The 144,179-nt window shown below is 41.8% G+C and overlaps 4 protein-coding genes, 1 long non-coding RNA gene and 1 pseudogene across 6 annotated transcripts; 2 read left to right on the top strand and 4 right to left on the bottom strand.

The window, feature by feature from the left end:
* Positions 1 to 2,275: 2,275 nt before the first annotated feature.
* Positions 2,276 to 24,766, bottom strand: LOC146680574 (protein NLRC3-like). Its single transcript, XM_085447179.1, has 4 exons — positions 24,686 to 24,766; positions 23,135 to 23,373; positions 22,904 to 22,945; positions 2,276 to 4,077 (listed from the first exon to the last, which is right to left on the bottom strand). Exons 2-4 carry the CDS (start codon positions 23,364 to 23,366, stop codon positions 2,276 to 2,278), a joined length of 2,076 nt encoding a protein of 691 aa, XP_085303305.1. The 5' UTR covers positions 23,367 to 23,373; positions 24,686 to 24,766.
* Positions 24,767 to 33,882: 9,116 nt separating this feature from the next.
* On the bottom strand, positions 33,883 to 82,059 carry LOC146680573 (NLR family CARD domain-containing protein 3-like). 2 transcript variants are annotated; one of them, XM_085447178.1, is made up of 10 exons: positions 81,834 to 82,059; positions 75,054 to 75,191; positions 74,868 to 74,969; positions 73,523 to 73,601; positions 65,786 to 65,993; positions 63,887 to 65,687; positions 55,944 to 56,117; positions 42,675 to 42,848; positions 35,105 to 35,151; positions 33,883 to 34,930 (listed from the first exon to the last, which is right to left on the bottom strand). In XM_085447178.1, exons 2-10 carry the CDS (start codon positions 75,140 to 75,142, stop codon positions 34,362 to 34,364), a joined length of 3,243 nt encoding a protein of 1,080 aa, XP_085303304.1. In that variant the 5' UTR covers positions 75,143 to 75,191; positions 81,834 to 82,059; the 3' UTR covers positions 33,883 to 34,361. The 2 variants fall into 2 exon arrangements, with proteins under 2 accessions (XP_085303304.1, XP_085303303.1); XM_085447177.1 differs by lacking the exons at positions 75,054 to 75,191; positions 81,834 to 82,059 and having other exon boundaries at positions 74,868 to 74,992.
* Positions 82,060 to 89,544: 7,485 nt separating this feature from the next.
* Positions 89,545 to 91,698, top strand: LOC146680572 (E3 SUMO-protein ligase ZBED1-like). The gene is made up of 2 exons (XM_085447184.1): positions 89,545 to 90,637; positions 90,801 to 91,698. Exons 1-2 carry the CDS (start codon positions 90,081 to 90,083, stop codon positions 91,420 to 91,422), a joined length of 1,179 nt encoding a protein of 392 aa, XP_085303310.1. The 5' UTR covers positions 89,545 to 90,080; the 3' UTR covers positions 91,423 to 91,698.
* A 1,897-nt stretch (positions 91,699 to 93,595) lies between these two features.
* On the top strand, positions 93,596 to 95,917 carry LOC146680571 (uncharacterized). Its single transcript, XR_014917808.1, has 2 exons — positions 93,596 to 95,483; positions 95,660 to 95,917. It is a non-coding gene; the product is annotated as an uncharacterized LOC146680571 (long non-coding RNA).
* Positions 95,918 to 95,960: 43 nt separating this feature from the next.
* Positions 95,961 to 101,535, bottom strand: LOC146680570 (stonustoxin subunit beta-like). The gene is made up of 3 exons (XM_085447541.1): positions 101,461 to 101,535; positions 100,022 to 100,103; positions 95,961 to 99,846 (listed from the first exon to the last, which is right to left on the bottom strand). Exons 1-3 carry the CDS (start codon positions 101,533 to 101,535, stop codon positions 99,314 to 99,316), a joined length of 690 nt encoding a protein of 229 aa, XP_085303667.1. The 3' UTR covers positions 95,961 to 99,313.
* Positions 101,536 to 137,337: 35,802 nt separating this feature from the next.
* Positions 137,338 to 141,765, bottom strand: LOC146680569 (protein NLRC3-like; annotated as a pseudogene).
* Positions 141,766 to 144,179: the final 2,414 nt, after the last annotated feature.

Raw genomic sequence — 144,179 nt, 5'->3', positions numbered from 1 at the left:
TGATTGATTGTCGGAGCATTACGGCTACCATAGTCACGTGCCTTATGGAGTAATACCTACTGTGATTCAACATAATATTAGTATTGTGTGTGTATAACCTCTTTTTAAGTTTTGTGGACATTATACATGGTTATGCTTAGGATATGTCGGCCCATTTCTACTGAAAATGCCCTTTGGTTTAACTGTCAGCATGGAATTTGCATTTGCACTGTAACATTTTTATATAGCTTTAATGCACATAAAAAAACCAGCTGCTTGTTTAAGTTAAAATACATTGTTCGGGGTTTTTTTTTTTTGCACTAATAAAGTTGTAGAGTTGTTAAGTATTTTGTCTCGCGTCAATTATATTGTCAGTTATATCGTTACCGCAAATTTTCAAATATATAAATATTTTTGGACATATTGTTCTACCCTACTGCTGCTCTTTCTACACCTTGTGGATGAGTTACTCTGATATCAAGAAACATGTACCTCATTCAAGTTTTTCCTCTAAACTAAAGTTTTCCACACTCTATTCCAGCTACAAATCACAGGTGGAACCCTTCAAATCAAATCAAATCGATTTCTATAGCACTTTTAAAAGCAACAGAGTTGACCAAAGTGCTTCGCAATTAGTTCAGAACATGAGAAAACAATAGAAAAACAAATACAGATAAACGAGATGAGGCAATGACAATGTATACAACATAAAAACAAGACAAAAATAGCAAACAGAAAAAAAGGCCTGATGGTACTCAAACTGAACTCGAATTAAAAACCAACATAAAAAAAATGAGTTTTAAGGCATGCTTCTAAAGACTGACTAGACTCTGAAGTACGAATATCATCTGTCAAGTTAGTCCAGAGTCTAGGCACTGCAACTGCAAAGGCCTGATCTCCTCTACGCTTCAATCGAGACCTCGGTTGTACTAAGAGCATCTGGCTAGACAATGTCATTGCTCTTTAAATAGAAAAGAAAGAAATAACTGTGCCCATGTGGATCCTTATCATTCAAGATCGTGAAAAGATTCTATACTCAGAGAATATTGTTGATTTCATATGACAGAGAAGATTTGGGAGATGCAGGAGGTGAAGATTTCTCAGAACACTAGGCACTTTGACTTCACTGTGTAAAGTATGGAAGTCAGAAAAGGAGGGAGAAGTGAGGAGATGGACACAAAGGAAATGTCTTGGGCAGACTCAAACTCAAGCACTGGAGTCACAACTCTAACCTTTAGTACATGAGTCACATACTCAGTAAACTATAGCAGCAGTCAGCAGTTTGTCAGTTAATTTGAAGACGATGAGAATGGCTATGAGCCAATCCAAAAACAACCTCATCAGCAGCCACGAAAGGGGAAAAAAGCATTTAGACTGAATGGTCTTCTTGCCCAAGGAGTGAGCCACTGTACTCATTGTACAGGCTATCCAAGCTGATTTCAACTTTTGATCCCAGATACCACCTGGAAAATCATCCAAATTAGGAGATTTTCCCTGATCTGAGTTGTGTTTTCAATTCAGTTGTAACAAAAGAAGAGCTGTTATCTGTGTGCCCACAATAAAAAGAAAGACAATGTACATGTGTAAAGTCTAAAATCATTAAAAGCAATGGAAAAGCTTATTATGGATAGTGGTGCAGTTAATCATCAAAGGCTGGCAAAAAGGACACCATGTTGGCAATAAATGGCATGAAGTCTGAGTTGTTTTTGTATTTTTGATTTTTGTGGGCGGATTATAATCTGGAGGAAATTTTATGGCAGCCATAGAAGAGACAACCAGGGAAAGTATGCTTAAGACGGAAGGAGCTAGAACTGCTTGTTTGATATGCACCAAAGTCTGCACCAACAATTTGACAACTCCCACTTGGCAACAGTGTGAAGGAAAAACTCCAGGAGAATGAGGCTCAGGAGGTACAACCATCTGCTGTTAACAGTTTGGGGTGAGGGGAGAGCTCAGGTCAAGAATAGTAAACAAACACTGAAGCCCAAGGCACAATGTAGTAAAAACTAATGATTAAATGCAAAACTGGTGCATGAACACATGGAAAGTAAAGTTTGATTGTTTGGTTTTTTTTAAAAGACCAGTAACACAGCAGCAGCACTAATAATGATACTGCCATAGTTTTTGGATGTTGCATCACAAGAACATTGAGTTTATGAGACATTAAAAAGGTTACAGTTTTTTTAGAGTAATTGCCATGCTTTGGGACACAAATTCTTACAAAGATGGAAAGTCTGATTAAATAAATTACAGACTCAACTGCATGATAAAAGTAGAGGGATCAGTACAAATGTACTTACACAGCTTTGTTGGAGGCTTTGACCACTGGCAGTAGCCTCCGAAGAGCCTCCTCTGAAGCTGAGTATTTCTTCAGGTCAAATACATCCAGATCTTTTTCTGATGAGAGTAAGATGAAGACCAGAGCTGACCACTGAGCAGGAGACAGCTCATCTGTGGAGAAACTTCCTGAAGTCAGTGACTGTTGGATCTCCTCTACTAGAGAACGATCATTCAGTTCATTCAGACAGTGGAACAGATTGATGCTTTTCTCTGCAGACAGATTCATACTGAGTTTCTTCTTAATGTACTGGACTGTTTCCTGAATAGTCTGTGAGCTACTTAGTGTGTCTGGCAAAAAATTTCGTAGGAGAATCTGATTGGGCTGCATTGAAAGACCCAGGAGGAAGCGCAGGAACAAGTCCAGGTGTCCATTTGGACTCTGTAAAGCCTTGTCCACAGCACTCTGGTGGACATACTGTAGTTTTGGTGCATTAAAAATTTTTGACCACCAGGACGATGTCTGTTGTTCTTCCAGCAGATTGACTGCAGAGTTGATGAAGGTCATGTGGACATGAAGAGCAGCCAGAAACTCCTGAACACTCAGATGGATGAAGCAGAACACCTTGTCCTGGTACAGTCCTCTCTCTTCTTTAAAGATCTGTGTGAGCACTCCTGAGTACACTGAGGCTGCTCTGATATCGATGCCACACTCTGTCAGGTCTGATTCATAGAAGATCAGGTTTCCTTTCTGCAGCTGATCAAAAGCCAGTTTTCCCAAAGACTCAACCGTCCTCCTGCTCTCTGGAGTCCAGTGTGGATCTGTCTCAGCTCCTCCATCATACTTGACCTTCCTTATTTTGGCCTGAACCACCAGGAAGTGGATGTACATCTCAGTCAGGGTCTTGGGCAGTGTTCCTTTCTCTCTGGTTTGCAGCACATCCTCCAGAACTGTAGCAGTGATCCAGCAGAAGACTGGGATGTGGCACATGATGTGGAGGCTTCGTGATGTCTTGATGTGGGAGATGATCCTGCTGGCCTGCTCCTCATCTCTGGATCTCTTCCTAAAGTACTCCTCCATCTGTGGATCAGTGTACCCTCTAATCTCTGTCACCATATTAACACATTGTGGAGGGATCTGATTGGCTGCTGCAGGTCGTGTGGTTATCCAGATGCGAGCAGAGGGAAGCAGGTACCCCCTGATGAGGTTTGTCAGCAGCACATTCACTGAGGTGGACTTTCTAGGGTCAGTTAGGATTGTAGTTTTGTGGAAGTCCAGAGGAATTCGAGACTCATCTAGACCATCAAAGATGAACACAACTTGGAAGTCTTCAAAGCTGCAAATTCCTGCTTTTTTGGTTTCAGTAAAGAAGTGATGAACAAGTTCCACCAAGCTGAACTTTTCCTCCTTCAGCACATTCAGCTCTCTGAAAGTGAATGGAAATATGAACTGGATGTCCTGGTTGACTTTGTCTTCAGCCCAGTCCAGAGTGAACTTTTGTATTAAGATTGTTTTCCCAATACCAGTCACTCCCTTTGTCAGCACTGTTCTGATTGGTTCATGTCTTCCAGGTGATGCTTTAAAGATGTCTTCTTGCCTGATTGTTGTTTCTGGTCTGGCAGGTTTCTTGAACACAGTTTCAATCATTCTGGCCTCATGTTCATCATTGATCTCTGCAGTCTCTCCCTCTGTGATGTAGAGCTCTGTGTGGATCTGATTCAGAAGTGTTGGGTTTCCTGCTTTAGCAACCCCCTCAAACACACACTGGAACCTCTCCTTCAGGTTAGATTTGAGTTTAAACTGACAGTTTTGAAGACCCTCTGAATTTAAAACAGGAAACAAGATGATTAGTGTAATCCATTTTATATAGAATGAAGAATAATATAATACACACACACACACACACACACACACACACACATATACACACATATATATATATATATTAGGGGTGCAACGATACATAAAATTCACGGTTCGGTTCGGTTCGATACTTTGGTGTCACGGTTCGATATTTTTTCGATACAAAAAAAATGTTCATGCCTTTTTAATTTGTCATTTATTAAAATTATAAATATATATTTTAACTCAAAAGTACAGTTTTTAAATTTAACCCTAACCCTTGTGCGTGTTTTTTATTTTGACAGCGAATACGCACCTGCGGACCACTTATGTGCAGCCCTGGTTATTTAGCTCGTCATATTGCAGCCACAGAAATTCTTTTGTCCATGAAACCATAAAGCTGCACTTTCTTTTTGCCTTATAGTCTGATTTGTCATAACTTCTCCGTTTTGTGGTAAGCTTTTCTTTGGCTGTCACTTCTTCACCCTGACCTGTCTTGTTTGGCTCAGCAGAACTGAAATGCTTTTACACACGCACTCACATAAGCTCAGCGATTCTCAGCGATTCTCTGCGCGATCAACCTCTCACATGTTTAGCTTGCTGCGGGAGATTTCACTTGTCATGTTTGCATAGTAAGCTAACGATTAATAAGACGATGTCAGAGGAATTGGTGCGCAAATTATCATCACTCACAGATCAGTGCTGTCGCTCTCTATACACAGTTCGCACGATTGCAAAGTGAAAGCAAAAAAACAAGCGCAAATTCAAACGCGATTTCAATATGTCACATATTGACAGTGGCTCACCGATGCCAATGACATAATTACCCAGCTACATTTCTGAAAGAATGCAAAAGCATTGACATATATTTTTCCTTCCTACAATAGCCCGACGGGCAGGGTAGCCCGACTGAAAAAATCGCTAGCCCCAGGACGTCAGGCTAGCGATATTGCAAGCCCTGTATCTGATTGAGGAATCACTCATCTTTGGAAAAGAGAGTTTATTACAGAGAAATGTCTCTTTCCAAAATAAAAGCTATACTATCCGCTTCTTCTGGGCTATATTCTCAGCAGCATAAGGAGAATCACGTGCTAACAGCTGTCTAAATGACTCGGCTAAAGTTAGTAGCATGCTTGTTGTTTTTGTCTTTGCACTAGGATGATGTCGGCGTAAATGTGCAGTCATATTCGTTGTGTTCCCACTAGTGCTTTCAGGTTAATCTCGTTGAAATGACCTTAACACCACAACACGGCAAATCTCCGTTAACGAGCTACCGCCGATCGCCCCGTGCATGGGGCTAGACGGCTAACACGTTAACGAGCTAACTGCGCTAACACACTAGTTCCCACCCATGTAATTGAGCATTGCACGGCACATCCAACATACTGTTTTACTTTAGTCCATGACTCGCTTACCTTCAGGGTCATACGTCACATGAAAACCAAAAAATTCCAAACGCCAGATCTGAATGAGGGTGGGGGAGGTGCCCTGCGCTCTTCCTTCTGACTATGCTGTCTGTGTGGAGCACTCAGTGGATCTGCGCTCGACAGTGCAGCCTAGGCGGAGTAGTCGAACGCAGATTCACTGAGCGCTCCACACAGACAGCATCGTCAGAAGGAAAGTTGATAAAATAAATTACAAATGTTGTATTGTTCGATACATATGCGTACCGAACCGAAAGCACTGTATCGAACGGTTCAATATCGATACGAATATCGTTGCACCCCTAATATATATATATATATATATATACACATATATATATATACACACACACACACACACACACACACACACATATACATATATATATATATATATATATATATATATATATATATATATATATATTGGGGGTGCAACAATACACAAAATTCACGGTTCGGTTCGGTTCGATACTTTGGTGTTACGGTTCGATATTTTTTCGATACAAAAAAAATGTTTATTTTGACAGCGAATGCGCACCTGCGGACCACTTATGTGCAGCCCTGGTTATTTCGCTTGTCATATTGCAGCCACAGAAATTCTTTTGTCCATGAAACCATAAAGCTGCACTTTCTTTTTGCCTTATAGTCTGATTTGTCATAACTTTTCCGTTTTGTGGTAAGCTTTTCTTTGGCTGTCACTTCTTCACCCTGACCTGTTTTATTTGGCTCAGCAGAACTAAAATATTGTGGCGAGCTCAGACAAGGAGGAGATGGAGGTGTCGTTTGGTCTTGCTTCCCGTGAGCTAGCCAGGGAGCACAGCCGTTTATTGACATCTGCAGAAGAACACTGCCGCTAGCTAACTGCTCAGCGCGGCAACCGCACAGCAACAACAACAACAACACACAGGGCGCCCTCTGACCCCGGAAGGATACACCGTCGCAGCGAGAGGGCGTCACCCGTCACTATGGCAACATAAACAACACATAACTGTACAAAAAGAACCCCGAACAGCCCTGACCCGCTACATAGCCCCCACCTAAGGGGTCAGTCGCCCCCAACGACCCCATTACCCCACACAAAGTCCTGCAAATGTCCAGGTGCCTTCTTTTGGCGCACCGGCCGGTCACGACCGGCGGGGGAAAAGTCACTCGGGTCAGAACATGGGGTGCCACCATCATCCCACTTCTGACACCAATGTGGCGAGCTCAGACAAGGAGGAGACGGAGGTATCGTTTGGTCTTGCTTCCCGTGAGCTAGCCAGGGAGCACAGCCGTTTATTGACATCTGCAGAAGAACACTGCCGCTAGCTAACTGCTCAGCGCGGCAACAGCACAGCAACAACAACAACAACAACACACAGGGCGCCCTCTGACCCCGGAAGGATACACCGTCGCAGCGAGAGGGCGTCACCCGTCACTATGGCAACATAAACAAAACATAACTGTACAAACAGAACCCCGAACAGACCTGACCCGCTACAATATATATCCCGCTGCTTTTACACACGCACTCACATAACGCTCAGCGATTCTCTGCGCGATCAACCTCTCACATGTTTAAGCATGTTTAAGATTTCACTTGTCATGTTTGCATAGTAAGCTAACGATTGATAAGACAATGTCAGAGGAATTGGTGCGCAAATTATCATCACTCACCAATCAGTGCTGTCGCTCTCTATACACAGTTCGCGCGATTGCAAAGTGAAAGCAAAAAACAAGCGCAAATTCAAATGCGATTTCAATATGTCACATATTGACAGTGGCTCACCGATGCCAATGACATAATTACCCAGCTACATTTCTGAAAGAATGCAAAAGCATTGACATATATTTTTCCTTCCTAAATTCAAATTCAAATTCAAATTTTATTTGTCACGTACACAGTCATACACAGTACGATATGTAGTGAAATGCTTGGACAACTGCTCGTGACCTAAAGAAAACAAAAAAGGAAAAGGCTATGAATAAGATAGGAAATAAATATGAAAAATTAAAAAGGGTAAATTTAACTAGGAAGGAATAAAATATAAATTAAGGTTAAAAATGAAATAACTGTACAACACAAATTAGAATGAAGGGTAAATTTAACTGGGAGAATAAGATAAAATATATAAATTAAAGTTGAAAATAAAATAACTGTACAACAAAATACACAATATAGAACTATATAAGAATGTATGAAGAAATATAAATAAATATATACACAATAACAGCAGCATATACACAATAACAGCAGCGTGACTTAAGTAATGAAGTGAAAACAATGTCCAGAATGTCCAGTGTGTGTAAGAACTGTATGTGTGGGTCAGTACTGTGTGGTGGTGTGATTGAGAGACCGTATCGCCTGCGGGAAGAAGCTCCTCCTCAGTCTCTCTGTGTTGGTCTTCAGGGAGCGGAATCGCTTTCCTGACCTCAACAGAGAGAACAGTCTGTTGTTGGGATGGCTGAGGTCCTTCACGATCTTCCTGGCCTTGGTCCAGCACCGCCTGCTGTAGATTGAGTGCAGGTCAGGGAGCTCGGAGCGGATGGTGCGCTCAGCTGACCGCACAACCCTCTGTAGAGCTCGTCTGTCCTGCATGGTGCTGTTCCCGAACCAGGTTAAGATGTTTCCCGTCAGGATGCTCTCTATGGTGCAGGAGTAAAAGTTCCTGAGCACCTTGGAGGGCAGTTGGAAGTCTCTCAAGCGTCTGAGGTGGTAGAGACGCTGACGGGCCTTTTTCACCACGGTGTTGATGTGACAGGACCATGACAGGTCCTGCGTGATGTGAACTCCGAGGTATTTGAAGCTGTCCACTCTCTCCACTGGGCACTCGTTGATGACAGGGGTCTGGTAGTTCCTCTCCTGCTTAGTGCTGAAGTCCACTATCAGCTCCTTTGTCTTACTGACGTTTAGAAGGAGGTTGTTCCTCTGGCACCAGTTCTCCAGATTCCTAATCTCCTTCAGGTAGGCCGTCTCATTGTTATCAGAGATCAGGCCCACCACGACGGTGTCGTCAGCAAACTTGATGATGGTGGTGGAGCTGGTAGTGGCCACACAGTCATATGTGTACAAAGAGTACAGCAGGGGGCTCAGAACACACCCCTGGGGGGCTCCAGTGCTGAGAGTGGTGGAGGCTGAGACATGTCCGCCCATCCTTACTGCCTGTGGTCTGCCAGTTAGGAAGTTGGAGATCCACAGACACATAGATGAGCTGAGTCCCAGATGCTCCAGCTTGGTGGTGAGTGTGGAGGGAATTATGGTGTTAAATGCAGAGCTGTAGTCTATGAAGAGCATTTTAACATAATTCCCCTTTCTAGTGTCCAAGTGAGTGAGTGATGTGTGGAGGAGATGAGAGATGGCATCGTCTGTGGAACGATTTGGACGGTAAGCGAACTGTAGTGGGTCCAGTGTGTCTGGTAGTGAAGAAATGATGAAGTCTCTGACCAGGCGTTCAAAGCACTTCATCACTACTGAGGTGAGGGCTACAGGGCGATAGTCATTAAGAGAAGCAGGGTGGGGTTTCTTCGGGACAGGAACAATGATGGACTCTTTGAAGCATGTGGGGATCACCGACTGAGATAGAGAGATGTTGAATATCTCAGTGAACACAGGAGCTAGCTGGTATGCGCAGTCTCTTAGGATACGACCTGGGATGCCGTCTGGTCCTGCTGCTTTCCTGGTGTTCACTCTCTTGAAGGTTCTCCTTACTTCATGCTCGGAGATGACGAGCACGTTTCCGGTGCTGGCAGTATCTTCCTGTCTGCAGCCGTTAGCGCCGCTAGCACTAGCATTGTTGGAGACCTTAGCTGCAGCCTCGAAACAAGCATAGAAAGTGTTCAGCTCGTCTGCCAGAGTCACGGCCGCGTTCGTCATACCGGTTGTTGGTGCTTTATAGTCCGTTATTGTCCTTAGTCCCCGCCACAGGCTCCTAGAGTCACTCTGTTGGAGTTGTGACTCTAGTTTCCTCCCGTAGCGCTGCTTCGCCTCTTTCACCGCCCTCCGCACGTTATATGACGCGGCTTTGTACGGGTCCATGTCCCCCATCGTGAGTCCCGTGTTGTAGGCAGCGGTGCGGGATCTCAGAGCGTCGCGGATGGTTTTATCCACCCACGGCTTCTGGTTGGGAAACGTTGTGATAGTCTTTGTCTCCACGGTATCATCCGCTAGTTTCCCGATGAATCCCACAACCGCTTCCGTAAACACGTTGACATCATCATCGGAGCTGTTTCTGAACATGCCCCAGTCTGCGTCATCGAGTGCGTCCTGTAACGCGGCCACCGATTGATCCGTCCAGCGCGCGACCTTCCTCTGAACCGGAACTTCCTGTTTCAGCCTTTGTTTGTATTTTGGGATGAGGAAGATGGCGGCGTGATCAGATTTGCCAAAAGGAGGGCGGGATTGTGCCTTGTAGCCGTCCTTGACCGTAGTGTAGCAGTGGTCCAGTGTCCTTTCACCTCTGGTGGGGCAGGAGATGTGTTGATAAAAGTTCGGCGCTGCGCGTTTGAGGTTCGCGCTATTAAAGTCCCCCGTCACAATAAGCGCAGCGTCCCGGTGTTGTGTCTGGTGCTGTGTGAGTGCCTCATGCAGCTCGCATAAGGCGGTGACCGTGTCCGCTTGTGGTGGAATATAAACGGCACTTATAATGACCGATGTAAATTCCCGAGGTAGATAAAAAGGACGACACATGATGGACAGTAGTTCCAGATTTGGTGTGCAGGAGCGTGTGAGAGGAACAACGTTCGCACTGTTGCACCAGTTGTTGTTCACCATTAAACACACGCCGCCTCCCCTTGACTTCCCCGAGTCCCGTGTCCTGTCCATGCGGTGAACCGAGAAGAACTCGGCCGGCTGGATGGCGTGGTCCGGCACCGCTGGGTTCAGCCATGTCTCGGTGAAGCAGAGGAGATTGCAGTCCCGAATGTCTCTCTGGAACTTTACCCTGGCCCTGAGGTCGTCAAGCTTGTTCTCCAGTGACTGGACGTTGGCGAGCAGGATGCTAGGCAGAGGTGTGCGGTGTGCACGAGCTCTCAGTCTGTTCCTGACGCCGGCTCGCTTCCCTCTAGGCTGCCGCCGCTTCCCTTTGTTCTCCCTCAAGATCTCACTCGGCCAGCTCGGATCCGGAGTTAAAAACTTCGAATTGTGAGTACATTGTAAACCAATAGAAACAAGAGTGTCACTGTCATACCTAATGTACCCAATGGTGGTGATTTTGCCGATTTAGAAACGCTGAAAACTAACTTAAAAAACAAAGACAAAGAAAAAGTGGTCGGAGCAGTCGTGACCGCAGCCGACCTCACCGGTAGCCTGACTGGAAAAATCGCTAGCCCCAGGACGTCGGGCTAATGGCTGTCTAAATGACTCGGGTAAAGTTTGTAGCATGCGTGCTTGTTGTTTTTGTCTGCTTCCACTTGTCTTTGTACTAGGATGATGTCGGTGTAAATGTGCAGTCATATTTGTTGTGTTCCCAATAGTGCTGTCAGCGTAAATCTCGTTGAAATGAGATTTACACGGCAAATCTCCCTTAACGAGCTACCGCGGATGGCCTGTGCATGGAGCTGGACGGCCAACACGTTAACGAGCTAACTGCGCTAACACACTAGCTCCCACCCATGTAATTGAGCATTGCGTGGCACATCCAACATACTGTTTTACTTTAGTCCATGACGTGCTTACCTTCAGGGTCATACGTCACATGAAAACCAAAATAGTTCCAAACGCCAGATCTGAATGAGGGTGGGGCAGGTTCAATTTGCCATGTTGCAAGGAGAGCTTAACTTCTGTCTCGCTAGCTTGCCCTGCGCTCAGTGAATCTGCGTTCGACTACTCCGCCTAGGCTGCACTGTCGAGCGCAGATTCACTGAGCGCTCAACACAGACAGCATCGTCAGAAAGAAAGTTGATCAAATAAATTAAAAATTTATTTTGTATTGTTCGATACATATGCATACCGAACCGAAAGCACTGTATCGAACGGTTCAATATCGATACGAGTATCGTTGCACCCCTAATATATATATATATATATATATATATATATATACACACACACACACACACACATATGTGTGTGTGTGTGTGTATATACACATATACACATGCATACATACATACGTGTTTAGACCATTATTATACAGCACTAAATCACAACAATAGTCGCCTCAAGGTGAGACCAAGTAATACCTCTTGTTGCACTCTACATTACCTCTTATCCACCTTTAAAGCCAGACACTCCACTCAATGCTCAAGCTTATGTAGAAAGTTACACGTTTTACTAGATTGGGGCAAGACTGGAATTTGGGTCACCTATCATGGTGCAACTGTGACTGTGACAGACAACTCAGCCTCTTACTAAAAAGATTGGTTTGTAAACCATAGCACTGGTGGAATACAATGCTTGCAAAGAGATAACTATGGGATTTGAGTCACCATTTTTCTAGTGGGTCACAATAAATGTGACTATAGATTGGATTAACTCTCTGTATTATATTCAACAGCGTTTCCTGAATAATACCAGAGATACAGAAAAAGGGACTCTGAACAGCTGCATGCTGCATCACTCATGATTTGGCAGAATAGAATGGCACTGGACATTTTGCTAGCTGAGAAAGGGGGTGTTTGCAGAATGTTTGGTAGCAGCTGTTGCACATTCATCCCAAACAACACCTCTCCAGATGGCTCTGTGACACGTTGGCAGAAGAACTAGCTGAAATTCTGGGATCAATGATCCATTTAAGGACTTCCAAGACCAATGGTTTTGAAAGCAGAATGGTCTAATCTCTTCTCTCTTAGTATCTATTGCAGTTGCAGCCGCCTTGCTGATGCTGTGTGGCTGCTGCCACATTCCATTTATTTGAGCACCAATTCCCCGACTAATTGACACGGCGCTTACCAAGACCAATTACATGAATGACCAACTCTGTCTGGCTGATGAAGATGTCTCATATGACATCTCAGCATATGCTGGATTGTAACGTGTTGAAAACTGATAAGGATAAGGAGATACATGGACTTAATTAATCATAAATAAACACAGCATTGCTTTTATTGAAAAACGCTAAAAGAGTTAAGTTGTTTGAGTCTGTTGTGTTATATCACATATGATGAACCAGCTAAACATAGCACATACCTGTCGCCATGACATTCTCTCCCACTATTAACTCTATCCTAAACATGTCGTCATATGGCGAAGGAATTCCTGGTGTTGGGTCACTAGGAGGAGGGGGTAACTGCATAAAGAGTGACAGACAGACTTCCCCAATTTGAGGTTCCTGAATAGACTCTGTGCATTCTGTGACTCCTTTTTGATAAAAATGGTAAATGGCATTTGTATAGCGCTTTTCTAGTCCCTAAGGACCCCAAAGCGCTTCACACTACATTCAGTCATTGACCCATTCACACACACATTCACACACTGGCGATGGCAAGCTACATTGTAGCCACAGCTGCCCTGGGGCATACTGACAGAGGCGAGGCTGCCGGACACTGGCGCCACCGGGCCCTCTGACCACCACCAGTAGGCAAACATGGGGTTAGTATCTTGCCCAAGGATATTTGAAATGCAGCCAGGAGGCAGCCTGAGATCGAACCACCGACCTTCTGATTAGTGGCTGACCTGCTCTGCCACCTGAGCTACAGCCACCCCTTTTTGTAAGATAAAGTAAAGCTTCGCCTCTGCTCTGTCTCCGTTTGTCTTATCTTATTTTTCTAACAGGGTGTTACAGAGGAATTTTTGCGACTCTTGTTTGCAAATCCTTTTAAACTCATTTAGGCTAGATGTAACCATCAGGCAGTCATTTTCAGGTCACTACAGAGATGTTTGACAGGGTTGAAGTCAGCTCTCACTGGGTTAGTCTCAGACATTTGCGGAGCTGTTCCTAAGCTACAGCTGTGATGTCCTCGCTGTGTACTTAGGGTCATTGTTGTTTTGGAAGTTTTACCTTCAGCACTATGGAGGAGGCCTTCATTAAGGATATCTTTGTACCATACAGCTTTCCATCAACCTTGACCAGTCTCCCAGTCCTTGCAGCTGAGATACACCACCACAGCATGATGCTACCCCCACCGTGCTTTGCTGTTGGGATAGTATCGGGTAGATGATGAGTGATGCCTGGTTTCTTCCAGAGAAAGACTTTAGAATTGAAGAATTGATTTTATTAAAGCAGAAAGTCTTGTTCCTCACAGTCCGAGAGTCCTTCAGGTGCTTTTTTGAACTCCAAATGGGCTTTCATGTGTTTTGCACTGAGGAGAGGCCTGTGTCAAACAACTCTGCCATAAAGCCGAAATCTGTGGCGGTGCTGCAGTGATTGTTGTCCTTCTGGAACATAGTCCCATCTTCACAGAGGCTCTGTGAAGCTCAGAGTGAATTTCAGGCTCTTGGTCATCTCTCTCACTAAGACAATCTTGGGAGAATCCTTATAGTCTCTACCATTAGAGAATTATAAAGGCAAGAAGTTTTCTGTGGCCTCCTCCACATCTGTGCATTGCAACAACCCTATCTCTTAGGTTTGACTTCATGGCTTTGCTCTGATTTGTCAGCTGCGATGTCTTCTATAGAGAGGGGTGTACCTTTCCAAAACATAATCAGTCAATTTTTATTGTACTACAAGTGGCTTCCACTCAAGGTGTAGAAACTTCTAAGCAGTCAAGAAAAGCGGAAAGCTTGAATACTTATCTAAACATTGTTTTTATGATATATTTTTTTAATTAAAAAAAATTGGAATCATGTTTTCAGTTTGTCATTATGGTGTATTGAGTAAAGACTATTAAAATAAAAAAATATTCAAAAGATTGTAGCATCAGGCTCCAAAAGTGAAGCAAAAAGAAAGCTTCGGATGAGAAGTGCTTGACTCCCTGGTATAACTCACAAACTCACATCCTAAAGCAGAAAATCCATAATCTGATGAAAATGATGTCTCACTAATGTAGAAGATCTTAATTTAGCCTGAAGAGACAGTTTGTTTGTCAACAAAAGAAAAGCCCTCTCTAAAGTCATGACATCTTAATATTCATCAATGGTTGAAATAAATAAGAACAACCCTAGGTTTCTCTTTAGCATTTTAGCCAAGCTGACAGAAAGTCAGATCCCTGTTGAGCCGAGATTTCCTTTAAACTTAACTAGTAATGAGTTAATAAATTTCTTCACAAATAAAATTTTAACCATGAGAGAAAATCTATCAGTCTATCTCTATTTATCAGCTACATAGCACAGGCCTTCAAGCTGGCAGTTGTTAAACAATTAGTTAAAAAATCATCACTTGACCCAACTGTCTTAGCTAGACATAGGCAAATATCCAACCTTCCTTTTATTTCAATTTTTTTTTTGAAAAAGAGTAGTTGTAAAACAGCTAACTGATATAGGACTGCTTTCTTCCATTTGTGCTCTAAGATCAGAAACAGAGTGACTTTCAGAGTGAAGCTGAAAAAGTAGTTCATGCATTTATTACTCTTAGGCTGGACTACTGTAATTCTTTCTGAAAAGCCTTCAGTTGATCCAAAATGCTGCAGCAAGAGTCCTGACAGGGACTAGAAAGAGAGAGCAGATTTGTCATATATTGGCTTCCCTTCATTGACTCCCTGTTAAATCCGCAAATCAAAAACCTGCTACTCACATACAACATCTTAAATAATCAGGCCCAATCTTATCTAAATTACCTTATAGTGCCATATCACCCAGTTAGACCACCCAGTTAGTCGTCTCATTGTTAAAAATTTCTATGTATAATTGTATAAGTGTATAAATAGGGTCTGTACCTTAAAATATATAGCCGCCTGAGGTGACAGGAGACGGCTGGATTTTATGTGAATTCCAATCAGAGTGTTGAGAGATATCACTGGCTTTCAGAAGAAAGGTGTGGGTGAAACTGTGCAGGATGTACAGAGGGTAAACAAGTTTGTGGCGGGACGTGGTTTGTGCCAGGGCTGCAGGGGAGGCTGACACACACCAGAACCTCATCATGCCTCCCTTACATGAGCACCATATTATAAAATCTGGTAGCTTGGCTTGGGTTCTTGCCGACAGTGCCGCTGGCCCCAGTGGTGTCCCTGTGCACTTGAGGGATCTGCTCAGTCTGAGCCAGAGGTCCGCACACAGGAGGCACCTGCTCAGCCCAAGAGGGAGGTCAGCATGCAAGAGGGACTTGTTCAGCCCGATCCGGAGGTCAGTGAGCCCTCTGGTCCTGCCTCGTCTGGTCCTGCCTCGTCTGGTCCTGCATGCTGGCCACCTGCCAAGCCGCCTGTTAGCCTAGGGTCATGTCCACGCCTGCTGTGACACCGCCGCTTTCCACACAGTCGCCCCACAAACCAACCTGCATATCACACCTACTCAGGTGAGAAGAAAGCTGGGGAGGCTCAGACAGGGGAAAGCAGCAGGACCCAACAGCATGCTTTATTTATATAGCACATTTAAAGACCAGAGGTACACCAAAGTGCTTCTCAATCATAAAATATGAAATAAAATTAATTACATATGGGTACGATAATAGAGTACAAATACATTTCCAGACAAAACAAATCATCAGTCCCAGAGTGTTGAAAGCCTGTGCTAGGCAGCTTTGTGGAGTACTCCATCACCTATACAACCTGAGCCTGCACTTCCAGAGAGTCCCAGTGCTATAGAAAACATCATCCCTGGTGACTACAGGTCTCTAGGACTGACCTCTCATATTACGAAGGTTTTGGAGAGATTTATCCTGGAGCACCTCAGACCCCTGGTGAGCAAGTCACAAGACCCTCTGCAGTTTCCATACCAGCAGTGTTGGGGAGTAACGGAATACATGTACCGCCGTTACGTATTTAAAATACAAAATATGAGTAACTGTATTCCGTTACAGTTACCGTTTAAAAAGGTGGTATTTAGAATACAGTTACTTTGTTGAAATAAATGGATTACACTGCGGTACTTTCCTGTTTCATATTGTCGCGGGTCAGGAATGTTTGGGTTTTGTTTGACAGCTACGTTCTGTTGTTCCAGGCAGCAGCGTTACGGTTGCCATGGTTACAGGGCGACGCTCTCTCTCTCTCTCTGCGACTGTGTGTTTCCTGGGTGAGAGAGCGCCTTTTCGTTGTTGTTGTTGTGCTAAGCTAACAGGCAGAATGCTACAAGCATAGCTCTAAAGAATGTAGCATCATGGGCAGTGTAGTCCGTGTTGCAGGGAGAATGGACTGCCATACACGTTATGGGTCTGTAAGCGAGGAGGGAGAAAAAGGGGAGTGGAAAGGTACGAGTTGTCATCGAGGAAAAACGGGAGCTGGAAGCATGTAAATATAATAATAACCACTTCAGCCAAGAAGAGAGCCTGACGAGCCCAGTTGTAAGTAAGCTATTAAGACTCGACTGTACACCGTGTTCCTGTTTTCCTCCGAAAACAATAAGTTCCGTTGGAGCAGTCTTTCAACGCCTCTCTCTGTCTCTCGTAAGAAAAGTTGACCCACACAACAAAGTAAAGCTATTTTTCGGCTACGAGCCGACAGGGACCCCGCCGTATTAGTCAGAGGTCCCTTTACTACAGTTTGGAGACGAGGACCTTCAGTAATAGTAATAAATCACACAGCAATAGTACATTCACGTTGTTGTAAAAAGCATGATAATATATATCATAATTTTTATGGACTTTCGCTTTGGTGGCCTCAGAATCTCATCTCTGATTTTTGCAGATGATGTGGTTCTGTTGGCTTCATCGGGTGAGGGCCTCCAGCTCGCACTGGAGCGGTTCGCAGCCGAGTGTGAAGCAGCGGGAATGAGGATCAGCACCTCCAAATCTGAGGCCATGGTTCTCAGCCGGAAAAGGGTGGAGTGCCCACTCCGGGTCGGGGATGAGTTCCTGCCCCAAGTGGAGGAGTTCAAGTATCTCGGGGTCTTGTTCGCGAGTGATGGGAGAAGGGAGCTGGAGATCGACAGACGGATTGGGGCTGCAGCTGCAGTAATGCGGACGCTGCACCGGTCCGTCGTGGTGAAGAGGGAGCTGAGTGTAAAAGCGAAGCTCTCAATTTACCGGTCGATCTACGTCCCTACCCTCACCTATGGCCACGAGCTGTGGGTAGTGACCGAAAGAACGAGATCGCGGATACAAGCGGCAGAAATGAGCTTCCTCCGAAGGGTGGCTGGCCTCTCCCTTAGAGATAGGGTGAGAAGTTCGGCCATCCGGGAGGGGCTCAGAGTAGAGCAGCTGCTGCTCCACATCGAAAGGAGCCAGCTGAGGTGGTTCGGGCATCTGACAAGGATGCCCCCTGGGCGCCTCCTGGTTGAGGTGTTCCAGGCATGTCCCACCGGGAGGAGGCCCCGGGGCAGACCCAGGACACGCTGGAGAGATTATATCTCTCGGCTGGCCTGGGAACGCCTTGGTATTCCCCCGGATAAGCTGGAGGAGGTGGCTGGGGAGAGGGAGGTCTGGGCCTCTTTGCTTAGGCTGCTGCCCCCGCGACCCGGCCCCGGATAAAGCGGATGAAGATGGATGGATGGATGGAATATATTAAGCAATCCAAAGTATTCAGAATACGTTACTGTCATTGAGTAACGTAACGGAATACGTTACAGAATACATTTTGGGGCATGTATTGTGTATTCTGTAATGGAATAAATTTTAAAAGTAACCTTCCCAACACTGCATACCAGCCCCACTTGGGAGTGGGCAATGCAGTGATACAGTGATACGACCACCACAGTTCGGATAATGTTCTTCGACTTCTCTAGCGTCTTTAACCCTTAAAACCGGTCAGAAAGGGCGCGCTCTGTTTTGCGTAACTATTTTTAAATCCCGGTAGATCTGCAACCACGTAAGCTAGCGCAATAATTTTTTTTGCATATGAAACCAGAGGAGTTGTACTTACATCTTATGCCATCAGCTTGTCCTAGGTCACAGTTTCCTTCCACATATAGTTTTGCAAAAACTGCATAAAAAGCACATGCAGCAACAAAAACATAATATTCCAGAAACACGCTTTGCCGATCCGATCAGCTGTTCGTAACACTTCCTATGTCCATCAGCGCGAACTATTACATGTCCGCCATGACCTGCCCGAAACTGGAAGTGACGTCATTTTGCGGAAATGTAGTTTTTTGCCTTCAGGGCCTAATGAGCCTATACTGGTGTTTTTAAAAGTTATGTTTGACTTCATGACTTTCTGTATCATTTCTGGGATGTTTAGGACTCAAATTGCACTGCTGGAAATAGCATATTCATCAAAATAAACAATTTTTTTGCAAATTTGCATCATAATATTTATTTTCGTTTTTCCTGCAGTGTATAAAAATTGGTGTATTTCAAAAATAAAAATATAAAGACACTCAAAATAAATTTCCTGTGATGGGAGACTACTTTGTGCAACTCTTTTGTATTTGCAGTTTTGAGGGATAAGCCTCTTAAATTTCTCTAACTAGAAATATATGTTAAAAAGACAAAAATGATTTTCAAGTTTTTTGTACTTTATTGCACTTTTTTGAAATTTATGTAATTACTATGCAGTTAATGCATACATATTATTAAAATTTGGGCTAGAATGGTTGTATTGATGTATAGCAACTTGAAATGCTCCCAAAAATGGCACTACAGCATGTAAAAATATAATATGAGCTCTGGCGGACTTGGTTCTATGGTAGGTCTTAAAGGGTTAACACAGTCCGGCCCAGGCTGTTGAGGGAAAAGTTGGAAGACATGTAAGTGGAGGCTCCACTGGTCCAGTTGATCAGCACTACCTGACAGGCAGGCCGCAGTTTGTAAGACGGCAGAGCTGTGTGTCAGAGAATCTGAAGAACAACATCGGAGCACCCCAGGGAACTCTTATCCCTTTCCTCTTCACCATCTATATGACCAACTTCAAGTAGATCACAGAAACTTGTCTCCTCCAGAAATTCTCTGATGACACAGCCATTATTGGAAGTGTGGAGATGGGATGGGAAGAGGAGTACAGAAGACCGATTGATCGCTTTGTGAGGTGGTGTGAGGTGAACCACCTGCAGTTGAATGTGTCCAAATCAAAGGAGCTCGTGGTGGAATTTGGCAGAAACGGCTCCTGACCCTCCCCTGTCTGCATTGGTGGGACTGATATCGAAATAGTCACATCCTATTAGCGATGTTCCCTCTAAATTTTAATGTGTCTGAGCAAACACACAAACTACCTGAGTGTTCCCTTGGACCACTGTGAGCAACATCAGACGTGTGCACTGTGGCCACGTCCATTGCATCCATCCAAGTTACATGGTTTATTAAAAGAATAAAATTACAGCATTTACATTTCTGTTAGAATACTTTTAATTAGGTACTTTAGCACACTTATAATGAAAATTAAAAAAAAAATTGTTCATGACCTGTGTAGTATGTTAACACTATTGGAAGCAAAGATAAATTGAACAAAAATTTCAAAAACACACATAAAGCTCTGACTTGTATTATGAGTATGAGTCTGTGTGAAGCTCCTGCTGTGCACTGGGTGAGATTGTCCGACTGTCGTCTGTGAGTGAGTCCTGTAACTTTTTGTCTGCAAAATACAGTATATAATGACGATTGTTGTGCAAGTTACTTTGAAAAAGTAATTAACTATAGTAACTAGTTACTTCTTCAAAAAAGTAACTGAAAACAACAAAGTTATATGCAGCTATTTATCTAAAAATGCAGGAAATATGGGTTTTTATTATATAAACATTTCAAACTATTTACAGAACAATCAGGTGTTCTCGTCAAATAAAATGCCACACAAATTATTTATGCAATTCCAAAAATTATTTCATTCCACTATAAGATAAAGGAGAACATCACAAGCCTGATACCTGCAGGCCTGACAGCAGGAGGTGTATCACTCATCCTGTTTTCCACCTGGAGACAGCGTTTACACTCTAATTTGCCTTTGGTGTCTTTTTGCCAGCAACTGTGACATTCAGCACTCTCCTCATTGTTCTGACACACAAAAAAACTCTTATTGACTACACTACACACTAACTACACAACACAACACACCAACTTTAGACTTGTCACAAATCTCCCACATCTCAAAATTCTCTCTCTCTCTCTCGCTTTTTCGCTTTCTCGCTGCCATCACTCCTAAACACCTAAATGCTAGGGGTGGGGGAAAAATCAATACTGTGTAGTATCGTGATATTTTGTTTGCTAATAATGTATCGATACAGGGACAGCAGAAATCGATATTTTGTTGCAAAAAAGGTTTTTGTGGACTGGAACATGCTCTGACTTCAGAGTATGTTGATCAGCTCCTTTTTCTGAGCAAGAATCCTGACATTCCTTCACTGTCCAAATGTGTTTAACTTTTTTTTTGGCAGCAATAAACATGACAGTTTACTTATTTTAATTTAAGACATGTTTTATTTTAATTAAGTTTAAAACTTTTTTATTTAATGTAAAATTATATTTTGTTTTAATTTACTTTCAAATTATTCAGTTGCTGAATGGGCTGCATAGTTTTCATAAGTTGCATAGTTCAGAATAGCTATAATTGTACCAGATGGTTGCATTCAGTTAAGTTGGACTAGACTATAATACAAGCCGTTCAGTTTGTCAACAATAAAACTGACTGAAATGAGAGAAAGACTGAGTGTGAGACTTTGATATTAGATAAAATGAATATTGATAAAGTTTACCTTTATGTACAGAATCTGAATATCGCAAAATATTTTAAAAAATTGCAATAATATCATATCGTGCGTTAAGTATTGTGATAATATCGTATCGTGGGATGTATGGTAATTCCCACCTCTACTAAATGCCATGCTGCCATATCATTTTTTGATTGGTCGACATGGTACATTTTTCCACCAATAGGAAAGGGTGGGGGGTTTTTTGGTTTTTGTTTTTGCTCACAAGCGGAGAGTGCTTTTGAGGGCTTTCCTTAGAAAATGCAGTTTTTACCATTTCTTCCCGCAGTAAACATAAACAACAATAGTATTCAGGAAAAAAACATTGCATTTTTTATCATAACTCTGGTTTTTCGTGGCCTATCAACACAATTTAAAAACAGGCATATAGTTTGAAGTCCACACTTTTTACACAAAAAATTAGAATTGGGGTTGTCTTGGGTGGACATAACATCTTGTTGCTATGTCACCGTAAATTGGTCATGCTATTGGTATACCATGAATACTTTTTCTCCTCAGCCAATCAGCAATGTGATCAATTGGATCACAGGCTGGAGTGGTCTGCCAGTGGTCAGAGCTGGCTTTACTTTCTACAAAGGCTCAGATCCTTCAGTGTATACAGCAGGCTGCTCTATATGTTTTATCAGTCTGTTATTGCGAACACCATCTTCTTTGCGATGGCGTGCAGGCACCCAAGCAAAGGATGCAAATAGACTGAACAAACTCATCAGGAAGGTTGAGTCTGTTGTTGGCATGAAGATTGCCACCCTGGATGAGGTGATCAGTTATAGAATGCTGGAAAAATTGCTGGCAATCATGGACAATAAGTCCCATCCCTTCCATAACACACTGGATAATCTGAAGAGAAATTTCAGCAACAGGTTCCTTCAACCTCGCTGTCTGACGGAACGTTACAGGAAATTGTTCCTTCTGCTGCTATCAGAATCTTTAATTCATCCACTTGGGTCAGGTCCACACATGTGGAACAGAATTAATTACACCTCAATGCAGCCTGTCACTTTTGTACACCACAAGATATATTTCCACACATACTTGTCCTTTTATATTCATTGTATATTTATATTTATACCTTTATCTTTATCTTTATATTTATCTATTTATCTTAATATTCATCTATCATAACTCTGTTTCTACACTCATTTTATAGGAGTGCATGTTGTTTTTGTGTATTTGCTGCTGTGACAACTCAATTTCCATCTGGAATTAATAAAGTTTCTGATTCCGAATCAGGTTTTAGAAAGACCTCATCTTCAACATTTTGGGGGGTTGTTATTTGCTTTGATAATTTTAAACAAATAGCATAATGGACAGCACAGTGTTAAAATATGTCTTTAAGTCTTTTGTTATATAATTTTACATATTTACTTATTTCTAAAATCTCTGGTTTAAAATTAAAAGTAATTTGAAAACATAAAGAGTAAATGTTTGAATGTTTTATAAAGTCATTGTACAATTTTCTAAAAGTATGGCTTGTAAGACTATTTCAGATTCCAAATATGTTAGATGCTTTTCTAGATTTTTTTCTAATCTGCTATGAACCATCCTCACATCTCATCTAAAGCTCTGTAACCCTCCCTTTTAATGTTGTTTGCTGTTACACCCAGTGAAATAAAGTTAGAGATTATTAAACCAGCCAGCTGTTCATTCATTAGAGCTCAAGCTTACAGTCATACAGCAGAGCTACAGTGAGGCTACAGAGACACCACATGGAAACAATCAAAGCTCTCATTGTTCAGCTCAGGCTTCGTGTGTTTCTGCTTTATTATTATCTACTGAGACAAACTAATGTATTCTTACCTTCTGATGAAACTGTTGAAGCTTCCTGGGCTGGGGGACTTCCTGTTAGGGAAAGTGCACTTTGAATCGTAAACTGGTCTTTTTAAAAATGACAACCTGCGTGGCATCAGAAATATATAAATATAACAAGTCAGACTATAATATTTTGATACATTTCATAAAATAAACTGTGACAATGTCATATCTGCATACCGTACTAAATGTTTAATGTGTCTTTTTCCTCTGACTTACCTTCATTCATCTTCTCTAAAATCAACCTCGCCCCCTGCATCACACGGTCTGAATATGCCTGCACCATCACTTCTACTGTTTTCAGTCTGTCTGCGTTCTCCAGCTGGTACTTATAGAGTTTGGGGAAGTCATCTCCAGGTTCATACTGCAGGTAAAAGTGGAAAAGCTTCAGCTCCTCCTCTCCCATTTTCTTCAGCATTTCCAGTAGCTGCACTGGTAAGGCCTTCTCCATCTCTGACCTGTAAAACATAAAACATGTCTCATCACATCTACGTTTTTAGCTTTTAGTATACTTCACAGTGCCCTCTAGTTGTCATGTATATTTTACCTAATGCAACTTCAACTCTAACAATGCTGTTAATATATAAATTAAAGAGATACTTATCGAATTAAACTTTCAACAGAAAACAAAGAGGGCTCACAATCTTTAGAAAACAACTTAAAATCAACTGACATTTCTACAAATCATATCACTTAAGTGTGTGAATGTGTGTGTGAATGGGTGGATGACTGGATGTGTAAAGCGCTTTGGGATCCTTAGGGACTAGTAAAGCACTATACAAATACAGGCCATTTACCACTTATTAAAAAATAGAAATATGAATGAAAAAATTAAGTCAAATAAATAAAATAAAAGTACAAGACTCCAGCAGAAAAAGATAAGCACGCTAATTAGTTTTTAATCAAGATTTATACACTGGTTTAAAAGAGGTTTCTAAATCTGCTCTAGAATAAGAAATGTGGTACTAAGGAGGAATTCATAATAATTACAGTTAAAATATATTTTAAATTACCAACAACATGATGATATCATAACTCTGGTCCTTGGAGGACAAGGGTATCAGCCAAGCTTCAACTTAGAACCACTGACAGCTGCACACACAGTGTCATCGTTCCCCTGTCCTCACTAGCATGACCAGCCAGTTTGTTTTTGTTTTCCCTCCATCCCAACTTCCCGTCTCTTCTCCTTACTGTTTAGAAGAGTTCTGCGATTGGGTCCTGTCATTCTGCCGTCTGGGCAAAACTTGACACACAGACCCTGAACTGATGCACTTATGCTACAACAGTGCACAACTGTTTGTCCTCTGACATCCAGCAAAACCTGAAAGACCTGAGTGGAAGTTCCTCCCTACACTTTGTTTGAAGCAAAGCACAAAGGAGACACCTGCTGGAGCAGCTGGAGTCCTACAGATGCTCAGCCTCTTCACTACAGAAACATCTCCTATAACATCCATTCTTTACACTCTGACTGCTGTGTTTGTGGAAACACTCGAACACACACCGCTTCACATATGATCATGGAAACGTGCATGAAAAAGAGCTGAGCTGATATTAAACCTGATGGAGGATTTATTCACAAACACTGACTGACCAACAACATTTACACACACTTGTCTGCAGGAGAACAACTATCACCCTTTGACGCGTCACTCTTGAGAGACACACAGGTGAGTTCAGGTTCATGTTTGAGTCTCTGATGGTTGCTAAAAAAGTTCAGATCTTCAATAAAAGGTTAATCACATATTACTGATATTATCGACATTAGCAAACCTTTTCCCACTTGGCTCTCTTTGTTCCAATGTATTAATTAGCTTTTTCACTTGGGCACTCTGTAAGGACACAAAGCTGGGTTCAGGTTTGAGTTTCTGATGGATCCTAAAAAATATATAAAAAAATAAATAAATATAAAAAGAAAAATACAAAATAACAAAAAAATATATAGCCAAGGTATAGACACAGTTTAGATGTGATGTAAATACAAGACATGTTAATACTGACATTAACTTACTTTTTCTGAAATGGTCGTGTTGGTTCAAATTTCTTGATGATATCCTTCACTTTGTCACTCTGTAAGGACACACAGCTGGGTTCAGGTTTGAGTTTCTGATGGATCCTAAAAAATATATAAAAAAATAAATAAATATAAAAAGAAAAATACAAAATAACAAAAAAATATATAGCCAAGGTATAGACACAGTTTAGATGTGATGTAAATACAAGACATGTTAATACTGACATTAACTTACTTTTTCTGAAATGGTCGTGTTGGTTCAAATTTCTTGATGATATCCTTCACTTTGTCACTCTTTAAGGACACGCAGCTGGGTGGAGGTCCAGGTTGGTTCCTGTGAATAATGATGGAGCAGTGATGTGAGTGCTGAGCTGTGACATGAAGAAGAGTCATGGACAGTTAGAGATGGTCATCTCACCTCTGATCTTTGGTCTGGCTCTCATGTTCCCCACACAGAGTGGTTTTAGAGGGAGGGACTCCCTCCTCTCTGTCCTCACACTGATCCATGCTGCTGAATTCACATCCACATCAGCTCACACACACTTCTACCATCACCTGCAGACGAAACACAAATCATTCATGTGCACAACAACTGAGAACTGCACAGGTCATGTCTGATGTGTTGGACTAACCTGCACTCCATCTGAGACACAGCTTTCATCAGTTCACCATTACAGTTCACAGAGCCGACTTCAGCCTCCAAATCCCTCCATTACTGTAGTCCTACATGTAAGCAGTTCAAACATGGCTGTAGAAGAGCAGCTTTATTTTAGTAACAATGCCCAGGGCCAAGCTGACTGCTTACAGAGTTCATATTCTAACTGCTGGCTGTTCTGCTAGCTAAGCAAACTAGTGTTGAAGGTCAAAGTAAAGAAATGATGTGATACTGCTGGGAGTTACATCACATACTAGCAGCATTTAGTTATTCAGCATTATATTTAATCCTTATTATCTCATCCTCTCACCTCTATTTAGCTCTGAAAACAAGAAACATTTTGCCAACAGTTTATTGGCTAGGGGAGGGAGAAAACGAAGAAGGGCCAATGAGGAAAAGGGAAAAAGGAAAAGGGAAGAGAGGAAGGAAAAAAAAAAACTAACCATAGAACATTATTACTGATGACCTTCCCCAGCTACCCTCTGGTGACGCATGAGTTATTCTCTTTACTCTTCTTATAATGGTTTTATTGTTATAATTGTGATTACTATTACTGTTCATAGTTGGTCACTGGACACAGTTATTGCTATCATTATTGTCATTATTATGATCATTGGTGATGATGGTGATAATACTGAATTAATGTTGCTTTGGACTGAATAGAAATTAACACCCTCACTACACACAGTCACAATCATACTTGTATTTTTTTTTTTTTCCAACTGTCTTGTCTGCAAGTTTCCTAATCTATCCTGCTCTATTCTGTATGTTGTACATTTCATAATAATAATTTAAAAAAAACAACAACAACAGAATTTCAGCCTTTATTTAGTTTAGCTTCTCATGGATAAACATATGTTTTCAGCCACTGAAAACACATCTGCTTATCTGTAAGTAGCATCAAGAAATTCTTGATGATGGCTTCTAGACTATAGAAATCATCATCAAGAATTTCTACATTGCATTACAATTTTTTCAACTGGTGCCTGGGTTAACTGCATCACTGGTCATGGCTTGTTATTGGAGGGCACCTGTCCATACACACTTCAGAGGGTGGGGTAGAAATTCTAGGGGTTTTTGTTTGAGTGTGTGCGCTTGGTCAGGTGTGGGTCTAGGGCACACTGGGCCTTGATCCCTTTGGGATATTGTTATTAAGGCTAGATAAGACCATATGTCTGCTTGCTACAACTACTGGACAAGACAGGTTTAAAAAAATAAATATGAAATCAGTCAAAAAATAAAACTGCTGGCCTACAAAGCTGCTGCCTTCATCTGCAAACTGACCTACATGCTGAACCACAAACTCCACCCTCTACTGAGAACTGAAGAAGTCATCACTGTTATTTTTCTACAGCTGATCGCTGAAAACATTCAAACTGACTCATCACGGAGCCTTTTTTCCTTTGAATTCTATAAACCTGCCTGTAAACAGCAGCTGAAACTTCCAGAAGAAGTAGACAAAACACTCAACTTGAAAATTCTAAATAGAAGTAAAAACATGAACACTGTCTTCAATCATCTCTTATATACAGGTTAAAGATAGTCTACAGAGAAAATAATCACTTACACCTGCTTAGACAGATTTAATTTTAACACACACATACTCATAAACACTAACAGGAGGAAAAGTGTTTAACGGTTGGTCCAACACTGGTCATTGGTCGAGCTCTAAGTCCATTACTGTGAACTATGGAGTGGCAGATTTGTGCTGGAACTAAGCTGCACAAAGCTGATGTTAGCCAGGAAAACATTACAAGCTGCTTCCATTACCTTCACATGGAGTTTCACACAGAGTTGATCAGCATCAGTCACAACAAACAGGAAGTTCAGGAAGGTGAGAGTAAACCTTGAGCAGGGCGGAAAACACAGAGAGGCGTCCACAGACCAACATCACAGCAGTGGTGTGTGGCGACTTCTACAGAAAGGCAAGCAGTGATCATGCTCACCCCACCACAGACCAACATCACAGCAGTGGTGTGTGGCGACTTCTACAGAAAGGCAAGCAGTGATCATGCTCACCCCACCCCTAATACGCACCAAAAACCCCTCATCTTCCTTATCATCTCATCTTGCTTCACTATTGAGAAATTTAACAAGATAAACTGGATCCAATTAACCCTTACCTTTTGTACATCTTTTAGGTTTTTTTTGTTTTTTTTTTGATTTAGCTATCATTTTGGCTGTGTTATAGCTTGTAGCATGGATGTTTGCAGGAAAATTTCTTTTTTGTCAAATTTTTGGAATTAGAACACAGAAATTATGTGGTTACAGTTCCTCCAAGACAATAAGAACAGTAACAGACTGAACTAAATGAAATAATACAATATAGTAAAGTTATAAAATATAAGCAATAGTTCTAATTTATATAAATAGCTCAGTGGTAAATATCCAGAATCCCACAAAGAGGGTGCAACTACTGCTGTGTGTACTGTGCATTAGATGGAGGAGTTGTACAGGAAGACTTCCTGTGAGTCTTTCCAGCTTCCTGTCATATTCTACTGTAGAATAGCAGCAAAGCTCTGTGCTCCCTTTCTTCCTATTCTCTCCTTTCCTTCCTCCCTCTCTCTGTCTCATCTCCTCATTTTACTTCCTTTTTCCTTTCCTTCTTTAATTGTATGCTTTCTATTTGGACACAATCGTGCATTTGTTCGTTTAGTAAAGTTCATTATCTGTACTTGTAACACTGTTATAAATCTGTAACACTTTGTTCTTCACTTTTTTTTCCAAAATCTTTTAAAATGATAAAATTGAATGAAGTCTGTGGAAACGTCTCCACTTCAGGTTTCGAGGACGCCGTCCAAACCATCGCTGGGCGGAGCCTCATCTCATCATTCTCCATGGAAACCGAGTCATCCATAAGAGATGAAGCTACAGCCTTTAACACAACAAGTAAGAGTATAAAGCAAAAAACAGCTGATTTACTTTATTAAAGTTGTTTCATTCATTAAGATTGAAATTTGGGATTTTTTTGACTTTAAACTAAATTTGACTCTGTGAACTTTTTGATTTGAAAGAGCAGATGAAAAGTGAAATGTGTAAAAAGCTCTTTAATTTTGCTGTGAAACAAATGTTTAGAATACTGATAAATATGTTTTTATGGTTTGGGCCTTTAATGATAATGTGATGATAAACATGACTCTGAGGAATGATAGGCTCTTCCTTTCTGCTAATAATAATCAATGGCCTGTATTTATATAGCGCTTTACTAGTCCCTAAGGACCCCAAAGCGCTTTACATATCCAGTCATCCACCCATTCACACACTGGTGATGGCAAGCTACATTGTAGCCACAGCCACCCTGGGGCGCACTGACAGAGGCGAGGCTGCCGGACACTGGCGCCACCGGGCCCTCTGACCACCACCAGTAGGCAACGGGTGAAGTGTCTTGCCCAAGGACACAATGACCGAGACTGTCCAAGCTGGGGCTCAAACCGGCAACCTTCCGATTACAAGGCGAACTCCCAACTCTTGAGCCACGTTCGCCCATCAACATCATAATAAGTGTTGCTTTCCTCATTGGGACTTCAAGCAGGACAATAATAAATGGATTTCCTGAACTAAGCTTCCTGCTTTGATGAAAGATAAACACGAAGTTGGATTTGATGTTAAGGAGACTCTGAATGGGCCTTAGGATCTATAATTGTCCTCAGTTTCTTTCAGACAGTCAAATTGTCTTTGTAATGAATATTATACATCTATACTTTGCTGCATCAGCTCACCGATGAGATAGACAGCTGACTTTAAACACACATCCAGTTTGGACAGGTGGCTTACCTGCTGCTTCTAGGCAGGGAGCAACCAGGATACCCAGATGTATCAACTAGAGTCATCTGGGCTGAGCCTTGAAATTACTGAATGAATGTTTTTGATCCTAGCAATTCTATTTATCCCAAGCAGAAACACATATGTATAAAAGAAAATAATACCCCATCATTATTATTGTAGCTGTGGCCTGTGAAGACCATCAATGTTAAAGTCACGGCAGCTTTGTTTGACAGTGTGTAGAACAAACCTGATGACACCTACTCCCAGAAAGCTGCAAGTGAACCAAACACTTCCAATGTCTGAGGTTTTTTTTTTCCAAAGCTGGTGAGAAGCCCCAAAACAGCTGAAACCTTGTGTGCTGATCACAACAACCACAGCAGTGTTTTCTGACTAGATTTTAGACTTTGAAAGAGGAGTGAAAGGAGCCATCTATGTCCACTGTGAGCGACCATCTTTGAACAGAGGCAGTGGTTTACGACACCAACTCTCTGCCATCTATAATCCAGTTTTGAGTTCCCTCCCCAGACGCCTTAATGCCCACCCACATCCTGGGCCATCTGACCTCAGGAATTCGCATGATAAGGTGCGGCCAGGTTTCACAATGAACTCACCCGAAACTCTGGCTGATTGGGACCCACACCCAGTTTTACACCTTGGCTCAGGCGATTAGAGGATCATCAGGGGGTCCTTTTGTCCCTCTGTGGGGGGTTACTCCCACTAGGTTTATATCTGGGACTCTCCACCATTTGACCTTAGAACTGAAGAAGCTTCTCGGGTGAGAGGTGAAACGTCTTCAAGTAACTTAAAGAAGTTCAGACGCTTTTCTTTGCAAGCTCCTTTGACTACGATGACCTGGATGACTGAGAACCTTCACAGACATAGATTTTAGACATGAGTCTGAATTACTAAATTACTGAGCAGCTGAAACAGCCGCATGTATGCAATCAGAGGGAGGAAAAAGTATTTGCTGAAACACACTGTTAAGAGATTTTCTACATTATACACTATAACCAAATCTCTTTAATACAATATAATCAAGTAGGCCTTATATTCTAACCAAGTGTGCCTTATATTTAGTGTGTTCATATATTTTCACATAACCAAGCCTATTGTTGAAGAATCAGCTAACCAAGTTTATTGTTAAAGGAAAACTGATACATTCCTTACTTAAGTGTTTGAGATGTTTTGACAGCATGATATAATGATGCATTCTTTCCTATAATGTCTGTGATGTCAGATAAAGCATGATATACTACTGTATTTTTAATCCCAGTGTGTGAAAGATCAGATAAGCTGATTTCATGTTTAACCTCTTCCCTGACTGTTAAAAAGAGGAAGTACTATGTAACCCATTTTTTGCCTTATAAATAAAGCAGCGAGCCTGTGCTCGGTGTGGTGTCTTCTCAGAGAGACATTCACCCGTGCGCACGTTTTCTAATTACACTCTGAGTCGGTCTGCAGTTGTCTCATTTCTCTTGCTTGTGTTTGAACAAATGTCTAAACCCTTGACATTTAATTGGTCCTTCGATAGCCGGAGAACTGACTGTTATTTTTAACGTCTAGTTTTCCAACAGACGGTCTTCATCGGATCCTGACGTCGTGACGCCTGCGCTGGAAAAGAGTCTGTGCACAGCAAAAGAAAAACCGGGAGCGTGAATTCGACCTCCGGTCAGCGTCCGGCCTTCACGGCTGCAGGAACCGATGAGCACCGGATCCAAAAACGCAGCGCCACAGTAAGGTGAATATGAAACACTGCATTCCATCAAGCGTTAAAATACGTTGATATTGAGATTTTCCTTTAAAATAGTGTAAGCCTGGTGAGCGCCGACAGATCTCATAGTCCAGAGAGGGACTTAAGGAGACAACAGGCAAGAGCGATAATCTAGAAATCGCTATTAAAAGTTCCGGTTGCTCTGGGTAGCAGCTGTAACGGAACGAGTTCCGGTCACTCGAGGAGTGGCTGCAACGGAACAGGTTGAAGGTTACATGAAATAGGCCTATGGAAAATCTCAATAAAAATTATAAAAACGCGCTTTGTTTGTGTTGAATTAGAGGAGTGAGTTGTTTTTACGACCCAATAAGCGGTCGAACCACTTCTCAAACTGTTTTCCTGTGTACACTCACGTATTGGTTAAAGTGGAAAAAGGGTTGTGCGTCATCACGTAAAATCAATAACCGCTCACTCGAATAGCAAGTGAGTAGAAGGCTGTTATTGAAAACCCATTCTCACTTTTGCATGCCAAAGAAGGTGTCACAGTTCTGACGTAATTAGTTCAAAATGGGTTACATAGTACTTCCTCTTTTTAACAGTCAGGGAAGAGGTTAAACATGAAATCAGCTTATCTGATCTTTCACACACTGGGATTAAAAATACAGTAGTATATCATGCTTTATCTGACATCACAGACATTATAGGAAAGAATGCATCATTATATCATGCTGTCAAAACATCTCAAACACTTAAGTAAGGAATGTATCAGTTTTCCTTTAACAATAAACTTGGTTAGCTGATTCTTCAACAATAGGCTTGGTTATGTGAAAATATATGAACACACTAAATATAAGGCACACTTGGTTAGAATATAAGGCCTACTTGATTATATTGTATTAAAGAGATTTGGTTATAGTGTATAATGTAGAAAATCTCTTAACATTTCCCTCCTGTTGTTAATATATTTCACATGTTTAATATCAATGCATAGTCACTTGTTAAATCACATTTTCAACTTGCATATCATTCAGTGAAGTATCTAAACATCAGCTCTGTTAGGATTAAGATTATCATAGACATTCTCTTCTCTGGTCTCTCTAGTTAGCATATCATACTGGCGAAAGGGATCCTCCATATCTCTCTGGATCAAAACAAAATTTCCTAAAGTACGATTAAACATACTCATCACCATGCGTCTCAGACAAGGGATAATACAAGCAGCAAAAATGCAAAATAGGAACATCACAGTACATAGGGCCAACAGGCCTTTAATCAGCAAAGATTTCCAGGAGCCGCTCAGCAACCAGTCCCACCAGCCATGCTCATCGGTTACGTAGTCCTGTTGCTGAGCGTCTCTTAGTTGTCTCATTTCTCTTGCTTGTGTTTGAACAAATGTCTAAACCCTTGACACACACTTTCTTCTCCCCAGAGTGTGCTATGAGCATTAAAGTCTCTACATCCTCTGTGCATCAGAGGGTCCTGCAACGTAATTAATATGCATAATTTTTGTAGACATTTCCCTTGTTGCCAGGTTTCAAAAATGTTTGTTTTGATTTTTGTGAATGAATTGCTTTCATGACTTATCCAGTGATGCTACTGACCAGCCATTCGGTGGCATGCAGTCTGACAATGTCACATTTCAGTACCTTCTCGGTCTTAAAAAAAAAAAAAAAAAAGTACCTCGCACCAGGTATGTGGAGGGGCATGGTCTGAGGCACACCTGTGAGGGAGGCAGACGCACTTGGACGGACGTCCACAATAATGCCTCACCACCATAAAAAGTCTGAATTAGGTCCTGGGGTGGTTGTTGGTATGTGCCCGGCCGTGAGATGCAGAGCTATAGCCGAGTTTTGTGTAACAGCGACTGCAGTTACTGAAAGTATGCTCAAAAGCAGGAGTATGTGGACGGGTCTGTTGTGGATCTTTCACAAGGTACAAGAACCTAATGGAAAACTGTGAAAATTGTGGCGACTGTGCAGAGTCAATCCAACTAGGTAATTGACAAGGGGCTATTAGCGTCAAAATGATTCGGTCTCAGTATTTCATTCTGATGAATCAAATGTGTCAGGGTTTAAGTCAAAGCAATCGAACTAAACTCATGTGATTAAACTGTAAGCTGTTTGAACCTTTTCATCTTTCAGTGAAAACTAGATGGCGTCCCAGGTCTCAGTATGGCCGTCTGTCAAAAAAGCTGAATAAATTCAATTCAAATATAGATCTTTGAATTCATACATAGTGTAAAATGAATCGTCAACACAAAAGTAAGTAAGACCCACTACAGGAATGTTTAGTCAGATCTGGGACTGTACCCTTCAAACCACTCTGTTCTGCTGTTGCTGCAATAGAGACCGCTATAAACTGGTATTTTCAAAAAGCTTGGATTCAAAATCAAACAGCAACATATGATAGAGATTAATGAAATCATCAAAAACAGGAATTACATCAAATATCACTTGGTAAACTCAGTGATCTGTACAGGCAGAAGGTAGCTTAAAAGGCTCTTTAGAGAGGAAACTTTCCTTTATGGGAAAAAAAACGTCTGTCATCAATTCCTCTTCATTTTTGATGCAATGTTTTATTACAACCCCCCCACCCCCAAAAAACCTAATGTCTATCACCAAATTACACCAGATTCACCACCAGAACTTTGAACTTTGTATCAAACTTGAAAACTATCACAAACTAAACAGATACACAACATATCCAATTCTATACAGGCATATTTATATATTTATATAAATATTTTAATAAAGCCGTTACCTACATAGTGTACCAAATTCTACCTTGATATGTCTTTGAGAAAAAGGCAAGACTAGTTTCAATAAGTTAATGCAGTCTTTGCAATGTATTAGATATGTTATTATAATGCATGCCACTTAATACAAACATATTATGGTCAAAACCCCATTAAAAATTACTTAGCCAATACTTTCCCCTTATGTCTGAAACATTTTCAAAAATGATTGAAACAGTAAGAGCACGTGGACAGTGTGGAAAAATCACACTAAGAAAGAGAAATCAAACATTTTCACGAGCTCAGACTTGTTGAAAATGCAGAGGAGCTGGTTGTAAACTAAGCTTCAGGAACAAACATTGTACTAATATTCACTGTAAAGCTTTGAGTTGATAAAGACAGAAAAACAACATAATCGTAGCTTCCATCTTTAAAGGACTGAAGAGGAAAAAGTTTACAAGGAATCATTTAGAACAGTTTAAAACATCAACTGATTGAATCCGTGAATCTGAAAACATGTTTCTGAGTAAAAGAGACAGACATGTACAGACTGAACTATCTGTTCAACAGTCAGAGTGTTTCTCTAACAGGGGGACACTCTTTACACTCAACTTGGCAAAAAGACACTGAAGCACCAGGCCAAACATAAAAACCAGGATAAAGAGGTTCAGTGAATGTGGTGTTGAAGGTGTGGAGGTGGATCAGAGTGTGAGAGGAGACTATGTAGTAGGACAGAGTGCCAGCAGGACAGTCCACATACACTGCTACTCTGTTAGAGACGGAAGGGGAGGAGGAGATGGACTTTGATTTGTTATTATGCCAGATATGACGAGGACCATCATCAGAGCACCTCAGACTCCAGGACTGCTCATTAAATCCAAACAAACAATCTGTACTGTCTCCTTTCCTTCCAATTCCTCTGTAACTCACTGATATATGAACGTTTCCTCTCCAGTCAACCTCCCAGTAATAGCGACCAGTCAAACCATTTTTACACAGCAACTCTGGGCGGATATCAAATCTGTCTGGATGATCCGGATATGAATGAACTTTGTCCACACCTGTCACCTTCCTGTTGTTTTCAGACAGTTGGAGTTTTCTGTTTACGGTGTTTGTGTCGATTATGAGTTGACAGGAATCTGATGGAGAGAACAAACACAATCCAGCTGCAGTTATTGATCCATCATCTGTTTATTGATTGACACTTTCATGATGACTTCTGACATCAGAGATGTGAATGAGTGATGTGACAGTTTGAAGAGGTTGAATGTGTACTGCTTTGTTTTCATGAATCACATTAAAAAGACACTTACACTTCCTCAGACCTGGTGTCAACCATTGGACTCCAGCAGGCTCCACCCTGAAAGGAGGAGGGAGGTCAGTCCAGCACAGTCTCTTTCAGCATGGACACATGGACATTACATCACTCTCATCCACGTACTGTTAGACACTGATAGAGGAACAGTCCAATATTTTCACAAATACACTTCAATCCATACCTGGATCAAATTCCTGATGATTTGGACTGATCCTGAATCTTTCAGTGCACCACTGTATTGAATGAAATATGACCAGTGTTGGGTAAGTTACTTTAAAATAGTAACTTAGTTACATTACTAGTTACTTCTCTCAAAAGTAACTCAGTTACTTCAAGTTACTCGTTACTTTCAAAGTAACTAGTTACTAGGGAAAGTAACTTTGGTTTTACTCAGAATTCTCTTGTTAATGTGTTTCTTCCATTACTTTGCCAGTCTTCTAGCTTGCTTACTTGCCACAAGTGCACTGTGCCACCTACCAATAGAAAGGATATGATAAGGTGCATATTTCCACGAGAGAAATCCCACGCCTGGACTGTCATTGACTGCTGCCATGATTCTAGCCTACGTCACAGAGTCATGTGCGCCTTTTACATCCAACACAAAAACTGCAGTCGTGGTGCTTTGATTGTACTCAGAACTCAGAAATTCTGCCTTCTGAATAGGAAGATGTAGGTAACACCAGACTGCAGATGAGCTGCATACAGAGCTGGACTGGGACAGAAAATTGGCCCGGGCATTTTGACTAGAGACCGGCCCACCATTATAGGAAAAATCATAAAGCCTTTGAATGAAAACAAACACTGTTGTGACAGTGATGTACACTGTTTTGATGGTATATATGCATCAATCTATCAATCGTTTGTAGTAAGATTCAGATAATTATTTTTTTAAAAGCTAGACATTTTAAATGAGAATAAGAAAGAAAAGTATTTCCTTGTGCCCCCCATTCCCTGTTAATGCCCTACATGCCCCCCTGGCCACACTTTGCTAGATCCGCACCTGCACAGTTACCAGCTGTCAGCTACTTAGAAAAGGATCCTGGGGTTATTAGTCTCTCAGAAACTGTTCATAACTTCCCTACAACTCATTCATGTCACCTAAAAGGTACACCTTTTTCTCCATCACCTGTTCAGCTCTGATGATCCAGTAAGGACATCTCCTGGTTTCATCTTCATGTTTCCCTCTCACCAGATAACCAAACCGACATCATGACCAGCAGCTTTTTTTTGCAGCTGTGGCTCCAGCAAACATCAGCTGATACTAGAAATTAATATTAAATAAATTCTAACAACAGATGATCAAGCTTAAAAGTGCTGCTGTTGTTTAGCGCGACATCCGCTGGTTTCCTCTTTCGGCGCAAAGTGAGCGATAAACAAACAAGAGAGCCGATCAGCTGATCATTGATCAGTTTTCATGATTGAAGTAGAAACGGGAGAGGGAGGGGGGAGAATGAAAGAAGAAGAGGCAGCTGTGCAGCAAAGACAGAATAACTCCAGCTTTGTGCCTTTTTCATTGTAGCTGAATTACGGCACAAACTGTTCCTTTTCACCTCAATAAGAAACGTGTAATATTTTCTCTGAATAGCAGACGGGAAGGTTGGCAACTCTAATAACTTATGAACAAAATAAGGTTCAACATCATTAACTTCATAGCACCACCCAGCTGTATAGAAACTCCGTCATGCTAGCTAGCACGCAGTACGGAAAAAGTCAGAATGAGGAAAATAAACTCCACCTAAACTTGGTTCATATCTGACCCAGAGAGACTGCAGGTCATAACTTCTTACCTGAAGTTCAGTTCACACTTGGACCGACGGCCGCCTCGGGTCTCTTTTCCTTCTTCGTCCCTTTTCCTTCATCCACCTGCTGCCTCCACCACTTGCTAATGTTACTGAATCTGTGGAAACTCCGCGATGCCACCACACGAAGTAACGAGTAACGACCCTATCTAAATCCCAGTAACGAGTAACGCGTTCCTGATTTTGGCATAATAACTAGTTACCGTGCTCGTTACCACAATAATAACGTAGTTACTGTAACGCGTTACTTAATAACGCGTTAGTCCCAACACTGAATATGACTGATTCAGACTGTGACCTTCATTATCTTTATATTCCCCTTCTGTTTAGCTGGAAAGGACACCTCCCTGCTCTGATTCATAAACTTTAATCTGATTTAATTTATAGTGTTTAACAGGCCTTTTACAGTTGAGTAACAACGGTCACTACAATGTGTCTGGAAAATACATTCCAATCAAAACGTTAAGACCACTTGAAAAATGGGAAAAAAAGTCTTATTTTGCATGGTTGGATCTCAAGGTTCCAAGCAGAGCTTCAACATAAACATACAACAAGAAGAAATGGAAGTGAAACAAAACAATTTTTGCACACAATTTATTGAAAGAAAAAAAAACCCTGAAATAAGCTGATTTATAGCTGATCAAAAGTTTAGGACCACACCTCCAAAAACCCGTACCCCCCAAAAAGAAATCAAAGTTCCAAACTTGAACTCTGTAATGAGTAGCTCTACTGTTATTGTTGATCACTTCAAAAATTTATTGCGGCATGCTTGAGTTTCCATAAGGTGAGTGGGAACACTTCTTCCAGTGGTGAAGAAGGCCGCACAAAGGGCATCTACTGCCTGGAACTGTTGTCCTTTTTTTTTTTTTTTTTTTTTTTTTTTAAAATAAACTTCCCTTGCCATCCATCTCGAAAGGTTTTCAGTTGGATTTAGATCAGGGGAATACACAGGGTAGTCCAAAAGAGTGATGCTATTCTTCTGGAAGAAGAACCTTCTCCTGCAGGCATTGTGTACTGTAGCGTTGTCCTGTTGAAAAACCCAGTCGTTAACACACAGACGAGGGCCGTCAGTCATGAGGAATGCTCTCTGCAACATCTGGACATAGCCAGCGGCTGTTTGATGCCCCTGCACCTCCTGAAGCTCCATTGTTTCACTCAAGAAAAAAAAAAAGCACCTCAGACCATTGGCGCTCCCTCCACTATGGCATGTAGAAAACATCTCAGGTGGGATCTGTTAATCATGCCAGTTACGTTGGAAACCATCAGGTCAAGATAAATTTTTTTCTCATCAGAGAATAAAACTTTTTTCCACCTTTTAATGTCCCATGTTTAGTGCCCGCTTACAAAGTCGAAAGGGTCAGTTCTGGAAACGAGGCCTTTGAATAGGGGTGGGCGGTGTAAACGGTATACGGTTGAAACAATATAAATTTGGGCAACGGTAGAGATTTTGACTATACCGCTCTACCGCGATAGAGCATGTTGATGGCGTCATCAAGCTGCGCCTGTTTTGCTCGAAAGCAATGTAGCGGCTACAAACAACATCATCTGCAAATTATGCCGGGCGACAGTAATCGCAAAGAGACGAAGCACTTTTGGAAAATGAGGAAAGCCGAAACCTAAGCTTCGTCCACTTTCCTACCATTGATTCATTAATGCTGAATTCTCTCGCAGCTGCTCTATTCCCGTGTTGGTGCAGTATATTAATGACTAACCTCGTATTGTGGCTGGATTATCTCAGCTGTTCTCCCGACTGAAGTTTGGTCCGTTTACAGCATCCTGCTATGTGATTGCCCCTAACCACCAGAAACTCTCACTTTAACTTTCATCGAGTGGAAAAAAGTTAGAGCTCATCCTCCAGCTTCACTGTGCTAATGTAATGCTAACATAGCTGTGTAGCTAGCGATCACGTAGCATCATTATATACCAGCTAGCCCAACTTCAGTAACCCTACAAACGTCACTACTGTTTAGTTTTCTGTCTTCATTTATGTTGAAAGTGATAGCAGAGCTGTACGTTTGAATTTTTCAGAAATCTCTCAGTCAGAACATGCAATATCATGTTTAGGTGGAAGCTAGCGAGCTAACTTTCTGCTAACTTCTAACTCTGTCAAATGTAATAAATTCTGTTTTCATGTATGCCTGGATGTTAAACTTAATCGTTACACCTGGTAAAGCAGCAACGCTGATTATTTTATTAAAGATGAAAGAATTTAGACAGTTTTTGACTCTCAGTGATGCTGCAGTGTTTGTTTCACTTTGGGACCTGAAGCAGATGGAGTTTTTCCTGACTACGGTAGCCGTAAATTTTTTCCCCCACTCTGTCTGAAATTTTGTGGGGAGCCACCTGTTCATAGTCAGTTTCTAGTGAAATGATGTTCTTTCCACTTCTAGATTTATGGCCCCAACAGTGCTCCAGCATTTTAGAAATTCTTCTGTAACCAATGCCATCAGTATACTTTCCAACAATAAGATTGTAAAGGTCTTGAGAGAGGTTTTACCCATCATGAAATGTTTCTTTTGTGACACCTTAGTAATGAGATGCCATTTTATAGGCCATTAGTTGGGACTGAACCAGATGATATTAATTTGCATAAAGTGGTAGGACTGCTTTGTTATTATTGATAAATTTAGATTTCAGCTGGTGTCGTAAATTTGCATGTCTTTTTGCACCTTCCTTTCTTCATGCGTTTCATACTTTTTCTTACCCTCTGTAATTTCTCTTATTACATTTCGTCCATATTTACTGGCCTGTAAATAGACATGAAGTCCTAGCCTGATGAGGTAGCTCTTCTGTGTTGTACCATTCATTTAGCCAGAGCAGTTCCATATTTTAATATTTATTTAATTTTGAACTTTGAACGTGTTCAGTTGTTTGTGTAGGTGTATATTAGTATTTACATCATGATTATTAACTCACTGATTACAGATTAAATGACTTGCTAATGTGGAAATCATATCCACCAGAAGAGGCTTATTTTTGTTTGAGCTCTGAGTTTACATAATGCCTAGTATGTACAGAAAACAAAATTACATGGAAGGTGGTTTGACTGCAGTGAACTGCTGGTCTAGATCTTTCTGCTCCCAGTGAAAATTCTTTAATTTCACTCCATGGATTAAAATAACATTAAAAATATTTTAAATTAAAATTAAACTGTTTCCCCACAATGGAACCAGAGGAGGAACCACAGTGAGACAGTAAATAAAGCAAACATAAACCTTCTCAATCATCATGTTTTGATGAGAACAAAAAGTGGGATAACTGTACATAATAATTTAAAAAAATCCTTAGCAGCACCAAAAGTTCTGACTGTGCTAATACTAAGCTTACATACTAAGCTAAGCTTAAAATGTGCCAAGAATGCAGGTAAAGCTGCTATTAATACTAATCATTAACTATATTAAAAGAAGGAAAACTATACAAATGTAACTACATTAAGATCTGTGTAGTATGAAAACTATTGTAGCTAGATCTGTGTAAATAAATTAATTTACACAGATCTATCACCCTTTCAAACTGCTCATGAAGCACGTCATGACCTATTTGAAATCTGCATATATCATGTGGCGATGGCGCATTCTGAACCCCTATTTTTCTCTTACTTCTAAAAGGCTCTGGAATTAACAAAAGACAAATACAAATGCTTGAATTTGTTCAAGGAAGCAGGTAGGAACATTTCAACTCATCTATGAAAGTGAAGAATGACTGCTGATTAAAGGACCAGTCATTGCTCTACAGGGTGGGCCATTTATATGGATACACCGTAATAAAATGGGAATGGTTGGTGATATTAAAGTCCTGTTTGTGGCACATTAGTATATATGAGGGGGCAAACTCCTCAAGATGGGTGGTGACTATTTAGAAGTCGGCCATCTTGGATACAACTTTTTTTTTTTTTTAGGAAGAGGGCTATGTGACACATCAAACTTATTGGTAATGTCACAAGAAAAGCAATGGTGTGATTGGTTTCAACATAACTTTATTCTTTCATGAGTTATTTACAACTTTCTCTTTGTTCACAGCCATTGACATGTCGAAGAGGTTAACACGTGAGGACCGGATCGAAATTGTGTTGATATCTGGTGAACGCAGTAACCGGGTCATTGCAGCAGATTTCAATGCAAGACACCCTACGAGACCACCCATCTCCCATGCTACAGTTAGCAAACTGCTTGCTAAGTTTCATGAAACTGGTTCAGTGTTGGATTTGCCAAAATGTGGACGCAAGAAAACTGTCACTAATGAAGAAACATCAGTGGCTGTCCTAGCTTCATTTAGCAAGAACCCACAGCGTAGCACTCGCCGCATGTCACTGGAGAGTAGCATTAGTCGAACATCCCTTTGGCGGATATTAGCTAATCACAAATGGCACCCTTACCAACTCCAGCTACTGGAGCATCTCAACGAAGATGACCCAGATCGGCGCACAGAATTTGCAGAATGGGCAAAACAAAAATTGGAACAGGACCCTCAGTTCACGCAGAAGATTTTGTTCAGTGATGAGGCAAACTTTTATGTGAATGGTGAAGTTAACAAACAAAACCACCGCTATTGGTCCGACACTAACCCACATTGGATGGATCCCTCCAAGACTGTTGGAACAACAAAAGTGATGGTTTGGTGTAATATATGGGGTACAACGATAGTGGGTCCATTCTTCATCAATGGAAACCTCAAGGCCACTGGATATTTGAAATTGCTACATGATGACGTGTTACCCTCTCACTGAAGCTGGCATGTTTCTTGAGTTTTTCCAGCAAGATGGTGCACCACCACATTATGGGTGCCAAGTCAGAGCATTCCTAGATGAACAGTTTTCTGGAAAGTGGATTGGTCGTTGTGGGCTAGTTGAATGGCCCCCAAGGTCTCCCGATCTGACCCCCTTAGACTTTTATCTTTGGGGTCATCTGAAGGCAATTGTCTATGGTGTGAAGATACGAGATGTGCAGCACCTGAAACTACGGATACTGGATGCCTGTGCTGGCATTTCTCCTGCGGTGTTGCTATCAGTGTGTAAAGAGTGGGAGAAGAGGGTTGCATTGACAATCCAACACAATGGGCAGCACACTGAACACATTTTATAAGTGGTCAGAAACTTGTAAATAACTCATGAAATAATAAAGTTACGTTGAAACCAAGCACACCATTGTATTTCTTGTGACATATTGTCACATGGCCCTCTTCCTATTGAAAAAACAAAAGTTGTATCCAAGATGGCCGACTTCTAAATGGCCACCATGGTCACCACCCATCTTGAGGAGTTTGCCCCCTCACATATACTAATGTGCCACAAACAGGACTTTAATATCACCAACCATTCCCATTTTATTACGGTGTATCCATATAAATGGCCCACCCTGTATATAATGTCATTGCTCTAACTAGAAAAACACCGGCAATGCTTAAAAACAGATAAATGATGACGGTCAGCAGACTTCCAAGATAATCAACATGTCATGGACATAACTGTGAAGTAGTTTGGGTCATTTGGGGGTGATTTTCTTCCCTACTAGTGGTGAGAAGACAAACTGCATGATGCCTTTAAAAGATTTAGGCTTTACATTAATGTGTATGAATTGGGTCCTGTTCCAGAAACAGGTTCAGTGAAAACTCACTCATTTTCTTTCGGACTCCTCCAGCTGTTTGACTCTTGCATTCATTTTTTCATTTGTAAAGTCTGTATCAAAGCTGTGTGTCTGTGATTGTTCATGTCACATCTACAAAAAATGTTTCCAGATCTTTCTCCTCTATCAGACATTCTCTCCATACCTGAGAGTGTCCAGTCTCCAGCGTGGATCCTTCAGCCCACTCGACAGCAGCTTCATTCCTGAGTCTCCTGGATGGTTGTAGCTCAGGTCGAGCTCTCTCAGATGGGAGGGGTTGGAGCTGAGAGCTGAAGCTAGTGAAGTACAGCCTTCCTCTGTGATCAGACAGCCTGACACACTACAGACACACAAAGCAGCAAAACGTCTGTAAACACTTCACTGAATAATAACAATTATTATTATGATTATTATTATTATTATTATTATTATTATTATTATTATTACAACAACAATTATACTTTAATTACTGTTTTTTTAATACAATAACACGTAGGCTGTGTTGTTAGCCATTAAGGACAAAAAGCAAGGGAATGCTAAGGCAAGGATTAAATGGTGAAGAAAGAATGTTGGAAAGGATTCAGGGGAGGAAATGAGTCAGGCTATGGGTGGTAGGAAAGAGTTACAAGATAACTATAAAAGCACAGCTGATGCTGTGAAGGAAACTCAGAAGAAGGTGGCTGGCGTATCCTCTGGACAGAAGAAATAAGACAAGAAGGCTTTATAATTGGGATGGACCGATCTGATATACAGTATCAGTATCGGTCCGATACTGACCTAAATTATTGGATCGGGGGTCATGGCATCCACCTGAACGGTAGTGAGACTTCGAGCTCCGACCTCAACGTCCTTTAAGTACGCCTAAACAGCGGTTAAAAGCCAACCTCTTAGCGGCTGCCTCACCGACCTAAGCTTCTGCTTTGATCTAAACAGCCAGGATGCCGACTAAATATAGGTCCAAGCCTAAAACAGCCGGAAAGGATGGATCAGACGACGATCCTAGCAACGAACCTGAAACCGAGAAAATGGAAGGAGCTAGTGCTAGCTCCCAACAGACCGAGGCGAGTGTTTTGGCCGCAATTCAGTCGCTGAAAATTCACTTCACTGCTCAACTGCAAGAAGTTTTAACATCAAACCAAGAAATAAAAGACGTAATTGGAGTGTTTTCAGAGAGGCTCACCTCAGCAGAAACTCGCATCAGTAAAGTTGAAGACGATGTCTCTTCTCTCACAAGTAAAGAGGCTTCCCTTCATAAGAAACTTCAGGAACTCCAGCTAAAGGTGGATGACCTCGAAAATAGAAGCCGAAGATCCAATCTGAGACTCTTTGGATTACCCGAGAATACTGAACAAGGAGAAATTACAATATTCTTGCAAACATGGTTAATGGATGTTTTGGGACGGGACGCACTCCCATCCCCACCTATCATTGAACGAGCACACAGGCTACAAGGCCGAAACACTCCAACTGGCCCACCTCGTGTGATCATCATGAAATTCTTGAATTATCAAGACAAGATGAGGGTGATGAGAGCGGCACGTCTGAAGGGAAAAATAACGCACAACAGATATCACGTTATGTTTTTCCCTGATCTGTCAACGGAGGTCCAGAAACAGCGAAAACAATACAACCAGGTAAAACAACAACTCCGTGAAATGCACATAAACTTCGGACTGATCTTTCCAGCAAAAATGAGGATTTTCCAACATGACAACAGGCTCCTTTTCCACACACCAGCGGAGGTGGAAGATTTCATACGAAAAGTCCGGCAACAAAACGAGGGATAAACTTCACGCCCACTCAGAAACGCTACCATATCAAATACGTGTAACTCTGATGAACAATTCCAAATTGGACATACAATGGCTGCTGGTGTACAGGTATGATATAGATGGCCTTAGATATATTATGTTTAAATCTTTTCATTCATTTACATTGTGTGGCCACTTCTTTAGTTAATATGGTCGGACCTAAGTTTGAAGCTTCAATCATGAGGACGCTTCATCAGCTCCTTTACATGGATCTGATGCATACCCAAGCCGCAATGACTTTGGGGGGGAAGGTTTTGAGACCTACACCCATGGGAGGTCTCTGGGTTGTTGTTTTTTGTTTTGTTTTTTTTGTTTATAAGAGATTGTTTTTAAAGTATAGTGCTCTTGAAATAAGAATTTGTGAGCTTCGACAGGAGAGACGAGATGTAGTCAAACCCAGGTCACTAAGGGCACAAACTGTATGAGTAGTTATTCAAATATTGAACTAATTTCCTGGAATGTAAGAGGCCTTAGGAAATATATTAAACTGAAAAGAGTAATGGATAGAATAAAACAATATCACCCAAAGATAGTTTTTATTCAAGAAACACACTTACTCGCGAGTGAAACTGACCGGATAAGGAGGAGATGGCCAGGTCAGGTTTTCTTTAGCCACTTCTCAACATATGCTAGAGGAGTGGCAACACTCATTCATAAATCAGTGCCCATGTGTATGAAAAAAACCATCTTGGACCCTGCAGGGAGATTCATTATTCTACAATGCTCCGTACTGAACCAAGATTTAATATTAGTTAATGTATATGGCCCCAATATTGACGACCCCAGCTTTTATAATAATCTATTCCTCTCTATTGCAGCCCTCCACGGTGAGATTATTATTGGGGGGGACTTTAATTGTACCCTGGAGCCTAGGCTTGATAGATCATCAGGTTTAGACTCCTCCCACCCAAAATCTAGACAAGCCATACAACACTTTATGTCGGAATTGAATCTTAAAGATACAGTGGGGCAAAAAAGTATTTAGTCAGCCACCGATTGTGCAAGTTCCCCCACGTAAAATGATGACAGAGGTCAGTAATTTGCACCAGAGGTACACTTCAACTGTGAGAGACAGAATGTGAAAAAAAAATCCATGAATCCACATGATAGGATTTGTAAAGAATTTATTTGTAAATCAGGGTGGAAAATAAGTATTTGGTCAATAACAAAAATACAACTCAATACTTTGTAACATAACCTTTGTTGGCAATAACAGAGGTCAAACGTTTACTATAGGTCTTTACCAGGTTTGCACACACAGTAGCTGGTATTTTGGCCCATTCCTCCATGCAGATCTTCTCGAAAGCAGTGATGTTTTGGGGCTGTCGCCGAGCAACACGGACTTTCAACTCCCGCCACAGATTTTCTATGGGGTTGAGGTCTGGAGACTGGCTAGGCCACTCCAGGACTTTCAAATGCTTCTTACGGAGCCACTCCTTTGTTGCCCGGGCGGTGTGTTTTGGATCATTGTCATGTTGGAAGACCCAGCCTTGTTTCATCTTCAAAGTTCTCACTGATGGAAGGAGGTTTTGGCTCAAAATCTCACGATACATGGCCCCATTCATTCTGTCCTTAACACGGATCAGTCGTCCTGTCCCCTTGGCAGAAAAACAGCCCCATAGCATGATGTTTCCACCCCCATGCTTCACAGTAGGTATGGTGTTCTTGGGATGCAACTCAGTATTCTTCTTCCTCCAAACACGACGAGTTGAGTTTATACCAAAAAGTTCTACTTTGGTTTCATCTGACCACATGACATTCTCCCAATCCTCTGCTGTATCATCCATGTGCTCTCTGGCAAACTTCAGACGGGCCTGGACATGCACTGGCTTCAGCAGCGGAACACGTCTGGCACTGCGGGATTTGATTCCCTGCCGTTGTAGTGTGTTACTGATGGTGACCTTTGTTACTTTGGTCCCAGCTCTCTGCAGGTCATTCACCAGGTCCCCCCCCGTGTGGTTCTGGGATCTTTGCTCACCGTTCTCATGATCATTTTGACCCCACAGGATGAGATCTAGCATGGAGCCCCACATCGAGGGAGATTATCAGTGGTCTTGTATGTCTTCCATTTTCTGATGATTGCTTCCACAGTTGATTTTTTCACACCAAGCTGCTTGCCTATTGTAGATTCACTCTTCCCAGTCTGGTGCAGGTCTACAATACTTTTCCTGGTGTCCTTCGAAAGCTCTTTGGTCTTGGCCATGGCGGAGTTTGGAGTCTGACTGTTTGAGGCTGTGGACAGGTGTCTTTTATACAGATAATGAGTTCAAACAGGTGCCATTCATACAGGTAACGAGTGGGGGACAGAAAAGCTTCTTACAGAAGATGTTACAGGTCTGTGAGAGCCAGAGATTTTCCTTGTTTGAGGTGACCAAATACTTATTTTCCACCCTAATTTACGAATAAATTCTTTACAAATCCTGCCATGTGAATTCATGGATTTTTTTTTCACATTCTGTCTCTCACAGTTGAAGTGTACCTCTGGTGCAAATTACTGACCTCTGTCATCATTTTAAGTGGGGGAACTTGCACAATCGGTGGCTGACTAAATACTTTTTTGCCCCACTGTATATGGAGATTAAGAAATCCAACAGGGAGAGAATAATCTTGCTACTCAGCCAGTCATAATAGCCGCAGTCGCATAGATTATTTTCTGATTTCAAACTTTCTTATTTCCAGAATTAACAGCTGTTCATATAAAAGTGTGCTTATATCTGACCATTCATTAACTACGCTTAACTTTTCAGTTACAACAGCTTTTAGACGTAACCCTATTTGGCGTTTAAAACCACACTGGCTGCAAAATCAAAAATTTTTGGAATATGTAGGTAAAAATATTGATGACTATTTTTACTTTAATAAATCCGAAACCACAGCCTCAGTAAGATGGGAAGCCTTTAAGGTTTTTATTCGTGGGCAGATGATAAGCTACACCAAAAGCAAAGAAAATAAAAATTATACTGAGATGTTGGACCTCGAAGGTCAAATAAAAGAAATGGAACTTGAGATAAACCTGAATGACTCTAAAGAAAACCAACAAAAACTTTTAAGATTAAAAGCAAAATATGATAAATTAACTACTGAGAAAGCCTCAGGAGGACTCATTAGACTGAGACAGACCTACTATGACCAAGGGGAAAAGGCAGGAAAACTTTTAGCATGGCGCATAAAAACGCTACTGAACGAACAAACAATAAATGTAATTAGAACTGCAGACGAAAACACCACAGATCCTTATAGAATAAATGAACTCTTTGAACTCTATTACTCACAACTATATACCTCAACAGGAGATACGACTCGAGAATCATTAGAATCCTTCTTTGACTCAATAAGTACCCCTTCACTCCTTGAAGAAGCTCGATGTGAATTAGACTCTCAGTTATCTATGAATGAACTGTCGATCGCAATTGATAAATTAAAAATGGGAAAAACTCCCGGCCCAGATGGAATTCCACTAGACCTTTTCAAAATATTTAAAGACAAATTAATATCCCCTTTGTACGACATGCTGGTGGAAAGTTATGATCTAAAAGAGCTTCCCCCTTCCTTGCGTAATGCACTCATAACGGTATTCCCTAAGCCTGGGAAACCGCCTACAAAATGTGAATCTTATAGACCAATCTCATTAATAAACTCTGACGCCAAGATAATAAGCAAAGTACTGGCAAACAGACTTGAACGGTACCTTCATCTTCTCGTTGATACTGACCAGAATGATTTTGTAAAAGGCCGACAAACGCAGCATGGTATTCGCAGAGTACTGAATGTACTTTACTCAAACTCAGAACATCTAGACATGGCTTTGCTTTCCTTAGACGCAGAAAAAGCTTTTGATAGGATCGAACATAACTATCTCTATAAGGTACTGTCTCAATTCGGCTTTGGCAGTTACTTCATGACCTGGGTCAAAATATTATATAATAAACCTATAGCCTCAGTTAGAACTAACAACATCATATCTAGACCATTCTATCTAGGTAGAGGTACACATCAAGGCTGTTCCCTTTCGCCTCTTCTCTTCGTCCTAGCAATAGAACCATTGGCTATTGCGATAAGGAACAATCAAAATATCTCTGGTATTAGAACAAATAATATTGAGTTAAAAATTGGATTATTCGCGGATGATATTATTTTAATGCTATCTAAGTTAAAGAGCTCAATTCCCCAGCTACTTAAAACAATTAACTCCTTTGGCAAGATCTCCGGTTATAAATTAATGAATCCAAATCGGCCATCCTCTTCTTTAATCATTCTGAAAGAACTAAACCACCTATTCAAACAACGTTCCAAATTGCCAGAGACAGTTTTACCTATCTAGGTATAAAAATCACTCCAAAAATTAATGATTTGGTACATGCAAATTACTCTCCTACTATCAACTCTGTTGTTGACTTAATCAATAGATGGTCTATGTTGCCAATCTCGTTGATTGGACGAGTAAATATTCTCAAAATGAACGTCCTTCCAAAATTTCTATATCTCTTCCAAGTCATTCCTCTCAGCCCTCCAGATGACTTCTTCACAAAGGCAAAAACAATATTCATTAAATTCATTTGGAATAACAGACGAGCCAGACTGCATCTTTCGCTACTATATCTTCCGTATGATAGGGGAGGTCTTTGTGTTCCAAACCTCAAACGGTACTACTGGGCTGCACAGCTCTCCGCGGCCTCATGCTGGTTTTCAACAACAACCCTACCCTGGGTAAATTTAGAAAGGACAAGTACTACCCCCTTACCACTCAGCACGTACTTGTACTCTGCAAAGTATAAAGATCTGATGAAAGATACATCAAACCTCTTCGTTAAAAATACCATTCGTGTGTGGTTCGACGCACTCAAGTTTAAAAATGAAATGCCAGCACTATCCCAATTCTCACCTATCTGGGGCAATAGGGCCTTTAAACCCGGTTGGAAAGATTTGGGCTTTAAAATGTGGGCCGACAGAGGCCTGTGTAAAGTTGCAGACCTATTTGACAAGGATACCTTACTATGTTTCAATGGCTTGACACAGAAATTTGACATCCCAACCAAACATTTCTTTAAATTTCTCCAAATTAGAAGCTTCATTTCAAAAACCCAAAAATCCCCAACATTGCCCACTCTAAACTCATTAGAGGATATAGCAATAAACCATCAGCTGAAGAAGGGTTTAATATCTCGCTTCTACAGTAACCTCAGAGAGGGCTCTCAAACATCCTCAGAAAAAGAAAGACTTGCATGGTGTCAAGACTTAGAGTGCAGAATAACTACAGAGGAATGGCAAAAAGCTTGCTTGAAAGCCCAAACACAATCTATAAACACTCAATTTAAACTAATCCAGTACAAATGGTTAATGAGAACATATATTACCCCAACATTATTAAACAAATTTGACCCCCAAACTCCGGACATATGTGTTAAATGTGGGGAAAAAGGCACACTGATGCACTGCCTGTGGGAATGCTCAGAAATCCAAAAGTTTTGGAAAGAAGTTTTAGAAGTAATTGCACATATCACAAGTGTCAAATTGAATCTATGCCCTAAACTATGCATCCTAGGAATTTTCCCCCGCCGAAATCCAGCTGAGAAAAGTTAACCAAAAAACCACAATCTTCTGCCTGCTACAGGCGAAATACAGCATAGCCAAATCATGGAGATCCACTAGTAGACCACACTTGAGAACTTGGTTATCGACATTGTCAAAATCCCTTGCTTTGGAGAAACTCACGTCCATGATAAAGAGTAAACATGCTTCCTTTAAAAAAATGTGGGGAAATTTGTTATTTTTGGAAAGTGAGGAAATGATCGATAATGAACAGAAATGATTCTATCCAGTTAACCCGTATGGGAGAAGTAGTGCTGCAGCTGTTAAAGAGAACCTGGACTGCTAAATAGAAGGACAGGAGAAGGGTTGTGAAATTAAATGGACTGGAACTGAAGAGGACGTAGCTTATCATCGCAACCACTAATTTGGATGCCTCTCTAACTAACTTGACACCCATGGACTAAACTTCAGCCCGAAGCCCTGGAACAATGCACTTAAACCTAATGGCTCACTATGCTATAAGTCGTTGTTTTTTTTTCCCTGGAGCACTATCTGTCAACCTTTGTTTTTTTTGGTTTTTTTTTTTTTCTTTGGGGGGGGGGGGGGGGGTATTTTGGTTTGCATACATTTTTTTTGGTAATAATATCTGAATGATTTTCATGGGAGACTATATATATAACTATATCTATGTGTCCTCCGGACTTTGTTTATTTGCGATGTACATGCATTGCTGTTGTACACTCAAGTTTTTTTGCTTTTTTTTTTTTTTGCTTTTTTTTGTTTTTTGTTGATGAAAAGGCAATAAATAAATCTTTATAAAAAAACAAAAACAAAATATTTTCCTAAATTATTGGATCGGATATGGGTGAGAAATAAAAAATGTAACCCAATCCATTAAATATCACAAAAGCACCTCACAAAACTTGCCACATGGCATAGCCCAGGCAGTGACCTTAGCACGTCGGAGCAGTATTTGTCACATGATAGAGCAGCTGTTGCGTGCGAGACCTGTTGGCGGTGTGGCGTTACTTCACAATGAAAGCATTTGCAACCTCGCTACATGCTTTCAAACCGGCATTTCAGAAAGCTATCCCAGAGAAGTAAAGCAAGTGTGTAAGTTCATCTCTGAATGTTTGTGAAGCATTCCCACGTTAAGCTTAACAACTGATATGTGGAGCAGAGACATCTGTGCGTTGTGATTGTTAAGTCTGACTATACAATGGTTAGAGTCAAGTTTTACTTTGAAAAGAACAGAGTTGCAGGTTAAACAGATTCTTGGTTTGAGAAAAAAAAAAAAACTATGAAAAACACTTTTCCCCCCCCCCATACTTGTGTTAAGTTTTGTATCGAAATTATATAAAATTCAACTTAAGGTTAAATGTGATAGAAGCAGCTTACACTGACATTCATCTTGATAAAAGATGTCATGAAGCTGTGTTTGCATTGATTTGTACTGCTTTACACTCTGGATGTCTATTTATGTTAAACTTTAAGTATAAAAGGGTCCATTCTACAACTTGGGGTTTTTTTTAAGTTGTGAATTATAAACATTATTTTGTGCTGATATTGCACTTCTTTTTTCAGAACTCTTTCTTTCAGAAGAGTTTTAGAAATCTGCATAAAACATGCATTTTAAAATACGTTTTGAATATTACTTTAAATACTTAAGATTTAAAGTTCTGCTAAAGGATTAAATAAAAAGATCAGTATTGCTGAACTGAACAGTATAAATGCACCTTAGAACACACATGCATCAACACTACATATGAGCGGGCGGAGGGAGGTTTGGAGTCTTCACACACCCCTATTCTCTGCTGCCTGTTGGAGCGGGGAGGCTAGGAGGAGTTGGCCATCCGATTAGGGTCTGGAATGTGGGGCTTCCCTGCTGCTCCTGAGTCGGGGCAGTCTGCTTCTCTTCACCGCAGGGAAAAGGGTAACACTATCTGGGTCTGGGTGCAGTTTCCCCCCTCCAGGGGCAAGGGTACCTAGACCTGGGGTATAGAGTACGCTTGGGGAGTGTGATTGTGTGTACAGTGTCTCTTTATGTCTGTCTCCACGTTGGGTGAGTGTTGAGCAATTGCATATGAGAGAATGAGGGTGGGAATGGATGTCTGTATCTGTGTGTGCCTGTATGTCTGTGTCTAAACAGTATGTCAGGTTGGGTATCAGACGCCACCTCTCTAGGGACATCTCAGGCCCTCCAAGGTATGGAGGCCTATCTTCGCCACCACTTCCCCTGCCAGTAGGCAGACGCCCTCAGACATTGGTGCATTGGTGGTTCTTTGTGTCCGGGGTGGGCGTCCAGGTACACACCAGCTCACTCCTTGGTGGCTGCTTGTCGGGGCCTTCGGGGGTGGGGTGCCCTCAGCCTGGGGCTCGGTCACTCTGGCCCAGCTGGCTACCGGCGGAGCTCACGGGCACGTCACTGCAACCCCCCCTGGGTTCTGCTCCGCGGCTGCTGAGTGACCCCTCATCTGGGGCTCTCCTCAGCTCTTTCTGGGATAGTGACACGGCTGCCCCTCTGTTGGTCTTCCTTGGTCTCTTGTGTTCTGAGGGCCTTTGGATGTCTGGAGTTTTGATCTCCTCCATACCTGCTTCATGCCCTGGAGGACGGGTCTGTGGCTCCCCACACCCTCTAGCAGATCGTTACATGAAGGAACCTTTTAAATACAAGCACGCTCATGTTCACAGGTGTACACACGGGTGCTCACACACACAAACTACACCCTTTTTGGCTCCTACCTCAAAGCACACTGTGCGCTGTCGATCTTATGTGCTGCACAATAATGTTTAATATTTAGTATATGCTGTGATATTCCCATAGATCATCGTGATGTTGTTTATTATGTTGCTCTTTTTTTTTTTCCTTCTGCTCGTTTTCTCTTTTTTTCTTAATTAACAGGCGATCAAGGTGATCAATATATGTATTTTTTGTCTGCTTATTTTGTTTGTTTTTTGCCCTTTATCCCCGTCCTTCAAAAAAAAGTATTGCTGAACTGCGAAATATTTTGGGTGCAGTGTATTTTTTGCATACGAGTGTAATAGAATAGCTTTAGTGTTTTGTCTTTTTAAATTTGGGTATGAACCTATACAAAATGCAGCAAGATATAAAAAAAAAACAAACAGTTTTATTGATTGTAAAATAGACTATATCGGATTCATATCGGTATCGGCAGATAGACAAATTTATGATATCGGTCTTGTATCGGACATAAAAAATTGGTATCGTGCCATCTCTACTTTATAATGGAATTACAATATACACACAAATATTGAAAGAAAGAGGTTAACAAAGGAAAAGGGGGCTAGTTATAGAAATTAAGAAAGACAAAGGTATAGGAAGGTGTATAGCAAAAGAAAAATGGCAAAAGCAAAGGAAAAGACGTGTATGTGTGAGGAAGGATGAAAAAAAGATTTGTATCTTGATCTAGTTTAGAATCAGGTAGTGCAGAGGATTAGTAAGGTAGAAGTGATGGCAGCTAGAAAAAGGATTAAAGGCAGTCCAGATGACATACTCGTATCAGTATGGCGATATCTAGGAGACAGAGCAGTGAACTTTCTGACCAGACTATTTAAAACAATCTTACAGGGTTAGAGGTTGCTTGTTGAATGGAGTAGTATTATACTGTACTATACTGAGTTGCAGGGGTCTTTATCTTTCAATCTAAGGTACCCTACCAGAAGTCTGGTAGCTTGAGTGTCCTGCACAGCATCTTTGCTGTTCCTAGAACTGTGCTTTTCTGGACAGAGATCTCGGATGTTGTTCCTGGGATTTGCTGAAGCCAGCCGCCTAGCTTGCGAGTCACTTCATCAATTGCATTGAATACAACTGGGACCCCTGTTACCTTCACCCTACACATCTTCTCGAGCTCTTCTCCGAGCCCTTAGTATTTCACTAACATCTTATGTTCCTTCTTCCTGATGTTGCTGTCAGTATTGCTATGTCTATCACAAGCTATCCTCTATCCTCTGCTTGTCTACCACTACTATGTCTGGTTGGTTAGACATTACCATTTTTTCCGTCTGTATCTGGAAGTCCCGTTTTGATCTCACGACTTCCAAGCCATACTCAGCACAGATGTTTCTGTATACTATGCCGGCAACTTGGTTATAGCGTTCCATGTCTGCCTTGCCTGCTAGCATCTTGCACCCAGCTGTTATGCGGTGGATAGTCTTAGGGACTTTTTTAAACAGCCTGCACTGGGGGTCTTGTCTGGTGCGGATAGACCCCAGCCTCTATGGATTGTTCTGAGAGCTTGTTTTGTGCTGCCATGATTAGTACTTCCGTGCTGTCTTTCAATCCAGCCACTAATAGAATTTCTGGATGTCAGCCTATTCCTCATCTGCCGGTGATACATACAGTGCCTGTCCTTCAATGAGTGCTCCTCCTCTTGCTCCTCTTCCTTCTTGGGTTTTTGCTGCCTGAGGTATTCACTGAGCATGCAGTTGGTTGGGGCCATCTTCCTGATGTATTCATGGATGTTCACTGTCTCATCCTAGACTGTGGTGCTGACACTCACTAGTCCCCGGCCTCCCGGGTTCTGCTTAGCATACACCCCTCAGGGTGCTGGACTTGGGGTGAAACCCTCCATGCATGGTTGATGGAGCTTCCTTGTCTTGATGTCAGTGGCTTCTATCTCCTCCTTTGGCCAGCTTATTATCCTAGCAGGATACCTGATCACGATAGCCTGAATCTTGTTCTTACCGTTCAGCTGGCTCCTCAAGACTTGCCTGACCCTCTGCAGGTACTTGGTCACTGCAGCTTTCCTAGCAGCCTCTTTGTAGTTCCCATTTGCCTATGGGATTCACAGGTACATGTAGCTCTCCACATTGCCTGCGATGTTGCCTTCTGGTAGTTGGATCCCCTGAGTTCTGATTACCTGATGTCTCATTCACTCTCGGTATACAGCTTGATGTCATCCATGTACAGGAGGTAGCTGACAACTGCTCCATTCCATAGTCTGTATCCGTAGCCAGTCTTGATAATGAGCTCACTAAAGGGGTTCAGGCCTATGCAGAACAACAGTGGGGAGAGAGCATCTCCTTGGGAGATCCTGCACTTGATGGTCACTTGTGCTATGGGCTTGAAGTTGGCCTCTAGTGTTGTATGCCACATCCCCACTGAGTTCCTGATGAGTTCCTGAATAAGCTTGAAATGTACTAAGGGCTCAGAGAAGAGCTCATGAAGATGTGGAGGGTGAAGGCAATAGTGGTCCCAGTGGTAATTCGAGCACCTAGTGCAGTGACCCCCGAAGCTAGGCAAGTGGCTCAAGCAGATCTAAGTATCAACATCCAAGATCTTTGTCCAGAAGAGTGTAGTCCTAGAATTAGCAAAGATATTGCACAGGACCCTCAAGCTGCAGGCCTCTGGAAGAGGACCCAAGCTTGAAGGATAGAATGCCCGCAGGGGCGAGAAGAGAATTATTTATTTATTTTTAAAATTTTTATATGCATAATGAAATCTGGATTATCATTCTACAATTTCTTCTCTTACTGGCCATATTATATTAGATATAGTGTTTAGTTCAGTTTTGAAAGGTGCCTTCATAAACAAAAGGTGAATGAGAAATGGAAAGAATTTAACCAGGTGTGTTCACCTGGAGCTGAATTAGACAAACACTCCAAAGCTGAGGCTGTTTAGATGGTGATTAAAAGTCACAGAAGAATTCTTCACCCTCCTTACGCTAACACAGAGCAAAATCTGTTATGGTCTAGCATGTGGTCTCGGTTCTTGAGACTTTGAAATGCTGTGATAACTTTGTATATACATCTCCTGATTTGTGAATATCAATTATTTTTCCTCAAGTCTACACTGATTTCTTTTGGGGGAAATAATGTTGATCATAATATTTTTTTTCTGAAATAATAGTACGTGCAAATATAAATAATCTGTGCTTTTTAAACAACACTAGTATATTTAGAAATGCCATATTGAAAATTCCTTGCTCTGTTAACAAAAAGCAGTGAAAAGAATGACAAAAACACCAAATGTAACTTTAACTGCCAATAGGTCACTAAACAATTCTATAAGGGTTAGTTGTGAAAAAAATCCAAGTAACATTATAAACAATCTGTGAAAAATTCTGAATTCTGACCTGAGGGTTTCTAGTGTACATTGAGAACTATCCAGTCCTGCAGACAGAAGCTTCATTCCTGAATCCTGTAGGTCATTGTTACTCAGGTCCAGCTCTTTCAGAGTAGAGGAGTGGAAGTTGACAACTGAGGACATAACTTCACAGCTTCTTTCCAAGAGGTTACAGCCACTCAGTCTGAAAAAAGAAAAAACACTTATCATTAAAATATGTCAAGAATTGTTCTCTGTCTTTCATGTGTGTGTGTGTGTGTCGTTGTGCTCTAAAATTCATGGTTAACCAAAAACCTTTAAATTCTAGCCTTGAGCAAAGTTAAACAAGCTCAATAAAAAGCTCAATAAAACAAAGTTGCCCCCCCCCCCCCCCGTTTCCTTTCTTTTTCTTAAAAAACAAATAAATAAAAAAAAAAAAAAATCAGCTTTTCGACTCAGAATCATACTTTTAATGCACTGTTAAAGACATCTAAATGTATTAAAGGCACATGTTTATTTATTTATTTTATTCATTATTATTCTTATTATTCACATGAGTACATGTATAACAGAGCAATTTCAGAGCTGTGGACAAAACAGGACAGAGCAACACAACGGTCACCAACTCCTGCACCACTAGGAAAACCAACACAGACAAAGACCAAGGTCCCCCAACTGACTCCAATCGATAAAGATTTATACAATATTCCTATATTCAGTTTCCTGTCCATTCCTCATACATGCCACAATGCCACTGTCATCTGAGTATTTCTGCATGTGGCACGACTCAAATGAAAATGCCACTGTATTTCAAGTCTGCTGCATAAAATGTCGAAAGGAATGGAGAAAGGGTGTGGATGTGTACATGTAGAGGTGAAGGATGTAAGGGAAGAGCATCATTCACTTCATTGTGTTGTTTGTACACACACTCTCTGAGATCAAGTTTGTCTTTGACATCAGTCTCAGTCAGTGTAGAACAGGGGTCGGCAACCCTGGGCACGCGTGCCACAGCTGGCACGAGAAGGGTTAACTGATGGCACGCCCATAGCTGGATTGGCCATCAGGCATACCGGTGATGGTGATTTGTTGTTTTTGTAACGGTATTGTTAGGTAATAAATATATAATCTTAAATGTTGTGACTGACTTCAAAACAATGTCGGACTCTGTAGTTTTCTCTGGTCCCCTCCCCAATCAGACCAGGAGTGACATGTTTAGCCGCATGTTCTCCTTAAATTGCTGGCTGTCTGAGTGGTGTCCCAGAAACGATGTGGGCTTCATAGATAATTGGCAAACCTTCTGGAGGAAACCTGGACTTGTTAGGAGAGACGGCATCCATCCCAATTTGGATGGAGCAGCTCTCATTTCTAGAAATATGGACAAATTTATTAAACCCCCCAAAATATGACTATCCAGAGTTGGGACCAGGAAGCAGAGTTGCAGTCCTACACGCCTCTCTGCAGCTTCTCTCCTCCTGCTACCCCCCCCCCCCCCCCCCCAAAAAAACCCATCTCCATAGAGACTGTGTCAGCTCCCAAACAGACAAAAAACAAACTAAAAACCAGCAACAAACAACTTAAACATAAACTATTACAAAGAAAGAACAATAAAGTATCCACATCTGAACCAAAGAGTAAAACAGCGAAATGTGGATTATTAAATATTAGGCCTCTCTCCTCCAAGTCTCTGTTAGTACATGACTTAATAATTGATCAACAAATTGATTTACTCTGCCTTACAGAAACCTGGTTGCAGCAGGATGATTATGTTAGTTTAAATGAATCAACACCCCCGAGTCATTCTAACTACCAGAAATCTCGAAGCACAGGCCGAGGGGGCGGTGTGGCAGCAATTTTTCACACCAGCCTATCAATTAATGAAAGACCAAGACAGACTTTTAATTCATTTGAAAGCCTGATGCTTAACATTGTCCACCCCAGCTGTGAAACTCAGAAACCAGTCTTACTTGTTATCATCTATCGTCCACCTGGGCCTTACACAGAGTTTCTGTCTGATTTCTCAGACTTTATATCTAATTTAGTTCTGAGCTCAGATGAAATAATTATTGTGGGTGATTTTAACATCCATGTAGATGCTAAAAATGACAGCCTCAACATGGCATTTAATCTGTTATTAGACTCAATTGGTTTCTCTCAAAATGTAAAAGAACCCACCCACCACTTTAATCACACTCTAGATCTTGTTTTAACATATGGCATAGAAACTGAACATTTAACAGTGTTTCCTGAAAACCCTCTCCTGTCTGATCATTTCCTGATAACATTTACATTTACAATAATTGATTACACAGCGGTGGAGAGTAGACTTTATCAAAGTAGATGTCTTTCTGAAAGCGCTGTAACTAAGTTTAAGACTATAATCCACCCACTGTTATCATCTTCAATGCCCTGTACCAACATAGAGCAGAGCAGCTATCTGAACGCTACCCCAACAGAAGTCGATTATCTTGTTAATAATTTCACCTCCTCACTACGTACGACTCTGGATACTGTAGCTCCTGTGAAAACTAAGGTCTCTAATCAGAAGTACCTGACTCCGTGGTATAATTCTCAAACACGTACCCTAAAGCAGATGACTCGTAATCTGGAGAGGAAATGGCGTGTCACAAATTTAGAGGATCATCATTTAGCCTGGAGAAATAGTTTGCTGCTTTATAAGAAAGCCCTCCGCAAAGCCAGAACATCTTACTATTCATCACTGATTGAAGAAAATAAGAACCCCAGGTTTCTCTTCAGCACTGTAGCCAGGCTGACAAAAAGTCAGAGCTCTTTTGAGCCAACAATCCCTTTAACGTTAACTAGTAATGACTTCATGAACTTCTTCACAAATAAAATTTTTATCATTAGAGAAAAAATTACCAGTAATCATCCCACAGATGTAATATTATCTACAGCTACTCTTAGTACCATTGATGTTAAGTTAGACTCTTTTTCTCCAATTGATCTTTCTGAGTTAACTTCAATAATTACTTCCTCCAAACCATCAACGTGTCTTTTAGACCCTATTCCTACAAAACTGCTCAAAGAAGTCCTGCCATTAATTAATTCTTCGATCTTAAATATGATCAACCTATCTCTAACAATCGGCTATGTACCACAGGCCTTCAAGCTAGCTGTAGTTAAACCTTTACTCAAAAAGCCATCTCCATACCCAGCAGTCTTAGCTAATTATAGGCCAATCTCCAACCTTCCTTTCATATCAAAAATCTTTGAAAGAGTAGTTGTCAAACAGCTAACAGATCATCTGCAGAGGAATGTTTTATTTGAAGAGTTTCAGTCAGGTTTCAGAGCTCATCACAGCACAGAAACAGCTTTAGTCAAGGTTACAAATGATCTTCTTATGGCCTCTGACAGTGGACTCATCTCTGTGCTTGTCCTGCTAGACCTTAGTGCAGCATTTGATACTGTCGACCATAATATCCTATTAGAGCGATTAGAACATGTATTACAGGTACTGCACTGCAGTGGTTTGTATCATATCTATCTAATAGACTCCAATTTGTTCATGTAAATGGAGAGTCCTCTTCACACACTGAGGTTAATTATGGAGTTCCACAGGGTTCAGTGCTAGGACCAATTCTGTTTACATTATACATGCTTCCCCTAGGCAGTATCATTAGAAGACATAGCAAACATTTTCACTGCTATGCAGATGACACCGAGCTCTATCTGTCCATGAAGCCAGATAACACACACCAATTAGTTAAACTGCAGGAATGTCTTAAAGACATAAAGACCTGGATGGCCGCTAACTTTCTGCTTCTTAATTCAGATAAAACTGAGGTTATTGTACTCGGCCCTGAAAAGCTTAGAAATATGGTATCTAACCAGATTCTTACTCTGGATGGCATTACCTTGGCCTCCAGTAACGCTGTGAGGAACCTTGGAGTCATTTTTGACCAGGACATGTCCTTCAATGCACATATTAAACAAATATGTAAGACTGCTTTCTTCCATTTGCGCAACATCTCTAAAGTTAGAAATATCCTGTCTCAGAGTGTCGCTGAAAAACTAGTTCATGCATTTATTACTTCCAGGCTGGACTACTGTAATTCATTATTATCAGGATGTCCAAAATACTCACTGAAAAGCCTTCAGCTAATCCAAAATGCTGCAGCAAGAGTACTGACAGGGACTAGAAAGAGAGAGCATATTTCTCCGGTTTTGGCTTCCCTTCATTGGCTTCCTGTTAAATCCAGAATTGAATTCAAAATCCTGCTCCTCACATACAAGGTCTTAAATAATCAGGCCCCATCTTATCTTAATGACCTTGTAGTACCATATCACCCTATTAGAGCACTTCACTCTCGCTCTGCAGGCCTACTTGTTGTTCCTAGAGTATTTAAAAGTAGAATGGGAGGGAGAGCCTTCAGTTTTTAGGCCCCTCTTCTATGGAACCAGCTTCCAGTTTGGATTCAGGAGACAGACACTATCTCTACTTTCAAGATTAGGCTTAAAACTTTCCTTTTTGCTAAAGCATATAGTTAGGGCTGGACCAGGTGACCCTGAATCCTCCCTTAGTTATGCTGCAATAGACATAGGCTGCCGGGGGATTCCCATGATGCATTGAGTTTTTCCTTTTCCAGTCACCTTTCTCACTCACTATGTATTAACAGACCTCTCTGCATTGAATCATATCTGTTATTAACCTCTGTCTCTCTTCCACAGCATGTCTTTTATCCTGTCTTCCTTCTCTCACCCCAACCGGTCGCAGCAGATGGCCGCCCCTCCCTGAGCCTGGTTCTGCTGGAGGTTTCTTCCTGTTAAAAGGGAGTTTTTCATTCCCACTGTTGCCAAAGTGCTTGCTCATAGGGGGTCATATGATTGTTGGGTTTTTCTCTGTATCTATGAAGCGCCTTGAGGCGACTTTTGTTGTGATTTGGCGCTATATAAAGAAAATTGAATTGAATTGAAATGAAATGCTTATATGCTGATTATATTGGTTTATATAAGAGAGGCCCAGACTCCAGAGCAAGTATATAAATACCTAGGCTTCCGTTTGTACTTCAAACCTGAGGTTGTGTGTTTTGTGTTCAGGTCTCCATATCCCGGGTATGTAAAATAAAGATAATTTTTTTAAAGTAAAAAGAACACTTTTGAGTTGTGTCTTTCTTGGCCCTAAAGAATCCAAAAGAACAGAATTTAATACTATAAACAATTAAAGGTGGTGGGGATTGGCCAGATGCTGGCTGATGTGTAAAAATAACTCTTGGTGGTGGCTGTGGCGGAGCTTTCACAGAAGCTTGCAGGTGGATGAGGGAAAGGGGAGGCAGGAGGAGGAGAGACCCAAGGCGGTTGCTGTCAGATGAGCTGAACTTCAAGTAAGAAGTTATGACCTGCAGTCTATCTGGGTCAGATATAAACTAAGTTTAGGTGTAGTTTACTTTCGTTGTGCTGAATTTTTAACGTCAGTTACAACAACACGTACTGCGTACTAGATAGCATGACGGAGTTTTTATACAGCCAACGGCTGGGTGGGTGCTATGATGTTACTGATAGTGAACTTTATTTCATTCATAAGGTTTAGTTATTAGAGTTACCATCCGGTAAAAAACGGAATCGTCTCGTATTCAGAGAAAATATTCCACGTTTCGTATTGAGGTGAAAAGGAACGCACTTTGTCCTGTACTTCAGCTAAAATGGAAAAAGACACAAAGCTGGAGTTATTCTGCATCTTTACGCTGCAGCTGTTTCTTCTTCTCTCATTCTCTCCCCCTCCCTCTCCTGTTGCTACTTCCCCAAAGCTGAGGGTACTTGTTTGTTTGTCGCCCACTTTGCGCCAGAAACAGGAAACCAGCAGAGGTTGCATTAAACAACAGCAGCATGTTTAAGCTTGATCAGCTGTTGTTAGAATTTATTTAATATTACTTTCTAGTATCAGCTGATGTTTGCTGGAGCCACAGCTGTAAGCTGATGGCCATGATATAGGTTTGGATATGTGGTGTGAGTGAAACATGAAGATGAAACAGGTTTACCTTTTAGGTGACATGAATGAGTTGAAGGCAAGTTATGAACTGTTTCTGAGAGACAAATAACACCAGGATCCTTTTCTAAGTAGCTGACAGCTGGTAACTGTGCAGGGGCGGGTCTAGCAAAGTTTTGCCAGGGGGCCAGGTAGGGCATTAACAGGGAAAAGGGGGGCACAAAGAAATACTTTTCTACTCGCAAGATGCGAGTAGGGGAAGCTGTGGTGGAGAAGCACACTTGTGGAAGTGGGTGTGGCCACGGAGTCAGAGGTGATATAGAATCCTCTCCACACCTCACGGATGCTGCTGTATTGTAGATTCCATTCAATGTTTTTTTGTATTCCACTTTTGCTATTTTTAATCTCTTCACCAGCTGATGTTGCACCTGTTTGAACCAATCTTTGTCACCATCTCTAAAAGTGACCTTTTCTGGTTGAGGATTTGTCTATATGTTACTTGTGTTCCACGGTTTGTTGTTGTGGAAACAGCATACACTCTTTGTTGGTACAATTGTGTCTCCACAGAAGTTGATGTACTCTGTTCTACAAAGTGGCGGCAAGGTAGTAACATTGTCAGCTTTACTGACATTGGCATACTGCAGATTAAGGGTTTTATTTTCTCGTGTAAGACAGTCAACAAATGATGTGTATCCAATCAGGTGGAACGAGAGGGAAACATGGTTGAAGTCTGTGATATTATGTTTAGTCTGTATCCTTGCAACAGTTTCAGGGTGGACTTTGCGTTACAATTCAGCTGTTGAGTTGCGTGAAACGTAGGCAAATATTGTTATTGTATGACTGAATTTTCTTGGTATAATATAATCACATACCAACTGCCATCAAGATGTACATAGACACCATTCCTAGAAGACTCGACAAAATTTAACCAAATCTTAAAAATGATCAATTAACCTGCATCGATGGATAATGTACCAGAGGCCTTTAAGATTTCCACAACTGAACCATTGCTGAAAAACCTTTTACTCGTCCCACCTGTCTAGGCTAATTCTGGGACAATCTCGAACCTTTCGTTTATATTTAAAAGAGCAGTTAAACTGATCATCTTTATAAGAATGGTTTGTCTAAAGGTTACAAATGGTCTTTTTATGAACTCTGACTGTAGACTCACCTTTATTCTTGTCGCGTTCAACCCCAGCGCTGTGATATTTCACTATAGAAATTCGAATATGCCATAGGTATTGGACGGTCCTGCGCTGAAGGGGTTTGAATCACATCTATCTAATAAACTCAGATTTGTTAATGTGAATTGGGAGTCTTCTTCACATTGAGTTCCACATGTTCTGTGATGGGATCAGTTCTATTTACATTATCCATGCCTTCCTTCGGCAGTATTATTAAAAAAAAAAAACATAAGATACATTTTTATTGTTATGCAGATGATATCCAGCTGTGTCTACTCATGAAGACAGAAGATACAAACCAATAAAGTTAAACTACATGAATGTCTTAAAGTCAAGTGTGTGAATTTAAAACCTGAGGCACAGGGGGCTGAGTGTTCAGACCTGTTCTTATTTTGGTAAAATGGCTTATGGAGGTGCTTGGTCTTGACAACTGAACTAATCTGAAGGAAGTGTACCAAAGTGGTCTGGAAAAAGATAAAAAAAAATATTTCTCCAGGAGCACTATTGATAACATTTCTTGATGACAGGGACAAAATGAATGTATTGTATAATGAGTAGCTGGATAAATAGATTTTTTTTTTCATGAATCAGTACATTTTTTCTTATATCCAGCAACAGGAACCTTTAAATAGAAAAACAAATATGATTTTGTTCATCAGCCTGGGTGGGTCATATGGAGTACTTGCACTTTCTACTGTTATGAAACACTAGAACTAAAACTTACTTGACTGTGATTACATCATTATATTCAAAAATTTGACATTTTTAACAGGATTAGATTTTGATTTGCATGACTTTCTTCTTAAATAGCTTTAACATTTTAGAAATAAAAAGAGGATATTTACTTACACAGCTTTGTTGGAGGCTTTGACCACTGGCAGCAGCCTTAGAAGAGCCTCCTCAGAGGCTGAGAATTTCTTTAAGTCAAATTCATCCAGATCTTTTTCGGATGACAGTAAGATGAAGACCAGAGCTGACCACTGAGCAGGAGACAGCTCATCTGTGGAGAGAAGTCCTGAACTCAGGCACTGTTGGATCTCCTCCACTAGAGAACTATCATTCAGTTCATTCAGACAGTGGAACAGATTGATGCTTTTCTCTGCAGACAGATTCTCATTGATCATCTTCTTGATGTACTGAACTGTTTCCTGATTGGTCTGTGAGCTGTTTTCTGTCTGTATCAGCAGGCCTCGCAGGAGACTTTGGTTGGTCTGGAGTGAAAAACCCACGAGGAAGCGCAGGAACAAGTCCAGGTGTCCATTTGGACTCTGTAAGGCCTTGCCCACAGCACTCTGGTAGAAGAATGTAGGCTCGCTTGTTTCAGACGTCTGGGAGGTTGTTTGTTGTTTTTCCAGTAGATTTATTCCAGAATTGATAAAGGTCAGATGGACATGAAGAGCAGCCAGAAACTCCTGAACACTTAAATGAATGAAGCAAAACACCTTGTCTTGATACAGCCCTCTTTCCTCTTTAAATACTTGTGTGAACACTCCCGAGTACACTGAGGCTGCTTTGATATCGATGCCACACTCCGTCAGGTCTGATTCATAGAAGATCAGCTTTCCTTTCTGCAGCTGATCAAAAGCCAGTTTTCCCAGAGAATCAATCATCTTCCTGTTCTCTGGAGTCCAGTGTGGATCTGTCTCAGCTCCTCCATCATACTTGACCTTCGTCACTTTGGTCTGAACCACCAGGAAGTGGATGTACATCTCAGTCAGGGTCTTGGGCAACCGTTCTCCCTCTCCGGTTTTCAGCACATCCTCCAGAACTGTAGCAGTGATCCAGCAGAAGACTGGGATGTGGCACATGATGTGGAGACTTCGTGATGTCTTGATGTGGGAGATGATCCTTTTTCTCTGCTTCCTATCTCTAAATCTCTTCTTAAAGTACTCCTCCTTCTGTTGATCAGTGAACCCCATGACATCTGTCACCATATCAACACATTGTGGAGGGATGAGATGGGCTGCTGCAGGTCGTGTGGTTATCCAGATGCGAGCAGAGGAAAAAAGGTTCCCCCTGATGAGATTTACAAGCAGAACATTTACTGAAGTGTACTCTGTAATATCAGTCAGGGTTGCTGTGTTGTTGAAGTCCAAAGGAAGTCGACACTCATCCAAACCATCAAAGATGAACACAACCTGGAAGTCTTCAAACCTCCAAATTCCTGCTTCTTTGGTTTCAGTAAAGTAGTAATGAACAAGTTCCACCAAGCTAAACTTTTCCTCTTTCAGCACATTCAGCTCTCTGAAAGTGAATGGAAATATAAACTGGATGTCCTGGTTGGCTTTGCCTTCAGCCCAGTCGAGGGCGTATTTCTGTGTTAAGACTGTTTTCCCAATGCCAGCCACACCCTTTGTCAGCACTGTTCTGATTGGTGTAACTCTTCCAGATGAAGGTTTAAAGATGTCCTCTTGTCTGACTGTTGTTTCTGGTCTGTCTGGTTTCCTGGATGCTGTTTCAATCTGTCTGACCTCATGCTCATCATTGACCTCTGCAGTCCCTCCCTCTGTGATGTAGAGCTCTGTGTAGATCTCATTCAGAAGGGTTGGGTTTCCTGCTTTAGCGATCCCCTCAAACACACACTGGAACTTCTTCTGCAGATTAGATTTAATTTCATGCTGGCTCCACTTGTAATCCCTAGTGCAAGTTCCTGAAAGAAACAATAGATTAAAAAGAAAAAAAATACACACACACACACACACACACACACACACACACACACACACTTAAATAAAGGAATCTTCTTACGGCTCTGTAGATGATCAGCCAGCTTCTTATATTTCATTTTCCTCAGGAAGTACATTGTGATCTCAACAAATGCCTTTCTGCTCGACTTCTGCTCATCACCTTCATCTTCCCTCTGACTCTCTAAGGCTTCCGTATAATCCGGACTCAGAACCTTCTGGATCTTGCCCAGCTCATTCTTCACAAAGGTGATGATGTTTTCCTCCAGAAGCTAGAACAGAATGCAGGATTAAATTAAGTTAAATGAGATGGCATAGGTAGAGAAACACCTGTGGATTAAAAAGAAGGCAGTGAAGAACAAAAGCTCAGTGCATCACAGGAAATCCCCTTTCAGTCTGAGCTTATAGCAACACAATTAAGGGATAGTTTATGATATCCATAGGTTGTCATTGTTGTGTGTTGGTTCACCTCTGCTGCATTTTTCCCATTAATGTCCAGTGCAAACATTCGGCAAAACATCTTTCGATCACTGCAGTGCAGTGCAAGAACTAGAAACAACATGCAATACTCACAACTAACCAAAGAAAAAAAAATACAGAGCCCTAACAGAAAAATAAAAAATAGTATATTTCTATATGCCAGCTTCACAGTGTGAAGTTGGATGCCATCTCTCATAGGGATGGGTACTGATATCCCCCAAGAACCTTCTGCTACCTGCCAGTGTAGCAGAAATGATGACGGATGATGATGGCAGCAGCAGCCATTCTTCTCTGGGTGAGTAGCTTAATGTTGTTTGTTTGTAATTTATGTTGAGTAGGCTAACCATGTGTGGTGGGGCGTGGCCGGCGGTGCCATGCAGGGAGGGCGGACGCACCTGCACGGCATCCTTAATCACGTCCGCCAAGTTAAAAACACGAGGTTGGGTGGTTGTGGTGTGAGGTGATGGAAATAAAATGGCTTTAAACACTGATCCATGGACCCGCCGTGTCTTATTCTCACCACACTGGTGCCGAAACCCAGGAGGCGGCATGGCGGGTACTTACCAGAGCCAGGGAAGGGAAGAGCTGGCCGAGATGGTGGCCGAAATGGCGGCCACCCAGCGGGAGCAGGCGGCGGAGGTGCGTCGCCAACAGGAAGAGCTGCGGAAGGAGAGCGAACGCCACCTGGGGAAGATGGCAGAGCTGGCCGCGATGCTCCAGGCCTGGGCGACCTCGACGCCGCCACCCCCACCGGGGTATACTGACTGTGGGAAAGCGGTGGAGGAGCTGTGTGGGGCACCTCGGCAGCTGGAGGTGGTGGACGAGTCACGCGGGGGTCCGAGCCTGCCGGAGGAGGAGGAACAGCCGGGTGAAGGGCTGCTCCTGCCGGGAGCGGTGGAGGAGCCGCTCCAATCGGAGGCGGAGGACGAGGCGGGCGAGGGTCTGCGCCGGTTGGAAGGAGAGGCGGCAGCAACAGCCGCAGCCGCGGAGGCGGTGCCCGAGGAGCCGCGGGATATGTCGGAGGTGCCCGTGCTAGGGGAGTCCGCGTCACCGAAGCCCGAGGTCGGCGGGCGGAGCAGAGCGGCCTCGCCTCCACCAGAGGCCGGCGTGTGGTGTGGTCCGGCGTGCTGGACGCCTGCTCAGCCGCCCATGAGCCCCGGCTCAATGTCACGCCGGCTGCGCCTCCGGTCCAGCTCCGGGGCTGCCATTGGATACGTGGGCGACCCCCGGACCCACCTCATGACCGGCGCCGCTGGATGAGTGGGCGGCCACCAGAACAGACACCTCCCTCTCGCTAGGCCAGGGTCCGGGGGTGCCGACGGTCCGGGCTGATCCCCTCTCCCGCTTGCGGTGGGGGGTGAGTAGGTTCGGCCGGATGGCTCCCCGGCCTCAGTCGGGCGATGGGGGTATGTGGTGGGGCGTGGCCGGCGGTGCCGTGTAGGGAGGGCGAACGCACCTGCACGGCATCCTTAATCACGTCCGCCAAGTTAAAAACACGAGGACTCAGGGGTTGGGTGGTTGTGGTGTGAGGTGATGGAAATAAAATGGCTTTAAACACTGATCCCTGGACCCGCCGTGCCTTATTCTCACCACACCATGTTATTAAATTAATGCATGTAAGGTGAACTAGCAAACACAGTCGTAGTTACATGCGGCTGTCTTCTTGTTTGATGGCAGATACTCCCTTCACCCTGGCCAAAAAGGCTAAAATGACCAAAGAAAAAGAGGAAAAAGCTAAACATGAGAGGTTTTTGGACAAAGTTTGTGTTTTTGTTTAAGCACTGCTTCCAGCCAAGAGTGATACCATATATGCCCTATAGCTGCAGAAAAGGCTAACATTGTTATATTTTTACAAAAAAAAACAAACAAAAAAAAAAACAATTAAACATGAGAGGTTTTAGGACAAAGTTTGTGTTTTCCATTTTTTAAGCACCGGTTCCAAACAAAGGAGGTATGTTGTATCAATAGAAAAGGCTAACTTAGTTATCATTTTGCGGAAAAAAAGGAGACTGCTAAAAGTAAAAACATAATAGGTTTTTGGACAAAGTTTGTGTTCTTCATTCTTTAACCCTTTAAGACCTACCATAGAACCAAGGCCGCCAGAGCTTATATTATATTTTTACATGTTGTGGAGCCATTTTTGGGAGCATTTCAAGTTGATATACATCAATATAACCATTATAGTCCAAATTTTAATAATATGTATGCATTAAGTGCATAGTAATTACATACATTGCAAAAAAAATTGCAATAAACTACAAAAAAAATTTGAAAATCATTTTTGTTTTTTTAACATATATTTCTAGTTAGAGAAATTTAAGAGGCTTAACCCTCAAAACTGTAAATACAAAAAAGTTGCACAAAATAGTTTCCCATCACAGGAAATTTATTTCAAGTGTCTTCATAGTTTTATTTTTGAAATACATGTTTTTTTATATACTGCAGGACAAACGAAAATAAATATTATAATGCAAATTTGCAAAAAAACAGCATATGCATCAAAATGAACTATTTCCAGCAGTGCAATATGAGTCTTAAGCATCCCAGAAACGACACAGAAAGTCATAAAGTCAAACATAACTTTTAAAAAGACCAGTATAGGCTCATAAGGCCCTGATGGTAAAAAACTACATTTCCGCAAAATGACATCACTTCCGGTTTTGGGCAGGTCATGGCGGACATGCGATAGTTCGCGCTGATGGACGTAGGAAGTGTTAAGAAGAACTAATCGGATCAGCAAAGCGTGTTTCTGGAATATTATGTTTTTGTTGCTGCAAGTACTTTTTAATGCAGTTTTTGCAAAGCTATGTGTGGAAGGAAACTGTGACCTAGGACAAGCTGATGGCATAAGATGTAAGTACAACTCCTCTGGTTTCATATTCAAAAAAAATTGCACTAGCTTACGTGGTTGCAGTGCTACCGGGATTTAAAAATAGTTACGCAAAACAGAGCGTGCCCACTCCGACCGGCTTTAAAGAGTTCAAGCACCGTTTAAGCACTGGCACCGTTTCAAAAGTACCGGTTTGGATAAAACCTAAACGATACCCATCCCTAATCTCTCATGACTAGGATATGGTTTATCTAAATCAAAGCCAAATAAGAGAAAAAGCAAAATAATTAATAAAATAACTAATTTAATTACGAGTCTCAATGAGGTCAAAAGCTAAAGAATAAAAATTTGTTTTAAGATGTGTTTTAAAAGTGGAGCGTGAAGGGGTCTCTCTATTGTGCAAGGGCAAGTTATTCCATAATTTAGGAGCCACGATAGAAAAGGCCCTGTCCCCTCCAAGCTTCCTTCTGGATTTCGGTACTTCCAGGAGCAGCTGGTCAGCTGACCTAAGAGAGTGATGGGGGGGTTCCAAATTCATGGGCTGCATCCTCCTGAGGCCGCATTTGTAGGCCGATTACGTCACAGCGACGCGGCTGGCCAAATTTGTAGACTCCTCCAAATGCGGTTGACAAATGCTTCCTCCTTTTCCCCAGATTTGAAAGATGGGTAGGGTGTATCCTTCATGACCCACCATATCTCAGAATTCATAGCGCGGCCCAGCCAATTGCAGTTTCCAACAATGGCGGCAGCTACTTAGTTTTAATATTACTCTTATTCTTTCTGGATCACAAATTACATTTTTAACATATTTTCAGGCGAGAATGTAGCTGTGTAAACTTCAAATATCTGCTCGGTTTATCAAGACATCACATACTTGCAAAAGTGCTCCCAATGTCTTGGAGACGTCTGTTACCCACGAGCTCCATAGCTAGCCAGCTCACTAAAGCCAGCGAAAACAGCGAGCTACCGGCACATCGTTTTAAAACCCCATTTTTTGCTACTCAGGTTAAACATGATAAATATAGGTCATTTATATAACTTAAAAATGTTATTGTTTGGCTTTTTTCAGTGTTTTATTTATTTGTGAGTAAACCAGTTTGGCTGAGATTAAAAGTTCTAAAGTTTTCACACTGCTGAATAAACGTCAAATGGAAAACTGATTAAAGAAATAAATGAAATAAATGCATGGATCACTGTTTCGAGGTGCTGCCTAGAAAGATTTCACTCTTGCCAGTCGCTTTAAATGATAAAAGCTGGACTTCACTGCTCTAATTTGGCTGGCCAATTTAAAAAAAAAAAAAAACCAAAAAAAAAAAAACCCCACCATTGTCCAACTTAAAACCTAGGTCAGAAACAACAGGTTTAAAATAAACTTCCAAGGGTCCCAAATCAACAGAGGAAGGCTCACAGGGACCACTGGGTCCAAACACCAACACCTCTGTTTTCTTTTTATAAAAAGGTTATTTAAAAGGTTTAAAGCCAACCAAACTTTAATATCATCTAGACATGTCAAGAGAGGTTTCATGGAGATACCATCCTTCTGTTTTAATGGCAAATAAATTTGGCAGTTACCGGTGTTAGGTTGAAATTAGCTATAGTGTTTAACTACAGGCACATCCTATGTGAAGGTTCGGTTTCTGTTCTTATGTAGTGAGGATGTTTACTTCTTGCCATTTATGACCTCACCTGTGTTTGTGTATAGTAGACCGTTACAGTAATTGAGCCATATACATCGTAAGGGAGGTGACCCTTTTGTGATCAGCAGGAAGTCACACAACCGCACCCCCCATTCACACACACTCACTCACGTGCAACTATCAGAAGGTACCATCTGTGCAGTCTGCAATTTTGTTGAAGAAAGATGTTGAATCTATTTAATTATTGTAGGAAAATAATTGATTTCTGGGCATTTTTTTTTTTTTTTTTTAAACACGTGCATTAAAAAAAAAAGTCGATTACATTGATTAAGCATCATCAGGCGGCGGGTGGGGAGGTGGTTCCCTATTTTTTTTGCTGGGAGTTGGCAACCCTATTATTTAGGTTGTTTAGTATTTCTGCAAATCACTGTTTAGAATACCAGAACACGGAGGATGGTGTAGATTTAAGTTTATTAGATTGATCAGTATTGCTCAACTATGACATATTTTGGGTGCAGTGTTTTTTTTTTTTTTGCATACAGGTATAAAGGTGCCATCTCTTGTCCTGACCAACCACTTCAGAAGCAAAAGGTGAGTGGAAAAGATATACCTGACAAGCCTGGGAACTACGAAACTTCTAATAACCAAAGTAAATCTATACAGATGATTTCATTTATTATGGAAAAAAGTTCTGAAAGTTTCTGAGGCTGGTGACTGATGAATTTATCCTCAGCAGCAGAGGTGACTCGGTCTTCCTTTCCTGGGACGGTCCTCATGTGAGCCAGTCTTGTTGTAGCGCTTGATAATTTTTGCAACTGCACTTGGGGACACATTCAAAGTGTCAGTTCTTAAAGTAATGATGGACTGTTGTTCTCTATACTTAGAATTCATATTATGGCAAGAACTAATCAGCTAACAGTTTTCAAATAGGTTGGAACAATACCTGACAGCCTAAGCTTCTACATAGCACAACTGATGGTCTCAACCCCATTAAGAAGGCAAGAAATTCCACAAATGAACCATGACAAGAAACAAGTGTAAGTGAAAACCTTACACAGGTGACTGAAGCTCATTGAGAAAAGACCAAGGGTTTATAGTGCCAAAGGGTGGATACTTTGACATCTTTCTTCATATACAGTGGCTTGCAAAAATATTCGGCCCCCTTGAACTTTCCCACATTTTGTCACATTACAGCCACAAAAATGAATCAATTTTATTGGAATTCCACGTGAAAGACCAACACAAAGTGGTGTACACGTGAGAAGTGGAACGAAAATCATACATGATTCCAAATATTTTTTACAAATAAATAACTGCAAAGTGGGGTGTGCGTAATTATTCAGCCCCCTTTGGTCTGAGTGCAGTCAGTTGCCTATAGACATTGCCTGATGAGTGCTAATGACTAAATAGAGTGATTACTGTGTGTAATCTAATGTCAGTACAAATACAGCTGCTCTGTGACGGCCTCAGAGGTTGTCCAAGAGAATATTGGGAGCAACAACACCATGAAGTCCAAAGAATACACCAGACAGGTCAGGGATTAAGTTATCGAGAAATTTAAAGCAGGCTTAGGCTACAAAAAGATTTCCCAAGCCTTGAACATCCCACAGAGCACTGTTCAAGCGACTATTCGGAAATGGAAGGAGTATGGCACGACTGTAAACCTACCAAGACAAGGCCGTCCACCTAAACTCACAGGCCGAACAAGGAGAGCGCTGATCTGAAATGCAGCCAAGAGGCCCATGGTGACTCTGGACGGGCTGCAGAGATCTACAGCTCAGGTGGGGGAATCTGTCCATAGGACAACTATTAGTCGTGCACTGCACAAAGTTGGCCTTTATGGAAGAGTGGCAAGAAGAAAGCCATTGTTAACAACTGGGGGTGCTTCTCTTCAGCAGGGACAGGGAAGCTGGTCAGAGTTGATGGGAAGATGGATGGAGCCAAATACAGGGCAATCTTAGAAGAAAACCTCTTGGAGTCTGCAAAAGACTTGAGGCTGGGGCGGAGGTTCACCTTCCAGCAGGACAACAACCCTAAACATAAAGCCAGGGCAACAATGGAATGGTTTAAAACAAAACACATCCATGTGTTAGAATGGCCCAGTCAAAGTCCAGATCTAAATCCAATCGAGAATCTGTGGCAAGATCTGAAAACTGCTGTTCACAAACGCTGTCCATCTAATCTGAATGAGTTGGAGCTGTTTTGCAAAGAAGAATGGGCAAGGATTTCAGTCTCTAGATGTGCAAAGCTGGAGACATACCCTAAAAGACTGGCAGCTGTAATTGCAACAAAAGCTTGTTCTACAAAGTATTGACTCAGGGGGCTGAATAATTACACACACCCCACTTTTCAGTTATTTATTTGTAAAAAAATGTTTGGAATCATGTATGATTTTCGTTCCACTTCTCACGTGTACACCACTTTGTATTGGTCTTTCACGTGGAATTCCAATAAAAGTGATTCATGTTTGTGGCTGTAATGTGGAAAAGTTCAAGGGGGTCGAATACTTTTCAAGACACTGTATTTGATGTCTTCAGTATATATCTGCAATGTAGAAAGTAGTAAAAATGAAGTAAAACCATTCAATGAGGTGTGTGCTGCATGTGTGTGTGTGTGTGTGTGTGTGTGTGTGTGTGTGTGTGTGTGTGTGTGTGTGTGTGTGTGTGTGTGTGTGTGTGTTGCTCTATAGGTCATGCCTGGTTGTTCATACAATTTTCTTCACCTCATCTCCACTACTGCAGACAACTAGGCAACTGGCTCTATCTCCTAAACTACAACACAATCCACACACCCAGCATGGAGATGAGTGAACAGAAAAGAATTGTAGTATTGTAGCAGTTGTACATGTACAGACCATAAATATGGAGTCCAGCTGTGTTTGATGCTGCTGGGCAGACTGATCACTGGGAACCTCTGAGCTCTGCTGGTCCACCCTGTGGAGGAATTGTAAAGAATAAATGAGAAAACATAGAGCTGGCTATCCAGGATGCTTATGGTTCTCAGTGCCTTAAGAAAACATAAATAAATAAAAGCAACACAGCTGTCTCCTGCGAATGCTTGGGGCTCTAAAAGTGCCTTGTAGTATCTGACGCAAAGACAGTTAAGTGAAGGTCAGTGGCTTTTTGCATTCTTTACGACTCATGTTTTTCAAAACACTAACACAAAGTTCATGTCATGCTGTGCTGCCAAACATGGTATAGGTTGAGCAGCATAGTTGAGTATATGAGTGAAAAACTTACCAAGTCTTCTCTGCTAATTTCAAACAGATTATTCTGCTATTGACTACCGTTTTGAGGTTTTGGTATCCCAGATACTGACAATCAGAAGCTGACTGGTGCCTGTGAGCATGGACCCTGCTACAGTGGTCAGTTGGGGTTGGCTAAAACCATGCCACGTTTGACTGATCTGGATTGGGCCTATGCCATAGGGCAACTTCAAAGGTCACCATAAAGTTAAGTTATCATTTTGACAAATTGATGGGAAATATTTTCTTTAGTAACAGCAGAAAAGCTGTTCTCTGTTAGCTCATTAACAGGAAACTGAATAAGAGTGAGTGACAACCACAGAAACACATTCACAGAAATATAATTATCCAATAACTCGGGTAACCTGTGTAACTCATCTTTGGATATATTTACAGGTAACTATTCTAATTAGCCATTTCTTTCTGTTAAAGCAGACAAACACATGAGTATCAACTTAGCTTCAATTTAAAGCCACTGAGGGGATGTACACGAAGGCTGGAACTGAGGGACTTGCTGTACTATAGTACACCAGTTTCTAGACAAAACAAAGTCTAAACTTTTTTCTTCTGGTTTTAGATTAAATGTTCAGTGCTCACCGTTAATGCTCTTGCTTATATTTATTCTTTTAAAAAGCAGTTTAAGACTCATTTATTTAGACTGGCTTTTAATTAGATTTTTTGCTGTATGTTTGATTTTTGGTGTATTTTATGTATATCTGTTTTATATGACTGTGAAGCACTTTGTGGTTTTTATCCTGTGAAGAGTGCTATATAAATAAATTGAATTGCTCTTGATTTTATCCCTGCAAGAATCCACAAACCTCCATAAAAACAAACTTGTCAGCAGGACAATGTGTGTAAAAATGTGTGTAAGAAAGAGCTGAGCTGACATTAAACATGATGGAGGATTTATTCACAGACACCAACTCACCAAAAGCATTAAGACACACATTACCTCTCTGCAGGAGAACAGCAGCCTTCTTTAAACCCAATATAAAAAGGAATCGACTGGTCACTCTTGAAGGAAAAACAGCTGGGTTCAGGTCCAGGTTGGTTCCTGTGAATAATGATGGTGCAGTGATGTGAGTGCTGATCTGTGACATGGAGAAGAGTCATGGACATTTAGAGATGGTCATCTCACCTCTGACCTTTGGTCTGGCTCTCATGTTCCCCACACAGAGTGGTTTTAGAGGGAGGGACTCCCTCCTCTCTGTCCTCACACTGATCCATGCTGCTGAATTCACATCCACATCAGCTCACACACATTTTTTACCTTTGCCTGCAGAGAAAACACAAATCATTCATGTGCACATCAATTGAAATCCTACTTTTCATCGTGTGTGCTGTCCACATATCAGCTGCTTCTTTTCTGCCACAGCTGGCCTTCTCAAGACAAGGCGGCCATTTACATGAAAAGGGAAAGACCATGTCAAGGAGGGGGCCTAAGGGTACATCTTTTGCCATCTTACAATGTTGTGATTGCAGCCATTCCCCAACTCTCTGTGAATGGTACTCATGGCTATTTATCAATGGTCTTTGATCAATGATCATGACTGTTTGCATATTAATGATCAAGAAACTGACCTCACAGCCCATTATTCATTCAGTGGGCTGGTTTCATTGTTTATGCAAATGTACTGTTTAAGGTTGGGGAAACCTGCAGTCACCCGAGACGTAAGAAGTCACTTGGTTAAGTGACGAAACGTTTCTCCCAATGAAAACACCACGTCCAGATGAACAGAATCAAACTTTTAAATGTGGTGTTTAGGATCAGAAAAAAGGAGGATTCAGAAAACTGATAGCAGCTCTGAGAACTTCTTCTGTATAACTATTTATGATCAGAGATTAAGTCCTGATTTTGAACTGTTGTTAACTCCATGGACTCACGCGGAAAACTACAGTGACATTAATATTAGAGCACAGCTGAGAACTTATATGAGTATGTACGCATATAACGGAAGTCATACTCTAAATGCAGTCACACTTTAATTGAGTATTTCTAAAGTGTGGTGATACTTTAAACATTAAAACTTTTTGCAGCCTCAATGAAACATTTAGAGGATTTATTGATCAACTTCAGTGGATTTATGATCAGACATAGAAGCTGTTTTTATTTGAGGTGTTCACCAAAACCATATTCAAGTCATAGTTTAATTATAAACAAAGACTTGAAGGTGAGACACTCAGCTTTTGTTAAGTGTTGCACAAATTGTTGGGGATGTGCTCTTACACTTACACTTTGACCTATGACATGTATGAGTGTGCATGTGTAATAAATTAAATTAAAAAAAAAATCTAATTATGATGGCTGTGCCAACAGGTTATGAGTCCAGAAGGGAGCAGTTAACACAGATTATACATCTACAGAGATGACAAAAACTATGTGTTATGTGAGGCAAAGTTCCTGGGGCACCTCTAGAGCAGGGCTGGGGAACTCAAGACCTCAAGGGCTGGTTTCCTGCAGGTTTTAGATATCACCCTGGGTCAAACAAATGATTAGCTCATTACAGGCCTCTGGAGAACTTCAAGACATGTTGAGGGAGTAATTTAGTCATTTAAATCAGCTGCGTTGGATCAAGGACAGATCTAAAACCCGCAGGACACCGGCCCTTGAGGCTTGGAGTTCCCCACCCGTGCCTCTAAAGGAAGAGAGAGGCCAATGAGGATTAAGACAATGAAAAAGATGACAAAAATGAAGAAGACTATGGCAAAGTGTCCCAGTAAGAAGGACAGACAAATAGAAGGAGGTAATGTAAAGTAATGTTAACCTGATATAATTGTGGCCAAAAAAAATAAATAACCTGGCAAGTCCAGAGGACAGAAATGGTGCTGCACTTTTTTTTCCCCTTCCACTCATAAAGATTCAAACTGGAGATGAAGAAAGAAAGCCAATGCAAAACAAACAACTGGCACTGAAGACAACACATTAGCATTCAAGATAGGTGAATTCTAAGTTTGCGGATTGAAACAAAGGACTTGTGGTTGATGTTAGGGCAATGTCACACATAATAACAGACATTGAGAAGTTTATAGACTTTAATGAGACCTTTAAACCATAACAGTATTTTCTGGAGTTTACTGGCAGAGCAAGAAGGACTGGCATTGCATTGAAGGGGGTGAATTGAAGTCATCAGGAACTCTGAGACAAGTGCTGTACAATCATTGTTTTCATATCCACATCTTCTTGGTCAAAGCAGCGATAGCCATTGCAGCTTCAGTCACTCTCTGTGAGGGGTGCAATGAACGGGTGCATCCACAAGAACAACTGTATGACAGACTTTACTATCTAACCACTATAAGTTTTGAAATTAATGATGGGTATCATTCTTGCAATAAAAAAAAAAAATGTGTAGTACAAACGCCACACTATACACTAACAGGGAGAATCTTTCAAGGATGAAAGTGTTTGGATCAGTTTGTTAAGCATACAAACGCAACAAGAAAAAGCTAGACTCGCAATGTGAAAAGTTTGTTTAAAACCCTTGGTAGTACCTACGGCCATTTATCATCCACAGCGTTTTTTAATATTAGGCCATTTTCACTGTGTTGAATAGAATATAGCCAAACCTTCCAACCCTTTTTTTTTTTCATTTTTCTTTAGAATTGCCGTCTCCGTTTATTCGATTAGCTTAAGGTGGCTAAGCTAAAAACCGCCATCCACATGAGGTCCTAGAGCCATAAATCGCCCCATTGAAACCCTTTATAAACGCTATTTTTCGCTATTTTTCACTGCACAATTATTACCGTTAATATCTGTGTGATGGCTTAGGTTTCGTTTTCATTCTGGACTCAAGGCCTTAGAATTGTAATTTTTTTATTTGGCCACCGGGTGGCTCCCTTGCTTCACATTTGACCCGGGGCTCGAAATCAGCGAGCCGCCGTAAAACACTACCCGGAAATCAGGATTCGATCGCGGCTTGGAAAACAGGATTCCCCCGCCGATCGTCTGGAGCGATGTCTCAGTCCCAGGGTCACTCAAGCGGGAATTTTTTTTTTGACTCAACCGGAAATGACGTATTTGTTGTCACGTGGTATCGACGTGTGTGCTGGTGAAAGGCGTCCGACGAAACATGACCGGAGCAATCGTCTGCACGTTACCCGGGAGGAGGCATGGATCCCGGGTTAGACAACGACGAGGGACCGCCTGGAGGACATAATTCGCTTCGGAAAAGAAAATTGTAAGTTGATCGAAATTAATTTTGGTGCTGATCTTTAGTCCATCTAAAGGCCTAATTATAATAACAATTGAATATTACCTCAAATGTTTTTTTTGGAAAATATTCAAGTTTTATGTTTTTTGGGGCAAAAAAGCAGTGCGCTCATGTGACGAAACCGGGATATAAAGGGTTAAAATCCGCGAAATGTAATTAAAACTTGACATGAATATTTCAAGGAGAAGTAGGTCTAAAAGATTGGCTAATTTAAAGTGGAATAAAATATTAATATAAAAATTTTTTATAGCACTTTTTTGGGCGTGGTCGATTGGGACCGATAGTGTGTGCATTTTATGAAATGCGCTCCTGCAAAAAAAATAAAAGGCGATCGAAATGACTGTTGGTATCAATCTTTGGTCCACCCAAAGGCCTAATTAAAAGTACAATAAAATATAACTTTCAAATGTATTTTATGGAAAATATTTCATTTTTTCATTTTTTTCGCCAAAAACGGCCGTGCGCTCATGTGACAAAACCGGGATATAAAGGGTTAAAATCCGCGAAATGTAATTAAAACTTGACATGAATATTTCAAGGAGAAGTAGGTCTGAAAGATTGGCTAATTTAAAGTGGAATAAAATATTAATGTATAATCTTTTTATAGCACTTTTTATGGCGTGGTCGATTTTTGGCTCTAGGACCTCATAAGGGGTACTTTTTTTTAGACTTACCAAGGGTTAATTTTTCTTAAACAAGGTCTTAAAATCCTGAAGGTTTAGTGGAGCCTTTCCATGAACTCTGAGCTTTAGTTCTTTCCATAGATTTTCAGTTGGATTAAGGTCAGGTGATTGACTGGTTTATTCTAGCATCTTAATTTTCTGTCTCCAAAACCAACTGACAGTTTCATTGAATCTCTTTTTGGGATCATTGTCCTGGTGAAATGTTCACACTGGTTTCATCTTCATCATCCTGGTAGGCGGCAGCAGATTTTTTTTTTTTAAATCAAGAATGTCTCAATACATTTTCCATTCAATTGTATAAGGCTTGCCAGTGTCATATGCTGAAAAACAGCCCCACAGCTTGATGTTCCCACCTCCAGACTTCACTGGGTGATATGGAGTGCCTTTTGATCTCAAAACATGGTGTGGCATCCAAAGAGTTCAGTTTTGGTCTCACATGATCAGACTTTATTCTTCTAGCATTTCACAGGCTTGTCTAAATGTTGATCAGTAAACTTCAAAAACACACTTCAACATGCCGTTTCTTCCGCTATGGAATCATGTGTGGTGAGCATTCATACAGTCGATGGTGGTTAAGTGCATTGAAACACTGATACATGCTGATTCCTTTCTACAGAGAGTGCAGAATTATTAGGCAAATGAGTATTTTGTCCACATCATCCTCTTCATGCATGTTGTCTTACTCCAAGGTGTATAGGCTCGAAAGCCTACTACCAATTAAGCATATTAGGTGATGTGCATCTCTGTAATGAGAAGGGGTGTGGTCTAATGACATCAACACCCTATATCAGGTGTGCATAATTATTAGGCAACGTCCTTTCCTTTGGCAAAATGGGTCAAAAGAATGACTTGACAGGCTCAGAAAAGTCAAAAATAGTGAGATATCTGGCAGAGGGATGCAGCAGTCTCAAAATTGCAAAGCTTCTGAAGCGTGATCATCGAACAATCAAGCGTTTCATTCAAAATAGTCAACAGGGTCGCAAGAAGCGTGTGGAAAAACCAAGGCGCAAAATAACTGCCCATGAACTGAGAAAAGTCAAGCGTGCAGCTGCCAAGATGCCACTTGCCACCAGTTTGGCCATATTTCAGAGCTGCAACATCATTGGAGTGCCCAAAAGCACAAGGTGTGCAATACTCAGAGACATGGCCAAGGTAAGAAAGGCTGAAAGACGACCACCACTGAACAAGACACACAAGCTGAAACGTCAAGACTGGGCCAAGAAATATCTCAAGACTGATTTTTCTAAGGTTTTATGGACTGATGAAATGAGAGTGAGTCTTGATGGGCCAGATGGATGGGCCCGTGGCTGGATTGGTAAAGGGCAGAGAGCTCCAGTCCGACTCAGACGCCAGCAAGGTGGAGGTGGAGTACTGGTTTGGGCTGGTATCATCAAAGATGAGCTTGTGGGGCCTTTTCGGGTTGAGGATGGAGTCAAGCTCAACTCCCAGTCCTACTGCCAGTTTCTGGAAGACACCTTCTTCAAGCAATGGTACAGGAAGAAGTCTGCATCCTTCAAGAAAAACGTGATTTTCATGCAGGACAATGCTCCATCACACGCATCCAAGTACTTCACAGCGTGGCTGGCAAGAAAGGGTATAAAAGAAGAAAAACTAATGACATGGCCACCTTGTTCACCTGATCTGAACCCCATTGAGAACCTGTGGTCCATCATCAAATGTGAGATTTCCAAGGAGGGAAAACAGTACACCTCTCTGAACAGTGTCTGGGAGGCTGTGGTTGCTGCTGCACGCAATGTTGATGGTGAACAGATCAAAACACTGACAGAATCCATGGATGGCAGGCTTTTGAGTGTCCTTGCAAAGAAAGGTGGCTATATTGGTCGCTGATTTGTTTTTGAATGTCAGAAATGCATATTTGTGAATGTGGAGATGTTATATTGGTTTCACTGGTAAAAATAAATAATTGAAATGGGTATATATTTGTTTTTTGTTAATTTGCCAGCACAGTAATAGTCACCTGCAAACACAGATATCCCCCTAAAATAGCTAAAACTAAAAACTACTTCCAAAAACATTCAGCTTTGATATTAATGAGTTTTTTGGGTTCATTGAGAACATGGTTGTTGTTCAATAAAAAAATTATTCCTCAAAAATACAACTTGCCTAATAATTCTGCATTCCCTGTATAACTCTCCACAAGTGCTCCTTGGCTCTTGGATAACTATTCTGATAATGGATTGGAGGGGGTGTTACCCATATAGATAAAGAAAAGCAGAGATATTAGATATAAAATAGAAATAATGAAATGTATTGTTATCCTTATATATGAAATAGAAATAAAAACATTATTTTTTGTGCATACTGCCCAGCATTCTCACACAGTAAATTCAAAGAGTTCAGCATAACTCAGTGCAACTGCCCTTAAGATATGCAGCCATATCAAAACAAACCAGGTAATAATAAAATGTTAAACATTTGTGGTGAAAACAAGAGTGTAGCTATTCTATTGTTTAAAAGGGGCAACTGAATATTTTAAGACTGTTAAAAGAAGAGAAAACAAGCTGTAATATTTTCAAAATACTAAGCTAAGCAAGGAAAAGGTAAAAATTCTATTTTAAATATGTTGCATCTCAACATCTGAATTCTTCCATTGAGCTGTAAACTGTGAGTCATATGCGATCTTCTTTAAATGGTCTCAATATACTCAATAACCTGTTTTGTTACAGGCTTCGCTGTCTGAAGGCAGTCTAATGGATACTGTACTGTAGGTATCAGCGGTGCATAGACTCATGCCCCTGTGAGAGCAGAGGAAGCTAATTAGTTCACTGATACAGGACTGATAAAGTCATGTTGGCTTCGTGTTATGAGGTCTCACTGCTTTTCTAAACTGTGCCAAGCTGACAGGAAAGCTAAGAGCCAAGCTAAGTAATGGTATTTAAGGTCTACCAGAAGTCTCTATACTACAGTCAGCAGCTACGAACTGCTGGTTGAAATATCATAAGCCTGAATAACTTTCTGCACACAGCTAATGTTAGCCAGGAAAACATTACAGACTGCTAACATTACCTTCACACGGACACGATCATCAGACAGTAACCTCAGGAAGAAGAAACTTTGAGCAGGAAGGAAACACCTAGAGAGATTGCTGTTAGCGTCATCTCAGCTGCCAAGGAACCCGCCCCTCCTGATGATGATGATGCATTCTGTGTACGGAGGCACTCTTTCGTGGAATTTTCACACATGTAGTTCGTTTACTCTGGTCCGATTCACCCGACGAGTTTGTCAACTTATAGCTTTATCCTGCGGTTTTCACACGGAGAAAAATCTAAATGAACTCCAAGCGAACCTAAACGCGTCACTGCAAACCACGTGAGAATGTTCAGCACGCTGATTGGATGATGTAAATACAGGAAGCAGGTATTGTGTTCTGTGTTAATAGTATACAGATGTAAAAGAAGTTATAGAAGTAAAGTGGAAAATGATATAATTTCAAGAGTAAGATTTGATCATACAGGTTTAAATTTCTATTTGTACTTATTGCTTTAATCTGTGTTTGTTGTTGTTAGTGTCAAACAGGCAGGGTAACTGGAGAGATTACTGTACCAGCTTTTTGCTTCAGATCCATGAAGTAGCACGACAAGCCTCATAGTGTAAAATAGGGCAGCACTGGTAATCTGACTGAGATCGACTTGAAGTGTTCTGAAAGTTTACAGTTCAAGCTGTTCAGTTTGTGCAAAATATGGCTTGATCACAGTAAGACCCCAAGACACTGTTTGTGATTGGTTTTATTTACAATTTTGTATTTTATTTATTTAGTTTCTTATCCTGACAGCTTTCCAGCTGTCTCGACCTGTTCCTCCTTCCTCCCGGCGTCACGGTAAGAGGGAGAGCATAATTATTGAATTGCTTTCAGCTGCCCTGCCAGCCTCCCTGGCACTGCCCCTCAAGCCACCACCCTGCACCAGTGACTGAAAATCACCCATCCCCAGGTAGTCCTCCACAATGCAGTTCCTGTAATTATGATGATGTGCAGGTGCTCCTGTGTGGCTTGCACATGGCAGCCATGCAGTTGGTTTGCTGTTCCAGACAGCCCACTTCTCCCAGCTCAGTGTGCCAGTGGTTCCTCCGGTTTACACCTGTACTTAATCAGAACAGCAATGGCACAAACCTCGGACAGATGTAACTTTTAAAGTGGTGCACATGTGTATGTTTCTTACTGGATAGTTAATTTAAATGCCTGTCAAACAGTAATAGCTAGCTCTGAGCTACGTTTATTATATTGACAGTCCTCAAGTATGACTATAATGTATTTGTAAAAATAAAAATTACATTGCACCTAACCTTTACTCTGGATCTGTAGTTCTCAACTTCACTGGGTATAAAACCAGGTCCACATGCAAAGATGCTGGTAGTTAAGCTTGTACAGGGCCAAGTCTGTAGAGAAGGATTAGAGTAAATATTATCAACACAGAAACTTTTTGCTGTTTTTCTGCCTCACACATTGTGGTGTCAATATAATACGCTTGTGTGATATGTTTTATTCAAAGGAACACTTTCTTTCTCTCTGTGCTTGTCCTGCTAGACCTTAGTGCAGCGTTCGATACTGTTGACCATAATATCCTATTAGAGCGATTAGGACATGCTGTAGGTATTACAGGTACTGTGCTGCAGTGGTTTGTATCATATCTATCTAATAGACTCCAATTGGTACATATAAATGGAGAGTCCTCTTCACACACAGAGGTTAATTATGGAGTTCCACAGGGTTCAGTGCTAGGACCAATTCTGTTTACACTATACATGCTTCCCCTAGGCAGCATCATTAGAAGACATAGCATACATTTTCACTGCTATGCAGATGACACCCAGCTCTATCTATCTATGAAGCCAGATAACACACACCAATTAGTTAAACTGCAGGAATGTCATAAAGACATAAACACCTGGATGGCCGCTAACTTTCTGCTTCTTAATTCAGATAAAACTGAGGTTATTGTACTCGGCCCTGACAATCTTAGAAATATCAGATCTAACCAGATTCTTACTCTGGATGGCATTACCTTGGCCTCCAGTAACGCTGTGAGGAACCTGGGAGTCATTTTTGACCAGGACATGTCCTTCAACGCACATATTAAACAAATATGTAAGACTGCTTTCTTCCATTTGCGCAACATCTCTAAAGTTAGAAATATCCTGTCTCAGAGTGACGCTGAAAAACTAGTTCATGCATTTATTACTTCCAGGCTGGACTACTGTAATTCATTATTATCAGGATGTCCTAAAAACTCCCTGTAGAGCCTTCAGCTAATCCAAAATGCTGCAGCAAGAGTACTGACAGGGACTAGAAAGAGAGCGCATATTTCTCCGGTTTTGGCTTCCCTTCATTGGCTTCCTGTTAAATCCAGAATTGAATTCAAAATCCTGCTCCTCACATACAAGGTCTTAAATAATCAGGCCCCATCTTATCTTAATGACCTTGTAGTACCATATCACCCTATTAGAGCACTTGCTCTTGCACTGCAGGCCTACTTGTTGTTCCTAGAGTATTTAAAAGTAGAATGGGAGGGAGAGCCTTCAGTTTTCAGGCCCCTCTTCTGTGAAACCAGAACTAGAATAAACCAGACACTATCTCTACTTTCAAGATTAGGCTTAAAACTTTCTTTTTTGCTAAAGCATATAGTTAGGGCTGGACCAGGTGACCCTGAATCCTCCCTTAGTTATGCTGCGATAAACGTAGGCTGCTGGGGATTCCCATGATGCATTGAGTTTTCCTTTCCAGTCACCTTTCTCACTCACTATGTATTAATAGACCTCTCTGCATTGAATCATATCTGTTATTAACCTCTGTCTCTCTTCCACAGCATGTCTTTTATCCTGTCTTCCTTCTCTCACCCCAACCGGTCGCAGCCTGGTTCTGCCGGAGGTTTCTTCCTGTTAAAAGGGAGTTTTTCCTTCCCACTGTCGCCAAAGTGCTTGCTCATAGGGGGTCATATGATTGTTGGGTTTTTCTCTGTATCTATGAAGCACCTTGAGGCAACTTTTGTTGTGATTTGGTGCTATATAAATAAGATTGAATTGAATTGAAATTTCTTCAGAAGAATGATTAGCCCTCTTCCTGACCTGTCAGTGCTTCAGGTAGCAGAGGCATACAGTGACTTTGACCCGCTGCATATGCCACCAGTGAAAACAATGGGCATGAGTATGGAGAAACCACTTGTCGGATCTAAATTTGGACTAGTGCAGACAGGAAACGTATTGTCCTACAGCAGCCTGAACCCCTAATCTGATGCCTAGAGTTACATAAGAATGCTTCACCTTTTCCGTGTCTTCCTCTTAATACCCGTCATCTGTCACCAACGCAATGTGTGTGGGTATTCACTGAAGAGGGACATTTGCATTTGTAAAGTTTGCAGTTATATGGCCCACAAATTGATTCGTTACCATGAGCCATGTCTAGAACTAGCACATGCTGTGGAAATCAAGCATAACCTCCAAGCATAATGTCAAAATGTAAAAGGTTGTATCAACTGAAAGTATTTGCAGATGTCAAATTGGATTTTTTAATTAAGTCATGCTTACTACTGGCAGGTACAAGGCCAGCTTCATGTTACTGGTCTTCAGTGGTATGACTTGTGCAGAGCCTGGACTCAGACATGGAAGTTCAAAAAAATGATTAAACAAAAGTGTGATCACTTCTATTTTAACACTTACATATCAAAATACCTCTCAAAGAGACATGCACAAAAAATGTGTGAGCCTATCCTTCTATAAGCATAAGTACATGTTTCATGAAATGTTAAAAGAACATGCTAGCACATTTCCACACCTCAACTGAAATTATGTAAAGTAATCAACCAGTTATTATTTGTGTTGGGTCAAGTCAATTTTTAACAGCATTCATGAAAAAAAAAACCCAATAACATTCTGAATGTAGAAAAAAAGTTAGAAGAATATTTTGAAATTTACATAAATATTTCTTTCCAGTAAAATAACAAGTTATGTATATAAGGGAAACCAACCTGCACTTGTATCAGCCCTAACTCGAAATTAGGCAAGTCACTGTAAAAGATTCATTAATGCGTCCGGCAATTGATAAAGTAAAACAGCTTATTTCTTTAACCCTTCAGATTACACACTCCACATGCGCTCTCAGATGTGTGCTGGCATTTGGCTTCTTTTCCTCAGGAAAGGGGGACAGTAAAAACTTTTTTACCCCTATGAGGAGAAAAGGTGTGATAGCTGAATGTGAGCTGTTTCAATGGTTATCCCTCCCTGTCATGTTCGGAGGCAATAAGACGCAGGGTTCTCAAGCACGAACCACTTTTTTATTCAATTGTAGCAGCAGTGTACGTGGCTACATCAATTTCTGGAAAACACATATACACACCGGTCTCCTAGCGACCTCTAGTGGCTGCCCTCATGGTAGCCTTACTAGGACAACATAAACAGATTTCACAACATCTCCCCCTTTAACAAAAGTACTTTAAACATAAAACAGTGTTGTCAGAACGCAGGACATCACAGGGGTAGACTACCCTCAGTCCTGATAAGGGATTATTCTGCCCTTAGAACATAGAAAGGAGATAGTCCTCAGTCTCTGAATCTGAGAGGTACTTTAATCTCCCGCCCCCTGGAAGTCACTCTCACAGGTGTGGTAGGGTGGAGAGGAGACCCCGGGACAGGGATTGGCAATGTCTGCCTTACTGGTGGTTCTTGGGAAGCGGCCGCCCCTTTAGTTGGAGTAGTCGATGTAGCTGGAACAGTGCTCTGCTGCTGCTCCTCAGGATCAGCGGTGCCTGGGACAGGCTGAAGGTGTCGTCTGTTGCGGCGAGTCACGTTCCCATTCGCCATCTCCACCAAGTAGGATCTCGGCTCCTTAGACTTACTGATGACCTTGGCTGGAGTCGTCCACCCCTTTTCCCCGTCAAGCTTCACTACAACATCCTGGCCTGGGAGAAGCTCAGGAAGTGGACGAGCTGAATGTCTGCGGTTGTAGAAGAATCTGTAAGAGTCCTTAGCTGCAGCATCTCTTTGGCACACTGTGTCCCTATTGACTGGACTGGGCAGCAATGTCTTTTCGAGTACTGGGACGGTGGTGCGGATTTGACGTCCTGTCATAAGTTGAGCTGGGCTTGCTGCAATTGGTGTAGAGCGGTAACTCATTAAGGCTAAGCAGGGGTCAGGCTGTTTGAGAATGTACTTGGCCGTTTGGACAGCTCTTTCAGCAGCTCCATTTGACTGGGGGTAATGAGGGCTCGACGTAGTGTGGGTGAAGCCATAACTCAGTTTGAAGTCTTGGAACTCTGATGATGTGAACTGCGTCCCATTGTCACTGACCAGTTCTAACGGGATGCCCCATCTAACGAACATGTGTTTAAGCTTGTTAATGACCTGTCTGCTGGTTGTTGTAGTGAGGGAAGCAATCTCAATGTCTCTTGAAAAATAGTCAACAACGACAAGAAAGTTCTTACCCTCAAGCTCGCAAAGATCAGCTGCAATCTTTTGCCAGGGGCCATTGGGCAGAGGAGTAGTCACGAGAGGTTCCCGTCGCTGTGTAGGCTTGTGCTCTCTGCAAAAGTTGCATGACCTCACCTTATGTGTTATTTGAAGTCCAATGTTGGGCCACCACACTGTTGATCTTGCGCGCTCTCTACATTTAGTTAGTCCTTGGTGGCCTTCATGTAATTGGTCAAGGATACTGGGTCTAAGTGCTGTGGGAATTACGATGCGATCGTGGTAGAGCACTAGACCATCTGATTCTGAAAGGTGGCTTCTGGCTGCATAAAAGCCTTGGAGTGGTGAGCTCTTTGCCATTCTCCGAGGCCACCCTTGTCTGATGAAGATGATTGCTTTTTGAAGCTCTGGGTCCCTCTGTGTAGCTCTACGAATTTCCTCCAACTTATGTGACTTGATAGGTTTGCTTGTCACTACGTTGCTCACATATGCCTTGACATGGCTGTCTGTCTCGGACAGGTAGCATCCGTGCAGTGGATGTCTGGAGAGTGCGTCCGCCACCACTAACTGTTTACCGGGAACATGCTCAGCAGTGACATTGAATCGCATCAGTCGCATCAGCAATCTCTGACATCTCAGTGGCGTTTTATCAAGGTCGTATGAGTTGATCAAAGGCACCAAGGGCTTATGGTCAGTTTGTAGACGTACATGACCCATGCCTTGGATGTAGCGGGTAAAACGTTCGCAGGCCCAGACAGATGCTAAACACTCTTTTTCGATCTGCGAATATCTTTTCTCTGCGTCTGTGAGCGTGCGAGAACAAAAGGCAACAGGCCGGAGTGGGCACTCCACCCTTTTCCGGCTGAGAACCATGGCCTCAGATTTGGAGGTGCTGATCCTCATTCCCGCTGCTTCACACTCGGCTGCGAACCGCTCCAGTGCGAGCTGGAGGCCCTCACCCGATGAAGCCAACAGAACCACATCATCTGCAAAAATCAGAGATGAGATTCTGAGGCCACCAAAGCGAAAGCCCTCCGCCACTTGGCTGCGCCTAGAAATCCTGTCCATAAAAATTATGAACAGAACCGGAGACAAAGGGCAGCCCTGGCGGAGCCCATCACCCACCGGGAACGAGTCCGACTTATTGCCGGCAATGCGAACCAAGCTCTTGCAACGGTTGTATAGGGATCGAATAGCCCGTAGCAATGGGCCAGACACCCCATATTCCCGCAACACCCCCCACAGGACACCCCGAGGGACACGGTCGAATGCCTTCTCCAAGTCCACAAAACACATGTAGACTGGTTGGGCAAACTCCCATGCACCCTCAAGTATCCTGGAGAGGATAAAGAGCTGGTCCAGTGTTCTATCATCAAAGGGTAAAATCGTCTGGCCACAGCACAGCTCAGAAGCTTCCACAGCACACACATCTTAACCTGGTTCGGGAACAGCAACATGCAGGACAGACGAGCTCTACAGAGGGTTGTGCGATCAGCTGAGCGCACCATCCGCTCCGAGCTCCCTGATCTGCACTCAATCTACAGCAGGCGGTGCTGGACCAAGGCCAGGAAGTTCGTGAAGGACCTCAGCCATCCCAACAACGGACTGTTCTCTTTGTTGAGGTCAGGAAAGCGATTCCGCTCCCTGAAGACCAACACAGAGAGACTGAGGAGGAGCTTCTTCCCGCAGGCGATACGGTCTCTCAGTCACACCACCACACAGTACTGACCCACACATATAGCTCTTATACACACTGGACATTCTGGACATTGTTTTCACTTCATCACTTAAATCACTTTACGCATATTTGCACTGCACAAGACACTAAATAATGTGGATTGCACAACACTGGACATTATATTCTTCATTTCCAGTTAATACTTGTACAGCTGCTGTTATTGTGTTATTGTGTGTGTATATATATATATATATATATATATATATATATATATATATATATATATATATATATATATATATGTATATGTGTGTGTGTGTGTGTGTGTGTATGTATATATATATATATATATATATATATATATATATATATATATATATATATATGTATATATATATATGTATATATATATATGTATATATATATATATATATATATATATATATATATATATATATATTAGTGCTGTCAAAATTATCGCGTTAATTGTTAAGATCAACGCGAAACGCTGATTTTTTTTTTTTTATTAATTTCCTGTAATCTAAGACCTTTAAATTCATGAGCACCTCTGGAGGAGGGGGCAACAGTGTGCTATGCTGGCGTTTGGCCTGACAGAAATGATTAGAAGAAGAAGAAGAAGTGACACCATGCTACTATCTAGCTAACACACGCAAGCATGGACGAGGGCGGACTTTTGGGTGGAAAGTTTCTCTTTAAGAAGTTGCCTGATGGCTTGTTGGACAAAACGAGAGTAAGATGCACAATTTGCAAAGCATAATTCAAGTACCACAGAAGCAGTTCATCACTGGTGTATCACCTGAGAGCAAAACACCCAACTGAATCCACCTCTACGGGACCTCGCCAGTCTACGCTTCAGGAGTATGGTGCTTGTGGACGAATAACAAAAAATGTGAGAGAAAAATTAACCAATTCCTTGGTTGTTTGGATAGCTAAAAACTGCCGACCAGTTAGCATAGTAGAAGATGATGGACTGAGAGAAGTCATTCGCGCTGCATCAGGAGATGAGTGTTACAATCTGCCCTTGAGAGGAACCATTGTGTCGAGACACTTTGTATGGGGACCAGAGGGCTCAGCAGTCCAGCAAGCTTGTGCAAGTAAGGAATGTCGCTCTCACCGGAGACCACTGGACTTTGGTGAACAACGATAATTACTTGGGGGTCATGGCGCATTTTATTGATAACGACTGGACTATGCAATCGTTTGCACTAACAGTGAGTAAAACTGAAGAGAGACACTATGCTGAGGCGTGTGCTGACCATTTTCTGAATGTTGCAAACGAATGGAAAATCAAGGACAAGGTAACCACGCTTGGCACCGACAGTGCTCGTAACATGGTTGCAGCCGCCAGACTACTTCCATTTGAACACATGCCCTGCATGGCCCACATTCTGCAAAGAACGGTCACAGTTTCTCTTAATGACAGTGCATTTGAAAGGGTTCTGGCCAAATGTCGCAAGATTGTTGGACATTTTAAGCATGGTCCAGCAAACGCTCAGGAATTAAAGGCACAGCAAGCTGCACATGGACATCAAACAGAACCGCTTGTTCAGGACGTTCCAACAAGATGGAACTCCACCCTAGAGATGATCAAGCGGATCCAGAGAAATAAATCTGGGCTGACCACCATCCTGACTCAACAAAACAGCAAGGTGACCATGTTGACTGACCAGGAGCTTGACATACTGCAAAAGCTGGAGGAACTACTGGAACCTTGCAGGTAAATAATTTTGTTTCTCATGATTGTGTGTCTATCTTTGCATTCTAGCTTTGTTTTCAAGTATGTTCTCCACCTCCACCTCTCTGTGTATTTTCATATGTGGTATTTATGTTTGTCTCTGTGTGATTAATAGAAAAATACAGACTTGATCTTTCTATTGCAGATATGTTACCGAACTGCTGGGGGGAGAGCGGTATGTCTCCTGTTCCATGGTGTTGCCAGCCTTGTGTCATTTGTTCAGGATTATGGAGCCCTCAGATGATGACCCAGTCTACGTTTTGAGGTTTAAGAAGATTTTTACCACAGACCTAGCTCAGCGGAGGGACAGCAGCAATCTCACATGGCTGAAGATCGCTACTGCCCTTGATCCCAGGTTTAAAGACCTTAAATGCCTTTCCAAAGATGAAAGAAGAGAGGTGTGGGCATCAGTACATGACCTTCTGATGTCAGAGACGGATGCACACCAACCATCTGCTCAGACAACAGAGGAACCCTCACCAAAGAAGAGCAAGATGTCCATCTGCTTGCTGGGTTCTCCTGATTCAGATACAGAGGAAGATGCTATAGACTGCTGTCTGAATCTGTACAAAGCAGAGCCCAAAATTGACATAGGAGAGTGTCCACTACAGTGGTGGTTAAAGAGAGAGGAGCACATGCCAGGCTGGCACCTATTGCACGCAAGTACCTGTCAACCCCTGCAACCACAGTGCCTTGTGAGAGATTATTCTCACTCTCAGGTCACATCATTCAAAAGAAGCGTGCTTCTTTGTCATGAGACAATGTAAACAGAATAGTTTGCCTCAGTAACTGGCTGAGTGCAAAGAAGGACTAAGCCAGATTGCTCCTTTGAAGTGAAAAATGTTCAACATTCTGGGTTTTCAGCCGTGTCTTTTTGTGTTTTAAATACTGAGTTTTGTGCACCCTTTATTGTTATGATATTCACTTTAACCTGTAGGCCTGGGTTCGGTCACTGTTGATGGCCTTAAAGGTTTTTTGTAAGTTTTCACTGTGTTAAAGATTGATGAAAACTATTAAAATTCTCTTTGAATTTCAGCATACATTCTTTGTGTTTACTCTGCATTTACTTCATTGTGTTGCATAAATGTCTGTTACAATCTTAAAATATAAAGAATAAAAAAAAGTGTAATTGGAGCCAGGCTATTAATAAAGTAATTGCGATTAATCGCAATTAATAACAGAAAATTGTGAGATTAGTTAGTTAATTTTTTTTAATCTATTGACAGCACTAATATATATATATATATATATATATATATATATATATATATTAGGGGTGCAACGATATTCGTATCGATATTGAACCGTTCGATACAGTGCTTTCGGTTCGGTACGCATATGTATCGAACAATACAACATTTGTAATTTATTTTATCAACTTTCCTTCTGACGATGCTGTCTGTGTGGAGCGCTCAGTGAATCTGCCTTCGACTACTCCGCCTAGGCTGCACTGTCGAGCGCAGATCCACTGAGTGCTCCACACAGACAGCATCGTCAGAAGGAAGAGCGCAGGGCACCTCCCCCACCCTCATTCAGATCTGGCGTTTGGAATTATTTTGGTTTTCATGTGACGTATGACCCTGAAGGTAAGCGAGTCATGGACTAAAGTAAAACAGTATGTTGGATGTGCCATGCAATGCTCAATTACATGGGTGGGAACTAGTGTGTTAGCGCAGTTAGCTCGTTAACGTGTTAGCCGTCTAGCCCCATGCACGGGGCGATCGGCGGTAGCTCGTTAACGGAGATTTGCCGTGTTGTGGTGTTAAGGTCATTTCAACGAGATTAACCTGAAAGCACTAGTGGGAACACAACGAATATGACTGCACATTTACGCCGACATCATCCTAGTGCAAAGACAAAAACAACAAGCATGCTACTAACTTTAGCCGAGTCATTTAGACAGCTGTTAGCACATGATTCTCCTTATGCTGCTGAGAACATAGCCCAGAAGAAGCGGATAGTATAGCTTTTATTTTGGAAAGAGACATTTCTCTGTAATAAACTCTCTTTTCCAAAGATGAGTGATTCCTCAATCAGATATAGGGCTTGCAATATTGCTAGCCTGACGTCCTGGGGCTAGCGATTTTTTCAGTCGGGCTACCCTGCCCGTCGGGCTATTGTAGGAAGGAAAAATATATGTCAATGCTTTTGCATTCTTTCAGAAATGTAGCTGGGTAATTATGTCATTGGCATCGGTGAGCCACTGTCAATATGTGACATATTGAAATCGCGTTTGAATTTGCGCTTGTTTTTTTGCTTTCACTTTGCAATCGTGCGAACTGTGTATAGAGAGCGACAGCACTGATCTGTGAGTGATGATAATTTGCGCACCAATTCCTCTGACATCGTCTTATTAATCGTTAGCTTACTATGCAAACATGACAAGTGAAATCTCCCGCAGCAAGCTTAAACATGTGAGAGGTTGATCGCGCAGAGAATCGCTGAGCTTATGTGAGTGCGTGTGTAAAAGCATTTCAGTTCTGCTGAGCCAAATAAGACAGGTCAGGGTGAAGAAGTGACAGCCAAAGAAAAGCTTACCACAAAACGGAGAAGTTATGACAAATCAGACTATAAGGCAAAAAGAAAGTGCAGCTTTATGGTTTCATGGACAAAATAATTTCTGTGGCTGCAATATGACGAGCTAAATAACCAGGGCTGCACATAAGTGGTCCGCAGGTGCGCATTCGCTGTCAAAATAAAAAACACGCACAAGGGTTAGGGTTAAATTTAAAAACTGTACTTTTGAGTTAAAATATATATTTATAATTTTAATAAATGACAAATTAAAAAGGCATGAACATTTTTTTTGTATCGAAAAAATATCGAACCGTGACACCAAAGTATCGAACCGAACCGAACCGTGAATTTTGTGTATCGTTGCACCCCTAAAATATATATATATATATATATATATATATATATATATATATCATGTCTCACTCTGTATATTTTATTTTATTTATTTTATATATTTTATTTATTGTTTACTCTATTTAATTTGTAAAATATGTGTACACACACACACACACACACACACACACACGTAGAAAAATATTTAGTATACACATCCAGAAATGCATATACTATTATATATTGTACATATATTTATTAGTTTCAGATGTAGCCATTCTTGTATTTTGCTTGTTTACATTATTGTATTTTGCACAACTCTGTTGCTTGTGAAGCTCGCACACAAGAATTTCACTCACATGTGCTGTACCAATGTACCTGCACATGTGATGTGACAATAAAAGTGATTTGATTTGATTTGATATATATATATTAGGGGTGCAACTAGGGCTGGGCCATATTATACCGTTCACGGTAATACCGGTATAATGTTAGGCAACGATAGGAAAATGAAATATCGCGATAGAATGGGAGTAAAACGCGCATGCGCAGTGCCTTTGTTTTCATACGCACATGGCCGATTGTTGAGTGAAACAGATGAACCAGAATTGGTTTGTAAAAATGGTGCAACTTCCGTGATGTGGAACTGGTTTGGTGTTTGTCCGTCAGATACACAACAAAGCACATTTTTTTGCAGAACATGCAAGCGGCCGTTGTTATTGTCGTATTTGTCGGACTAAGATGCTCTTAAATCTGGGAGTAATCTGGGTCCTAAACTCCGTATTCTTCAGGTCAAACAACACTGCAGCATCACTAACGGTGTGTTCACACCGAACGCGATGGACGCGAATAGAGCGTCAGGTTTACATGTAAAGTCAATGGAAAGGCGCGATGACGCGCGATTGCGGGTCCCGCGAAAATTCGGAAGCAGATTTGCGTCGCGAAAACGCCAAAACGCGTGAAACGCGCGTCAGTGTAGCGCGTCTGGCGCGTTTGACTCGCGAATAAAACCACGCGCGTGAGTTTTTGTGTTGCATTTTGTGCATACGCGCGTTTCGCGTCTACCGCTCGAGTTGGAAAAATCTGAACTCCAGCGTCAAATCGCGCCGCGACAACCAATCAGGAGCCTGGTGACGTGGCTGTTACCTAGGTCAAAGGGGCAGATCCAGCCAAAGCCTTTCATACTTCAATGGAGGGGAAGGCTAATCAATGCGGTAGCAAACAACTCGGAGCTGTACAACACCAGCTGCTTTCAGTACCCAGACAGGAATAAAAAGGACCGAGCTTGGAGGAAGATATGTGAAGAGATCGGGCAACCTGGTAAGTTCATTCATTTCTCTTTTGAAAGTTTTCACTGACCCGGGGAAGTCGCACAAAAGCTAGCAAGCCACCGCTATTTTCCCACTGACGTACAAATACCGTTCTGCTTTTATGCATGTTGTCATTTAGGAATATATTTTATTGTTTATTAATAAACAGCACACAGTGGTCCCGCTGTTCATCCGTCACTGCTTTGCTTTTTCGCTGATTTTTTATTGCACAGTACAGCATTGCATTCTGCAGCCTGATTGACAAATCTCCTGCGCTTGCCAAATTTATCACGTTTGGTTTTGATAACCATCACGTCCAATAGAAAAAACAGCACAAAAACACCCATAACTATGAGCCTCATTCGGAAATAGACACCTGCACCGCGAGGGAAAAAGGCGCACGAAAGTGGCGGGCAGATGAAGACAAACCGCGGCATAATAATACTTTTACGTTTTGCAATCTACAAAGGTTTGCACTTTGAGAACCAATTGTGAGAACTGTGACCAGGGGCTAGTTATTCTGAGAACCCCTGCAATAAATGAGGGACCACTGTCTACTCTATGATTATTATATTCAACCTGTTAACATTTAATACTGTATTGATAGAACCAACTGATTCTGCAGCAGAGCATCCCCAGTCCCTGAGCTCCTGCTGCTGCACCCACAGGTATGTACAGCAAGCACTGATACCTTTTTAGTCGGTGGGATTCCCTTGTGATCACCTTTACTAAATATCTACAACCAATCTGATTATATCCTGTTATTGTTTTTTTTTTTTTCAATGTTGAAATTAAAATCTAGTAGCAGCCTTCTCATTTCTTTGTGTTTTGTGCTGTTTTACAGGCCCACAGAGGAGGACGGCTCCGAGGCAGATGAGGGACGGGTCCCAGGACGGTCCATCAGCGGTGGAGCTGGCCATCCTGGAGTCCCTGAAGAGGCCACACCAGTCTCCAATGGAGCATTTCCTCCTCAGCCTTGTTCCTGCTCTGGAGAGCAGCTGGTCCTTTTTATTCCTGTCTCTCTGTAAATACTTATATATTTATGTTTAATGTTTTTCTGTTTGAGAATTTTAATATTATTTCAAATAAATGTTTATAATGACTAATGTCTCAGTTCTACTACACAGCAAATGTTGGCACACAACTTGACACATGTAGAATTTATTTCATATTATACTAATGACAAAATATACTGATACAGTGGGATGCAGAAGTTTGGGCAACCTTGTTAATAGACATTATTTTCCTGTATAAATCGTTGGTTGTTACAATAAAAAATGTCAGTTAAATATCATACAGGAGACACACACAGTGATATTTGAGAAGTGAAAAGAAGTTTACTGGATTTACAGAAAGTGTGCAATAATTGTTTAAACAAAATCAAGCAGGTGCATCAATTTGGGCACCACAAAAAAGAAATGAAATGAATATTTAGTGTATATCAATGTGTGTGTCTCCTATATGATATATGGGGTGCCTTTGTCTGGACGTGCTTCCCATCCAGAGCTGCACAGCACAGAGGAAAGTTCCAGCGCTCCTGGAGTCCCTCTGTGATGGACCGCCAGTCTCCAGGTGAAGGCACAGCCATGAAGTCGTCCACTAGACAGTCCCAGATGGACGTCGCTGCCTGGGGGGTGATCTGGCTCACCGTGGACACACCGACTCTGAAACTGAACGCGATGGTCCTGAAGGAGTCCCCGGTGACAAGGATCAATAACAATTTAAAATTTATAATTTACAGTTTGATGATTTAAAGTCTCACACACAACCCGTCGAAAGGGGAGAGGGCCGGCTGCTTCCAACAGAAGATAAAGTGGAGGGTCTCAAACTGGCAACCTTATCCACAAACAAATTAAGAAACCTATTACACATAACCTCAGAAGATTGCAAAAGAACATGATCCTCTGCATTCAGTACAGAATTAATGGTATTATACAGAACACGAGGGTTATGTGAATTAACAGCAATAAGTTGTGAAAAATAGGAGTTTTTGGCGGTCTTTACTGCCCTCTGATAAGCTTAATATCTGATCGGTCCATCTCTAGTTCAAAGATGACGCCAGTGTGTACGGCAGGCCGTCCTCATCTCTGTTGTCGATCTCTTTTCCTTGATATTTGTTTATTTTTTGTTATCTTTCTGGCACCAGGGCTGGACTGGTACAAAAAATCAGCCCGGGCATTTTGACTAGAGACCGGCCCACCAGGTACTATAGGAAAAACCATAAAGCCTTTGAATGAAAACAAACGTCGTTGTGACAGTGATGTACACTGACTTGTTGGTACATATGTATCCATCTAATAAACTTAAACCTACACCATCCTCCCTATTCTGGTATTCTAAACAGTACTTAGCCGAAACCCAAAGACTGCTTGGTTGAGTTAACCTCCTGAACTATCTACAACATATGGTGGAAACCTGAAATTAAGACAGAGAAGACTAGAGGTGAGACATGACCATTACTGAATATTAAAAATAATAAATGACAGATTTAGTGATATTTTCATAAACTATTTATTTACCACATCAATAAACAGCATGGCAGGGCAAAATATTTTTTCTAACATGGCAACCTTTAAAAAGTGAAAGGAGACAGAAAGACAGGTGAGAAAGATCGCTGGTGAATAAAAACCTTCATCTTAAATGACCTCTTCCTCACCTCTCGGCTTGATGCTCTGTTATTGACTGAAACTTGGATTCGTCCTGGTGAGTCCTCTTCCTTTTCAGAGCTACTATCTCTGGACTGTGTGTTCTTCAGTTCACTGAGACCCTCGGGAAGAGGTGGAGGCATGGCCTCTGTTTTTACCGCATCCAATTTAAAATACTGCTGCTCACGTTTAAAATTACCAACAACACAGCACCGAGCTACCTTAAGGAACTCCTTAAATCGTATGTTCCTGCCAGAGCATTAAGATCATCTACTCAGTTACTCTTGGTGCAGCCTAGATCTCAGCTGAAGTCTAGAGGTGACCGAGCGTTTGCCCTGGCTGCACCAGAGTTGTGGAATAACCTTCCAATTGTGATCCGGGCGTCTGATTCCATCCAATCTTTTAAATCACGGTTAAAAACCTATTTGTTTAATCTCGCCTTTCCTGCTTGTTAATGCTCGCACCTGACTTTTAGACTTACTCTATTTTTTCTTATACATATTTTTTTATGGCTTGTGCTTTTATTATGTTTTTATTTTGATATGCATTTTATATTACCCCTGTTTATTAGTGGCATTGACCTGTGAGTATATTTGATACTTTGCTAAAGCGTTATAATACTCGTGTTACTTCTCCGTCTCTTATGTTAAGCACTTTGGTATACCGCTGTTTTTAAATGTGCTCTATAAATAAAGTTTGTTGTTGTTGTTGTTGTTAAAAACAAACTTAAAGTTCGGCAACTGCCCTCTCCTACCTATTCTAGTTTTGAGGTTCAATTATTGGAGCTTGCTGGACCCCCAACGATTCTATGTGCTATGATTTATCGACCACCTAAATATAATAGGTCTTTTATTTGTGAATTTGCTGACTTCGTGGGTTCATTTTTACTAGGTTATGACCAAGCTCTTATTACTGGAGATTTTAACATACATATTTGTTGTGCTGATGACCCCCTAGCCAAGGATTTTCTTGCCTTAATTGACTCTTTTAACCTTACACAGTGGGTCTGGGAACCAACTCATCGTAAAGGCCATACTTTGGATTGGTTCCTCTCATATGCTTTGGATATTTGTACTATGGACATTGATAATGCTGGTATTTCTGACCATTTTTTGGTCATGTTTGATGTTGAGCTGTGTGCAATTGATTTAAATTCTAAAGGCTGTCATCGCCCTGTACGTATCATTAACTCTGAGACTGTGGCTAACTTCATTACGGCATTTCTAAACTTTGCCTTTTTTGATCCAGATTTCACTGATATTAACTGTTACACACCTCCCTTGGTTGATGATTTTGCCAACGCTATGCTATCCACCTGTTGTTCCATCTTAGATACTGTGGCCCCTATAAAGATGAAACGTCCCAGAACTTCTTATCAACCAAGCCTAAATGACACTATACGAGCCTTACGTCGTGTCTGCTGTAAATCTGAAAGGATTTACAGCAGACACGACCTATGACATTCTTTGTAGGAGCCGCTTTCTATACCAGAACTCCGTAAAGGCAGCTAAAGCAGCTTAAGATATTATTGAGACTAATAGCCACAACCCCCAAATGTTATTCAAAATTTAATTCAGTGATAAATCTCTGTCCGGACTCTTTGAGCTCGGCCTCTCAGGCTCTCTGTGAGCAATTTCTTAATCATTTTAGTGGAAAAGTTTTATTACTGAAGGCTTCACACTCTCACTGTCTTGTGCTGAACCCTGTTCCGGTTTTAGGATGCATGTCCACCTTTTCTCACTTTGAGCTGTTATCACTCCCCACTCTTAAGGGAATAATTGAACAATTGAGAAACTCAAATTCTGTGCATGATATCCTTCCATCCTGAATTATCAAGGAAGGTCAAGCTCAACTCAGCACAGACACATTGAGGAACCAGACCAGACATAAAAACCAGGATAAAGAGGTTCAGTGAATGTGGTGTTGAAGGTGTGGAGGTGGATCAGAATGTCAGAGGAGACTCTGTAAAAGGACAGCGTGCCAGCAGGAAAGTCCACATACACTGCTACTCTGTTAGGGACAGAGGACGAGAAGGAGGAGGAGATGGATGTTTCTTTGTTATTGTGCCAGACAGAACGAGGACCATCACCAGAGCAGAGCAGATTCCATGATTGATCATTCCATCCAAACACACAGTCATTACTCCCTCCTTTCCTTCTGATTCCACTGTAACTCACTGATATATAAATGTCTCCTCTGCACTCGACCTCCCAATAACAGCGACCAGTCAGACCATTTCTACACAGCAGCTGAGGATGAACATCAAATCTGTCTGGATGATCAGGATATGACTGCTCCTCTATCACACGTGTCACCTTCCTGTTGTTGTCAGACAGTTTAAGTTCTCTGTGTACTGTGTTTGTGTCGATTGTGAGTTGACAGGAATCTGATGGAGAGAACAAACACAATCCAGCTGCAGTTATTGATCCATCATTTGTTCATTGATTGACACTTTAATGATGACTCCTGACATCACAGATGTGAATGAGTGATGTGACAGTTTGAAGATGGTTGAATGTGTACTGCTTTGTTTTCATGAATCACATTAAATACACACTTACACTTCTTCAGCCCTGGTGTCAACCATTGGACTCCAGCAGGCTCCACCCTGAAAGGAGGAGGGGGGTCAGACCAGCACAGTCTCTTTCAGCATGCACACATGGACATTGCATCGCTCTCATATACATACTGTTAGATACTGATAAAGGAACAGTCCAACATTTTTACAACTACACTTAAATCCATATGTGGATCAAACTGCTGATGATCTGGATCTATCAGTATCAGTATGAAATATGACTGATTCATTGGTAAATGGCCTGTATTTGTATAGCGCTTTACTAGTCCCTAAGGACCCCAAAGTGCTTTACACATCCAGTCATCCACCCATTCACACACACATTCACACACTTGTGATGGTCAAGCTATATTGTAGCCACAGCCACCCTGGGGCGCACTGACAGAGGCGAGGCTGCGGGACACTGGCGCCACCGGGCCCTCTGACCACCACCAGTAGGCAACAGGTTGAAGTATCCAAGCTGGGGCTCGAACCGGCAACCTTCCGATTACAAGGCGAACTCCCAACTCTTGAGCCACGATCGCCCCCATCTTTATATTCCTCTTCTCCTGGAAAGGACACCTCCCTGCCTTTGCTGCCAGCTGTTTTTCTTCTCTTGGTGTCAGTGTGATTACTGTGCATGACCTCTGACCTCTGAGTGGGTGCAGCATCCCCATGCAGCATAGCATGTATTTATTTTATTTCCATTTTATATTAATCCATATTATATATTCTATATTTATATATGTGCATATTTGTATATATGGTATATTTTTGCTTATATCCTTACTCTCATCCCCCTTTATTGTATCTGTAACATGTAATTTCTGTCGGTGCTATGCTACTGGAAACTGAATTTCCTTAAGGAACCCACCCGAGGGATTAATAAAGTTTCATCTAATCTAATCTAAGAGCAGCAGAACATTCAGTCTTTCATCCCCTAACTGCTTCATCATGATTTAACACACTTGATCCTTCTAGGGGAAGTACGTTTTATGCATTTATGAGCTGCTTTGAATTCACACTTTACAAAATTAACATTAGATCTATCATCTTCTCCAGGATTTTCCTGATTTTACATTTCAACATGATTTGTTTTTGTTCTCTCTCACACCAATCTTCATCAGTTCAATTATTTCCACAAAGGATTTGATTAACTTTTTTAGCCAGGATCTCTGCTTTTTTGAATTCATACTTCCTATTGTTCCTTGACCTACTAATACTGGATTCTGCAGTTGTTTCCTGACTCCACACATTCTCAATAGGTGTGCTTCTTCCTAAATTACTGCAGTATTCCTGCCAGTATGTTCTTTTAATTTTCCTCTTTCCTCATTACTGCTGAGCCTTCTTTATATTGTGTTTCTTTTAAGCTGCCTGAATGCTCTTTCTGTCCTTTACTGCTGCATTCGGTACCATTGTCTTCTGTACTGTTCCTCTACTCACTTGGACAGCTTCTTCAACTGCATTTATTCTAAGATCAGTCAGCTTTTTATGGATATCATCTCCGTCCTCCTCCATCCTAACATCATCTTGATAATTTTGTTTGAAATTTTCAAAAAATAAAACAAAAACAAAGACAGACACAAACTGGCTCAGATGCATTACAGGAAAAAAAACAATTAATTCAAACAAAATTGCACTTCACAATACAGAATAAAATACAAAAAGCTGAAGTTGATAAAAGTTTACAAATCTGAGTCTAGTTCAGCCCAATCTGGATTTTGCAAAGTATTCCTAAAAGGGGTTCCAAACTTTCAGAAGAGAATCTTTTGAGTCTTTGCTGAACCTTTCCATTTGTATTATGGACATCATGTCTGTTACCCACAACTGAAAGGAAGGAGGGGTGGGGGACTTCCATTCCCTCAGTATTAATTTCTTGGCGACAATCAAACCTAGCTCCAGTGGCTCCTGCAGTTGGGAGTAGCTCTGACGTCAGAGAACACCCAAAAATTACAAGTTCAGGTTCGGGCTGTAGAGGATTCATATATGCCTTGGAGTACCAGTCAAATATTTTAAACCAAAAGCCTGTTAATGAGGGACAAGACCAAAAGGCATGGAACAACGTACCTTCTGTCTGTCTACACCTGTCACATATTGGGGAGACAGAAGGAAAAATTTTGTGCAGTCTGACCTTAGAATAGTGTAACCGGTGGAGGATTTTAAATTGAATTAATTGGTGTCTGCTGTTTATAGAGCAGGAGTGGATTTTGGACAGACACTTCAGGCACCTTCATCCCCGATTCTTTCTCCCAAGCCTGCCTAGTCCCAACGGTATGCACTACAATAGAGTCACCAAATAATTGTATAGTTTTTGTGATAAGATGTCTGGAATCAGGTCGGCTCTTGAGGATTTCATAGATCCCGTGCTCCGATGGTAGAGTTGCAAAGTCTTTAAACTTGAATGGCATGTAATACTTGACCTGCAGATATCTATAAAAGTTTGAATGTGGCAGATTATATTTCCCTTTTAGTTGACCAAATAAAAAAGATTTATTATCAATATACATATCCTTAATAGACAGTAAACCCTTTTCTCTCCAGTCATGATAAGTCTTATCTTGCCAAGGAGGCATAAAGTCATGATTGAAACATATTGGCATCTGTACAGATGTGTCTGGCAGTTCCAAAAAACGTCTAATCTAATTCAAGATTCTAATGGATTGTTTTAATACAAAACCCAGACATTTATAAGAGTCCAATTTTTCAAACTTGGTAAATAACATAGCCGACAGGGAGGAATTGTTCACTTATTCAGCTTCCAGTCTAACCCACAATGGGGGTGTTGATGCCTGGTCATCAGGGGAGTCCTGCTGCCAGAACACTAACACTCTGATATTAGCAGCCTAGTAGTAATGTTTAAAACTGGCAGGCCCAGCTCTCCTTCTCTCTTGGTTTTCTGCAAATGCACTTTAGAGATTCTAGCCCTTTTACTATTCCAAATATTGGACTGAATGACTGAGTCCAAATGTTTGAAAAAGGCCGCTGTAAGATAAATGGGGAGATTTTGATATAGATATAAAGATTTGGGAAGAGAAATCATCTTAATTGAATTAATGCATCCAATCATTGACAGAGGTAGTTTTTTTCCAGTATTCAATGCTTTGCTTTAGACCACAGGTACTCAGTGAAATTCAATTTAAATATTAATTTGGGATCTCTAGGTATGATCAGGCCAAGGTAGCTTAGATGATACCTAACTACTTTGAATGGAACTTGCTGCAGGAATTCTGGCGAGCTGTTGTTGGAAAGAGGCATAAACTCACTCTTCGACCAGTTGATGGTATATCGTGATAATTTACCAAAAGCTGTAATCAGGCTGAGGAGCAGAGGAACTGATTGTTCAGCATCCTGCAAGTACAGTATTACATCATCAGCATACAAACTAATGATTCAACACCTCCAACCTGGAGCCCCTTGATATCTGGATGCTCTCTTATAGCCACAGCGAGAGGCTCCTAAACGATGGCAAAGAGTGCTGGGGATAGTGGACAGCCCTGCTGCACCGAGCGCTGCAGAAGGAATGGGGCAGACCGGTTGTTATTTGTCAAAATAGAGCACATTGGTTCTGTGTAAATCAGTTTCACCCAAGAAATGAAAGATTCACCAAATCCAAATCTGCGCAGTGACTCAAACATGTAAGGCCACTCGACCTGGTCAAATGTTTTATGTGCATTCATGGCTAGAGCAGAGGCTCCCTTAGAATTTTTATAGTCGGAATAGATGATATTGAGTCTAACATTGAGCCTAACATTGAAAAAGGAAAGTCTACCAGGGATAAACCCCATCTGGTCAGGATGAATAATGTTTGCCAAATGTTTGTTCAATCTAGCAGCCAGGATTTTTGTAACTATCTTACGGTCAAAATTTTGAAGTGCTATCAGCCTAAAGTTAGCAGGGTCAGTGTTACGTTCCCCTAAAAGAGTCAAGGCGATGAGGGAAAGTAACAAAAAATGTCGGAAAAAGGAGACAAGGAGGCAAAAGGGTTAAATTAAAGAGTTTTATTAAAGTTTCTATTAATAACTCAAGTGAAAGAAACGGACAAGCCGCTATCACCATTTAAGAAAACAAACAAAACTCAAGCGTTGGTCAATAAACTGAAAAGTAAGTCAAAAAAAGAGTTTAGTCACCAAACACTGGCAGGAGTAAACAGCCACCGAATGCAGCTCACTAGCTGCAAACACACAGCTCACTAGCTGCAAACACACAGCTCACTAGCTGCAAACACACAGCTCACTAGCTGCAAACACTAACATGGCACTCTGGCCCAGAGCTCACCTTTCTCTGGGCTTAAATACCTTTAATTGCTGATGTGAGTCAGCTGTACAAAAGAAAAAGGTGACACCTAAGGCATTAGAGCTGGTAGGACACGCCCACACAGGCTACTTCAGGAAGAGGCCCTGCTAGGGCCGTAACACCCCCTCCCATAAATACAAACCCATGGTTTGTCAAATGGTTCTACCCGTTACGATAACCAAAACAATTAATCAAGTCCATAACCGTTGCACCACCAAATTTGTAGGCTTTTCACCTGCCAAACCCCACAGCAACAGTTAGGCATTGCCTGCGGAAGCTGCCAACCCCATCTCAGTGGGTTTAAAACACTGACTGAGGGTGGCCCCAGACCGTCAAAACAGTCTCCCATCTGGTAGCCAGGAATTTTTTTAGCCATCACATGTGGAGAACCCAGCAGGCAACTAGAAGACCTTACTGGAACAGTTTTCAGATGATTCCTCAGGTCAGGGGTACAGGCATGTTTGTTAGCCAGGTGTGCAGGTCTGAGTGGTGGTGTTATACACAATCTGTCACACTGCAGGTTATTTTGAGGTCCTGAGAAATGGTCAACCAGTGGCAGCTCAGGGTTAGTTCACCTCTTACACTGACCACATGAGCCCCTTAAGCAACTATGCCCCAAGTGTGGTCTTTTGCTGGGCCTGACAACCTTGTCAGTTTGGGAACCACGACTGACTGTTTTCAAATCAGGACTTCTTCCCTTCGGATGCGTTTTCCGCTTAAGTGCCAGTTTCACACAATTAGCAACCACATGGCCAGGCTTGTGGCAGAAGAAACACAGTTTGGCCCTAGATCTTAAAACCACAGTTACATTAGCCTTGTTAACTGGCCCACTCCTAGCTCTCCAAGATGTACTACGGCACAGAGGGATATCATGTCATACAGCATTGGCTTTATGAGTCAGCTTAAACTTATCTGCCAAGGTGGCAGTTTGCTGTAAAGTGGAAACCCTCTGTTCACCTAAATAAAGAGCAATACACTCAGGAACAGAGTTTTTAAAATCCTCCACAAGCATTAGCTCACATAGCGAACTCAAATTATTAGCCTGGCTTGCAGAGCACCAAATAGTTTTGAGGATGGTGTTTCTGACACTAGTTGTGTAGAGGATATATGTAGGAAGGGGTCGAGATAACAGTTAAGATCTAAAGCCACTATTATATTAGAATCGTTATCTGGGAGCAGATAAAAAATTCTCTTAACCCCTTAAAGCCGGTCGGAGCGGGCATGCTCCGTTTTGCATAACTATTTTTAAATCCCGGTAGCACTGCAACCACTTAAGCTAGCGCAATAATTTTTTTTGCATATGAAACCGGAGGAGTTGTACTTACATCTTATGCCATCACCTTGTCCTAAGTCACAGTTTCCTTCCACATATAGTTTTGCAAAAATTGCATAAAAAGCACTTGCAGCAACAAAAACATAATATTCCAGAAACACGCTTTGCTGATCCGATCAGCTGTTTGTAACACTTCCTACATCCATCAGCGTGAACTATCGCATGTCCGCCATGACCTGCCTGAAACTGGAAGTGATGTCATTTTGCGGAAATGTAGTTTTTTACCATCGTGGCCTTATGAGCCTATACTGGTGTTTTTAAAAGTTATCTTTGACTTTATGACTTTCTGTGTCGTTTCTGGGATGCTTAGGACTCATATTGCACTGCTGGAAATAGTTTACTTTGATGCACATGCTGTTTATTTGCAAATTTGCATTATAATATTTATTTTCGTTTTTCCTACAGTATATGAAAATTGGTGTATTTCAAAAATAAAATTATGAAGACACTTAAAATAAATTTCCTGTGGTGGGAAACTATTTTGTGCAACTTTTTTGTATTTACAGTTTTGAGGGATAAGCCTCTTAAATTTCTCTAACTAGAAATATATGTAAAAAACAAAACAAAAACGATTTTCAATTTTTTTGTAGTTTATTGCACTTTTTTTGCAATTTATGTAATTACTATGCACTTAATACTTACATATTATTAAAATCTGGGCTATAATGGTTGTATTGATGTAAATCAACTTGAAATGCTCCCAAAAATGGCACTACAGCATGTAAAAATATAATATAAGCTCTGGCGGGCTTGGTTCTATGGCAGGTCTTAAATGGTTAAACAAACTCATTTCATATGTGTTTGGGCCATATATATTTAGGAGTGTTAATGGGTGAAAATTTGTGGTACCAGAGACCATTATATATCTACCTAGGGGATCGGTAACCACAGAAGTAATCTGAAATGGGACATTCTTCCCAAATAGTATTGCGACAGCACGTGCGTGTGAGGTGAATGGTGACAGATATATCTGAGATACCCAGTTGCACTTTAATCTATGTTGTGTATCTTTTTTAATATGAGTCTCTTGCAGAAAGATAATATCTGCAGATAAGGATTTCAAATGCTTGAAAACTTTTTCCCTTTTTATAGAACTACCCAGCCCCTTCACGTTCCATGAGATCAACAGCAGATTTCCCCCCTCTGCCTTCACACCACCCTGGACATCAGTCATTATAAATATAAGTGATCAAATTCAGCAATTTAATCTTGCATAACATAGAAAAATAGAATACACGCATATGAGCCACAAAACAAAAAACAATAAACAAAAACCAAAAAACCCACCCAACCCGTCTCCCAAACATGACGCACATCTACCCTAAGTAAACAAAACCGAGGCTGCTAGGCAAATTACGAACCTCACTTGTCAATGTCACAGTGCCCTCCACCGCAACCAACCACTTATTTAACTAATATAAATATTGTAATATTTTGATATATTACAGAACTATGACACATTACCAAATGATTTTAATGAACCATGCATTTTTTGGAAGAGCCGATTAGCGCCACAATGCATTGATAGTTAGCATACAAATAATAGCTGTAACACAGTGCAGTCTGATAGTCCACAGAGTGATGCACGACACAAACTGAAAGCTTGCTCACCTTATTAAACAGAGAAAAAAAAAGGAAGATGTGCAATCACAGCCAGTGAGCACATTACTCCTCCCTTTGTAGCACTGTGTTTCTTCTGCTGGTGAGCCGCCTCTGCTCGTGCCGGATGGTTGAAAACCTCTGGAACAGTACAGGTGACCTTTCCAGTACAGGTGAGCCCAAAATTTTTTTTAGCCCAAAATAACCCATTATTTTGGGCTAAAAAAAATTGTTATGCAAGATTAAAAAATTTAGACCAAAAAAATTTTGGTCTAAATCTAAAATGAATCGAAGCACCCTCAAAGATTTCTTACTTTTTTTTGGACAATATTTGCTGTTTGTGTGACACACTACTAAAAATATAAAAAGCATACAGAACTTGATTGAGACGTAACATTTTAACAACAAAAGTATAGATAACCCCCCTCTCCCAAAATGGTTTGTTCCAGCTCATCTTTCCCCTACTCTGGCTCTAGCGCCCTTTCTGCCAGAGCGATGGTGGCTGAGACTGTGCCTGGCTTAAAACAGGACATATTAACTACATTTAACCCTAGGTTACTCTTTATATAGTTAGGTAGGAGTCAGACCATGTTTCTTTTTAGCTGAAAAACATTACACCCAGGTAACCTGCAGTGTTGAAAAGGTGTTTTCCGACGATGTTTGCTAACCTACAATCCATCCTGCTCTGTAGTAAAATCAGCGACATTTGACCACCCTGTGACCCCCATTGAAATGTATACAGCCTATTTAAAATCTAAAACTTATAATTGTCCGTAGCCTACTGTTGTTACCACTGTCCTGTTTGAAATGGATACTAACTAGCTAACTGACTGAATGCCCATTAACCTTATAACTCCTGTTGTGTGTGTGTGTGTGTACAGAGAGACAGCCAGGTTCATAATGGATATGAGGAAGTTTTTTGAAAAAGAGGAGCCACATTCAGGTAAAAGTGTAAAATCAAACGATCCGTTAATCAAGAATAATGTTGGATCAGTGTTTCAATATTTATATTTTTATTAGATGTTCATGTGGTTTGGTTATTTGCCTTTTGGTTGAAAGCACACTGAGAGAGGACTTTTTGTTAGTGATCTTAATAGTATTTTTTTCATATTAATGTAATTTTTTCATCTAATTGAATACAATTTATTTGTATATGATTGTCAGTCCAAAGAGGGAGAGAGGAAAGAGGGGAACGTGAGGAGAAAGTACAAGGTCAGGAAGAAACAGGTAAGAAAACAGACAGGGAATAGTGACAGGCAAAACAGAAACTGTTAAACTGACAAAGAGAAAAACATCTGATTTTACTCATACAATCTGGAAGTTGTGTTCTCCCTATATTAAAGCTGCTATACAGAATCTGCAAAACAAACTGTGTTGAAACATTTTTGACCCTTTAACCACAAAATAACATTTTCCAACATAACATTATAATTGATTGGGGAGATTAAAATTAATGATATATTTTTATGTGGTTCAGCCACAACTCTACTAAAACCTCAGCCAGTAATAGGTAGGCCAACTTTTGGACCGTCCAGTTGTCTGTATGACTGCCGCAGTACATACATCACATTTGCACTCTATCAGAAAGTGCCAAACAGCCCTGGTGGAGTGAGGAGCTGTAAAGAGAAGCAAAGTGCTCTGTTTATATTCTAAAAATGTTGTAAGCTAGCTAGTTTCAAAGATTCTGTACTGCAGCTTTAAATGTTTTCCAGAAGCACACATACACTTCTCCAAAAGTTGATTCTGTTCATCTGGACGTAGCATTTTGTGGGAGAAACGTTTCATCACTCATCCAAGTGACTTCTTCGGTCTCAGCTGACTGCAGGTTTCCCCAATCTTATAAACAGTACATTTGCATAATGACTGAAACCAGCCCACTGAAGGAACAATGGGCTGGGAGGTCAGTTCCTTAATCTTAATCACACATACACTAATCAGTGTTTCTCAAACTTTTTACAGTGTGTACCACCTGATAAAAATGTCAAGCTCTCCCAAGTACCACTATGAAAGCATGAAACTTATAAATCTTACAACACAAAATTAGTATTATTAAATTAGTAAAATTAGTATCTGCAGTAAAGATTTACTTCAAAAAAGTGTTTTGCTTTTCTTTCACAAATGTGGGATTAAATTGTCTTAAAATGTACAAAACAGCGATGTCATGTTTTGAGACGAGGACCCAGGCACAGAGAGACTTGATGAATTTAAGAATCTTGTGATTTAATTAAGAAATTTACAGACTTGCACAGAGATGGTAAAATTATGATGACTGATAATGGAGACGAAGACAACAGACGACGAAGACAGGGAGGATGCAGGGGTTTAAATGCACCAAGGAGACAGTCAGAGGGAACTCAGGACAGCTGGAGACATTTAAGGATGCAGGGACTGACAGAGACAGGGAAGAAGTCTCATAGTGACGTGTAAAGTTTATTTTGCCTGGCTGGGCAGCTCTCTGGGTGCTCAGCACCCTCAAAGCTCTAATCCTAGAATCGCCCCTGCAATGCAATAATTAATCCACAGGTACGAGTCAATTCCAAATCCTAACATCATCTAACTCTTGCTTAACTTTAGACTTAAATATAATCCACTGAGCCATTTCTCCACACTCTTTGTTTATCAGTTTCAGTTCTGTTTTCCAAGTAATGGGATAGTGATTTCATCCCATAGTTGAAGTAAACTTCCAGCCTATAACCTCCAGTAACAATTCAAAAAGCCACCAATCCTCAAATATACACACCAGCCAATCAGCTCATTTCTCACTATCTTTGTGCTTCATCTCTGTCCTCCTCCTCCCAGCTTGCTCAATAAATCATTACAGGTTAAGAGCCTACAAATGCCATGTAGCTATCAATTAAAGGACAGTATTTAGCTCCTTTCATAAAGGATGCTCCAGTGTCTCCCCTGCTAAAGGAGGCAATAAAAGAAGCATTGAAGCACCTTTCCTTAGCATTTGGAGAATTCATGCAGCTCTTATTGTTTTTCATTTTTCCTGTGCCTGCATTGGATTTCTGTTTTATTGACAGTTTTATGATTTTGGAGTTTTGGCCACTAAATGCTCATTTTTGTCACTTCCTCACCTGTCTCTGCATCTTTCACCTGCCATTAGGATTCTTTTTGAAATCATCACCCTTTCAGAGCATTTTACGGTCAGGCTCCAGTGAATGTAGTCCATCTCCACCACCACTCTTTATCTCACATAGTTAATTCAAACATGCTAAATTTACAGTCTGTCCTCCTTTGCTCCACATCTTAGCCCCTACCACCAGCGATATGAGCAGAGGATGCAAGGAAGGGATACAAGGAGAGAGGAGTCAAGGCAACAGGGTGTGTTAGCACAACTACAACTTGATTTTATGGTCTCAGATTTAAAAGTATTTTTTAGATTCTACTTTTAATAAAATTCTTAACAGGCTATGTCTCTGTGATTGTCAGGTCCTCTCACAATTAATTTTTATTTTTTATTAACTTTAAGTATTTTAATTAATTAATTAATTTGAATTAATTCATTTTTTGATCAACAGTTTTCACGTCTTCCAGTGTTTGTGGGACAATAGGATAAATATGTTCTAGCCCTGTCTCTGTATAGGTAATTATCTGACCTGAATGAGGTCAAAAGGGAGGATTTTTCTGAAAATGACTGCGCCAGACATACAACTGCAAGCATACAGAGATCTATCCAAATGGTGAATATATGGTAAGCAAAAAACTGTTATCATTAATGATCTGGCAAAAGGCCTCCTTGAAGACCCCTTACACTAATATCTGTCTTATAATAATATATTTATTAATATATTTATTATCCAGCTGGACTAGTTTTTCTGCTCCTGAAAATGTTCCAGTATCTGTGATTCGCTCTCGCACTGCAGGCTTACTTGTTGTTCCTAGAGTATTTAAGAGTAGAATGGGAGGGAGAGCCTTCAGATTTCAGGCCCCTCTTCTGTGGAAACAGCTTCCAGTTTGGATTCGGGAGACAGACACGATCTCTACTATCTCTAGATTAGGCTTAAAACTTTCCTTTTTTTAAAAAAGCGTATAGTTAGACCGAAAGAACGAGATCGCAGATACAAGCGGCAGAAATGAGCTTCCTCCGAAGGGTGGCTGGCCTCTCCCTTAGAGATAGGGTGAGAAGTTTGGCCATCCGGGAGGGGCTCAGAGTAGAGCAGCTGCTGCTCCACATCGAAAGGAGCCAGCTGAGGTGGTTCGGGCATCTGACAAAGATGCCCCCTGGGCGCCTCCTGGGTGAGGTGTTCCAGGCATGTCCCACCGGGAGGAGGCTCCGGGGCAGACCCAGGACACGCTGGAGAGATTATATCTCTCGGCTGGCCTGGGAATGCCTTGGTGTTTCCCCGGATAAGCTGGAGGAGGTGGCTGGGGAGAGGGAGGTCTGGGCCTCGCTGCCCCCGCGACCCAGCCTCGGATAAAGCGGATGAAGATGGATGGATGGATGGATGGTATAGTTAGGGTTGGATCAAGTGACCCTGAATCCTCCCTTAGTTATGCTGCAATAGGTGTAAACTGCTGGGGTATTCCCATGATGCATTGAGTATTTCCTTTTCAGTCACTTGTCTCACTCAGCATGTATTAATAGACCTTTCTGCTCAATCACACGTGTTATTAATCTCCGGCTCTCCTCCACAGCATGTTTTTCATCCTGTCTTCCTTCTCTCAACCCAACCAGTCGCAGCAGATGGCCGCCCCTCCCTGAGCCTGGTTCTGCCGGAGGTTTCTTCCTGTTAAAAGGCAGTTTTTCCTTCCCACTGTCGCCAAAGTGCTTGCTCATACGGGGTCATATGATTGTTGTTTTTTTTCCTCTATATGTATTATTGTAGGGTCTACTTTACAATATAAAGCGCCTTGAGGCGACTGTTGTTGTGATTTGGCACTATATAAATAATATTGAAGTGAAATTGAAAACAGTCAGATAAGTCAAACTTTACTTGACTCATTCTTCTTGCTTCCTCCACTTCTGTACAATTGATTCATTAATGTCAAATTCCCTCACAGCTGCTCTATTCCCATGTTGTTGCAATATATTAATGACTACACCTTGTATTGTGGATGGATTATCTCAGTTGTTCTCCTGACTGAAGTTTGCATTTGTCCCAAACCATTGGGAACTCTCACGTTAACTTTTATCGAGTGAAAAAAAGTTAGGGTTCATCCTCCAGCTTCACTGTGTTTATGTTATGCTACACTGTTCCAAAAAATAGTTATGTCAAATTATTTTACTGTGTATCTTACAGTTGTGTACTGTTTTTCTAGAATAACATTACATTTACATGGATGTGGATGGTGGGGTGGGTGCAGTTTTCTCTGTGGTGGGGTTGGGTGGACTGTCCCGGGCTCTGTGGGGCCGGGTGGCGCTGCTGCACTGGGCCCGGTCTGGATGGGCCTGGGCCCCCTTTCCCTGGCGGGTCGCGGAGTATGGGGGTGCCTACTGGGGTCAGCGGGGGAGCTGGCCCCAGGGAGGGGTCACCTGCCCCTCCCTTCCTTCCCTCCCCATCTCCAGCTGCCTCCCTCTTCCCGCTCCACCACAACCACCCACACATGCAGGGCCTTGGAGTAAGGGTATGTCACCAGGGTGCAGAGGAGGCTACCCCCCCCCCCCCCCCCCCCCCCGGTCCCCTTCTGGCTGCCTCTGCCTCAATTTTATCCCACAACTTAGACATTCACATTACTCACACTCTCATTACACATACATATAGGATCTTGGGGGTGGGCACGATACACGGAGTCCAAAGTACCATCAGGGTGTACACCCCACCCCTGGCATCGTTGCCCACCTCTCAATTTTAAATACACGTAGACATTGAGGGCTAGCAGGAGGGACCATGCGCTTACCTGCTGCTCTCTGGCAGGTAGCTCCAAGCCCTCCTGGGTTTTAAATGCACCTTAGAACACACATGCATCAACATTACAATGAGCGGGTGGAGGGAGGTTCGGAGTCTTCTCTCACCCCCATTCTCTGCGACCTGCTGGAGCAGGGGGGCTAGGACTAGGAGGAGGAGTTGGCCGTCCGACTGCGGTCTGGAGTGTGGAGCCTTCCTGCTGCTGCGGAGTCGGGGCGGTCTGCCTCCCCCCACCGCAGGGAAAAGGGAAACACCACCTGGGTCTGGGTGCAGTTCCCCCCTCCAGGGGCGGGGGCACCTAGACCCGGTTTGTAGAGTACGCTTGGGGAGTGTGATCGTGTGTACAGCGTCTCTTTATGTCTGTCTCCACGTTGGTTGAGTGTGGAGTAAGTGCATATGAGAGCATGAGGGTGGGAATGGATGTTTGTATCTGTGTGTGCCTGTATGTCTGTGTCTATATGTCAGGTTGGGTGTCAGGCGCCACCTCTCTGGGGACATCTCAGGCCCTCCAAGGTTTGGAGGCCTATCTCCCCCTACCACCACTTCCCCTGCCAGTGGCGGACCCCCTCAGACATCGGTGCGTTGGTGGTTCTTTGTGTCTGTGGATGGGCGTCCAGGTACACACCGGCTCACTCCTTGGCGGCCGCTTATCGGGGCCTGGAGCCTGGGGCTCGCTCGGGCCACTTCGGAGGTGGGGTGCCCCCGGCCTCTCGGCCTGGGGCTCGGTCACTCAGGCGCAGCTGGCTGCCGGCGGAGCTCACGGGCGCGTCACTGCAACTCCCCCTGGCTTCTGCTCCGCGGCTGCTGAGTGAGCCCTCATCTGGGACTCTCCTCAGCTCTTTCCGGGACAGTGGCGCAGCTGCCCCTCTGTTGGTCTTCCTTGGTCTCTTGTGTTCTGGGGGCCTCTGGATGTCTGGAGTTTTGATCTCCTCCACACCTGCTTCACGCCCTGGAGGACGGGGCTGTGGCCCCCCCACACCCTCTAGCAGATTATTACATGAAGGAACCTTTTAAAAAAACAAAAAACAAGCGCGTCCATGCTCACAGGTGTACACACGGGTGATCACACCCACAAACTACACCCTTTTTGGCTCCTACCTCAAAGCACACTGTGTTCTGTTGATCTTATGTGCTGCACAATAATGTTTAACATTTAGTATTTACTGTCATATTCCCATATATCATTGTGATGTTGTTTATTCTATTACTCTTGTTCTCTTCTGCTTGCTTTCTTTTTTCTTCCTCAGCAGGTGATCCAGGTGATTGATATATGCATTTTTTTTTCTTTTATTCTTCTTTTTTTTCTTTCTCTGCCCGTTCTGTTGGTTTTTGTCTTTTGCCCTTCTCCCCTGTCCCTCTTCTCAGCTGTTTCTCTTTCCCTCTTTCTTTCTCCCCTTCTTTCCCCCAGTCAAGTCTGTCCCGTATTCAGTAAGTGAAAATAAAATAAACAATAAAAGGTGAATCAAATGGACCATTACGGCAAGGCTGGGATGGTCAGTTTGGTAAAGTAAATCCGTTGGGCATCTTTCTTTGCCTTTAGACAACAATTCTGATGGCAAAAGAGCCAAACGGGACAGGCCAAAAAAAACCAAAAAAAAAAACATTTACATAAGTAGACTGTGATCTGACACGTCAAATGTAAAATAACATAACATCACTGTAAATGTAATAAAACACAATTTACCTGTTTTTTTAATATATTTTTTTGTACATATGCATATTTAGATTGTAAAAATACATCCAGAAATGTATCATAATTTCACGAATATTTGTCTGTTATGTGAGAGAATGATCTGTTAAAGTCAAATGTAATACTATGGAAAAATATATAAAATGATCGAAGATTAATGAGAATAATCAATCATTAAAGGAGTATTTGAATTATAATTTTGCTGAAAATTTCATGTCACCTAGGTCTGATTCAATAATTCAGAGGTAACAAGTGAAAATATAATTAATAGGAATAAAAACTAAAAAAACATATTGTGGCGTGTTGGGGGAACAGCTAGTTCTCTCCCATCATGCGTTGGGACATGTACTGCTGTTTAGATGTTCTTGTTTTATTGTTTATGATTATGTTACTTTTAACTGTTATCTTGAATGTTGTGTTTACGCCGTGGTGCAGAGTCACTGACAGTTGTTGTTTTGTAGAGAGAGTGCTGTACCATGAGTGACTTAAGTTATGCTGTTGTTGAACCTTGAGGCACATTGTAGCACCAGCAACTGTTTTAATAAAGAGCTCCCCCTACCAGCTTGGGGTTGAATAACAAGCTCAATATTTCTCTGTGAGCTTCTTTGTTTAGATTTCTCTGCATGCCACAATGTAAGACATTGCACGGCCACGCTGTGCTAATTATATATTTTGAAAAAGAAATGCAGAAGTAGGAATTGCAATTAATATAAATAACGCTAAGCATCGGCCAATGAATGTGAACTAACAACAACAAGGTTGCGGGTATGGCTGCGACCGTAGGAAAAAACCCTAATATGAAGGTATTTTACTGTGCATTTTACAGTAATGTTCTGTTCTTCTAGAATATCATTAAAGTTACGTAAATAGACTTTGTGTCATGGTCGCTGTGTGGCAGGCAGGATGAGGACCCAATCGCAAAAACTCACGGACTCAAGGGATAAACTCAAAATGCAGCTTTATTGCTGACAAAAGATAATAGGAAAACTAAACTGGGAAAAACTAACATAAAGTTCACCAGGAAACACAGGGGGAATCACACACAGCATGAGGGAGAACGCGACGCCGAACAGAGGGAGACGCAGACAGAAATACACAGAGGGTTAACGAGGAAAGTGGGAACACAGCTGACACAGATAACCATAACGAGACAGGGCGGGGTGAACATAACACTGACGGGAGACAGGCAGAGTCAAACAGGAAGTACAGAGGTTCAAACAGGAGGAGAGAGAGCACGGGGAAAACACAGACATAACGGGCTGAGGAAGACATGGAATAAAACACGAGGGCTCACAGTTACACAGGGGCACACAGGAGGTAACCAAATAAGGAACATCTTAACAGAAGAACCTAGGAACCAAGGCATGACTAGGGGATGAAATACAAAACATACAAAAACTGAGAATACCGGGCCCACATGGCCCGGGACCATGACACTTTGACTTCGCATTTTGAATGTAAATTAACGTTAAATCACTGTAATGTAATACAACATAATTTTCATGATTATTAAATGTATCTGTCTGTACATATGCATATTTAGATTGTTAAAATACATTCACAAATGTATCATGATTTCACAAATATCTGTCCGTTATTTGAAAGATTGAACTGTTGAATTCAAATGTAATGCTATGGAAAAACATATAACATGATCCCTATGAGCTTGTGTTACATCACATAAGTATAATTATAATTGCTAGTTAGGGCGTTCGTGGCTAAAGAGTTGGCAGTTCGCCTTGTGATCAGAAGGTTGCCGGTTTGCGCCCTGGCTCGGACACTCTCCGTCGTTGTGTCCGTGGTGAAGACTCTTCACCTACCGCCTACTAGTGATGGCCAAAGGGGCCGATGGTGCAATATGGCAGCCTCGCCTCTGTCAGTCTGTCCCAGGGCATGCAATCCATTATTATTTAAACCAACTGTTAACTGTATATTTCTGTACATTTACGTATTATGATTCATATTGCCACATTCAGTGACCTTGTTTATAGGTATTTTCATTGTTTGATCACGTTAAAATGTTCCTAATTTAATGTCTAAAAGCACTTGGAAAAGGCAGAATCCCATGTAAAATTAGCACAACAAACTCTATTTTCATTACTGAAAATGACCGTATTTTTATGGGACAGTTATTTTCTGTCGTATTTTGGCGCCCCAGCTGCTGGAATATTACCGTTTTTTTAAGATGTTTTTTTTTCCTATTTATAGATGATTTCATTGTTTAATGACATTAACATGTTCCTAATTTAATGTTTAGCGGCACTTGAAAAAGGCGAGATCCCATGTCAAATTAGCGCAACTAATTGTATTTTCATTACTGGAAATAACCATATTTTCTGTAATTATACGGTCGTATTTTGGCGCCCCAGCTGCTGGGATATCACCGTTTTTTCAAGATGCTTTTTCTAACAGTGTAACATAGCTGTGTTGCTAGCGGTGATGTAGCACATCATTATATACCAGCTAGTCCAACTTCAGTAACCCTACAAATGTCACAGCTGTTTGGTTTTCTGTCTTCATTTGTGTTGGAACTGATGGCAGAGTTGTACGTTTAAGTTTTTTCAGAAATCTTTCAGTCAGAACATGGTATATCATGTTTAGGTGGAAACTAGCAAGCTAACTTCCTGCTAACTTCTAACTCCATTAAAGTTAATAAATTCTGTTTTCATGGCTGCCTGGATGTTAAACTTAATTGCTACACCTGGTAAAGCAGCGACACTGATCATTTTATTAGTGTTCGTTTGACTTTGGGACCTAAAGCAGAGTTTAGACTCACATTACTCCAAGAGGCTGCTGACTACAGTAGCCGTTATGCTCCAACAATCCATAAAGCGTTAGAATACCAAAGTCATACTAAAACATTTTTTGACAGATTTTTGAGACCCACGCACCACATAAAATTGTTTTAAGGTCAGTATGCACAACCAGAATTCATACATAAAGAGCACAGGATTAAAAGGTACACTGTTGATTTTTGAGAAAATGAAAGGATTTTAAGTGTGCCTTATAGTCAGAAAAATACAGTAGGTGTAAGAAGAAGTACACTATCAACCTAAGCTCAAGAAGGCCAATAAGGACAGCAAGAATGTGTGGAAAGTTTTAAATAATATAATGGGTAGAGATCTCGCTCCGGTGGTGTCACACATCCGCATGGATGGAATGTTTATAAGTAAAGCTAAGGACATAGCCAATTATTTTAAGAAATTACTACAGCAACAAGATAACAAATTTGAAATCTAATATGAGCAGAAGAGATCCCACTCTATCATGCTGTCTTATACAGGATGCTATCATGAATAATAAGCGATGCCAATTTAAGCTTGAGGCCATGAATGTTAAGACGGTGGATCGTTTATTAATGTCCCTTCCTTTGAAAATTTCTCAGGTTCTGATAATATACATGGTGAACTGCTCAAAGTTGCAGCTTTGAGCAAAAGTTTGTGTCCTTTCCTACATGTCACATATTTAATAGATGTTTGGTGTGAAGCTTATTTCCACTACAGTGGAAAGAATCGAAAATAATTCCTATTCCAAAAAATAAGAATGTTAGTTTTAACGGTGTCAGTAGCAGACCTATTAGTCTACTCCCTGTTCTAAGTAAAGTTATGGAGAGAACTGATTATGAATAAATTCAACATTATTTAACAGAAAATAATCTACTCAATCTACCTAAAATGTTGTGGATTTTCATCAGATGCTCTGCGCTGGATGAAAAGTTTTTGTCTGGAAGAAGGCAAAAGGTTTATTCTAATGGTCATTTCTCAGAGGGCTGCAACATGAACTGTGGATACCCCAAAGCAGCTGCCTCGGTCCACTTCTCTATTCAGTTTTCACAAATGATCTGCTATATATCTTGGGTAAATCTCATCTTTTAATGTATGCCAATGATTCCGCCATGTTTTATTCGGCCAGTGACAACTCTTAACCCTTTAAGACCTACCATAGAACCAAGGCCGCCAGAGCTTACTTTATATTTTTACATGCTGTAGTCCCATTTTTGGGAGCATTTCAAGTTGCTATACATCAATACCTGTTATAGCCCATATTTTAATAATATGTATGCATTAAGTCCATAGTAACTACATAAATTGCAAAAAAGTGCAATAAACTACAATTTTTTTAAAAATTGTTTTAGTTTTTTTTTAACATATATTTCTACTTGGAGAAATTTAAGAGGCTTATCCCTCAAAACATTAAATACGCCGGCGCGTCAAAATCACATGACCAATTTAAGACGACACAGCTACAAGATGCAGTAAGTCAGAGTCTCCATTTCAACTTGGGTCAAAAGTGCAGACTTCAAACTATATACCAGTTTTTGAATTATTTCGATGGGCCACTTAAAACCAGAGTTATGATTAAAAAATGCAGGCGATGTTTTTTTCTTTTTCTTTTTTTTTTTTTTTTTGCCTGTCCCGTTTTGCTCTTTTGCCATCAGAATTGTTGTCTAAAGGCAAAGAAAGATGCCCAACGGATTTACTTTACCAAATTGACCATCCCAGCCTTGCCATAATGGTCCATTTGATTCACCTTTTATTGTTTATTTTATTTTCACTTACTGAACATGGGACAGACTTGACTGGGGGAAAGAAGGGGAGAAAGAAAGAGGGAAAGAGAAACAGCTGAGAAGAGGGACAGGGGAGAAGGGCAAAAACCAAAAACCAACAGAATGAGCAGAAAAAGAAAAAAAAGAAGAAAAAAAGAAAAAAGGAAACACCACCTGGGTCTGGGTGCAGTTCCCCCCTCCAGGGGCGGGGGCACCTAGACCCGGTTTGTAGAGTACGCTTGGGGAGTGTGATCGTGTGTACAACGTCTCTTTATGTCTGTCTCCACGTTGGTTGAGTGTGGAGTAAGTGCATATGAGAGCATGAGGGTGGGAATGGATGTTTGTATCTGTGTGTGCCTGTATGTCTGTGTCTATATGTCAGGTTGGGTGTCAGGCGCCACCTCTCTGGGGACATCTCAGGCCCTCCAAGGTTTGGAGGCCTATCTCCCCCTACCACCACTTCCCCTGCCAGTGGCGGACCCCCTCAGACATCGGTGCGTTGGTGGTTCTTTGTGTCCGGGGATGGGCGTCCAGGTACACACTGGCTCACTCCTTGGCGGCCGCTTATCGGGGCCTGGAGCCTGGGGCTCGCTCGGGCCACTTCGGAGGTGGGATGCCCCCGGCCTCTCGGCCTGGGGCTCGGTCACTCAGGCGCAGCTGGCTGCCGGCGGAGCTCACGGGCGCGTCACTGCAACTCCCCCTGGCTTCTGCTCCGCGGCTGCTGAGTGAGCCCTCATCTGGGACTCTCCTCAGCTCTTTCCGGGACAGTGGCGCAGCTGCCCCTCTGTTGGTCTTCCTTGGTCTCTTGTGTTCTGGGGGCCTCTGGATGTCTGGAGTTTTGATCTCCTCCACACCTGCTTCAAGCCCTGGAGGACGGGGCTGTGGCCCCCCCACACCCTCTAGCAGATTATTACATGAAGGAACCTTTTAAAAAAACAAAAAACAAGCGCGTCCATGCTCACAGGTGTACACACGGGTGATCACACCCACAAACTACACCCTTTTTGGCTCCTACCTCAAAGCACACTGTGTTCTGTTGATCTTATGTGCTGCACAATAATGTTTAACATTTAGTATTTACTGTCATATTCCCATATATCATTGTGATGTTGTTTATTCTATTACTCTTGTTCTCTTCTGCTTGCTTGCTTTTTTCTTTCTCAGCAGGTGATCCAGGTGATTGATATATGCATTTTTTTTTCTCTGCCCGTTCTGTTGGTTTTTGTCTTTTGCCCTTCTCCCCTGTCCCTCTTCTCAGCTGTTTCTCTTTCCCTCTTTCTTTCTCCCCTTCTTTCCCCCAGTCAAGTCTGTCCCGTATTCAGTAAGTGAAAATAAAATAAACAATAAAAGGTGAATCAAATGGACCATTACGGCAAGGCTGGGATGGTCAGTTTGGTAAAGTAAATCCGTTGGGCATCTTTCTTTGCCTTTAGACAACAATTCTGATGGCAAAAGAGCCAAACGGGACAGGCCAAAAAAAAAAAAAAAAAAAAGAGATGATGAACAGAGATACATTTTTATTATACAGAAGAAACTATATAACACAGACTTAAGAGCTGCAGCTATAGGACACTGATTTTGCCCTGAGAAAACCTGTAGATGACAGAAATGTACATGTGAGTGTTTGTGTGTGCACGCTGTATTTGCCTGGTAATGGCAATAACCCAACCCAACAGAAACTGACAGTTTGTTAAACCTGAGTACAGGTGTGAACTGTACAATTCACTTTACAGTGTGTCCGACTCTGTGGCTTTGAAAATTAAAGCCGAGGTTATGTTTCTCGTAAAGTAACGTGAAAAACTATCATCATAAAGTTTGATGTGTTTTCATAGCAGCTGTTTACTCCTTGTCTCCACAGCCTATTTACTGTGGAGTCCTGGCCTGTCCTTATGTTTTCAGGTTTGTTTATTAGTTTTCCCGGTCTAGGTTTTATTTGCTCCCTGTTCCTTATCCCCTGTTTGTGTACTTTGCCATCACTTTAAAAAACGCTCACTCACACCCCAGGCAGTACCTGCATTTTGGGTTCTTTTCTCCCACACACCACACGACTGCTACCTCAGCCGTGACAGACACTCTTTCAGTGATGAGGACATACACAACATGGACAGGGAGGAACGCTGGTTTGAGCGGGCAGTCAAGGAGGCCATTTACGTGAAAAGGGAATGACCATCTCTGAATCGAGGAGGGGGCTTAAGGGTACCTCTTTCACTATCTTATAATAAGATAAGATAAGATAAGATAACCTTTATTAGTCCCACACGTGGGAAATTTGTTTTGTCACAGCAGGAAGTGGACAGTGCAAGAGTTATGAGGCAAAAATTAGAATACAATAAGAATAAATACAGTACACAACTGTACAGAATAGAATAAAATAAAATACTATATACAGTAGAATAAAATAAAATAAATATACAATAAGATAAAAATAGAATACAAATACAAATGCTATATACAACTGAGTAAAAATACAACGATGACAGAAAGGATTATTGCACTTAGTATTATTGCATATGTATGGATGTGTGTGCTTGATCAGTTAAAGTCTTTATTATGGAGTCTGACAGCAGTGGGGAGGAAAGACCTGCGAAATCTCTCCGTCCCACACCGTGGGTGCCGCAGTTTCCCACTGAAGGAGCTGCTCAGTGCTGTCACAGTCTGCTGCATGGGGTGGGAGATGTTGTCCATCAGGGATGACAGCTTAGCCGCCGTTCTCCTGTCACTCACCACCTCCACTGGGTCCAGAGGGCATCCTAGAACAGAGCTGGCCCTTCGGATCACCCTGTTCAGTCTCTTCCTGTCCCCAGCAGAGATGCTGCCGCCCCAGCAGACCACGCCATAAAAGATAGCAGAAGCCACAACAGAGTCATAGAATTTCTTCAGGAGTGGGCCCTCCACTCCAAACGACCCGAGTCTCCGCAGCAGGTACAGCCTGCTCTGCCCTTTCCTGTAGAGGGCGTCTGAGTTATGAGTCCAGTCCAGTCTGTTGTTCAGATGAACACCAAGGTACCTGTAGCTGTCCACAGCCTCAATGTCCATACCTTGGATGTTCAGTGGTTGCAGTGGAGAATGCTTGTGCCTGCGGAAGTCTACCACCAGTTCCTTGGTTTTACTGGCGTTGATCTGGAGGTAGTTCAGCTGGCACCAGTCCACAAAGTCTTGAGTCAGTCCTCTGTACTCCTTGTCGTCCCCATCAGTGATGAGGCCGACTATTGCAGAGTCATCAGAGAACTTCTGCAGTAAGCACTGGGTGGAATTGTGGGAGAAGTCTGCAGTGTAGATGGTGAAGAGGAACGGAGCCAGAACCGTTCCCTGTGGGGCCCCCGTACTGCAGACGACCCTGTCCGACACACAGCCCTGAGTCCTCACATACTGTGGTCGGTCGGTGAGGTAGTCCAGGATCCAGGTAGTGAGGTGATGGTCCACTCCAGAGTTCACCAGCTTGTCCTTTAGAACCGAGGGAAGAATAGTGTTGAAGGCACTGGAGAAATCAAAGAACATGATTCTCACAGTGAGAATCATCCGCTCAGTCCCCTCAGCTCTCTCTGCACCCTTTTCAACTCCTCTTTGTCTCTGGATTTGAAGGCCCTCCTCTTCTGCTTGAGGACGGTTTTAATTTCTGGGGTAATCCAAGGTTTGTTGTTGGAGAAACACCGTACAGTCCTGGTAGGTACAGTGTTATCCACACAGAAGTTTATATAGTCAGTAATGCATGTAGTAAGGCTGTCGATGTCCTCACCGTGGTCATCACAAATCACCTCCCACACAGTCGACTCAAAACAATCCTTAAGAGCCTCCTCGCTCTCCTCTGACCATCTCTGTGCGGGTGGCTGGTGGCTCCCTGCGCACTAAGGGCTCATACACAGGGACAAGGTGCACCAGGTTGTGATCAGATCTGCCCAGGGGAGGGAGAGGTGATGAACTGTATGCCTCTTCAGCATTGGCATACAGTAAGTCCAGTGTTTTATTGACTCTGGTTGGGCAGGTCACATACTGGGTGAAGGTGGGCAGTGTGGAGTCCAGTGAGGCATGATTGAAGTCCCCTGATATTATGAGAAGGGCTCTCGGTGATTGTGTTTGCAGTCTGCTGACCACAGAGTGGAGAGAGTCACAGGCTGCATCCGCGTTGGCCGAGGGGGGGACATACGCTGTTATCGCGATAACATGCGAGAACTCCCGGGGCAGGTAGTACGGACGCATGCTAACGGCTAACAGCTCAATGTCTCTGCTGCAGAGTTGCTCTTTTACAGTGATGTGCCCAGGGTTACACCATCTGTCGTTCACAAAAACTGCCAGTCCCCCTCCTTTCCTCTTACCGCTGTCTCTGGTCCTGTCCGCTCGCAGCAGCTGGAATCCCGGTAGTGTCACGCTTGTGTCCGGAGTTAGCGATGTTAGCCACGACTCCGTTAGCATCATGATGCTACATTGCCGGTACTCCCTCTGTGACCAGGTTAGCGACATGAGCTCATCCATCTTATTGGGCAAAGATCTTACGTTTCCAATAATTACAGAAGGAAGAGATGGTCGATAACGTCTCCTTCTCGGGCGACGGCGCTCCTTCCCAGCACGACACCCCCGTCTTTTCCTCCTCAGCTCGCTGGGAATATCGGGTCTGTCCGCCGGCAGTACCGCTGCGGGACGCAGCGCTAACAGCTGATCCTTGCTGTAAACAAAGGATCTCTGCTCTGGGTCCCCAGACACGGGTGAAAAAAGTAGAAATAAACTGAGAAAAACGACCAGGACTAGCACAAAACGGTAGAACATGGTTGCAGAGTCTAATTACTAGTACGTTAGTTATAAAAAAATTACGAGAAAAAAGATAAGAAAGAAAGAAACTCAGAATGAGCAGAGCTGCTGTAACAGGCTGCCGCACACGGGGGGCGCCGGAAGATTGCAGCCATTCCCCAACCCACTTTGGGTCATTGATTAGTGTTTGTTGATCAGTGGTTGTTAAATGGTTATGACAATTTGCATATTAATGATCAAGGAACTGACTCAGAGCCCATTGTTCATTCAGCCATCTAGTTTCAGTCAATGTGCAAAGGTACTGTTTATTAGTTATATCATGTTCAGCTGTGTTCCCTCCTGCAGTTCGTTCCCTTTTTTGCCCTTTTGTGTATTTATGTCTTCATCTCCCTCTGTCCTGCATCATGATCTCGCTCATTTCCGTGCTGTTTGTTCTGCTTGCCCTGTTAGTTTGTGTCATGGTCCTGGGCCATGTGGGCCCAGTATTCTTAGTTTCTTGTATTTTTGTATTTCGTTCCTTATTTAGGCCATGTTTCCTAAGTTGTCCGGTTGTGGTGTTCCTTATTTGACTTCCCCTTGTGACTTTTATCCCCTGTGTGCCCCTCTATGTATCTGTGAGCCCTCATCTCCCCTCCTTGTTTCATTCCATGTTTCCCCAGCCCACTATGCCCGTGCTCTCTCTCTCCTCCTGTTTGCACCTGTGTACTTCCTGTTTTACTTTGACAGTCTCCCGTCAGTGTTGTTTACTCCTGCCATGTCTTGTTATGTTTATCTGTGTCAGCTGTGTTCCCATGTGTGGCCACTTCCCCTGATCATCCCTCTTGTGTATTTAGTCTCTGTGTTTCATGTAGTCTGTGTCGCGTCGTCTGTGTTACCACCCCCTGTGTTCCGGATCTCCAGCCATAGCTTTTCCTTAGTTTATGTCCAGTTTAGGTTTCTGTTTGAACTATTACTCTTATGCTGCCCTCACTCTGTTTTGTTCCTTTCATCAGCCAGAATAAAAGGCTCGCTTTTGTTTAACTCCACTCCTGCATCCTCGCTTGTGTTCGCTCCTGGGTCCACCACACACATTTCCGCACGGTCTGCCTCTGCAGACCGTGACAGTTTGTGTGTTTTTCCAGTTTGTTTTGTATTACTAGATACAAGCAAAGCTTTTTTGAGTTAAAGTTCTGCCTTTGAGTCTGCGTTTGGGTGCAATCCTACCTGCTTCACGCAGCTAATTCATGCCACCTATCTCCTTCAGATAATGTAGTCCACCTGTGTGCACAGTCCTCCACTCTTATACATGGCCCTGTGTTCCTTCCTCTTCTTAAAGTCAATGTTTCTCACAGCTTTTTGCATCCTTTTCATAAAACCCACCACCATCTGTCCTTCTACATTTCTCTCCTTAACACTGTACCTATTCAATACCTTGTCATCTCCTCTGTTCCCTTCACCTACATGTCCATCCAGCGGTCTCCAAACGCCGGGCCATGGACTGGTGCTGGTCCATGAGTCGTTTGGTATCGGGCTGCGAGAGTTGAGGCCCAGGTGTGAAATTGAGGTTTTTCAGGGTTTTTATCATTAAGTCGGTTTCCTTGGGTCTTTTCCCGTGTTGTAGTTGTGTGTCTTTTTTTGAAAGAAATATTTACGCATTACCATAGTGACCAGAGAGCATTAAGGGGCAGAGAGGAGGATGTTACTCTGAACGTTGTTGTCACATTTCAGGAGGACACTGCTAATAAAGTTACACAGTGAATTCGCGTTTATTTTTATATTTACAAACTACCACAGTTTTTTTCTTGGTCATATAATTTTATTTCATTGTATTTATCCACAACACCTTTGTGAGGAGAAAACTCTTAGGAGGCAAGAAACACAGAGTCATTAGGACAGAACTGCAGAGCCTTCTCTGGTATGAGACTAATAGGAGTGATTACTGACACGCCCTACTACTCCACGCTATTCGTGGAGCGGTGTCAGTTTTATGACTACAATCTGGAAATAATAAATATTTAGGTATTAATGTTTCTCCTAAGCTTTCAGACTTAACTAAATTAAACCACATCCCACTTCTAAAGAAAGTAGAAGGCGATCTGACTAGATGGAAATCTTTACCCATATCACTCATGGGAAGGGTGGCCACTATAAAAATGATGATCTTGCCAAAAATAAATTACTTATTTTTGATGATCCCTAACAAACCATCACAAGATTGGTTCAGATCTCTGGATTCATATATTTCCAAATTCCTTTGGAAAGATAAACCCCCGCGTATCAGCTTAAAAACGCTACAAAGAACCAAGGATAGAGGAGGATTAGATCTGCCTAATTTTCACAAATACTTCTTAGCCAACAGGCTTCAGTTCATCTCAGAATGGTTAAAACATACCTTCTTAGATGAGCCCTGGCTAGATGTTGAACAGGCACTATGCAAGGATCTAGAGATTTCAGACCTACCATTTATTAGCTCAAACATCAAAAGACATGAATGCTTTAAAAGTATCAACATCAGCTTTTCTCTGACAGCATGGTGGGAGTTTCTAAAAATAACGGAGTCTTCATTAATCCCATGCAAACGTACACCTATCTGGAATAACCCTGACATATTACAAAACAACAATATGATTAATTTCCCAGAATGGAGTTGTAAAGGAATTAAATACTTAGAACATATATTAGAGGGAACAGAATTTATTCCATTTGACAGACTAGTTGCACAATATGGGATCAACAAGAAAAGATTTTTTAGAATATCAACAAATTAAATCCATAGTAAAAAAGAAATTTAACCTCAGTCAAGTTGAATTACAAACACCACTAAGTGCGGCACATTTTCTTACTCTTAAATCCCCCAAATTATTATCTAAAATATACAGAACACTTTCTAAATTAGATGAATCAATATCCCTTCCTATTGCAAAGTGGGAAGTAGATTTATCAGTCAGCTTAGACCAAAACTTCTGGTCTCAGGTATGCTTAAAAACCTTTAAATTGATTAAAAATCCCAGTCTGCAATTAATACAATACAAAATACTACATAGAGTGCACTATACAGGTCATCGGATGTTCAAGATGGGCTTTACATCTTCCAACAACTGCTCACACTGTCAAGGCAATACACCAGACAATTACATTCATGCTCTTTGGTTCTGTTCACCAGTGCAGAAGTTTTGGCACGAGATATGTGAAGACTTAACAAAGTGTCTGAAATGTAAAATTCCAACCTCCCCTTTAGTATGCTTGTTGGGAAAACTGGATGAGGTCACTACAGAAACTAATACAGTCCACATGGTTTTTACTGCCCTATGCATCGCCAAGAAAACGGTCCTCATGAACTGGAAAAATAAAAATAATCTTAATTCTAGCCAATATAGAAACCTTCTAATAGATCACATTAGTCTCGATATAGCCTCTGCCACCACATTAGATCAATCCCTCTGGGCTCCTTTGATCGGCTCCATCACCTAGCGGGGGTAGGGGATCGTGGTTTGGTGCCGCCTTAGCTACTGTGGTTGATATGGAGTTGGGACGGGCTTAGGGCGCCTGGAGGACCCCTAGAGACGTTATCCCTGGAGGGCTTAACCCGGGGGCTGTGTTCATAACTTGGTTAGGGGCTCTGGTCGCTCTTAGAGGTTGTTCTCCTCGTGGCTGCGTGCAGCGGGGCTGGAGGATGGTCTGTACTGGTGGACGTAGGTTACTGGCCTGGTGGCCTGGCTGCCCCTGAGTGGATCCGGGGCAGGCGTGGGGGTTTGTGGTTCGGGGGTGCTTCGCCTCCGTGCTGGGGCTCTGGCTGGGCCTTGGGGGCTTCGGTCCTCATCGGTGTGTCACCGAGGTTGTGAGCGGGTGGGTGCACGGGGGCTCAGCCCTGGCGCAGGGGGCCTCTTGTGCATCGGCCTAACTGGGGGGCTCTTCAACTGGCGGGGAGGTTGTTCCATCCTTGCAGGAGTCCACTCTGCAGGTGGGGGAGAGACATAGGAGAGGTGGAGAATAAACTTAACCTGGTTGTCTGTTGTCTCATGTAGTCTGGGAGACGATTGAATGTTGGGGTGGGTACAGTTTCCTCTACGGTGGGGTAGGGTGGGCTGCCCCTGGTCCTGTGGGGCTTGGCAGTGCTACCGCAGGCCCCGGTCTGGATGGACCTGGGCTCCCTTGCCTTGGTGGGTACCAGAGGACGGGAGTGCCTACTGGGGTCAGCGGGGGGAGCTGGCCCTAGGGAGGGGCATCCTCCCCTCCCTCCTTTTCCTCCCCATCCCCGACTACCTCCCTCTTCCCGCTCCACCACACTCACCCACACAGGTAGGGCCTTGGGGTGCTGGTGTGTCACAAGGGTGCAGGGGAGACACCCCCCCCCCCCCCCCCCCCCCTGTCCCCTTCTGGCCACCTGTGCCTCAATTTTATCTCACAACTTAGACATCCACATTACTTACACTCTCATAACACACACATATATATAGGGCCTTGAGGGTGGGCACGTTAACGGCGTCCAGTGGACGGTCTGTGTACTCAAACCTACCTCTGGCGCTGGTGCCCACCTCTCAATTTTAAATCCATGTAGACATTGAGGGTTCTCGGGAGGGGCCGTGCTAACACCTGCTGCTCTCTGGCAGCAGCACCATGCTCTCCCTTGTTTTAAATGCACTTTAGAACAACACGCAGCAACACTATACATGAGCGGGAGGAGGGAGGTATGGGGTCTTCGCACACCCCCGTTCTCTGCTAGCCATTGGGGCGGGGGGGCTGGGAGGAGATGTTAGCTGTCCGATTGGCCTCCCTGCTGCTGCGGACCCTGGGACGGTCTGCTTGCCTCCACCCCGGGGGGAAGGGTAACATCTCTTGGGTCTGGGTTCTGTTTCCCCCTCTGGGGCGAGGGCACCTGGACCCGGGGTATAGAGTATGTTTGGGGAGTGTGATTGTGTGTACATGTCCATTTATGTCAATCCTTACGTTGGGTGAGTGCTGAGTGTTTGTATATTTGTGCATGAGGGTGGGAATGCATGTTTGTGTCTGTGTGTGCCTGTTTGTCTGTGTCTATATGTCAGGTCGGGTCTTAGACTCCACCTCTCTGGGAACTCCCAGGCCCTCCAAGGCCTGTCTCCCCTCACCACACTCCCTGCCGGTGACTGATGCCCTCAGGGGTCGGTGCATTGGTGGTTCTTGGTGTCCGGGGCTGGGCACTCAGGTATGTACCGGCTCACTCCCGGTGGCTACCTGGCGGGGCCTGGCGCCTGTTTTGGTCGGTCAGGCCTCCTCCGGGGTGCGGGGGGCCTCTGGGCCTGCGGCTCAGTTCACTCTGGCACAGCTGGCTACCGGCAGAGCCGGCGGGCACGCCGGTGCAGCCGCCTCTAGCTTCTGCTCGGTGGCTACTGGGTGACGCCTCGTCTGGGGATCCTCAGCCCTTCCCATGAGGGTGGCACGGATGCCCCTCCGGTGGTCCTCCTTGGGCTCTCGCACTCTGAGGCGTCTGGATGTCTGGGGCCTGGATCTCCTCCATGCCTGTTTCATGCCCTGGGGGACGGGGCTATGGCTCGCTACATCCTCTTGCAGACCATTACATGTGGAAACCATTTGAATACTAGCGTGCTGATCCACACAGGTATGCACACGGATGTTCACTGCTCGTAGACTTAAATTACACCTTTCTTGGCTGCTACTTCAAAACACATTGTGCGCTGTCTGTCCTGCGTGCTGCACAACAACATTGAATATTTAGTATTTACTGCTGTTTACACTTAGCTAGATTAATGCGATGGTGTTGTGTTTAGTATGTTGCTTTGTTTTTTTGTTTTTTTTGCTTGTTTTCTATTCTTCTTCTCTCAACAGGTGATCCAGATTTTTTTTCTCCCCCCCTTTCTCACTGTCCCTCTCCCCTTCTGTTTTTTTTCCTTCCTCTTTCTCTCTCCCTTTCCTATCCCTCACTCATGTCTGTCCCGTCTGTAACATCTGAAAATAAAATATAATAAATAATAAAAACAAAGGTCGATCAAATGGACCAATACGGCAATGCCACGATGATCCATTTGGCAAAGTAAATCCATTGGGTATCCTTGTTGGTCTTCAGACAACAATTCTGATGGCTAAAGAACCAAATGGGACAGGCAAAAAAGAAAAAAAGATGAGAGAGATCATGTGGAAGATGATGAAAGGGAAGAGTTTTCAGAACTTGAGGTATTCACTTTTGTCTTCACTGTATAGGATAGAGAAGACAGGGAGGGAGGGGGAAATGAGGAGAATGACACAGAGGAAATGGTCTTGAGCAGACTCAGTCCCAGGCACTGGAATCACAACTCAACTTTCAAAACAATGGGTCACCTGTTAAGCTGGGTAATCTATAGCAGCAGTCAGGAGTCTGTAATTTGAAGACAATGATGAGAATGACTATAAGTCAGCTAAAAAACAAACAAAATGAACATCATCAGCCAACAAGGGGAAAGAAAACTGTGAGACTGGATGGTCTTCTTGCCCAAGGAGAGAGCCACCTTGCATGGCTATGTGGGGCAACCAAGGCTATCATAAAGGACAGCTATCATCGTACAAGCAGTTCAAGACAATTTTTAACTTCCTAGAATCCACTTTAAAAATCATCCAGGTTAGGAGATGTTGCCTGATTTGAATTGTGTTCTAGATCCAATTGCAACAAAAAGAGCTGTTCTGTGTGTGGCTAAGATGAACACACTGCAAAAACAGCTATACTTGAAACAAGCCAAATATTCTTAAATCTGACAAATTTTTCTTGTTTTGAGCAAAAAATCTGCCAATGGGGTAAGCAAAAGTTCCTTGACTAGAATTCTTAAAACTAGCAAATTAATCTAACTGCCATATGCCTTTTAACTAGACAAAATTGTCTAAAATGTATGCTTATTTGAAGAAAATGTGACTTATTATAAGTAAAAGACACTTTGATATTTAGAAAATCTGCACCTAAAATGAGTATTATGCTTTCTTGAACAAGCTGTTTTCAAGAATTATTTGCTTACTTTAAGATTCTACACCTTAATTTAGATTTTTCACATTAAAAAAAACACCTTACTATAGGACAAATTTTCTTAAAACTGAATTGTTTCTTTCTTGATTGAGCTAACTATAAGAATTATGTTTCGACTCTGAGAACAATAATCAGCAAAAATTCCTGAGAATAAGACACCATCTCTTCAAAAAGCTACTAAAAATAAGGGAATTCATCTTAAATTAAGACAGCAAAAGCACTCTTAGATTTTGCGCTTTTATTGACACAGCAATGGGTCAGTAACTCACTGAGGTCTGTTCCAGGAGAATCATGCCTAAAATTATACATTTCAGCAGGGTACTGTGTAACATGGCCAATATAAGAAGTGCATATTCCAGATACTCTTAAAATGAATAATAACAGTATAACACACTCATGGCTGGTATCAAAAATAAATTTTGCTGAAGCTTAAAACAATCACTATTTCAAATCCTATATTACATAACATTTTAGAAGAACAAGTTTAACGACCACACAAACAAACATGTGTTTTACATTTGAACAACTTTTCTATAGAAAAAAAAACAACCTCACTGACTAACACTGAGTCTGATAAACAAGGCAGATGGAGTCTGTCATCTGGGAGACTCACTCAATGAATGACTTCCACTCACCAAGCGCCTTCTTGTAAGAGGGGGTTGAATCTCGGTCATGGATGGAGTCTTTGAGTATTTCAGTTTGCAAGACAGACAGCAGCGTGGAAATGCACTATGGATATGTGAGGTGGAGGGCATAGTAATATGCCATCAGATAGAGCAGTCCCTCATTAAGATCCTTCCGGTCAAAAGTGCTCACCGGTGTGGTTCCAACAGCTATCATGCAGTTGCCTTCAGAGACAAGCAGAACTGGACAAGCCAGGGGTCGCTGATGCAGGTAGCCTTCAGGGTCTTCTGAAGTCTACATGACAGAAAAAAAGAGTATTAGAACAAGACTGTAAGAAACACAATTTTTGAGTTGCATTACAGTTTAAAATAGATCAACTTTTTTTGTAGGTTTTATTAACATCAACATGTTATGGGGATCTGAACTTTAAGAATATTTGACTGACTCCACAGTAAAATATATAAAATGAAAACATGAGTAACTGCAAAATTCAACAATATATACACATAGAATATTGCAGCCTTACCTTTAGGACATGGAAAAAAGCCTCACTACAGATGCCCAGCTTCTTAGGTGGTACTGTGCTGGAAGGGAAAAGCATGGGAAGGGCTCTGAACACAGCTGCTGCATGTTCCACTGGTTTGAAAAAAGAAAAATAAGACAGGGCAACACCATTAAACATTGCAAATAATGTAATCTGCAAAGCATAAATGTAGACAAATCAAGATACTGTAGCATTACCTCCATCCAAAGTTTTTGGATGGAGGTAAGTGCTGGGTTCCTCTCTGAAGAAGTCACCATCTCCAGTAGTTGTTAGCGTTTTTTCAGCAGCAGTCTTGTTCTAAAATACAGTGTACATAGGGCTAATTTCACATAAAATTGCACAAGAACTTTAGGTCTCTAAATATGAAAGATAGTACAACAAAATATCAGTAAAGTGTTGAACAATAAAAAATATGTATATTTAATAAATGTGTAGGCCACTTGATTTAAATCAAAACTAAAGAAGATTCTACTGTCTATCTGTTAAGTGAGTATTGGTGGAATTATTTGAAACTGCATAAAACAAGCTGGTGTGTTCTCAGTTTTGTCACACAGCGATAGGACAGAACTTACTTCTTCACATTTGTGCACTGCAAGCCATAGAGCCCGACGCCTGAGGCAATGTTCAGGACCAGGAAACAGATCTTTGATGTCATCTCGTGAAAGTGATGAGAGCAGGTCTTCTCCAACATTTGCTTCTGCAATAGGAGTTTCCAATTATCACTACATTGCATTATCCTCATGTGCAAGCCAGCTGACAGCTTTGCTTGGGTAACAGACAGGATACATAGGAAACATAATTTAACCTCTGGGGGGTCCTAGAAAAATGCATACACTATTGGTCTTAGAGCCACAAATCAACCACGCCATAAAAAGTGCTATAAAAAGATTATATATTAATATTTTTTTCCACTTTAAATTAGCCAGTCTGTTAAAACTACTTCTCCCTGAAATATTCATACAAAGTTTTAATTATAGTTTCGTTATTTTAAGGGTTAGGGTTAGGGTTAGGGTTAGCACCAACATGTATTTCGATCCACTTTTATTTTTTTTTCGCAGGAGCATAAAAAGCCCCCCAGGCGGCCAGCTGCTGGCAAGCTCCCCACAAAGACTGAAGGTGGAACGATCACGATCCCTTTAACCGTAATTAATCTGCAGTGAAAAATAGCGTTTATAATGGGTTTCAATGGGGCACAAATCGACCACTAAGACCAATAGTGTAAGTTTGTCTGTAGCTTAGCCACTGAAGCTAATTTCCGGAAGTCATACTGGAATTTTAATAGTAAATGTGACCAAACTTTTTTTGCAGACTTTCGCTATATTCCATTCAACACAGTGCGAATGGCGTGTATACGAACAATGAAAAATGGCACAAATCGACCCAAGACCACCCAGAGGTTAATATTTACCATTTAAAACCATGACTCTATTCCATTATTCTCCCTCCTCACTGCTCCACAGGTTCTAAATTACCTTCCTCCTATTGACTGGTAAAAGTAATATATTTGTGATACATCAATTAAATGCATGTATACATATAAATGTATTTTTTTTTTTTTTGCTTCCTGGGCTAAAGTATATAATGAAATAACTTTACTAATAGAAATTTGAAACTCCCACAATTTCTGTAAAACTGGCATTAACTTATGGCACTTTGCACACTTGTTGAATAAATTCACAGACACTGAAACTAATAACTGGACATGAATTCTTTCATAACTTTCTGCACTAGCATATTTAAAAATGCTAATGCAACTAAGCTAACCGCACAGCTAAGCTAAGCTAACAACCGGGTATAGCCTGCCATGCTAGCGACTTAACATGCAACATACCAGAACACAAAACATAGAAAAAACAAAACAGTCACATACCTTTCAGGTTGGCAATTGTTATTTCGTCCAGTTTTTCCATAGCGTGCCTTAATTTCTTCACACTGTACCAACTGTATCGCATCTACACCCAGACCCCAAAATCCTGCAATCCAACCGCTTAGGCACGGAGCTAGAGGCGGGAAGGTGGGCTGTACCAACTCAGGAGTATGGGGTTGTGTACGGAAATGGTTTAGTTCGCTTTTTTATACCTATAAAATGATATATATTTAAATATTTGACTATTTAGTTAGATTATGTTCTGTAAATACTGACGTGTGGGTGCTGTTACTTACTACAGCTGTTATAAGGCACTGAATTAGGATAGCCATTCCTACCCCATAATGGAATAATCCTGGTTATCTTGACTTTATGGGAAAAGTAGTTCACAGACCAGTAAAACAAAATGATTTGGCGCTGTGTTATCTACATCGTTTTTGTGGGTCTGACCCTCAAATCCCTACTGAGTCATATTAATTCTGCACATAGCCATAGTCCAGATTTCCGTGAAGATTATGGCATAGATGGATGTGTCAAAGAATATCGTGTTTACAGCTAATTTTGGTATCACATTCTTCGAACACACTCCGACCACCTTGCCAATGGACGATGCAGCGGATCGATTAGGACACAAAAATCTGTAAGGTGAGACTGACTATATACTTTAATATCTTTGAAAATAATCATATAAAATATTCATGTTAGATGTCTACTTGTTTTTACAGCTTAACAGTAGATATGTTAATGCTTATTCCTTATAATCCACAACAATGCTATCTATTTATAAAGAATATTCTGATAGTGTTTAATTTCTTCTACTAGAGAAAACAACATTTTGTATTTTTTTAAACTTTTGTTTTAAATAAACCGATTGTCATGGTCCGCAGTCTCCTTGGTTGTTTGTGTTTATTAATATTCATTGTGTCAGTTAGTTTCCTAGTTATTTGTTAATTATTTCCAGTGTTTAGGTGTTCTCTGTACCTCCCTTGTCTTCAGTGTATTGTCCCTGGTTCGATATTCGTGTTTATTCCTGTTTTACTTTGATAGTCCCTGCCCTGCATCGGTGTATTCTGTTTTGCTTCCTCCTGGTCTCTTCTCATCTGATTAGTGTCAGCTGTGTTTCGTGCCTGTCTGCCAATTCCTCGTTTCCTTTTGTGTGTGTATATTTAGTGTGTTCTTTGTCGGATCGTCTGTATTCTCTCCTGTGTTATCATCTGTGTTCCCTCCCTGATGTTTTCATGTCTTATGTTCCTTGTTCAAGGTTGTAAGGTTTTTGCAACATTTTCCATGTTTCCTGTGTTCTTTAGTTTAGCTTTCCCATTTTAGGTTTTTGAGGATTTTTCAAGGCTTTTAAACTACAGTTAAGCTGCCAAATAGCAATGAGCATTAAATGAATATCCATTTATTAAACTCAGCTTGAAAACATGCATATTTTAGAGTAAATTATAAAATGCAGTATATTTCTGACATTAAAATTTTTTTAGAAATTATCAGTGTACCTTGTATTTAATTTCCTTATCCGCAACTAGTCAATTAATCAACCAATCTCAATTGCAGTTCTAGGAGGGAACCCTCATCAGCAGTGAACAGAAATCTGAGTAACATGTGGGCATACAGGACTGATTCAGTGGTGGAAAGCCAGCCAACAATGATATGATATGAGATTCCATTCCATATTACAGTTTCACACACAAAGATATGACATGTGCGGTCATGAAATATTACCTGGGTGATGTAATTGGACTACACGTGAGCTCAACATATGTTTTATAAAAGGTACACTGCATTACATGCATGAACTGTATTTTCAGGTTATTGTTTTGGACAGTTTTGTGACAATTTTTAAAATGAAGTTGTTGTTTTCCTATAAATTCTGACAGTTGAATGCGATTTTAGCATTGCCATAGTATAGATATACTGATGCTGATCTATTATTCTGTTTGACATGGCCTAAAGTGAATGAGTTGTGCTGTTTCTGTTTTTCAAATGGGCCTGTATTTCATGTTTACCATGTGCTTTTAGTTCCTGCCTTTGTTCATATACTGCATATTGTGTCAAACTTGACAGCAATTATATTAAACTTTAGTGTCAATAAATACATTTCTTAAACTGAGCAGCTGTTTAAATGCCCTTACTCTTGAAATGAGAAAAATAATCTTATTTTTATTCTGGAAATTCAACCAAACCATTGTCATGCCTTGTAACTGGTAAATAAAGCTCAAGATGAGCTGAAATATCCTTTTAAGGAAAAGTTAGACATATTTTCCTAGAATAAGCTTTATTTTCTTGTCCAAAACTTGCTTGTTAAGAATATATTTTCTTTTTAGGCAAAAAATAAGAAAAAATGTCCATAAACAAGGTTTTTTTTACTTTCTTGAAAATCGTTTTTTGCAGTGCAGGAAGACAATATAGATGCATAAATCTACAAAATAGGTATGCAACACACTGAGGAAAACTATGCCGATCATTTGTTTTATAAGCTGTTAGGAAATTATTATTCTTTCAGTGGTGCTGAACTACAGACTGAGATCAATGCTTAACTCCTAATTAAGCTCAAAAAAGAAAAAAATAATAATGATGAGAAAGCCTGTTTTAGATTGTGGTGCAGTTTGTCATCAAAGGCTGACAAAACCTTAAGAATTTGGTGCCATGAAGTCTGACTTGGATTGTTTGTTGTTGTTGTTGTTGTTGTTTTATTTGGTGGTTTATTTTTAAAATCAAGATTAAATTTTATGGCAACAATAGGAGGGATGACAAGGGGAGGTGTGTTTAAAGGTTAAATAGCTAAAACAGCTAGTTTCAGATTGAGGATAAACTGAGGTGCTGGACTATCTGCTTCAACCAGTTTGAAGTGAGGGGAAAGCACAGGCCAAAAAAACAACCAAAATACAAACAAAAATCACAATGTGGAACACCAAGGCACAGTGCAGTAGACAGATTTTGTAGGGATTTTATTAGTAAGTTACATTCAACAGTGGTGCATGAACACACAGAAAGTGGAAAGAGGTGAGTGAAGAAGCAATTCTAAGTACATCCAAAGAAGCACTCAGAATTCTAAGTTTAATAAAATGTAACTAAGGATGATTCTATGGCTGCAATGATTCACTGAGTAATTCAAATAATTTGATTATAACTAAGTCACAATGGAAATGCTTTGTTTAATGCACGACACGCCACCCAAGTAAAAGCTATTGTTTGCCAAATAAATATGTCAGAAATAAGTTACTGACACAACTGGATGTTAAATGGATGAGTACAATTGTACTTACAGAGCTTTGTTGGAGGCTTTGACCACTGGCAGCAGCCTCAGAAGCGCCTCCTCTGAAGCAGAGTATTTATTCAGGTCAAACACATCCAGATCTTTTTCTGATGACAGTAAGATGAAGACCAAAGCTGACCACTGAGCAGGAGACAGTTTACCAGTGGAGAGACTTCCTGAAGTCAGGTACTGTTGGATCTCCTCCACTACAGAAAGATCGTTCAGTTCATTCAGACAGTGGAACAGATTGATGCTTTTCTCTGCAGACAAATTCTCACTGAGATTCTCTTTTATGTACTGGAATGTTTCCTGATTGGTCTGTGAGCTCTTTCCTGTCTGTGTTAGAAGACCTCTTAGGAGAGTCTGATTGGTCTGAAGTGAAAGACCCAGGAGGAAGCGGAGGAACAAGTCCAGGTGTCCATTTGGACTCTGTAAGGCCTTGTCCACAGCACTCTGGTGGACATGCTGTAGTTTTGGTGCATTAAAAATTTTTGACCACCAGGACGATGTAGGTTGTTCTTCCAGCAGATTGACTGCAGTTGATGAAGGTCAGATGGACATGAAGAGCAGCCAGAAACTCCTGAACACTCAGATGGATGAAGCAGAACACCTTGTCCTGGTACAGTCCTCTCTCTTCTTTAAAGATCTGTGTGAACACTCTTGAGTACACTGAGGCTGCTCTGATATCGATGCCACACTCTGTCAGGTCTGATTCATAGAAGATCAAGTTTCCTTTCTGCAGCTGATCAAAAGCCAGTTTTCCCAGAGAATCAATCATCTTCCTGCTCTCTGGAGTCCAGTGTGGATCTGTCTCAGCTCCTTCATCATACTTGACCTTCTACACTTTGGCTTGAACCACCAGGAAGTGGATGTACATCTCAGTCAGGGTCTTGGGCATCTGTCCTCCCCTTCTGGTTTTCAGCACATCCTCCAGAACTGTAGCAGTGATCCAGCAGAAGACTGGGATGTGGCACATGATGTGGAGGCTTCGTGATGTCTTGATGTGGGAGATGATTCTGTTGGCCTGTTCCTCATCTTTGAATCTCTTCCTGAAGTATTCCTCCTTCTGTGGGTCAGTAAATCCTCTGATCTCTGTCGCCATGCCAACACAGTGTGGAGGGATCTGACTGGCTGCTTGCTGCAGGACGTGTGGTTATCCAGATGCGAGCAGAGGGAAGCAGTTTCCCCCTGATGAGGTTTATCAGCAGTACTTCCACTGAGGTGGACTTGCAAGGGTCAGTTAGGATTGTAGTTTTGTGGAAGTCCAGAGGAAGTCGACACTCATCCAGACCATCAAAGATAAACACAACCTGGAAGTCTTCAAAGCTGCAAATTCCTGCTTCTTTGGTTTCAGTAAAGAAGTGATGAACAAGTTCCACCAAGCTGAACTTTTCCTCCTTCAGCACATTCAGCTCTCTGAAAGTAAATGGAAATATGAACTGGATGTCCTGGTTGGCTTTGTCTTCAGCCCAGCCAAGACTGAACTTTTGTGTTAAGAGTGTTTTCCCAATGCCAGCCACTCCCTTTGTCAGCACGGTTCTGATTGGTTTATCTCTTCCAGGTGAGTCGTTAAAGATGTCTTCTTTTCTTATTGTTGTTTCTGGCCTGTCTGGTTTCCTGGATACTGTTTCAATTTGTCTGACCTCATGTTCATCATTGATCTCTGCAGTCCCTCCCTCTATGATGTAGAGCTCTGTGTAGATCTGATTCAGAAGGGTTGGGTTTCCTGCTTTAGCAATCCCCTCAAACACACACTGGAACTTCCTATTCAGGTTAGACTTGAATTTAGGCTGACAATCCTGAAGAACATCTGAATTTAAAAAAGAAAAGAAAGAAATAACAGAAAAAAACCAAAAGAAATAACTTTGTTTCCAAATAGTACAATGTTCAAGTGTTATAATGTATCCCTACTGCTATGTTCACCATTTAAAAGAAGCACCTGACAGACATTCAGTATTCAAATATAATTCCTGCTGTAAATTAGAAAGGAGACAGATAATGTAAACCATTTCTGGACACAAAAATAAATGCTTTACATTATTCTATATAAATATGGCATTTTGTTTTCATTTTTTTTCTGAAGCATTCAAGTCAAACAACTATGGCTTTTCTTTCTTTTCCTCCCCCTTTTCTTACAATGAATTCTGAAGTTTCACACTTTCACATCGCAACAAACTGGTGGTGACCATTCTTATAGAGATACATGACCTCATCTTGCTGAGCAGATGGATCAGAGTATAAACGCAGCTGAGAAAAAAGAGAGAGATCTATACTCTGAAGATGTCTGATCATTATCCTGCATGCTTGGTCCCCTTTCTTCCTCACTGAGTCGATGGAGCAGCGTGCCTTGTCTGCTCTGACTGGGTTCCCTTCCAGTATTGATTCTTTCTCCAATTCATTTAAAACACCGTCACTTACAAGAGCTTCAAGGAGCTGTGTGAGGATTTCTGGTGACACCCTACAAACAAAGGCTGACCGCACGCTGGCAAGCTCCTCCTCTACAGGAAGAATAAAGAGACATAAACATGCATCTCAATCTCAATCATGTGAAAAATACTCTAAATCTGTTGAATTAAAACTTCATCATCTCATATTCAAATACTGAATTTTAGGGTGTGTGGGTTCAAAGTAAAAAAAAAAAAAGTCCAGTTGCTTTTTCTGCCAGGCTTGGCAGACAACATTGGCAGTTCTCATGTTATAAAAATGTGCCAAAAAAGATTAAGACATGTTTCGAAACATTTGATTTTGATGTACTTATAATGATAGAGACTGTTTGTTTTAAAGGCAAGCATATATATAATGAAGTCTAAATGTTCTGACATTTTTTTTCTAACAAATGCCAGAATATCTTTTTTTTCTAAAAAAAAAAAAATGTTACAAAAAGGGAATCTACTTCATGTACATCCATACATCTCATCAGACAAACCACAGATTTCCTACCTGCTGATGCTTTGGTTGGTGGTTGTTCTACAGGTTCTCCCATGATCTTTCTATAAAACAAGAAGAAGATGATTTTACCAGAAGAAACTGTGAACACAGTTATGTATCACATCACATTCATTTCTTTATGTTAAGGTTTAGTGTCTCGGCCACATACATCCAACACTGATCTGTTTGGAATAAAACATCAATGACATGATAATAAGGTAATAACAGTTTATGTTTAGACTTTTTTCAGTTATAAGTTCAGTATAATGATAAAATAATCTGACCTTATAAACCACAAATTCTACTTATGGGAAACACTACTCATCACTCTCCACGGACTTCATCAGCAAGGTCCACATTTTAAACTATCAGCTCACATTTCACAACTGAGGCAGTAGCCACCATCAGAAAGTGTCTACAGAGAGACAGCTCCTTACACGGAAGACTCAGCTTCACCCCTGTTTAGCTTTGCACCCTGTTAGACCTCTTCCTTACCACCACAAACACAACAAACATTTCCACAGGCAAAAGTAACGAGGTGTCCCCTACTGCAGCCAACCTGCAGGAGGGAGAGGAAATTAAAGCTGTAGGCTCTTTCAAAGACACAGCATATAGCCACTGGTTTAGACATGTAGATGATTTAAAATCAAAACTGAAGAAGCAGAGGCTTTAACCAAACACATCAACACACTGGATGGAAACATCAAGCTCAGCAGGGGAGGACACCAAAGACAACAGGTTATTATTCCTGTACTGTGGTGTGCTCATTCTGGAGGATTGAAGACCAAATGTTAAAGAAAACAACACACACAGACCAGTAGCTACTCTTTGACCCCCACCACCCACTGGCATAAGACAGCACTTAAAATATGTGGTTATCTAAACTGGGCCTTCATTAAGTCAGCAGATACATGGAAAAGCACCACAGATATTCTTTGCATATAAGATGATTTCAGTTTATCCAAGGACTATTAGTGAAAGGTAAGGTAACTTTTTTAATAAATCCCTTCCCATTAAAGACAAAGTCTGTGCTTGAATCATACATTGATTATGTGGTTTTTAATCTACAGTGGTGATGTACTAAAACTAAAAAAACTGTTTATTTCCTAATCATCATCTTCAACTTATTAATCAACTCAGATGGACCTTTAACTGATTTCAATTAAAACTGTGCTCCTCCTTTTTTGACAGAAACCAACCTGAAAGTGAACCCTACTGTGAGTCCTAAAGGGTAACCGGTCTTAAAGGATCTCAGTAATTTTAAAGCCCAGCAGGCATACAGCGGAGATGGGGGAGGGTCTGTGCTGGTGGACATTGGTTACTGGCCTGGTAGCCTGGGAGGATCCGGGACGGGCGTGGAGGCTTGGGGGTCTGGAGGTGCTCCGCCCCCCGGTCTGGGGTGCTGGCCGGGCCTTGGCGGCTTGGGTCCTGGCTGTTGTGTCGCCGGAGCAGTGGGCGGGTGGGTGCAGGGGGGCTCAGCCCCAGTGCAGGGGACCTCTGGTTCATCGGCCCAACTAGGGGTCTCTCTAACTGGTGGGGAGGTTGTTATGTCTTTGCAGGTGGTCTCCTCACTACAAGAGCTTACTCTGGAGGTGGGGGGAGAGATTTAGGAGAGGTGGAGAATGAACTCAACCTGGGTGTCTATTGTCTTGTGTAGTTTGGGAGATGATTGGATGATGGGGTGGGTGCAGTCTTCTCTGGGGTGGAGTCAGGTGGGCTGCCTCAGACTCTGTGGGGCTGGGCGTTGCTGCTGCTGCGGGCCCTCGGTCCGGATGGGCCTGGGCCCCCTTGCCCTATTGGGTTCCAGAGTGTGGGGTGCCTACTGGGGTCAGCGGGGGAGCTGGCCCCAGAGAGGGGCCGCTTGCCCCTCCCTTTCTTCCCTCTCCATCCTCAGCTGCCTCCCTATTCCCACTCTACCACACCCACCCACACACGCAGGGCTTGGGGTGCAGGTAGGGTTGCCAACCGTCCCTTAAAAAACGGAATTGTCCCGTATTTCGAAACAAAAGTACACGTCCCGTATTGAGCTAATAAGGGACGCACTTTGTCCCGTAATACAGTGAGAATCAAAAGTAGTCTATAAATGTTTATGGAATTAACGCTTTGTTTGAAAACATAATTCCCAGCCCCTCTCCTGCTTTGTGACCAATGAGCTGACAGCACACTTATGACAATTCGAGTATGACAATTCAGATTACCGCTCATCTCATTGGTTGAGGAAAGGTCGCTTGCGGAGAAAATACCGGAAGACAACAGATGACCACAACAAGAAGCATGGCCAACAGGGAAACAAACGCCGACACTGCGGTGCAAGTCTCGGATGACAGTACATTCAGCTCCTGCTCAAACTGCACGATTGACTCGCAGGGGTTAGAAGTTGGTAGGTCACGATGGGTCTCAAACTATACGGCCCGATGCTCTGATGCGACCTGAGTGCTCACACTGTGCGTACATAAAATGAAGGTTATAACAGAAAATCTGTCGCTCCCTCTCTCTGTCTTTCACTCACACAGACATGCACACCACCACCATCAACTTTGCTAAATTGCTAATGAAAAACATTGATCAGGCAGCTGTGATTGAGCAGCAGTGTAGATCCAACTATTTTCAAGGTTGTTGTGGTCGTGATAATTTTGTGAGGCCACATGGAAAAGGCTCGGATGAGCTTTCCAAAGTTCTACAAGTTGTGCCTCCATTGCTTGTGTCCAGATCACAGGCTGCACAGCCGTGCTGCGCCATCTTTTTCACCGACGTTTACGTGTTTGCGCGTGAGCAGTGTGAGCACCTGTGGTGACACCCTCACGAGCGATTGATGATCGGGAGCTGGTCGTGAGGTGTTAATCGCTTCTCCTTACCCCACGTATACTACACGATGCATGATGAAGGCCAAAATCGGGCCAATCACCAAATCGGTCGCACGACTCAAAAATCGGGGCTTCAGTGCTCCAAAATCTCATTCTGTTAAAAAAACAGTCCTACTTTGTTAATTTGACCATTACTTTCAGTTATTCTACTTTTGTAAGCCCAGCATTACACTGTGCGATTTTTGGCCCATTTTGAGCCGATTTTTGAGTCGTGCGACCGTTTTGGCGATCGGCCCGATTTTGGCCTTCATCGTGCGTCGTGCATCGTGTAGTATACGTGGGGTAACGAGACGTGATTAACACCTCACGACCAGCTCCCGATCATCAATCGCTTGGTCGTGAGGATTTCAAACCTGTTTGAAATCCTCGCGACCGCCGTGAGGGTGTCACCGCAGTTTGTCACACTGCGCACGCGCAAACACAAATGTCAGCGAAAAAGATGGCGCAGCACGGCAGTGCAGCGTGTGATCTGCACACAAGCGATGGAGGCACAACTTGTAGAACTTTGGAAAGCTCATCCGAGCCTTTTCGATGTGGCCTCACAAAATTATCACAACCACAACAACCTTGAAAATAGTTGGATCTACACTGATGCTCAATCACAACTGCCTGATCAATGTTTTTCATTAGCAATTTAGCAAAGTTGATGGTGGTGGTGTGTCTGTGTGAGTGAAAGACAGAGAGGGAGAGCGAGCGACAGAATTTCTGTTATAACCTTCATTTTATGTACGCACAGTGTGAGCACTGAGGTCGCATCAGAGCATTGGGCCGTATAGTGTGAGATCATCGTGACCTATGAACTTCTAACCTCTGTGAGTCAATCGTACAGTTTGAGCAGGAGCTGAATCGCGCGACTGAAAAAATCGCACAGTGTCTGCCCAGCATTAGCCCAACATTAGAGCAGCAATGTTTGTTCGTTCAGAGAAAGAAAAAAAAGGCTGCAAAAGTACAGGGAGGAATGGGAAAAGGAAAACACCTGGCTGGAAAAGTGCATGATAACACCTATAAAGCGCACTGCACTGTGTGCCGGCGCACTTTTTCCATAGGCATGCTTCT

This window comes from Copadichromis virginalis, linkage group LG23 (genome assembly GCF_057382275.1).
Source record: "Copadichromis virginalis isolate Kocher_CV1m ecotype Utaka linkage group LG23, C_Virginalis_male_GT1.1, whole genome shotgun sequence".
Classification (NCBI taxonomy): domain Eukaryota; kingdom Metazoa; phylum Chordata; class Actinopteri; order Cichliformes; family Cichlidae; genus Copadichromis; species Copadichromis virginalis.
This window is presented reverse-complemented; position numbering and strand designations above follow the sequence as displayed.

Bases quoted from the DNA above. Each gene is read 5' to 3' on its own strand.
- LOC146680574 (XM_085447179.1), bottom strand. From the start codon at position 23,366: ATGGAGAAGGCCTTACCAGTGCAGCTACTGGAAATGCTGAAGAAAATG. The intron at 22,946-23,134 runs GTAAGTCAGAGG...TTTCCCTAACAG, and splicing joins TTTAGAGAAGATGAATGAAG to GAAGTCCCCCAGCCCAGGAA. The intron at 4,078-22,903 runs GTAAGAATACAT...TTTTAAATTCAG, and splicing joins TTCAACAGTTTCATCAGAAG to AGGGTCTTCAAAACTGTCAG.
- LOC146680573 (XM_085447178.1), bottom strand. From the start codon at position 75,142: ATGGATCAGTGTGAGGACAGAGAGGAGGGAGTCCCTCCCTCTAAAACC. The intron at 73,602-74,867 runs GTAATGTGTGTC...ATTCCTCCACAG, and splicing joins TGCTGTTCTCCTGCAGAGAG to GGTGGACCAGCAGAGCTCAG. The intron at 65,688-65,785 runs GTAAGAAGATTC...TGTTTCTTTCAG, and splicing joins GGCTGATCATCTACAGAGCC to GAACTTGCACTAGGGATTAC.
- LOC146680572 (XM_085447184.1), top strand. From the start codon at position 90,081: ATGGCGCATTTTATTGATAACGACTGGACTATGCAATCGTTTGCACTA. The intron at 90,638-90,800 runs GTAAATAATTTT...TTTCTATTGCAG, and splicing joins GAACTACTGGAACCTTGCAG to ATATGTTACCGAACTGCTGG.
- LOC146680570 (XM_085447541.1), bottom strand. From the start codon at position 101,535: ATGGAGGAGGACGGAGATGATATCCATAAAAAGCTGACTGATCTTAGA. The intron at 100,104-101,460 runs GTGAGTAGAGGA...GCATGCTGAAAG, and splicing joins CAGTTGAAGAAGCTGTCCAA to AGACTGTGCTGGTCTGACCC. The intron at 99,847-100,021 runs GTAAGTGTGTAT...TCTCTCCATCAG, and splicing joins GACACCAGGGCTGAAGAAGT to ATTCCTGTCAACTCACAATC.